The sequence below is a fragment of the Micromys minutus genome, assembly GCF_963924665.1.
Source record: "Micromys minutus genome assembly, chromosome: 21".
NCBI lineage: Eukaryota > Metazoa > Chordata > Mammalia > Rodentia > Muridae > Micromys > Micromys minutus.
The window spans coordinates 50,378,575-50,518,341 of NC_137956.1; the positions used below are offsets into that span (position 1 = coordinate 50,378,575).

The 139,767-nt window shown below is 49.7% G+C and overlaps 7 protein-coding genes across 10 annotated transcripts in view; 4 read left to right on the forward strand and 3 right to left on the reverse strand.

Moving 5' to 3' along the window:
* SS18L2 (SS18 like 2) overlaps positions 1-2,024 on the forward strand; it is a 2,573-nt gene extending 549 nt beyond the window's left edge. Inside the window, exon 3 of the mRNA XM_080934285.1 lies at positions 1,678-2,024. Within this exon, the coding sequence (XP_080790411.1) occupies positions 1,678-1,765 (88 nt within the window). The 3' untranslated portion in view covers positions 1,766-2,024. The remainder of the gene's footprint in view (positions 1-1,677) is intronic.
* A 5,429-nt stretch (positions 2,025-7,453) lies between these two features.
* Positions 7,454-41,070, forward strand: NKTR (natural killer cell triggering receptor). 4 transcript variants are annotated; one of them, XR_013975484.1, is made up of 18 exons: positions 7,454-7,502; positions 7,650-7,742; positions 13,345-13,419; positions 14,115-14,222; positions 15,130-15,174; positions 16,982-17,069; positions 26,339-26,368; positions 26,849-26,994; positions 27,809-28,031; positions 28,782-28,937; positions 30,614-30,701; positions 31,137-31,282; positions 32,596-35,439; positions 36,149-36,244; positions 36,837-36,893; positions 37,226-37,256; positions 37,426-37,527; positions 38,573-38,618. XR_013975484.1 is itself a non-coding variant. In XM_080934877.1 (17 exons), exons 2-17 carry the CDS (start codon positions 7,685-7,687, stop codon positions 38,658-38,660), a joined length of 4,350 nt encoding a protein of 1,449 aa, XP_080791003.1. In that variant the 5' UTR covers positions 7,454-7,502; positions 7,650-7,684; the 3' UTR covers positions 38,661-41,070. The 4 variants fall into 4 exon arrangements, 3 of the variants coding, with proteins under 3 accessions (XP_080791003.1, XP_080791004.1, XP_080791005.1); XM_080934877.1 differs by lacking the exon at positions 37,226-37,256 and having other exon boundaries at positions 38,573-41,070; XM_080934878.1 differs by lacking the exons at positions 37,226-37,256; positions 37,426-37,527; positions 38,573-38,618 and adding an exon at positions 37,336-37,405.
* Positions 41,071-44,489: 3,419 nt separating this feature from the next.
* ZBTB47 (zinc finger and BTB domain containing 47) lies at positions 44,490-52,980 on the forward strand. The gene is made up of 6 exons (XM_080934405.1): positions 44,490-44,695; positions 46,970-48,466; positions 49,601-49,748; positions 50,594-50,709; positions 51,232-51,376; positions 51,493-52,980. The coding sequence occupies exons 1-6, from the start codon at positions 44,693-44,695 to the stop codon at positions 51,765-51,767; spliced, it is 2,184 nt and encodes a 727-aa protein (XP_080790531.1). The 5' UTR covers positions 44,490-44,692; the 3' UTR covers positions 51,768-52,980.
* Positions 52,981-61,534: 8,554 nt separating this feature from the next.
* On the forward strand, positions 61,535-67,492 carry KLHL40 (kelch like family member 40). Its single transcript, XM_080934527.1, has 6 exons — positions 61,535-62,756; positions 63,617-63,777; positions 64,059-64,166; positions 64,261-64,446; positions 66,208-66,354; positions 66,892-67,492. Exons 1-6 carry the CDS (start codon positions 61,605-61,607, stop codon positions 67,001-67,003), a joined length of 1,866 nt encoding a protein of 621 aa, XP_080790653.1. The 5' UTR covers positions 61,535-61,604; the 3' UTR covers positions 67,004-67,492.
* Positions 67,493-67,579: 87 nt separating this feature from the next.
* On the reverse strand, positions 67,580-74,590 carry HHATL (hedgehog acyltransferase like). Its single transcript, XM_080934528.1, has 12 exons — positions 74,379-74,590; positions 72,809-72,927; positions 72,523-72,590; positions 72,045-72,158; positions 71,727-71,921; positions 71,298-71,507; positions 70,996-71,164; positions 70,537-70,681; positions 70,392-70,427; positions 68,424-68,625; positions 67,986-68,127; positions 67,580-67,807 (listed from the first exon to the last, which is right to left on the reverse strand). Exons 2-12 carry the CDS (start codon positions 72,912-72,914, stop codon positions 67,683-67,685), a joined length of 1,512 nt encoding a protein of 503 aa, XP_080790654.1. The 5' UTR covers positions 72,915-72,927; positions 74,379-74,590; the 3' UTR covers positions 67,580-67,682.
* A 3,854-nt stretch (positions 74,591-78,444) lies between these two features.
* CCDC13 (coiled-coil domain containing 13) lies at positions 78,445-117,810 on the reverse strand (the record flags this gene model as incomplete). The annotated part of the gene is made up of 17 exons (XM_080933975.1): positions 117,774-117,810; positions 113,816-113,881; positions 113,458-113,684; positions 110,078-110,226; positions 105,508-105,650; positions 103,344-103,433; positions 99,309-99,425; positions 98,189-98,293; positions 95,453-95,614; positions 93,571-93,747; positions 92,689-92,895; positions 89,043-89,170; positions 88,177-88,260; positions 87,251-87,373; positions 80,484-80,632; positions 79,559-79,673; positions 78,445-78,604 (listed from the first exon to the last, which is right to left on the reverse strand). Exons 3-17 carry the CDS (start codon positions 113,676-113,678, stop codon positions 78,445-78,447), a joined length of 2,130 nt encoding a protein of 709 aa, XP_080790101.1. The 5' UTR covers positions 113,679-113,684; positions 113,816-113,881; positions 117,774-117,810.
* A 6,439-nt stretch (positions 117,811-124,249) lies between these two features.
* Positions 124,250-132,118, reverse strand: HIGD1A (HIG1 hypoxia inducible domain family member 1A). Its single transcript, XM_080934009.1, has 4 exons — positions 131,841-132,118; positions 127,343-127,461; positions 124,867-125,001; positions 124,250-124,401 (listed from the first exon to the last, which is right to left on the reverse strand). Exons 2-4 carry the CDS (start codon positions 127,437-127,439, stop codon positions 124,352-124,354), a joined length of 282 nt encoding a protein of 93 aa, XP_080790135.1. The 5' UTR covers positions 127,440-127,461; positions 131,841-132,118; the 3' UTR covers positions 124,250-124,351.
* Positions 132,119-139,767: the final 7,649 nt, after the last annotated feature.

A 139,767-nucleotide genomic window follows, 5' to 3' on the forward strand; every position in this document is an offset into this window, starting at 1 on the left:
ACTCAAAACCATATTGGCAGTTAATGGTAGACCCTGGAGTTAGTCAGGATTTCCCAGAAAGCGCTGTCAAAAGTGACAGAGGAAAGGATCCCGAAGCTAAGCTCAGTAAGAGCCGTGGTCTCTTTATTCGTGGATTTCACTTCCATCCCCCAAAGTCAGTCAGGCCATTGGTTACCTAGCAGTCAGTCTGTGGGGGATACTCACACGATCAACAAAGGAATTTCTACATTAAACCAAAGTTTAATTCAGGATAGAATTAATGCACTTTCTTATTGGATATCGGAATGGGAAGAAACAGAATCTGAGACTCTTCTAAATTTGGTCCAAGTACTAGGCCCTATTTCTTATAGAAAATGCTTTATTGTTACTTAAATATTGTTAAAATCCTTTTCTTTTCTTTTCTTTTCTTTTTTTTTTTTTTTTTTTTGCGTCTTTAAAGGTCACCTACAACCCTTCTCTAAGCCCTTAATGGAATCGCAGAATTCCAATTTGAGGTGTTTGTTTTGACTCCAGTATTTGAGGTTTGCATTTTAACATTTTGTAGTAAACACTTTCTCATGTTTAGAAAATGCCTGCAGCACATTCTTTTTGGTAAACTGACTCTCATGCAAAGATACATAGGTCCTATACATCTATTCTGTTTTTTCACATTGTGAAGGTCCTACTTCTCAAGTCTGATGATTCTTCCTGAATGGCTAGCAATTGATAGTGGCAATGTCATGTGCTTACTTGGGTCATACAGGGTCTTCTGTATTCCCACTGCACCCTCCCACCCACACACAAAGGTTTCCCTGTGTGGCCCTGGCTGTCCTGGACCTTGCTCTGTAGACCAGGCTGACTGAAGTCAGAGATGTCCCTGCCTCTGCCTCCCATGTGCTGGGATTAAGATGCACCATCACACCTAACAGTGGCCCTACAGAGGAGGAAGCAATGCATGGTGAACAAGAAGCACAGAAGATTCTTGCTCCCTGTGGAGCTGACATTCTAGACTCTAGAACGAGAGGGAAGAAATGTAATAGACATGTAAGAATACATGCTTTAAGTGGAATAAAGTCAGGGCATGCCAAACTTGTTCAGTTTCCAGCACCGCAGAAATCAGGCAGGGTAAGTAGAAGATGGAGTGCAGAGCTTCCCTCATTAGCTGACACTGAGAGAAACCCAAGCCCTAGAACTAAAGCAAAAGTGCTAATATCCTCAGACACACCAAGGAGGCCCTGTATTCAGATCTCAGTGAGGGGAAAGCCACAGGGGATGAGGACACAACAGTGGCTGGAGACCCCATCACATGAGACCTTGTGGGAGAGAGATGGCATCTTTGAGCATTTAGAACAGCTAAATGCAGGATCCGATTTAAATTGCTGTGATCCCTCCAGCTCTGGAGAATACAGCGGGGCTGCAATGTAGACTGTGGGGATGAGGAGACTGCTGTTGTAGTCAGGACAAAAAAAGGCCTAGTTGCTTGATCTAGATGTGGGAGTGAAAATGGCCGAGGTTGGTAAAGCCAGGCGTGGTACCCTTGGGGATGCAGAGGCAGATGAATCTCTGAATTTGAAGACAGCCGAGGCTATATGGTGAGACCATTTGGTTGATGACCTGCATCATTCAGTCAATGGGAACGTTTAGCCTGCCTGGTGAATAAATAAAAACAAGTATCTAATTTTTGTGTTTCACTCCTAGGTATCAGCATGTGTTACATAGAAATCTCATTTATTTAGCTACCATCGCAGACTCCAACACAAACAGTCTTACAAAGGCTGTGGAGTAGTCTTCCAGGAGGCCGTACTGAGGAATGGCTGCGTGGAACCCGTCTCATGGGAAATAGAGAGCTGCCTAGAACATGGGCGAAGAGTCCCATGCATTTTAGACTGTGAAGAAACTTGCTACTGACTCTACTATATTTTTACTGTAAATATTTTAGTAATAAAACAGATTCTGCAGTAGAACTGTGAGGACCTGAGGTGTGTGGCAGCAGTGTCATTGTCAACAATAGTGCTTAATTATCCGATAATATGTAATAATAAATGATGCGCACCTCTCAGTGTCCCACATCCACTGATGCCATCTTCACACAGACCTATTTTCTCCTCTCACCTCTTTTCTCTTAGGTTACGAACTGTTAAAGTCTCTTTTCAGGGGGAGAGGTTGAAGCAAGTACTCCTCCTTCTTGAGGTCCAAGCAAAGGGTGTATTCGTCGCTAGAGGCAAAAAAGAAAAAATTAACAACAAGCCCTAGGCACACCTGGGAGGTGAAGGCTGTATGTCAAGGTCAACCTAGGCCACATAAGACCCTGAAAAAGGAAGTGTTTTTGTATATACAGCATATACGTAATAGGTTTAATGACATTTTCACACACGCACACACATCATGTGCCTTATTACATTCATCCCGATTACTCTCTCATTCCCTTCCTGCTTGAGAGCCTGATACACAACAGGGATGTGATTTAAAGATGCTTTGCTTTTATATATATTTGAAACCAGCCAGCCATAAAGGACGGATATCATAACTATCAGTTTGCTTCCTGTTGCTGTGCTTTGCTTTTATATATATTTGAAACCAGCCAGCCATAAAGGACGGATATCATAACTATCAGTTTGCTTCCTGTTGCTGTGATACACTGCCTGTGAAGGAAAGTTGTGTTGGTGTAAATGTCCTGTTACGATTCTTCATGACGGGAAGTCAGGGTCAGACTCTGCGAGCTGCAACTGAAACAGAGCCCTTGGAAGACACCGGCTTCCTCCCTTCATTGAAAAGATTGAAAATCTGTTAGCTGTTCAGCTTTTAAGGCTGGACATCCTGGCGATCCCAATCTTGCACTGGAGGCCTGGGAAACTTCTGGATCACTGATGGTCTTCAACTCTAAGAATCCCAGATGTTTCTAATACCAACCAACAGTAATGACTCGATAACAGGATGAATGAGCTTGGTAGAGGACAAGCAGGCAGAAATCAAAGTTCCTTTCCATGTCCTATTATACGGGTGCCACCAGAAAGTGTTTAGGGGTAGTCTTTCGTTTTCAAATACTCCAGGAAAACCTTGTTCAGGAGTGCCAGCAGCTTAGACTTTAATAGATTCTGGATATGGTCAAGTTGACAACCAGAATAGACCACCACAATGATTCTACACACAGGAAGTAGAAGTGTGGATGTACAAAGTGGGTATAAAGATTGAGGGAGACGAGTTCTTCCAGATAACAAACTTAATGAGTTGGTTGGTGATGGCTACCACCACAAGGTGAATGTACTTCATACCTCTGAACTGCACTTAAAGATGGCTTTAAAATGGTAAAGATTATATTGTCCCGCGCAACCGTCTCGCCTGCAAGAACGACGCGGCACACAAAATAGAATCCTTCTGCGGTAAACTTTATTAATCTGGAAAAACCGGTACTTGCTTCACGTAACGAAAAGGACGGGGAAAACCAAGAGATCCAAGGAGACGAACAGGACGAACAAGCTCCACGAGACGGCCGAAAACCAACGAGGGGAAGAGAGGAAGAAGAGAGGAAAAAGAGAGAGAGAGCTATCCAGCTCGCCCCCTTATAAAGGGATCAGTCCTTGCCTTGGACGCGGAGCCCCCTGATTGGTTGAAACTCACCAGGCCCTATGACGCCACGGGAAGAGGCGGAACTCATGAAGCGGAAGTTACCCAGCCTGTGCGCACATGGCTTGTTTACTGCTAACTCCAGCCAGATATCAGCGCCATCTTGTAATGGCGAATGCGTGGGAATGTGTGGGCGGCGCCCCACAGCCGGATATCCGCGCCACCTTGTAATGACGGAAGCGTGGGAATGTGTGGGCGGCGCCCCACATTATATGATGCAAACTTTACAGCTTATAAAAGCAGGTGGCACTGATAATCGGATGTATAAGCAATTCCTGGGTTTTAAAAAAAAATGAGTTCTAGACAAAGGGACATCTGTAAGCCCAGACAGGGCTCCAAGACTTGAGTCCCAGCACACCCAAGACATGAAGACTGAATTTAAATAAAAGGAGGACCTCAAATTCCCAGATGAAAACAAAGTTGTCATCAATGTCTACACAGCCATTTCTCTCCCCTTGTCTAATCTCTTCCACCTCCCTCCCTTTCTTCCTCCGTTTTCTGCGGTGGCAAGTGGAACCCAGAGCATGTCCTGTACTGCTGAGCGACATCTCCAGCCTCCAGGGAAATTCTGAGTGCAGAAGCACAAACTGAAGGAAACAACAAAAAGGACCAACTGACCACTAGAATAAAGCACTTTGCCAGGGCTAGCCCTGGTAAGTGTGGTTCTTACCCCTCATCCGGGAAGCCTCCCTTTGCAGTAAACATACTATTAGAGAAACTACAACTAGTCAAAACGCAGGGTTGTAGAGTCCAGTCCCAACAATCTACAAAACAACCCCCACACCTGAGTTCAGGGAAACATTTCCTGTAGAGGGGACAAAAAGGTAGTAAGAGCCAAAGAATGCTGTGAGAGTTTGTCTCCTAGTAATGTCAGGCTACACCCATAACTCTCAACAACATGGACAACAGAAATGCCAAACTGGAGTCCTCAATTCTACACAAAGAATTATGGGTAACTACGAAGTGCTGAGAGTGGAAGAAACAGTCTGCCCCATAAAACACACAAGTAACATAGACTGAGCAGATTGTGCTTAGGGATGTATATATACATGTACAAACAATGCATTTATCCCCCAAAATAAAACTAGTTTCTAAAAACCTGACAAACTCCTACAATTTCCAGCTCTAGGAAGCAACATTTTTTTTTATTGATAAAAGAATTTTTAAAAATAAAGGACTGGAGAGATGGCTCAGCAGTTAAGAGCACAGACTGCTCTTCCAAAGGTCCTGAGTTCAAATCCCAGCACACAGAAACCACACGGTGACACACAACCATCTGTAATGGGATCTGATGCCCTCTTCTGGTGAGTCTGAAGACAGTTACAGTGTACTCACATAAAATAAATCTTCAAAACAAAACAACAACCTTGGGCAGAAGATAGTCAAAAGCAATGAAAAGCCAGGACCAAGACTGTGAGAAAGTATTTCTGTAACAAGACTTAAGTTCAGAACATATACTTTTCTAACAAAGCATTTGTGTGAAGAACTTCACATTTCATAGACCAGGGGCTGGATTTAAAAGGTGAACAAAATCATGGATGTGACAGAAAAGCCAGAGCAGAAACAGTTGTCCCAACAGCACTGAATCCAAAGTGGGAACTAACCTTCCAAACCCACTAGTTGTTTTAATTTTTGTTATTACTTTTCACTTATTTTAAAATTTTGTGTATGTGCTTTTGTGAGTTTATGTGCACCATGTTTATGCCTGGAAAGGATAGAGTACATCAGATTCTAGAACTGAAGTTCTAGGTGGTTGTGAGCCACCTGATGTGGGTACTAGACACCATGTATGTCCTCTGCAGGAACAGTAAGCACTCTTATTTTAAAGACAGGTTTGTGTTGGTGCTTTTTTTTTTTTTTAAGCTTCTTTATTGGGCTATTATACCTCCCTTCCAACCCTTATTCCACCCTGACTTCTTCGAACTTCCCAACATTAGAAAGGAAACAAAGTTAGAGGGGAAAGGGGGCATAGCCCTTGTTAGAGTACTTCCTGCTGATTATGGATGTTGAGTTACTTGAGGCAAATCCAATCTTTATGGTCAGAATATCTCCACTTTCTTCTCATCTCTTTGCTCATGAACACTTGGCAAAACCCCAGGAGCAGCAGCATTCTCGGGGCATCCCAGTCTCCCTTGGAAGTCTCCAGAATTCTGATTGTAAACCATCTACAGCTGGCAAAAGCATGCCCTACCAGTGCACTAGGCATATCATAATCATCTGCTGCGACGTAGGCGCTTATTCCACACCTGGGATTACATAAAGACACTCACAATTATTACTGGGTTTTTAAAGGAACCAAAATCTTCCCTATAGGGGGTCTCTACACAGCCTGTCCTGGTACTTTCTATGTAGATCAGGCTGGCCCGTGACTCACCAAGATCTACCTGTCTTTGCCCTACTATGTGCTGGGTGCTGTGATTAGTGTGTGCTACTGTACCCAGCTTCAGTAAACACAACAGCTGAGCCATTCTTCCAAGCACAAAAGACAATATGTAGTAGAACCAATGTAAACTCATCCCTGACTAGTTTATAAGTAAGTGAGACTCAGACTATGGTTATTTCGAACTGTTGGCCTGGCTACCTACCTCAGATACATAGTTTTTCCTGGCTATGTGCTCATCCTCCATCTCCCCTAGTGGGGGCTTCCTCTCTCTTATTCCTCCTTCTCCACTTGGTCTCTCTTCTATCCGTATTCTTCTCCTTCCTACCCCCAACTAAGTAACTCAAAATCTGCCCCCCCCCCCAATCTTCCCAGTAATTGGCTGTAGCCAATTTTATTTAACCAACAGTTTTAAATTAAGGAACAAGGTCATTTTGGTCTACACATTTTGGTATAGAATATAGCATTGCTATACATAACAACAGTGATTGGAATTAAAGTTTTCTACAATAACATATTCTTTGTCATGTACTTTTTTTGTTGGTTTGTTTTGAGACAGGGTCTACATAGCCCTGACAGGCCAGAAAGGCAATATGTAGACGAGACTGACCTCAAAATCAAATAGATCCACCTACCTCTGCCTCTTGAGTGATGGAATTAAAGGCAGTGTACTATTGCTCATAGACTTTAAGATTTTACTTTGAGTGTTTAGCCTGCATGTATGTATGTGCACCATGTGCATGCTTGGTGTCCACGGAGGCGAGAGGAATACGGTGGAGACTGTGGATCTGGAGATGGTTTGTAAGAACCCAGGACTTTGAACCCAGGTCCTCAGCAGGAGCAGCCTCTCAACTGCTGGACCATCAATCCCAACTGGTTTGGTTTTTCCGACAGACCTCAGGTAGCTCAAGGCTGACCTTGAACATGAATCTCCAGCCTTTGCCCAGCAAGCGCTGGAGTGCAGGTGTGTAATGCCATGGTTTGTGTTTTGCTTCGGGATTTTGTTGTTGCTTTGATTTGTTTCGTTTCGTTGTATTTCTGAGAAAGTCTCAGCGACTCAGGCTGGCCTCCAGCTGGCAGACAGCCAATTTTCACCCTCGCTGGCAAGTGATGCACATCTGGTTCCAGCTGGTTCTCGATTCTTTTTAACAAACAGCGTGGCCGCATCAACCAAGAGAGGGAACAGACCACGGGCCACGTCGGCGGGAAAGCTCCACTTCATCACGCACTCTCAAATCTCGCGATGAGCTGTGTGAGTAGTGGTTGACAGTTTGCACAGTCTGCGCGCCCGGGATTGGACAGCTGACTCCGAGGGGCGGGGCGCGAGCATCCTCGCGCCGGCTGCCGGCGAGGAGCCACGCACGCTCGGCCAGATTAACTCTCGCGATACTTGTGTCCAGTCTCGCGAGCTCTGGCGTGGCGCTCGGCTGCTGGCCCTAACGGGGAGGAGGTGGCGTTCAGTTGGTGACGTTGGGCTCCGGCGACGCCGTTAGGGCGTTCTCCGGAGCTGTGCGGCCAGGTGAGGAGCTACAGCGGCTGGGGCGGGTCGGCGGGGTGGACGGCGGGCGGCGGGCTTCCTCCTGTCGGCCGCACCCCTGTCAGGAGGCCCGGGCCCCGCCGCGGCCGCCCGCCCGCCCGTCCTCAGCGCCCTCCTCCCTGTCCTCAGCTCCCGCCGCCGTCCCGCTGCTGCGCTCGCTCGCGATGGGCGCCCAGGACCGGCCGCAGTGCCACTTCGACATCGAGATCAACCGGGAGCCGGGTGAGCGGGGCGGGCCCGGGAGGGGGCGGAGGTGGACGCGGCAGGGCTCGGGTGGAGGGGGGGGGGTGTTCACAAGCCGGCCAACTGCCCTCCGTACTCCCTCGTGAGCCTCCCCTAGAACGTCCTGGCTCCCAGGGACCCGGCTTGGGGAACAGAAGGGCTGGTGCAGTTTCTGTAGCCCCGGTACTGCAGCGCTGATCGTCCGCAGCCGCGATCCCCATAGGAAGTCCAGTGTGCAGCCGTCCATTAATCCCGAGGCGTCGATTTCTCTGTAGGCAGAGTCGTAGCTGCTGCACACATGACGTGCTCGCTCATGTAAAGACGCGTGTGTCGAGCATGAACGTATGTACTGATGCGGAGTTCTAAACTGGCAGGAGTCTTAACTGGAGGTGTGCTGTGTGCGCCACCTCTGACGTCGTAGATTCGAGGGAGAGCCTGTCCTAGGCTCTGGAGTACAGCTGCCTCTTTGGTGTTTACGTCCCGTGGAAAGGAGACGGGAAGTAAAGGGGTAAAAACGCATTCCTCCCAGTAGTGCTGTTTAGTCTGGCAGTGAGAAAAGGCCATCTTGAGAAGATGACATTTGAGTAGCTGCGAAGCTGAACCTTGTGGAAAGATGCATTTGAGAACTGTGGTTGGCAGTGGCAGCCAACAGTTAACTTGGGTTCTGAGATAGTGGGTGTGGTTTTGAGGGAAAGCAAAGATCCGGGTCTGGCTGGAGTAGACGAAAGAGAATAAGGAAAACTCTGGCTTCACGCTAGAGGAAGACGGTGATGGTTCTGAACAAAGGGTTGGAGCGATATTAAACATTTTGTTTTTCCCATTTAACATTTCGACCCTGACTGTAGCTGCAGTTTATTCAGCATTTACCAAATTTACTCTGGAGATTTTTCACGGATTTTTGCAAACCTAATGTGTATAGGCATACTCAGAAAGTAATATTTAGGAATATAACTGGGAAGTATTTTCCTAGAATGACCAAGGACCTGGCTTTGATCTACCAACAGCACAGATAGATGTCAGTCTTGAAAAGAAAGTACTTCACATGATATCTTTGCTTAATGTCTCTTTTTTTTTTTTTCAGGCATTTTCTATTTTTAATGTTTTGTTTTGTTTTTCAAGCCGGGTTTTCTGTGTAGACCAGGCTGGCCTTGAACTCAAAGAGATAGATGTGCAGGGATTGAAGGTGTGCACCACCACCGACCGCCCCACTTGTTTTTAACAATCAGCCAGAAATAGAGTTCAGTGAGAAAGTGCTTGCCTGTTGTATTGAAGACTCCAAGTTCAATTCTCACCGTCTCAAATAAAAGTATGATTTAGATTTACTTTGATTAGCAGAGGTGATGCAGAAATCGATGTACTGATAAGAATTGAGTGTTATATAGTATGTATTTTCAGTTACCATTAGTACAAATGCAGAACAGGTTTTCTTTTGAATTATAAAACTGTTGAATGACTGCAAATGCAGATTTAAAAGGGGGAAAACCTTTACGTAGTATAACAAGTTTCCTGTATGAATCTAGTAAATTGTCCCTATTGGAAATAATTCCATTGTTATTCTGTAATAAGTTTGTTGTTATTAAGGTTCTTAACAGAGGCTCTAATTTCTTTGATACAGGATTATTCATTCACATGTCTGTTACTTAATTGACTTATTAGTGATTTGTGGCTTTTAAAAATTGATGTTATTTATCTAAGTTGTCAGATTTATGTGCTAGGAGTTTTTTGTTTTTTTTTGTTTTTTGTAGTGTTGATAGCTGACCTTTCACTCCTGATTGAAAATATGTTTACCGCTCTAATGGTGGCAGGGCCTAAAAATAAAGTGGTCTAAAGTCTCCTGCATTTATTCGGCACATCAGACAATTTAAACTCCAAGGGTTAAGAAGAGTCACCTGCATAAAGTCTCAGTGACAAGCCGAATGTGGCAAAAACTCTTTTTTATTTTTTTTTATTTTTTTTCAGATTACAGCCAGTTGTAATGAATAAGCTAAAGTAAACTCTTACCCACTACACCTGGGAGAGTCAGGAAAGCACACTCCAAGAACAAGTCCATGTTTATGAAGAAACTGAGGTCACAAGACTCTTGTTTTCTTGGAGTCTTTCCACAAGCACTCGTAATTCCCCTATGTTCCTGGACTATTTAGACAATGTGTGCCTGTTGCCTGTCTTTCTCTTAATCTACCATTCATTTATCATTTTTTCAGAACCAGATTTTAATGTCATAGACTTTTTTTCAGCTTTATCAATTTCAGGGTTTTTTTTCTTCTTTTTTAATCTTCAAATTCTTTGGTGTTATTTTTTCTTTTCTATTTTCTTTTTTAAAATTTATTATTTTTTAAATTTTATGTGCATTAGTGTTTTGCCTGAATGTATGTGTGAAGAGTATGGTCTTCTAGGACTGAAGTTAGTTGAGAGCTACCATGTGGTTGCGGGGAATCAAACTCAGGTCCTCTGGAAGAGCAGTCAGTGCTCTTAACCACTGAAACATCTCTTCAGCCTCTCTTTTCTAATTTCTTAAAGTAGAAGCTTCAGTTGTTGCTGACTTGATTCCTTTTGTTTTTTAATTTTTTAAGATTTATTTTATGTGAGTACACTATAGCTCGCTTCATGTACACACCAGAAGAGGGCATAGGATCCCATCACAGATGGTTGGGAGCCACCCTGTAGTTGCTGGGAATTGAACTCGGGACCTCTGGAAGAGCAGCCAGTGCTCTAACCACTGAGCCATCTCTCCAGCCCCTTGATTCCTTTTCTAAAATAAAGGATTAATTCTGTACTTACATGGGAAGTTTAAATACATCTCATAAATTTTGATGCTCATGTTCTTCAAGGTCAAAATATCTAATTTTTCTCTAAGATTGTCTTTAACTCCTGAATTAGAAATGCTTTGATTTCTTAGTACTGATTAGATATTTTTGATCCATAATGCTCAAAATGAAAAAGAATTCAGAGTTTATATTTACTTTAAAATTTGAAAACCTTTGCATATATAAAACAAGATGTTTTGGGGGATATACATAGGACATGAATGTAATTTTCATATTGCTCTATGTGTGAGTGTGTATTTGGTGTTGTGACTGCTACTGTGTCAGGTAGAATTTTTCACTTGTGGCATCATATGACTCTCAAAAATGAAAGATCTTAACCTTTTTGGATAGGAATACTTTTAACTTTTTATCCCATTCCAACCCTCCCCCCCCCCCTTTTTTGAGACCAGTCTTTCTATGTAGTTCTGGCTGTCCAGTAACTAACACAGTTTGTAGAATAGACTGGCCTTGAATTCACAGAGATCTCTGCCTTTTCAGTGCTACCAGGCCTGCCTTAAATCACGTTTTAAAGCAAGTTACTTTTATAAATTACTTTTGCCTTTGGATTACCTCTGTCCTTTCTGTTTAACTTTGTTAAATATTTCTGTGTTTGGAATTGCCTTTTCATTTTGTTGTGAGATCAGGTCCCAGACTAGCCTTAAATTTCTTAAGGCCAATGATGTTCTCTAAATATACATCATTTTTTTTCTATGTCCAAGGGCACTTAGTCATGACTCTTTGCATGTCCCTTTGCATGTGCATGTCTAATCTAAGTCTGGGGACATCCTGTAGGTGTGGTGTCCTAACCTACACCCAAGCACTGACACTGAAGGACAAGGGCCAGAGCTTAGAGCAGCTGTTCCTGTTTGGTCTCGGTCATGCCTTTACCTCCTGAGTGCTGGGACTAAGGTCCACTGCACCCACCTGTTTTTATGTCTTTATCCTGCATGCAATACTGTACAGTGATTCCAAAGATCTAAGTATGTTCTAATTTGCAAAGTTTATTATTGTGATCTTGAAGCCCAGCCATTTAAAGGGTTTATAAAGATTGATGCAGATATTTTTATTCCACTGGTATTTCCATGTTTCTGGTGTTATAGGTATTCTTGAAATATTCTGACATGCATTTATATACATTGATCATTTATTACTTAAAGGTCTTCTTGTTTTCTTTCCCATACTTTTCTTCAAAAAACAGCTACAGCTTTCGAATTGTTTTAAAAATTGATTTGGGTAGAGATTAGTCTTAGAGTGCTGACACAGGGAAGTCTCCTTCCTTGATGGGCAGTAATGACCCCACTCTCATGACAGGTGTCTGTAGTGCAGTCAAGGACACTAGGATAGCTAGAAGCATTCTAAACAGTAGAACTTGGTTTGTGTTTGTTTTAAACATGGCTCATACTTGGTCTGCAGTTAATTTTGATTTATTCTCCATCTCTTTGGTCCTGGTTTTTCGAGATAGAATTTCTCTGTATAACAACTTTGGCAGTCCTGGATCTGCTGTGTAAACAGGCTGGAATTGAACACACCAAGATCAGTGTGCCTCTGCCTCCTGAGTGCTGGGATTAAAGGTTAAATGCATGAGCCTCCATACCAGGCCTTTACCCTGTCTCTTTAATTAAAATGTTTAAAAGGGAAAGGATTTTGTAGAATGAGGGAGGAAATGGAGTTAGGAGAGAATTGTAAACTGAAACTTTGATTTTTTGGGGGCCAGTGAAATGGCTCAGTGGGGGAAGGTACTTGCTGCTGAGCCTGTCCCTCTTGAGTTTGATCCCTGGAACCCACACAGTGGAAGTTTGAGAAAACTCATTCTGGCAAGTTGTCCTCTGATTTCAACACACATTCTGTAATATATTTGTGCCCCCTTCCCCCAGTAAAAGAAAATGTAATATATATATATATATTTTTTTTTTTTTTTTTACTGAAATTCTTCAAGCAGGTTTATACAGTCAGAACTGTTTTTATGATAATACTAAAATAGGATTTGCCCTCTCAGGAAGAGTTCATCTCACTGACGTGAGCATTAATGAAATGTGTATTATGCCTTAAAGAAATGTCTTGAGTTTTGATTTATATATGCTAGTTAACAAGTGTAATCCATAAACAACAGCATAGTAATTTTAAGTAGTTCAGAGAATCTTGAAACCAGAATTTGAGAGCTTTTTGAGAGTGTATTGAGATGAGTTGCAGACTTGTTCCTTCTCATTGCTGTTTATGGTAAGCAGTATTGATTCTTCAGAGCAGATTGTTATCTCCTCGTTCTCAGGGACTAGAACATGAGCATTGAGTCTAGGTGACTGCTTCAACAGTTATCTCAGGAGAGAAAGCTCCAAAGAGAGCATGGGAGAGCTTTTCTTCTAACTGCTGATTAGGAAAGAACCTTAAGGACAGATGCGCTCTTCACTGACAAGGCCTAACGTCACACAACTATTACTTATGAGTTCTTGGAGTTGGGAGTGTGTATAGAGTACTTGTTGTGCATACATATGAGGTACTGGGTTTGATCTTTAGCCTCGCAAAACCAAACATTTTTTTAAAAAGGTCATTAGTTGTGTATTAAAGGAATCTACTGTATTAAAAGACCCTGTTTTAAAAACACTTCAGATCCTACAATTTTTGTGTGAGAGCCACATGTTTTAACACTTCCAGTGTTTGGGGGTTGAAATCCAGTACTGTTTTTAAAAAACTAAAGAAAAAACCCCTTCACTATTATTAGGTACCTCCTAGTTAAGTTCTCTTATATGAAATATTGTTTATTATCAACTTGCTCACTGTTTTCTCTCCTCATTTTGTTTCAGTTGGTCGAATTATGTTTCAGCTCTTCTCAGACATATGTCCAAAAACATGCAAAAACTTCCTATGCCTGTGCTCAGGTGAGTGAATTTTTAACCTGTTTCCAATAAGAATGCCTGGCTACGTACAGGTGTGTCTGCTTTAAGGCAGGAGAACCTTCATAAATATATAATGGTCTTTTAAATGAATTATACAGCTAAAACTTGAATATGAAATATGAAATGAAACATTTCTTAAGAGGATAGGAGAAAAAGGAAATAATCTTTAAAATGATAAGGATCAACTTCATATCATACAACATTTTCGTATTAGTCTGTCAATAAAATTAATTTGCCCTATGAAAATATTTTCCAAATTTCAATTCTTTAAATAAATCTAGCACCTCATTATTTTTTAAATTGCTTTCATTATGTATCATTGCACACACCCTAGCCAAGAAAAATAAAGCAGAGTTAATGTGTAAAAATAGCAAATTTAATTTTTAAAGCCTATGTTTGAATGGATTTTTTAAAAAATTTCATTCTTTAGTGAAATAATCATCTTCATTCTTATCTCTTGTAGCACATAGAATTGTTTTTGGATCAATTTAAAACATAGACTGCTTTGCATTATTTATTTTGATGTCTGCATTATATATGCTACATACGTTGTGCCGTCTATGTCTTACATTTCATAGTATCAGCACATGGGAGGGATTTGACCACAGATTAGTTGGTTGGTTATTCCTGTGGAATGATGGGTTTGTAGCTAAACTTCTTTTTTTTTTTTCCCCCAGGGGAGAAAGGCCTTGGGAAAACAACTGGGAAGAAGTTATGTTATAAAGGTTCTACATTCCACCGTGTGGTTAAAAACTTTATGATTCAGGGTGGGGACTTCAGTGAAGGTAGAGCTAAAAGTTATATTCTTAATAAATCCATCCCTCAATTTTTAACATCTCATTATTGCTTTAATTATAAATATGTCAAGAATGATGAGAACATTGTGTCCTCAGTGCATTCTTGTTGGATGAGCAGATGTTATACGTCTAGAATTTATGAAAAAGACTGTGATATTTTATTTTGTTTATGTAATTTAGTTTAGTAACATAATTATCAGATAGATTACCTTCCAGTGAACACTAATTCCAGTACTGTCCAATTACATTTATTGTAGAAATTTCTTGGTGTGATTTGAAACAAATGGATCATAGGGGTCATTTTTCTGATAGTATTTTTCATGATATGTTAAATATTAAATTAATTGAATGTTCATAGAATCGTGGAGTTTTGGGGGTGTTTTTGTTTTTGTTTTGTTTTGTTTTTTTTTTGTAGCAGTTAAAGGGTTTAAGAGTTCCTTCAGCATATTAAAGCCATCAAAAACAATTTATTGGGCTGAAAATGTAGCTGAATGGTTGGACATTTGCTTGGTTTGTCCTAGGTTCTGGTTTCAGTCTCAAGAACTGCAGTGATACAGAGGTGGGTGTGATGGTGCACACCTGTAATCCCAACACTGGGGAGGTAGAGGCCGGGGGTTTTGAGTTTAAGGTCACTCTGACCTACAGTCCTGAGACTGTCTTGAAATCCAAAGCAAATGGAGCTAGCAAGGTACTCAGTAGGTAAAAGGCACTTGTGACCAAGTGATGACCTGAGTTCAATCCTTGGGACTCACATGGTGGAAGGAGAGAACCAACATTGCAAGTTGTCCTCTGACCTCCACATTCACACACCTGCACACGAAAAATAAATGTTAAAAATGTAATCATTACCAGGTGCTGAATATTTAAAATTTTTATCATGTTTTATTGTTTTTAGGTAATGGAAAAGGTGGAGAATCAATTTATGGTGGATACTTTAAAGGTAAGACCTGGTGTTTTGTGTTTTTTGTTTTTTGTTTTTGTTTCAGTTCTGATATAAAGCAAGTTTGGTCGCATACTTTAATGAGGTTTACTTGTAGTTCACGTTTGCATGAAACTAATGCTGCATGAAAATACTTTATTTGCATGAGTTTGGGGATAAATTATATTGTAATATATAACTTAATTGACAAGATTAATTAAGGCTAACTTTAAGGTTAAACATGACTTTCAGCATGGAGGTTAGGCAACTATATACATGAAAACTCCTATCTTCCTGCCTAAAACTGTCAACATATTCTTTTGTTTATAGAGAATGTGGTCTTTTGCAAAATGAAAAGGTAAGAGAACGAAGCTCAGTAACACAAACTCCACTCTGCTCCCTTGTGCCCTCCTAATAAATCCATGGACAGTCTGGTCAGGTTGTGCCTGGATTTCTGTATTGTTTGAAGACTTGGAAAATCTATGTGATTTCATACATGCATCTGTGCCTTTGTTTCTTTACAATGGGTTCTTAGTTCTACATCAAGGAAAAAAGAAGCTAGTTGTGGTTTTTGTTCCCTTAAACCGAGGAATTTCTTTGAATAAAAATTGGTATTTTTTTCCTTTCTCAAAGGTTTGTATATTTTCTTTTGTGTACTAGAAGTATACGGTTGTATTTTATTCCTACAGTAGTAACATTTCATTAAGTCTAACTATTGCACTTCCCCAAAAAGCCTTAGAAAAGTCAGTTGCAGGAATTTACAGTGGGCTCCAGCATTGCTGGGCTTGAATGCCATCAAAGCTTCAGTATGTAATGGTCTTTTATATTTCCTTTGGGGAAACTGGATCACTACTGTTTTTCAGAAGCTTGTCCCCAAGGTAATCGGGTTGTTTTTTTTTTGTTTTTGTTTTTTTTTTTTTTAAGTTTTAATGTTTGTTCTAAAGAAAGATTTGTTTGTATGAATATAGAAGGAAAATTGGTTTTAAAGATATTTCTTCCTTTCAAATATTTACCCGGCCTGACCCTACTTTAGCTTCTGATATTAGAGGAGATCAGGCACTTTCAGGATGATCTGGCTGTCTAGTTTTAAAAATATTTCTGCTGAATTAAAGCCATCTCTGAATGATAAGGATGATGATCTCTCTCCTTTCTAGCTGGTTGTAATGGCTTGTAGCAACTTGCACTTAACGTTGTGGGTCGCTGGAATGTGACTATTCTCTGTGGCAGATGCTTTTGTATCTTAAAATATTTTTTTAATGTTATACAGTATTCTTCTTGAGTAATTTTGTGATCCTACAGATGCTTAATTCAATGTATTCCTAAAACTAAATATATGTAATTTTTTTCTCATAGACCAGCTTGGCTTCAGTGGAATAATAAATTTTCCATATAAACATTAAATAAACATTCAAGATTAGACTTACTCAAATTCACTTGTGTATATAGTTCATGTGTCAGGCTAATTGGAAACTTGAAGGAAATACATTTTACTGTAGAAATTTTTCTAAAAATTTCTTGGCTAGATTTCCCTGAGTCAGTAGCTCATTTTCATTTAGACAAGCATGCTGCTGCTGGAAGTGACTGTTCTAAGGCTGTTTGTACACAGTGTTAAACACCTGCTCTTTCCCTCAAGGCTCTAATTAGTATCTTTTCAGCCTTTTTTGTGCTTTTTGTTATTTAATTAGTTAATTGTTTTTTTCTACATATTGCCAAATATCTTACTGACCAGAAGAGGAGTTTCATCCTTTGCTTTCAATTTTGTTTTTGAACATTACTTTTAAAGCTTCTTATAATTGGAGACTAACAAATTTGTGTTTTCTTCAAACAGATGAAAACTTTATTCTCAAACATGACAGAGCGTTCCTTTTGTCAATGGCAAATCGAGGGAAACATACCAATGGTTCCCAGTTTTTCATGTGAGTAGGCGTAATACAGAGAAGCGCTGTTCATGAGAAAGATGGGATAGTCAACCTCATTTTACTGCTCAGACTGACAGCTTTGGTTTGACTTTGTGTTTCTGATGTTACATAGTAACTGTAGTCTCTACTTGGCTGCTTCAGCATTCAGCACATATCTGGATTTGAAGAATGGAACTTAAAAATGTAACCTGAGGGTATATAGTGATTTTAGAATATGCTGTCATGAGGAAAGAATTTTGACTTTAGCCTCTTCCTCATTCGAAGGCTCAGTTTACATAGATTGGAATAAGAACTCATGTTGAACATGTAAAAATTGTCCTTGATGTAGCTGGGGAGTGCGGTGCATGCCTTTAAATCTAGCACTTGGGAGGCAGAGGCAGGCAGATCTCTTAAGTTTTGAGGTCAGTTTGATCTACATAGTGAGTTGAGGACAGCCAGAGAGCCAACATAAGGAGACCCTGTCTTGAAAAAAGAAAGCAAACTGGCCATGATGTGAGTCCAGATGGATGGCACAAGAAGGAGTTGGCCTGGGTAAACAATCATGTGAATGTTTTTGTTTTCCCTCTTACTATTAGCTAGTTTTGTGAGAGGTAACATTTTTTAATCAGGTATAAAAAAGTGATTTGCTATTTAGTCAGCAATTTTATCTACTCAAATTTGTAAGGACTCTGTGCATAATGAATTTATACAATATTGGCTGTCACTTTTGCCAAAGTTTGTAAATATTACTTATTAAACTTTAAAGTACTAAATTTTCAAAGAGCCAAATACCTTTTGGGCTGGCTGTTTGGTTCAGTGAGTAGAGCACTTGACACATAAGCCTGGCAGCGTGAGTTTGATCCTCACAACCTACATGAAGGGAGAAGGAGAGCGCTAATCCCCAGTTAACTTCTAACCTTTACATGTGTGCCCTCCCACTACCACATACGTCATACAAAATAATAAATATATTTTTAAAAGGATGTATCTTGTTTGTATGTACATATATATAGATGCACAGCCAAAAATTAATTTTCATGTTGAGAATTCTAAAGAAAACTTTTGGCATACTTTTAATTACATTCTTATCTAAACCTATTTTTTATTGTCTCGCCATGTACAATTTGAAGTATAATTGTCCAGCATGCAGCTTAGTACTTTTAATAATAATCTCTGCTGTTGTATGTAGGAGAAATACCTTATTCATGATTTATCACAAGTTTTCTTTTACATCTTTCTGAATGGATAAATATGAATGGCGCTTCCCTGTCTTTAAAGAAGTCAGTTATTCATATAAAAACTCACATTTTAAGTTTGTCTGAAAGATTGTAAACATGATCTGAAGAAGTTCAGATAAGGGGCATTCTGTTCCCAAGGATGTCCTAAAAATGGAAAGTTAGGAAAAGGTGATGGTGCAGAGTTCCACAGGAAGGAAACCTGAGACAGTAGTTCCTGTGTCCTGTTTCGATCTCACAGGTGATTGGTTGCACACATTTTCACTGGGGCACTTTTATTATGCTTAACCTTTGTTGGGAGTGGGGACCGTGCAAAGTAAAGCGGTACATTTTTAAAAAACTTTGTGGTAACTCCATGGCAAAGCCTCTTTGTTTCCATTTTTAAGCTTATCTGAACTGTGAACATGAAAAACTAAGGGTTCATTGGTCAGGATGGGGCCATCTGAGGGCTCTAAAGTTTCTTTTGATGCTATTACATTGAAAATGTCCTTATTCAGGTAGTTACAGTCCCTTAGCATCACTACACAGTTAGCCTCCTTAGAATGTACACTATGAAATCTTCTGTCTGGCATTATTTAATAGCTACTTAAATCTTTAGGAACATTTAGTAAAGGCTATTACTGCTTTCTGTGTGGCCTAGTTTTGCAATGGACTACTGTTGGGAGAGGAACACCAAATGAAAAAATTTAAATCAATAGATTAGGAATAAAATTTTTAAGCAGTTTCTATAATTAGCTAAAGACAGCTCTAAAATCACTAAATGCATGATAAAAGAAAAATTTCAATCTTTAGTTTGGTGAAAATTTATTTGAAAGGAGTTTGTAGTTTTAGAGGTAACATTCTGCATTTTTAAAAAAAGTAACTTGTATGCTGTGTGTTGTTTTTATGGTGGCTGAAAATTCAAGCTCCCATGAGTTGTAAGATAAAATCAAACTAGTGTTAACCTTTCTAAAATGTATCATGACTTCTGTGGAGAGGATAGATAACAGAAGTGGCAACCAATAGAAAAGAGATCTTTGAGACTCTGTATCCTGCAAGCTCATGTCCTTTTGGCACTGTAAGAGGTAAAATAATATACTGTCTTTGGCGGTGTATATAATCATAGCTGAGGCCTCCCCAGTGTCTTCCCAGTGAGCTCTGGGTCTGTCCTGTCACCACACACTGCACGTGGCACCTTGGGTATCATTTCTGAGCAGAAAGAAAGGAACAGTGTAAGAGCACCTTTGTGTGTGTTTCATGGATTATTTCATGGGCCTTGGAAGGACCTCAACATCATCTGTACAAAATGGTACTCAGTTTGTGTCTCATAAGTTTACTACAGTTGCAGGCTGATAGGTTTGGTGCTGCTAATGTGGCAAATGGCAGTTCCTTGATGTGAGTTCTAACTGTTGTCTTGAGTCTCACACATTTAGCAACTTCCCTTCCTAAGATGCCAATGTCTTCTTTAACATAATTTTACATATATTGTTTTCTTTGACTATCACTGTGTCTTTGTGTGCGAAGAGAGAATATGTGTAATATTTATATTTGATGATTATATATAGTTGAGATGAGGTTTTTCTTTACAGCTAATTATAATTTTTACCACTAACTTCTTGTGTTGACTACTTTCTGAACTGTGGTGCTTCTATTTTGGGAGCTTATATAGAAGAAAAGACAGTCTGGAATAGTACTATTTGAGATTTGGAAAGGAAGTGAGTGATATGTGGCCCCATCCTTATAAACTACTGAGGAAATAAGGGCTTGCTCACATTGAAACAGTTTTAAACGCTCCTGGCACCACACTCACCAAGCAACACATGTGACCAAGCCAACGTACATCAGTGTTCTCTCATTATGTCTCTTTATTTTTTAGGTCAGGTATGAAAAAAAATACAATGAAGCTATAGGGCAGGAAGTGCAGTGATGGAGAGAGCTAACCTTGTGTGCAAGGCTATGGGCTCAGTCACCAGCACCGTAGTAAAGGAACGGATGAGTCAGAGTTGAACGGGGCTTAGAGATCATGTGGAATACATTTTATGTTCTATAGAGAATGAATGCTAAGTAAGGAAGAAAGTCTAGGTTGCTCTAGAATCTTATCTCACATTCTGGAGAAGAAAGCTGCTGCGGGTTGTAACGCTGTGTTCTGAATCACTGTAGCTAATCAAGTATCCAAGGCAGGGGAATTCTCCTGGCAAGAAAATGGCAGTTGGGGAACTTTTTTTTTTAAGCTATCATTGTTAATGATAATTCTGGTACTAATTTTTATTGTCTGTAGTCATTGAGAAGATAGGCACACATTATATATATAAAACAATATTAGAAAAGTTAGTTTGTAACTTCTATTATTACTTTCCTGAGATGGAATGTGCACCTAGAGATATCAGGGAGCCTTGGTTTTAGCCAGGTGTAGTTCATGCCTGTGATCCATACCAGGTGTGGTTGCTGTGAAACGAGAATGAACGGTTAGAATTGACATCAGATGTCTCTCTGGGCTCTCCTAGGATAGTTGACTAGGAAACCCAGTGACCTTCCTTTCGCTGCCCTCCTAGAGCTAGCATTACAGGCACAGGCTGTACACTTGGCTGTTAGTGGATGCTAGCAATCAAATGAGCATTCCTCATAGGAAATACTCACTTTCTACCTACCCTCAAATAGCCCTGCTTTTAAGGTAAACTGTAAACATTTTGGTAGAAAATGTCAATAGAAGAAAGAGCATGCCTTGTAGAGAGATGCTAAATTTCTGAGTAAATCAAATGATTTATATACAAAATTTCTTGTTTGTAATTATTTTCCAGCTACCTGATTTCCACATCTGAAAAGCACTTCAAAAGGGCTTGGGACTCATTTCATCCAGGGGCAGCAGCCTTCCCTTTCTCAGCTGCTAATAAAATATTAGATAATATTTTATTTTGCTTGTGAGTGTTTTGGCTGCATATATGTGTGTACCATGTGCATGCAATGACATTAAATGCTAGATGAGGGCAGTGGGTGCTCTGGAACTAGAATTGTTGCGAGCTGCTACTTGGGTACTGGGCATTAACCTGACTGAGTCTTCTGGGAGAGCGGCCAGTGCTCTTATGCTGTCCCATCTCTCCAGCCTCAGTGTAGGTCTCTTATGGCTTCAAAGTTTTGGTGAATAAACTGTCATTGGCCACAGGTCTAGTCATGATAATTTTTATGAAAAAGATAATATAGAAAAGCCCAACTGAATATCTAAACAAAATTTCTGGGTTTTTTGTTTTGTTTTTTCTTTTCTCAGTGTTGGTAATCAGACTCATGACCTTGTAAATGCTAAGCAACTGTTCTTTCAGAGACCCACCAACCTGCCTGTTCCTTCCAACTACTGGCATTAAAGACATGTGCCACCATACTCAGCTTATTGGCTATATATACGGTTCTTTTTTCCTTGCTTATTTTTATTTTATGTATATGGGTGCTTTGCCTGCATGTGTACCACCTGGATACAGTGCCTCTGGAGGCCAGGTCCCCTGAGACTGGATTGCATAGCTGGTTGTGAGCGGCCATGTGGGTGCTAGGAAATGAAGTGAGCTCTGGTCCTGGAGGAGCAGTCGGTGCTCTTCCCCACTGAGCTGCATCTCTGGTCCCCAGTTATTTACTACAGCATTCATAAACGGGGAAGAGGCTCTAGGATTGTTTATATCATTTAAAGATCCGACTTAAAGGCAACTCTTCATCTAATGAGAGAAGAACACTCATTGTAAGTAGGAAGCAAGTAGAGGAAAGACTGGAATGTTTAAGGAATTTTTAAATCTGTATTGGTACTTTGACAAGCAGAAGTAGGTTTGGGAGAGAAATGTCTCACCCACACATTCATAAATTTGAGAGAAAGTGGTATTAAATGTTGTGACCTTAGTCACTGTGTTTTTGTTTGTTGTTGATTTGGGTTTTGTTTTGTTTCTATGGAGGGTAATGACTTTATACTAATTTCACACTATTTTTTTAGAGAAAAAGAGTTATGATATTTGAACCTTAATGTCACTTTTCCTGAATTTCAAATGTCATCTAACACACCCATGTTTAGAATTAGTCATTCAGTGCTTACTTGATACCCGTTAGCAGTAAGGAAAGACATCTCATATCTAGTTATAATTTGTGTGTATTTCCTTTATATTAGTTTATATAGAAATTTAGAAAGCTTCTTTTTTTTTTTTTTTTTTTTTCCTGAGTGACCTTGGCAACACAAAGCATTATGATGTCTGCTGCTTAAACACAAGCTGTGTTACTCTGTAGTTTGGGTTCCTGCTTTGTGATAGCTTAGTTTCAGGCTGTGAAGGAAGGAGTTGAATGATAAAGATGACATTAGAATAGTGCTTCTAGTGCCTTCTTAGTTTAGGCCTAGAGTACCTTTCTGTTGTAATCTCTGGAAACGACATGATTTCAAACTTTTTTTTCTGATACTCATGCCTATATGAGAGATTTTAAGCCACTTTTACAACATTTTAATATTTAATATACCTAAGATTCTATCAGACTTTTTTCAGTTATAAGAGGGTTTTTGGTTTGGGTAGTCATTGATTTTTTTAAAATTTTTTTTAGTTAAAATTTATCAGTATTTATTGTTCAAAATAAAATTTGCATAAGGGGAAAATCAGCTTAGATTTAAAAAAAAAAAAAATCCCCTGTTCAGGATTTGGCTCCATTCTCTAAGGCTGTCACCTCTGTTGCCTTTTAAGCCTCAGAGAAGATCCTTAAAGTTCTAATTTTGCCCTTATCACTGTTTGTGTTAACTCTGCCCTGTGACATAAGAGCCTGAGTGTGTGCACACAGCAGTATACACAACAGTGCGTGCAGTCCAGGGTCTGTTCCTTCTACACAGCCAAGAAAGGCTTGTCAGGCATGGAAATGAAGTGAATTGGTCAAGTTTCTCAAGTTCTGTTTTGAATTATCTAAACTTAGTTTTGGGGGAAATTCTTTGCCTTCTATCAGAAGTCCCAATTTCTGAGTATTTAGATTTATATTATCTGTCCATACTCGGGATGTATTACCTTACTGAGAAAGATGGCGTAGCTAGTCTCTGAAATTATGAAAGGAGCTTTAATGTTTTTGAGCTGTTTGTTATCAACCCCTGTGTTAAAATATCATGAGTCTAAGAAGATCTCTACAAGGCTCTTTCAAAACAAAATTTATCTTTTCATAAATATCTTACGAAAGAAAATTTAGAGCCCTCTATTTTTAAAAGCTTTCTTGCTTTGCATAAAAACTCTAAAAGTTTAATTTCAAAGTTATATTGATATTAAAACATAAATTCAGTCTTGTCTAAAAGTGTATTACAATTTATTTCTTGCCATTTTTGTGTAAAATTTGCAGAAACAGTTGTTACACCGTGCGCTCCAAAGGTAATGTCTCATTACTCTAAGGCTTGCTCTCTCTCTCTCTCTCTCTCTCTCTCTCTCTCTCTCTCTCTCTCTCTCTCTCTCTCTCTCTCTCTCTCTCTCTCTGCCTTTGTTTCTTTAATCCTAATGTTACATGTATTGAAAAATTTTAAGGAAAAAGCTTTCTGCTTGTTCTGTGTAGCAGCAGTATATGTAAAACAATGATGTTAATTGCTTATGGTTAACCTAGAAAATACAGTTTATTTCAGTAGTTTCTGTATGCTTTATGGTGCTGTTTTTACATGAGATTTTTCAGGAGCTGCTCTGATGATGGCATAAGGGTAGTTCATTCTTTGGAACAACAGCAAAGCTTTTAGTTTCTAGGGTTTGTGGTTTAAGTGACCCTTGCAGTAACTGTCCTAGGTAGATTCAGGGATGGGAGAGACCATGGGAGAAAAAGAAATGTCTGAGATGTTTTTTGTGTTTGTTTCTCCTTTGCTCTGGTCTTTTAAGTCTTAATTTACTGCATCTGTGTCACTGCTGAGAATGGCAGTACCGTTGAGAATGTTGAATGTAGTAAAGAGTTGGTGGGCAAGGTTTCTCTGTCTGTTTTAGTAGGCGTGGCTGAGCACATGGTCTCCTGCCTTTCTGTTACCCTTGTTGGTGTTTACTGTTGTCTGTGTGTACTGTCAGCATAGCTCCAGTGATCCTGGAATTTGTAGACTTAGGTCCAGAGAGTTCCTTTTTTCGTGAAATATTTCCCATGTACTTTCTGTGTATTTCTGTTCCAGTGAAGGTGCACTTTGATATTTCTATACTTGAATTGCAGATGCCAGTAAATTAAATGATTCATTTTGGTTTGGACACTGAGCAGATTGAAAGGTGTCTTCTATTCGTGTGTTTCTTTACTACTCAGTGCATTAGGTACTTTATCAATACGTTTTTCTTGGAATTGAAAACAGAACTAGGGACTGATTGTGTAGTGTCATTCAGTGGTTTAGTGTGTGCTTAGCGCACATGAGGGACCCGAGTTCACTCTCAGCTTGAGACAAGTTTTATCTGTCCCAGCCTTGAATGCCCTAAGAGCATTCTTCAATACTCAGTTGGTTTGAGTGTGTGTTGCTGCAGCAAGCTAGACTAGCACTATTTGCCCTAGGGTAGCCTTACATGGTGGTTAGCTAAAGTGGCAGCTGAATTAGAACTTTGTGTGGTAGAAAATCTGTAGGCTCTTGTGAGCGAGGTCCAAGAAAGGGAGAGCATATCTAGTCAGTAAACAGCCATGTGGTTTCATCTTCTGCTTGGCAGAACAGCTTTATCTTTCTGGAAGCACCTTCACCCCTTCTGATAGGGGTTTCTGTCCAGCTCATGTCTTGTTTTCTGCTTCAGTAAAGTGGTGCAACACAGGAAACATTTTGTTTTACAGTTGTTGTCTACCATGACTTCTGGATGCTTGCTTCATAGTGTCTGTGGCTCACCAGTTTGTTAGATTTTTCCTAATCCCCCTCCCCCCTTAAACCTGTTTTTATTTTTAAATTATACTGGTTTGAATTTCTGCTCAATTTTCTAAGAAATATTTGAGATTTGTGACCCTAAAACTCAAAACTTCATTTAAAGTTCTGAGACTTAAGTTGACATTAAAACTCTTAAATACTGTCTATAGTGTTTATATAGAATTGGATATTCTCACAGTAAGTATAAGCATTGCAGTCTTGTACTTGATGTCTTTGACGTTATTGTAAAGGCCAAACTGCTCTGTTCATGTGCATCTGAATGGCATTAAATGCATACGGGTTTTTCTTTATACAACTGACTGTTTTAATATGGCCTGAAAGCCTAATGACCTTGTCTATATAATGTTTTTCATCCTTAGTAATTAAGGTTCTGGTAGTCTAATACTGATCTAGCTATCTACTTTTGAATTTTTGCATTATAATTCACATGTAAAGATCTTTTAAAATGTTATAGGAAAATCAACTTGGGTTCAAAATACCTTAACCAAGCATACCCCACAGATGTCCCAACAGTGACAGGGGGGTGTCCACAGAGCATCTGGAGGGGTCTTTTGTGAACCATGGAAATCAAAGATGTTAATAATACACCTTCATTTTTCATTTTGTCATGAAGGGCATCAGCAATTTGAAAATCCCTCCCTTTTTATTTTAAATTGTGAGTTGCAAAGCTTTACCTTGAGTGAAAGAAGAGCAGGAAGTTCTGCAGCTAGGACTCAGGCTCCTCCTTTGCTTGCCTTAAAAAAAAAAAAAAAAAAAAAAAAAAAAAAAAAAAAAAAAGAATATGGACTCTCTCAGTCTTAAGCAACAAATAAGAGCCCAGTGAGTGTGTGGCCAGTGCTTGACACTTTTTCACCTAGGCAGTGGCTTCCTCCTTGCATAGTTCTGCTGGGACTTTTTTTTTAATGTTTGTTTTTATTGCCATTATTGTTTCGGGTTTGAGAGTAAATTTAATTTCAGTGTGTATACTTTACATTTCTTTCTATAACTCAAACCTATTTCATACATTCAGTTGGTTTTATAATTCATTGTTGTCTAATATTTTTAGTTAGTAAGATGGCTACTATTGACGTTTGGGTGGTCTTTAAGGGTGAATGTATATTATGCTTAACATTTTCTGTCTTTATCTTTACTTCTTTGTTCACTACATGCTGTGTTTAAACCCTCTGCTTTCTTCATCTGAATACGTCATTTTTGATACCATCTTTGTGTTGATGTTTATTGTACAGAACTACAAAGCCTGCTCCACACTTGGATGGGTAAGCATCGAGTTGTTAAAATCTTGGAGAGTTGTTTGGGTGGTGAGCCTGAATGAAAGCCTTGCTGGCCTGGGTTAGTCTTTTGTAGCCAAGCTCTTCCCAAAGGGGCACAGGGTTAGGAGTTTTGAGAGCCTGTCCCGCTTTTGTCCATAGGTGGGCATCTCAACCATGTGGTTTTGAGTATACCTGTTAAGATGACTTCTCAATATGAAGTGTCCTCTCTTACCAGATTCTTAACCCTAAAAAGGATAGCAACCATTGCAGTGACAGCAGAAACTGGGTCCTACCTTGTCTCCAGATGAACTGTCACTATTTCCTATTATGAAGTAGACTTCAAGTTGTCGTTCCCTTCTAGTTGTTCATACACTTTGGATTTGTTTCCAGTTACATGGATAGATGTTTTTACAGCAATTGTCCCAATTATCTTCATAACATAATTATTACCAGACTAATTTAGTTCTTGAATTTATATTATGACAGGGTTCATGTTGTCTTTGGACTGGTTATATCTGGTTTTGAAGTGATTGAACAGATTGAAAATCTGAAAACGGATGCTGCAAGCAGACCTTATGCAGATGTCCGAGTTATTGACTGTGGGGTGCTTGCCACAAAGTTGACAAAAGATGGTAAGAGCCTTTGGAGAATAGAGGAGTCCAGGACAGAGAGAGGTATAAAGAAAGCCTGGTGGGAGCATTGGTGCCTTTGTGCTCTGCTCTGTCCCCTCCACCAGCTCCTCCACCTTGCTACACTCAGCTGCCAGCTGATCCAAGCCCTCCCATGCCTGGATTGCCTTACCCTCACAGCTGCCTATCTTACCCCTCTCCCCGTTTTCCTATGATCATTTATCAGCAAGAGTACCCCCACCGCTTTCCTTGCTATGCCCTTGCTTTGTCTTGGTTTGTCTTTAGCACTACCAGAGTGACTCTCTTAAGGCACATGTCGTCCACCTCCTTCCTACAGACACCTACAGTGGTGCTCGTAGAACAGAGACCTATAGCTCTCTGTTGTCTTTCCCACTCTTTCCCATACTCATTGTCTTCCAGCTACACTGATGTTTATTCAGACACTAGGGGTCTTTGTGCCTGCCCTCATGCATAGAACATTCTTTGTTAAGGTGTCTATGTGACCTCTCCCTACTTGAAGTCTCTGTTCCAGTGTAATCTTAAGCTACCCATATCTCTGTGTTCCGTTGACATTTGTTTTTTTCTGTCTTAGCTTTCATTACTTGTCACAGTTACTTAAAATATAGGCTTCGTGGTGGGTAAAGGCTTGGGCATTATACATAACTGGGGAAGAGTTTAGCTGAGTCTTGTTTTAGTTTGTAGTTTGCTATTCATGAAGCAATTCTATGATAGTCAGCAGTCACAGTTTTTTACTCTGGATGGCTTATTCAGGGCTCAAGTACTGATGGTTTTTGTTTTTGTTTTTATATCTATTAAGTTATCGAGAAAAAAAGGAAGAAACCAACACATTCAGAAGACTCGGACTCTTCTTCCAATTCCTCTTCCTCTTCAGAATCATCCTCAGAAAGTGAAGTTGAACGAGAGAAAATCAGAAGGAGGAGACATAAGAGGAGGCCAAAAGTCAGACATACCAAAAAGAGACGGAAAGAAATGAGCAGTTCAGAAGAACTGAAGAGGAAGCGCACAGTAAGTCCTGAAGGGTAAGTGCAAGTCTCTTCTGATCCAGGCACAGAGACCCCCTGTGAGCTCAGTGCTCTTACTGTACTTGGAGAGGCAAGCAGCATCAGTTGGTGTGGTTTCTAGGTGAAGATAATTCTTGAAATTCTTTCTGTTAGTTTTAATGTTTTAAAAGTGTGTTTATCTTTTTTTTTAATTTTTAAAATTTTATGTACAGTAGTGTTTTGCCTGCATGTATACCTGTGTGGGGGTGACAGATCTTGGAGTTACAGGCAGTTGTGAACTCCTATGTGGGTGCTAGTAATTGAACCTGGATCTTCTAGAAGAGAAGCTAGTGCTCTTAACTAATGAGCCATCGTCTCTCTGGTCCCTGGAAAGTCTTTCTCTTAAAATACAGTATTTTTTACTTTGAGAATTTCATACATGTCTACAAAGTAATTTGATCCTTCAACTCCTAATCCCTTCTTTGAATTCCCCTATCCATTACATCTCCTCTTTCTCTGTTTTTCTTTTAATAATCTAATACGTTTTCTTAAGAAGGAAAACATTAAGATCGTTGACAACTTGCATTTCTAAATTTTAGCACTTGATTTTTTTCTCTTTTTAGTTTTTCTTTTAAAAATTTTCTTAGCTCTGGATTTTACACTGTGTTGATGTTTTATATATTTGTGAAAATCAGTACTGAGGATGAATGTAAGTTTTGCTCTTGTTTTATATGCCTTTATTTTATGAAATAGCATTGATGTTTAAATTGGTGGTTTGGTTTATTTTAGTTATTCTGAGAGGAGTGATGTGAATGAAAAAAGATCAGGTGACTCACACGCTAAAAGAGAAAAACCCGTTGTCCGCCTGGAAGAGATTCCTCCAGTTCCCGAGAACCGATTTTTACTTAGACGAGATATGCCCACTGTCGCTGTGGAGCCTGAGCAGTAAGTAGGCTGATGGCTGTGTCCTTTTCTCTGCACTGTGCTCAGTGCCTGATGGAAACACCTTACTCATGGCTTCATTTCAGAGGGGACACCATGGAGCAGCCTATAGCATAAAGGACAAGAAGCCCGAGGAGAAGGTGCTGTCACTCTGCTGGCTTTCTCCTTCCTCTTCTAATCTGCACTGGCCCCAGCACATGGGGTGTAGGGATTAGCTATCAGTCAGGCTGACAGGAAGGGTAGCTATCACACGATGTCTGTCTCACTGTTGGCTAAGTCCACCAGCCCATGCAGCTCTCTCCTCACTCACTGTTACTCACGTTCAGTACACAGAGCGATGTTGTGGGGAGACACTGGACTGTGGAACGGCATGCACTTCCCTTTCAGAATCCACACATGAATACCTGAATAAGTAAAGGAAATTGGGCAAGTTAGTCAGTGAAGAGGGTATGCTTTGTTTTGATTTGTGTTTTTTGTTTGCTTATTTTTTAAGACAGGATCTTGCTATGTGTCTTAGGTTAGCCTTGAACTTGGAATCCTTCTGCTTTATCCTCTAGAATATTAGGGTTGCAGGTAAGTGTGTGCTGTCACACCTGGCAGGGAGGAAAGTGCTCATTAGAGGTCAGGGAAGGTTATATTACTGATCTTGCTGCATTGGCCTTTTGTTAAAGGGGTGAGTCTTTTCAGAATGGATTATTGAGTTCTGTGGCTCCAACTGAGTGGTGAAATGAGTTTCAATTTCATAGTGCAAAGTTAACTCCATGTGACTGGAGATACAATTTAGCATCATAAATACTACTGTAGTTTCCCTGAATTGTGGCTTGAGATATAGTCTCAGAAAACACTGTTTGCTATACTTCATATATTGGACTTAAATTCAGAAATATTCAAAGGACACAAGCCAGGCATAGGCATGGTGGCATATGCATGTAGCCCTTGGGATAGATAGGATTGTTTAATTAACTGCAGGATTGATATTCATCATAAATACCATAACAAGGCCTCAAAAGAAGGAGGTGGAGAGGGGGTAAAGAAGAGTGTGTTACTTGTGTAAAAGTGCTTCAATGTGTGGTATAAATTGTACGTTTCTGTGAGGAGTTACTTAAAAAGCCAAGAAATCAAGTGAGCTGTGCCACAGCTCTTTTAATGTTTTTTGTTTTGTTTTGCTTTATTTTTCCTTTGCGTGTTTACTCTTGAGACAGGGTCTTGTCACATGCTGGGATTACAGGTGTGTGTTGACATGCCTGGCTTCCTCTACAAAATCTACAAATCTTCATTTTTAAAAGTGCAAAATAAAGTAATAAGAGAAAAAATTAATTTTTCTTCCAAATACATATTTACTAATGGGATGATTGGAATTTTCCTGGGGCAGGCTAACTCCATCTAGAGCTCAGCGTTCTCTGTTAGAGTGGCTGTCGGAGCTGCTGTCTGACAGTGAGAGGCCACACTCCTTTGCAGGGACGTGTGTAGCACATGAATGAATAGTCGTGTCTGTATGTGTTGGTGGTGTGTGGATGATATAGCTGTCCCATGAAACTATGAATGTTGACATTTGAATTTCATGTAATTCCATGTTATGAAATAGGAAACTTGGCATTGTAAAGACGTTAGCTGTGCGCTTGAATGTTGAGAAGACGTGGCTCTTGTGCGTTTTTAATTGTCATTATGAACTCTTTCAGGAACGTTCCAGATGCTGCACCTGTTGTAAGTGATCAGAAACCATCTGTATCAAAGTCTGGACGGAAAATCAAAGGAAGAGGAACAATTGTACGTATGTTAAATTTTTTTCAAATTGTTTATCTAAGTAAACATTTTATTTTAAAAGTCAGAGGTTTAGTTTTAGATGGAATATTTTTCTTACTCAAGGAATTGTTTTTATTTCCCAAAGTTTTAGGAAGATGCTACCATTGGTAGGTACAGCTATGGATAGATTTAATTATTCAGTGATATAATCCATGAAATAGTATTTTGAGAAATTTTGGTCTCTGAGTAATGGAGGCTAATGGATATTAGGGCTGCAAAGGAAACTTCAGGATTCCAGGTGAATATCGTGTCTCTGGCTTCTTTGTGTCTTGTATTTGAAATAACTTCTACTTTCCTTAATTGATGCCTTTGTTAGATTTTTTTTTTTTTTTTTTTTTTTTGCCTGACTCTGTCCCACAACAGACATTTTTAGAACAGTTATCCCCTCTCTGTTTAAAGCGCTATCACACACCTCCAAGGTCAAGATCCCACTCTGAGTCGGAAGATGATGACAGCACTGAGACCCCTCCTCACTGGAAGGAGGAGATGCAGAGACTGAGAGCTTACAGGCCACCAAGCGGGGAGAAGTGGAGCAAAGGAGACAAGTAAGCACCCGGAGTGAGCACAGCCTGGAGCCGAGCTGATGCTGATGTCACTGCCTCACAGCTGCTGGTAGGAGCAGCACTGCTGCCGCTGACACCAAGGCACTTCAGCCAGGTGCTGCTTCCTTTTGCTGAGAGTTTGAATGGAGTCTTAATTGCAGAAGTGATGAGGTCTCAGGCACTGCATACTAGATATCTGACTTGATAGATCCTTACTCACAGGTGTGTGGATTGGTAAATGAAACCCACAAAGCATGGGGGGTTCATTTCTGACACCAAAGACTGTTGTGTCAGATAACAGTGCTTCCCTACAGTGTTTCTAAAGGGCGCAGGCTCAGAATAAAGAAAAGCCAGCTTTTTATCCAGGCATAATGGCACTATGAAACCAGTACTTGGGAGGCTAAGGTTAGGCAAGATACATACGAGTTCCAGGCCATCCTAGGCCACAAAACAGGATCCTGTCTTCACAGAAAGAAAGGAAGATAGTAGTTGGTAAAGTACTTGCCTTGCATGAGGACCCCAGATGGACATGAAAAGCTAGAAGCTGGGTGTAGCAGTGAGCTCTTTATAACCCAGTGCTGAGGGGTCCTCGGGGCTTGCTGGGCAGCTGTCTACTGATGAACCTTAGGCCAATGAGAAATGTTTTCAAAGAAATCAGCGTTCTTAAGAATGACACCTGAGGTGCCCTCTGCACATGTGCACATGCGTGTACCTGCACACATACAAGCATACGTGTGTACATGGATTTTTTTTTTAAGTGGGTCTCAGGCTGAGTGTGTAGCTCTGTAGTAGGTCCTGAGTGTGATGCCCAGTGCCACAGAAACAAGTGATCCATCAGCAACATTGCTTGGGACCTCGATTTCACTCTCTCCCAGAAAGTGCTCTCAGAGGGAGAAGGTTGATAGTAGATCATATTGTGAGCTGTGTGTCTCCACAGAACTTCTGGTTAGTTGGTATGATTTTTACAGACATTCAGATCTTTGCTTAAAAACAAGGATCTTGGGACTAGAGAGAGATGGTTGAGAAGGTAAGAGCCTTGGCTACTATTCGAGAGGACCTGGGTTCAATTTCCAGCATGCATGTGGCAGTTCACAACTGTCTGTAACTCCAGTTCCAGAGGATTTGACACCGTTTGTTGCACAGACATACATGCAGGCAAAACACCAGTGTACACGAAATGTGAATCTGCTAATTGTCATCACTCTGGTTTGTGTTAAAGTGTCAGTGGAATCAGGTACCCTTGTTGGTTAGAAGTTAATTTTTAAGACATGGCATTCACAAATAACCACATGCATGTTATGCTCCTCCACTTACAGGCTGAGTGATCCCTGTTCAAGCCGATGGGATGAAAGAAGCTTGTCCCAGAGATCCAGATCGTGGTCCTATAATGGATACTATTCAGATCTTAGTACAAGACACTCTGATGGTCACCACAAGAAACACAGAAAGGAAAAGAAGTTTAAGCATAAAAAAAAGGCTAAAAAGCAGAAACATTGCAGAAGACACAGACAGACAAAAAAGAGAAGAATAGTTATGCCACCTGATTCGGAACCCTCGAGATCTCCCACCCACAGAGTGAAGTCCTCCTGTGTTAGAGAAAGGAGACCCCGCGCCTCCTCATCCTCCCATCACTCATCAGAGCGGGACTGGTCTAAATCAGACCAGGATGACCGGAGTGCTTCAGCCCACTCCAGCAGAGACTCCTACAGATCCAAGTCTCATTCACGATCAGATTCTAGAGGGAGCTCTAGATCAAGGGCCGTGTCAAAGTCCTCATCATGTTCTCATAATAGATCAAAGTCTAGATCTAGTTCCAGGTCAGGGACCCGAAGAACAATGTCAATATCCCCCAAAAAACCAGCTCAGCTGAGTGAAAATAAGCCAGTTAAGACAGAACCTTTAAGGGCATCAATGCCACAGAATGGAAATGTGCTAGTGCAGCCAGTGGCAGCAGAGAACATTCCTGTAATACCCTTGAGTGACAGCCCTCCTCCTTCTAGGTGGAAGCCTGGACAGAAGCCCTGGAAGCCATCCTATGAGCGAATTCAGGAGATGAAAGCTAAAACAACCCACTTGCTGCCTGTCCAAAGCACATACAGTTTAACAAATATTAAAGCAACTGTGAGTTCATCATCTTATCGCAAAAGAGAAAAACCTTCAGAAAGTGATGGGAGTGTGTATTCAAAGTACAGTGATAGAAGTTCTGGAAACTCAGGAAGGTCAAGGAGCAAGTCTTCTAGGAGCAGGTCATCCTCCAGATCGTACACGAGGTCAAGGTCACGAAGTGTTCCCACATCACGCTCACTCTCTAGGTCTCCAAGTAAGTGCAGTGACGGTTCCCGGCGCAGTAGGTCATCTTCATACACTTCTGCTAGCAGTGACGGTAGGAGACGAGCCACATTTAGATCGAGCAGGGAAAAAAGTGTCACTTCAAATAAAAGACACCACAGAAACTCTGAAAAGACACTTCACAGCACATATGCCAAAGGTAGAGAGAAGTCTTCATGTCACAGAAAGTATAGTGAAAGCAGATCATCTCTAGATTACTCTTCAGACAGTGATCCACCACATGTTCAAGGAGTGCATTCAGGCCCAGGGAAGGAGAAGCAGGGGAAAGAAGTATTGAATGGTAAGCAGGGGAAAGGCAGAGAAGAAGGGAAATCTAAGCCTGAACGGGAATGTCCCCATTCTAAAAAGAGAACTCAGAAAAATGATCTTCCTGACCACTCTAGAGATGACAGTATGTCTAAAGGGAAGAATTGTGCTGGGAGCAAATGGGACTCTGAATCAAACTCGGAACAAGATGTGATGAAGAGCAGGAAGAATGATCCCCGGAGATGTTCTGATAAGGAGGAGGGTGAAGCTTCTTCAGACTCCGAGTCAGAAGTTGGCCAGAGTCACATCAAAGCCAAACCCCCAGCAAAGCCTCCAACAAATACTTTTCTGCCTGGCAGCGATGGTGCCTGGAAGTCTAGGAGACCACGGTCTTCAGCCTCTGAGTCAGAGAGCTCCTGCTCCAACATGGGGAACATTAGAGTGGAGACCCAGAAGCAAAAACACTCAAAGGATAGTCTTAAAGGGGATCACACAAAAAGGATGAGAGAGAAATCAAAAGCCAAAAAGGACAAAAAACACAAGGCTCCAAAACGGAAGCAAGCTTTCCACTGGCAGCCTCCACTCGAGTTTGGTGATGAGGAGGAGGAGGAGATGAGTGGAAAGCAAGTTATGCAGGACCCAAAAGAGAAAAAGCACGTCCCTGAGAAGTGTGAGGCTGTGAAAGAGAATGTTCCAAAAGGAGAGAAAACCTGTGATGAAGGCAGCTGTCCAAATAAGCCCAAGAAGGGCACTTTAGAGCAGGACTCACTTGCAGAGGGTGAACATGATCTCAGGTGCCCTGCACCTCTGAAAGTGGAGGAAAACTCCGTCAGCTCTCCACCTAGCACCCAGCAGTTTGAAGAGCATGTCCCAGGTGGAGGGGAGGATGTACTTCAGACAGATGACAACATGGAGATTTGCACCCCTGATAGGACTTCCCCTGCAAAGGGAGAGGGGGTGTCTCCTTTAGCGAACCACGGGCTAGACAGCCCAGAGGTGAGCCTTATTCCAGAGCAGGATGAGCATGTGGCACATCTCGGAGCAGGAGAGAAACAAGAGAGTAGTGTGTCTGAAAGCAAGGCGTTGGGTGAAAGTGGGCTTAAACAGGACAGCTCTACCAGCTTGACCAGCCCTGCAGAAATTGCTGGAAAGAAGGAGGGGGCTGAGAAGAGCCAGGTGAACCTTACAGATAAGTGGAAGCCATTGCAAGGTGTAGGGAATCTGGCACTGTCTGCTGCAACCACGCCCAGTGCTCCAGATGTGAAGGCATTGTCTGCTGCGCCTGAAGTGAAACCACAGGGTTTGAGGATAGAAATCAAAAGCAAAAATAAAGTTCGGCCTGGGTCTCTCTTTGATGAAGTAAGAAAGACTGCACGCCTAAATCGGAGGCCACGGAACCAAGAGAGTTCCAGTGATGAACAGACACCTAGTCGGGATGGCGATAGCCAGTCCAGGAGTCCACACAGATCGCGAAGTAAATCTGAAACCAAATCTCGACACCGAACAAGGTCTGTGTCATACAGTCACTCACGGAGTCGATCTAGAAGTTCCACCTCATCTTACCGGTAAGAAATGGTCCCTTTCCTCTTACCCTCAAGGAGAGTCTGCTGTCATTTAGCTCAGAAAAACATCAACATTAGAAGTGCGATCACTGTCTCTAAATATCGGATGAGGGAGTAAGAAGTGTTGTTCCATATGACAAAGTACTGATAGAGGACAGAGATAGGGAGTGGGCATTTCAGAACAAACTGGATTCAGCTGAAAAGACCTGTGGTTTCATCACTTGGACAATGAGAGCTCTCTAATCATGATTGGTGGCGAGTCCTCCATAGTCAGAGGTATGAAGTAACTGGCCTTGTGCAGGTTGCCATGCCTTTGCGTAGAATCCTTTGAGCAGACTCTGGAGGGCTTAAAGATCTTACTACCCTTTTACAAAAAGGTACATGCCATGGAGGCAAAGTGTTTGTCCTCAGGAAAGACTGAAGAGTACAAAGAGTGAATGGAAGCTAAGAAAAAGGTTCCCAGGAACAGGAAGCCAATAAATAGTTGTGTTCGTGAACATGCACATATACCTGTTGCAGTCTCTCGTGACTTTTCTTTATATCATTGATTAAACTGGGGTGGCTTCTGGATTGCTTCCTGTGTAGTACATGACTGTGTCTCTAGTGAGCAGAGTGTGTAAGAGGCCTTACCCTGCTTGTGCTCCCTCTTTCCCTGTTCATCCCATCCGTGTGGAGAGTATACATAGTCTATGTGTGTCCTTCTCACTCGTAGATCAAGAAGCTACTCTAGAAGTCGGAGCAGGGGCTGGTACAGCAGAGGCCGAACCCGCAGCCGGAGCAGTTCCTACAGAAGTTTCCATAGCCACAGGTGAGCTTGTGGTCTCACCCTGCTGAGTGGTGTCCAGTCACTTACAGTAGACCACTTTTGGGACACAGCAGGACAGCTGTTGATCTGTCCTTGTCAAATGCCACCCTGAACTGTTATCCAACTCTCTGAGAGCTCTGGAACTCTGCGTGGTTGTTCCTTAATGAGATCTTAGCAGAGTAAGGCAAAGGAGCAGTCGAATTGGGAGGCCGTGCACTCCTTCCTGCTCTGTGCATAGATGTTGCTGGGGTCACAAGCAGTCACCTCTTCTTGACCTACTTAGTGAGGAAATGAGTGCTGGGCCAAGGTTTTCTGTTTCCCTCTTTGGCCTTGTGGTATTTTCTGTTGACCACCTGTGTAAGTGGGCCTTCTCCCTTCCCACCAGCTGAGAGTCTCCTCAGACTCTACCTAACTAACTCCTAACCTTCTAATGGAATACAAAGGTTTTAAAAAGAAATTCCCATATACTTGAGATAAACATAAAATAGTTACAGCATTTCACTGTATTTTCACTTTGATGGGCAAAAAATGTCTAGATTGTTACTGTGGCCTGTGCCCTAATGCACAAGGTGACAGCCTCTGTGGTCCATACCAGGACATCCAGCAGGAGCCGGTCCAGGAGCAGCTCCTATGACCTCCACAGCCGCTCCAGGTAAGTGCTGCTGGGAGGCCCCAGAGTGCTGGCTTGGGGTTGGCTTGTGCTGCTGGGGTTGATTCCAGGGCCTCAGCATAAAACACGGCACATCTACTGCCGTGGAAGCTTATTCCTTAGCCTAATTGTTAATTTTTTATTAGATAACTAATGCATATGTTTCTAAAATCACACTTAATAAAGATGTTATAATTTTTATCTGTTGGCCCACTGTGCTCCAGTCAGAAATGATAGTATCCAATTGTAGTGGCAAGTGCTTGTGAATATAATTGCCCAATAAGATCAAGATTCAATCACACTAACTGTTAATTTTGTAATATTTTTCAATGCAGAAAAGAAATTAACATTTTTCTCTTTAACATGGTAAGTCCATGTTAAAATTGGGTGCAATTGTTGGATGTTCCTAGAACTTCTTATGCAACCATCCTCACCTCCCCCTTAGAGTACCTGTGTGAGCCAGCACCCTCTTATGGCCCTAAAAAGGAGCCTTTCTGTATTTGAATGGAACACCGTGTCATTGCTATTTGAGCAGATCCTACACCTATGATAGCTACTACAGCCGGAGTCGCAGCCGCAGCCGCAGCCAGAGGAGTGACAGTTACCATCGGGGTAGAAGTTACAACCGGCGGTCCAGGTGGGTCCTTGGGTTAGAGCACTTGGTGTGAGTGGGCCATCAGTGGAACACCTCCCTTTAGTTCCATTGGTCTACAGATGGCTATTAAACATGGCCTTGGAACTGAGAGTTGGCAGGTGATAGTTGTTGGTTATTGTTTTATAGTTGACAATAAAATGTGTTTTAAATATTCACATAGCTTTGAGTAAACATTTCTTTTGGAAGGAGAGGAGTAAGGAGAAAACCAAATCATGCCTCGCTTCTGGAAGTCAGGCTAATTTATTGAAACAGCCATTCTTTCATCTTATTAAACCATGATTGTCTCAGCAGCAGGGTTGAGTCTTATAGCTTGTCCTAAGCTGTAACTTTATCATGGCCCTTATATTGTCTCTTGCTGATGGCTGCTGTCACCCTTCCTTATCCGTTGCAAACCCAGAAAACTTTGTACAGACAGTGTACATGGATACCCCCTTGGTTGAACTGTTTCAGGGGCCAGCACATGAACCCTTCCATTTGCTAGCTCCAGCTTCAAATCTAACTTTTGTCCTCTAATGTTCTAGAGCTTTCCTTCTGCCCAGAAACCCAAGTGCCATCTCCATCTCCATCACTTGTCTTTGTGTCTTGAAGTGATCATTCAACTCCTGCTCCCCAGACCCCACTTGTCATATTCTCCACTGCAGCCCATTGACCTGGGGACATCCCACCTCCATCCACTAACCCTTGGACTCTGGGGGTTTCTGTGAATGAGCCTGTACACTGTCTGAGCTGTCCTTGAGCCCTGGTCCTTGGTCTGTCTACTCCTGGTGGGATGATACCACGGCATGTGGACTACGTCTCAGGGATCTGTAAATGAGCTGAATGACAGCCACAATCAAGCCCACACCTACAGAGTGACACTCACTTAACCTCTTTCTGTCAGTCTAGTCCAGTTCGCTGGGCATAGTAGAAAAATAGTTTGACTGCACCATTTGCTATTTAAAACATCCTTGAAAAACCCATAGTGTTGCCATAGTTCGAACCAAAACTGGAAGTTGACAGATTTGTCTTGTTTTGTTTTTTTATGCAGGAGTGGTAGATCCTATGGCTCGGACAGTGAAAGTGACAGAAGTTACTCTCATCACCGGAGTCCCAGTGAGAGCAGCAGATACAGCTGAGGTGTCTCTGTACAGATTGTGTGTTAACTGTAAATACCTAGTAACTTAAAGCTTAAGAAACTGGACGGCAGTCTGTTGTCTTTCAGTGTTAGACCTCAATCCAATAATGGATATTTCTTGTCACTTACTTACATGTGTGCAGAAAGATTTAAAGTGCAAATGTCCCTAGAAATATTTTTATGCCCCATTTTACAATAGGCAACTATGGAATTTTCATTTTCTTGAATCAAGAAATGGTAAATTTGATGTAAGTATAATTTGCAGTGTTACTGTAGGTAGGGTTTTCTGTATATCACATTGTCCGTAGAAGTCAGGTTTCTTTTGTCAGTGTTTCAGGTTTTAGCATCCATACTGCCAAACAGGACTGTGGAGAGCTGTCAGAAGACACCTTTCCAGTGTCCCGTGCTGGTTGTCTTCTTGGTGTGTGTGCTGTCAGGTCGGGTTATCCACGTCCATATTGACTGGCCAGGTGTGTGCAGGGTGGTAGTTTATGCCACCATGTTTGCAGCAGTCCATCCCAGCTGTGAACACCCACACTGTCTGAGGTTCTGCCTTCACACAGTGCGTACCAGGAGCTCTGTGACTGTTGCCACCCCAGCTCCTGCTTTGGTGCTTGGTGCCTTTGGTTTCTCATCTGTCATATACTGCAGCTCCTGACGCCAGGAAAGAAATTGCCATTTTTCTTAATTCACTGGCACCAAAAATTATTTCTTCTGAGCTGGGTTCATAATGAGTATAGGGTCTTCTTCCAAATGCAGATATGTGGTGAGGGTCCCTTGAAACAGAAGCTGTAAGGTTGGTCATCTTGTCCTGCACACGTGTGCTAAAGAGCCAGCTGAAGAATGGACTTCAGAAGCAGCTCCCCAGTCTTTAGGTACTACACCCCAGAGACACTTCACTCACACCGTGGCAACAGTAGCAGCCCTGCCCCAGCCATCCTGTTCTGTGTGTTGACTCCATGAAGCTCTGCCTGATGTAGCAAACCTGGGACAAAAGCTGGGGGCAGACGGGTCACAGGCTCTGCTGCACAGATAGGTGGTGTTCTGGCTTTTCAGGGCTCCTCCAGGAAGCGTCTAACCTGTAAAAACTAGTGTGGGTTTGTTTCTTTGTTTTGTTTTACTCTTTGTTTTGCATTCTTTCCCCAAGTGTACTTAATCACCTTAGTGCCGGTTTAATCCAATTCACAGAATTCCTGTCAGGTATATGGTGTAGAAGTCTATACCATTCTATCCCACCCAGGCCTTGCTGGTCGCTGGAGGGTCTTACTAAATCCCTGGCCAGATGGAGGGGAGGTACTGGATGTATGAAAATAGTCTTCCAGGGCCATGTGGCTCAGTGATAATAGCATGTGCTTAGCATGTACGTAGCTCTGAGATCAGCACGCCACAATTAAATAATGCTGTCGCTCTGTGATACACATAAGCAGCATTTTGGTGGTCAGCCAGCTGTTGTTCACCATGTCTGTAAATTAGTTAAATAGAAAGCAGGATAGCATCAGAACTCAGTGCTTGGCAGGTTAAACACGTGGTTTATAGTGACTGGTTTCTTCCCATCCCCCCCTTTAAAGTTGCCTAAAAAGAAGGATGTTTGAATTTAATGTTCAGTGGGAAGAATTCATTCAGAGCCCAAACATACTGACAAATGGAGTTAGTAAGAAAAGGTCACTCTTGGCCATATATTGTTCTTTGGTTGCTGTATAACAAGTTATCCCAAAATTCTCAGCCTAACAGTGCTCATGTGACTCTTAGGCATAGTAGGGTTGATTTGTCTTTTAAGGGGCTCGAGGCTATGGCTAAGGTCTGGAAGGGTGCATTCCTCAGGAAGACTCTGGGAAGTAGTGAGTTTCTTGTAGACTGTATGTAACTGGGGCCTCTCTAGACTCTTTGGAGGAGGCCCATATCCCCTGCTGTAGGCCTTGCCACCTTCAACCAACAGAGACCCTTTGAATCTTTGTCTTGCTCTAAAACCTCTCCCTCCTGCTTTAAGGGTCCACGTAACCAGAGCACACCCTAGAGATAAACCTCTACTTGCAGTTCCATGGCCAGAGGAGTTTTAAGATATTGGCAGGTTCTGGGGATTAGCATAGGGAGAGGAAGGGTTTAGCCTGTACAGACAGGCGCTCATGTTCAGTAGTCAGCCTTGCTGTTCATGCTCAAGTGAACTACAGAAATGGCTTTTCTTCCTAATCAGGATCATTCTGTATTTTGAAGTTATTTTTCTAATAAAATTTAATTATGTTGTGTAATGTGCTTAATAGAAAATGCTTTATTGGATGATTTTGTAACATCCTGTTTACTGCAAGTGGCATAGTTGATATTCAAAAATGTAGAAAATACTTTTGTACATACTAGCAGTGTCTAATTTGTATATACTTCTATTAAATTTCTTTACAACTTGAAAAGGATCTTGTAGAAATGAAAATACATGCTAAGTTTGCATCTGCCTGCTTGGTCTTTCTTTGCTCAGACTCCGGTCAGTTTCTGATACAGCAAATAAAGAGACTTGAACACTGGCAGGTTACTGGGGTGCCTGTTAGAAGCATCCCCTCTGGTGAGATGCAATTCCAGGTCTTCTCCTGTCCCCAGCTGAGGAAAGAGTGTTGCAATTCAAGCATGTAGTGCCCTGCCGAGGAACAAGTCCTCTGACTGTGGCACCTGTCACCATTCACCTCTCAAGACAGACCAGAGTGACATTTGAACACACAGGTGAGGGTCTGCCAGGCAAGCAGAGTGAACCTTGCAACCCGCTGCCTCATTTGCAGATAACCGAGTTTTCTAGTGTTTCCCCAAATTGGGAAACTGAAAATTGTCAGATGTGTGTGCTTTAATATTTAAAGAAAATGCCCGGTGTGGTAGTGCACACCCTTAACCTCAGCACACAGAGGCAGGTGGATCTCTTTGAGTTGAAGGCCAGATAGGGATGCATAGTAAGACTGTTAGAAAGTTTTAAAAAGAAAACTAGCTGGGTTTGGCCTCACAAGCCTTTAGTCTCAGCACTTGGAAGATGGAGACAGGAGGATTCCCCCAAAGGTCAGCCTGGGCTATGTGAGACCTTGTTCCCACTGTCCTGTGAGGGATGTGGGGGCTGGATGGGCCTCTGGATAAGAGCACCGACTGTCTTCAGAGGATCCAGGTTCGGTTCCCAAAACCTAGGTGGCAGCTCAGTCATAAGTCCTGTTCCAGAGGATTCAACTCCGGCCTCTGCTCACCAAGCATGCAGGTGACACGCACATACCTGGAGGCAGAACACCCGTGCATTTTCAAAGGGACGGGGCAGACTGTTTAGCTGTAGTCTTTCAGGAAGCTCTGGCTACAAAGGCAAGCTCAGCTCTGGATTCAGTACAGCACAGCAGGAGCTGCGTTCTGCCTGGGCCTCTTGCCCTGGCTGCTTCCCCCCTGTGGCTTACAGCAGCCACAGGAACAGTTCCTGCTTCCTCCGTACCGAACCTTATACAAGCAGTAGGACTCAACCCCACAGCCTGAGGCTTGAAGATACCAAAGCAGAAAATGGGTTCTGAAAGGGCCAGAACTGTGCCTATGTCCACTGAGCCCTGACCCTCCATCCCTGCTGCCTACGTGCAGAGTCTGAGAACCATTGTCTCCTAATTGAGTCCAGAGGATGCATGTGTCCCAGCAAGCTGGTCCAAATAAGAGGCTGCCTCCCTAAAGGCCATGTCTGGGCAGACGTGTAGGACCGGGTGGTCCCTGTGCGGCTGTGATGAATGTAGACCTTGACGCTGCTGCTGGTCCTGTCTCTGTGCGTAACGGGGCGGGGCTTCAAGTATAGCGGCCAAGGTTGTGGAGGACTAGGGTCTCTGGGAGCCTTCTGGAAGCTACCAGGGAGGCTCTTGGCTAAGGCCCTGGAGTTGGTGTGGGAAAGGGAACCTGCTGGTTTGCATTAGGCCCCCACCCTTGTGCAGCTGTGGCCCATTAGTGCTGGGCTCGGCAGGCAGAAGTGAGGCGGAGGGAGGAGGCCACCGACCGACTGTGTGGTGCGGGGGTTATTCCCTCCTCCTCCAGCCGCACCACCCACCTCTCAGACTACCTAACTTGCACTTCAGTTACCTGGTGAGCTTAGTTTCCCCAGCCAAGCGCAGGAACCCCCAAGCAGCTTGGGACTGACTCCTTGTTCTCTGAAGTCAAGTTTGGCCTGGAGTCACCCAGCCTCGGAGGTCTAAAGCACCCCATGTCATGGTAGTGAGTGCTCCTGCCCCTAGCTCACCAACGAAGCTTGAGGTTCTGGCCTGGAATTCTTCCTCTGCTCCCATCTTGTCCCTCCAGTAGGCTGCACCCCATCCCCTGACCACTTAATTTTGCAGCCATAAACACAAGGGAGCTTCTGGCCTTTGCAGCTGCTGCCAGTGACAAATGTAGTGTGCCCTCTTGCCCTCAGTCAGAGCTCTGAGAACCCAAGTGGGACAGCAGGGGGGGGCCAAGGGGTCACCTCTTTACTTTACCCAAGGCCATCACCGAAGGACCTTCCCGAGGTCACACTGGCCACTGCCTAGCTTCTTCCAGCCCCTGGCACGGGGCCTGTTTTCCCTACCTGCGCGACTCTCCTTATCTACCCAGTAGGCAGATAGGCCTGCCCTTCCCACTTCCCAGGTCAGCGCGGCAATCAACTGAGTCAGACGAGAAACTGGGTGGTTGGAAGTAACTGACCAGTTCACAGCTTAGAGCCTCAGGCTGGCTCTCACTGCCCCAGCTAGAGGCATGTCCTGCGCATGTGAAGGAAGGGGCTTTCCTCTGTCCCCACCTTTTATTTTTCCACCCCACCGACTCAGCTTCTCTGCTCAGGGGTAGCCAGCCCAGTGTCCACGTGAGAGATCCTTGCATTCTTAGGGGACAGACCCTCAACTACTTGAGGACACCTGCCTGGCTCCAGAGGAAGAGCTACACTCCCCTGCTCACCATGAGGAAAGCGCACACCCAAGGAGCCGGCTGTGGCTGCAGTGGAATGGCCCGGCTGGAGCAGTATTGGGAGAGTGACTAGGCTGAACAGTGGCCGCTGGGTAGGGGTGCGGGGCGTCCGAAGGAGAGACCACGGTGGTAGCCCGTAGTCCCGCCCTGCCGTCGCTCGGCCTGGCAGCGTTCCTTCGCAGCCTCCGGCCAGCACAGCCAGCCCCCTGCCCCCACGGAGCCGATGCCAGAGCGCATTCCGAAAGCCGAGCTGCATCTCCCCAGCGCCGAGGGCCCCTCGGCAGGGCCGGGCCTGGGCCTCTGGCTCCCACCCGGCTATCCCAGGCGGGTCATCGGAAAGGCTTCCGTCGCTGCGGCGGTGGCTCGGAGGCTCTGCAGCCTGAGGCCCCCAGGTAGGTCTCGGAGACACCGAGCAAAACGCGTGGGAGGCCGGAGCAGCTGGGGACCCCAGACTCACCCCCAAGTCGGAGCAGCCGGGGACACTGGGGGCGGGAGGTGAGCGCGGCTGGGGTGCGGGGCTCGGGCCCTCAGTGTCGCCCGGCTCAGGGGAGCAGGTGGGTCGGGGGGCGGCGCGCTCAGCTCAGCGACCTCACGCCTACCCTGGCCCCGCCCCTGCAGAGCAGCGGGAGGACACCCGGGTTAGACTCCCGGACGAACTTCCCAGCAGAGAAGGACAGAGGGGGCTCGGCGCGGGAGGGTGGGGTCGCGCGGTCCAAACGCCCCCACGTCACCAGCCGGGTCGGCCCGGGGACCCCGAGGCTCTCCCGCGGACAGCTGCATCGAGACGGTGCGCATCCGCGCCCCCAGCCAGCACGCAGGGCGGCCTGGCCCTTTAAGCGGCCAGACGGCGGCCCCAGCTGACGCGCGGGCTCCAATCGGCGCCCCGCGCCCCCCGCCCGCCGCGCCCGAGGCTCCCGGGCCGCAGCTGCTCGGCCGGGACTCGTCGCGGCCCTGCGCCTCCGCCCGCCCGGCCGGCCGCGCCCCCGGGGCCATGGTCGCGGGGCCCTGCGCAGGGGCGGCCCCCAGCGCGGCGCTTCATGGAGCGGCCCGGGCCCGGCCCTCGGGGGCAGCGCGATCCTGCGGGGCCCAGTGAGCTCCCAGCGCCGCGGCACCATGGTACGCAGGGCCCTGCCTGTCCCCCCGCTTATCCGCCCACCTACGAGCGCCTCCTTTCGGAGCGCACGGCCCCGTGGGACCTGGTACGGGGTCTGGGAGCCCCGGCCCCTCCCCCGGGGTCCTCGACCCCATCTGCCCGTAGTGCGGCGCGGTGGCGCGGCTAGGGGGTGAAATTCCTGGGGTGGGGGTGCAAGCGCGAAAGGCCGAGGTCTTGCTGCGCACGGGCGGAGGGGGGCGCTTCTCTGCGTCCGGACGGCGCCGCCCCGGGGCTGGTAATGGGGGGGGGAAGGGGGAGTCGGATTCCCGCCCGGGCCTTGGGCCACGTGGGCGCTGCAGCCGCTCTGCCAGAGACTAGGATGGATCGCGCCATAGATGGGGGGCGCCCACAGCTGGAGTGGAAACTCCTGTGTGACCTTGGGCCGGTCCCCTGCCGTCTCTGAGCCTGTTTTCCGGGCCTCTCCAAAGAGAGCATCCAGAAGTCTTGAGCCTGTACCCCTGTCCCCGGGTTTCACCAGATGGCCTTTAGGAGGCAAAAGCTTGGTGGCCTCTCCAGGTGTCCCTCTGGGGAAGAGCTGCTGATGCAGCTGGCATAGCCAGGTGGGGAGAGGCCTCCTCAGCTTCAAGGAGCGGAAGCATCTGGCCAGAGGCTGCACAGCTGGTGGGCACCGTTAGAGGCCCTGCCACTCGCTGGCAGCTTGTCTGGGCAGGCTGCCATGTGACTTTAAGGATACCTGGGTTTCTGCCAGGCTCAAGTGGTCCTTCCCAAGCAGGTGGGCCCTGAGGAAGCTTTGTAAAGGAAGAACGGGGCCCCAGGCCTGTGGTATGTGGTGCCATGGGAGGCCTTTCCCTGCTACCATCCACCCCACCCCACCCCCAATCCCCGGGAGTGCAGAAACCAGTAACCTGCAGCTGTAGCGCTGCTGGGAAGGAGGCAGGAACAGAGGGTGTTCTCACTTTCAGGACCCTCTAAGTCCTCTACCCGCTTGAAGTGTACCAGGCAGCAGGAAGGGTACCCAGGTAGCAGGATGGCCACAGCTCTCCTGTGGTAGTGCCTCTCTGGGCCTCAGTTTCTCTATCTCAGCAATAGGTATTGATCCCAGAGAATGGATCCGAATGAGTCAGTGAGGGATGGGCGGGGCTCTGTGCCACGTCCCTGCTAGATGGGCCGGCAGTTCGGAGATGAGGCAAAGATGGCTGTGTGTTGGGTGTTGGAGGGAGCTTGGCTTTTGGCAGAGCGGAGGGCATAGTGTGGGTGAGCTTTGGGCTTTGGCAGAAGGGTAAAGGCTGGGGGCTCCTTGGGGCTCACCTACAGCTGGAAACAGCTTCTCCTTTAGCAGAATGACAAGGGAGCTCAGAGTTCATCTTCTCTGTCTGGCCTACACACTGCTGACAGGAGAGGGGACAGCTTCACCCTGGGACCTCTAAGGGAAGTGGGGTTGTGTCCCCCATTGGCACTTACACGCTGAAAGCTTTTGTCTCCACAGGCAGAGCCCATGGAGCTTCCAAAGCCAGCCTTTGTGGGACCAGGACTGGTTAGTGTTTGCTGAGCCCCAGTCCCTATGCAAGGGACGAGACAGGCCTGTCCCTACCAGCCAACCTCTGGGAGTCCTCCTGCAGAACTAAGCAGGACTCTGTTAGGAGTGTAAAGGCCTGGCGGTCTGATCTGTCCGTCTCTAAGGTCCATAGGGCTCTCTGGGAGGTGCGGCCTCCAAGACAGGACTACCCTGGAACTGCTGGGTCTGGGCTGGGATCTCCTCTTGGGAGTGTGGCAAACGGAAAGCATCCTCCCCTGAGGGTCCTGGATACACAAAACTGCGGTAGCTGGATCAGCCTGGGTGTCTTCAGCCTGCTGCCTTCTGCAGCCCCTCAAGGCCTTGACTGGCCCCAGTCCAAGTGAAAAATCCCCAGATACAGCCTAGCAGAAGCTGGGCCCTTCTGTCAGGTACTCACAGTTGGGCAGGCTCCTGTCTCAGCGTGGTGGAAAGATCGGGACACACTGAGGAACAGCTGGAAGCCCAGTAGGGATCCTGGGGGGACCCCTAGTGTGTGCACAGAGGCAGAGTATAGGGAGTAGGCCCAGAGTAGCCACCTGGGCATAAGTCCCAGGACATCACAGCCCTAGGAGCAGCTGCCATGAGTCTGCCTGTTCCTCCCTCAACCCCCCCTCCCGGCTTGATGGATGGATCAGATCATCTCTTACGATGGCACCTCCCACACCATAGGCAGGGTGGGCAGTGGCCGGCCCTCACCTCTCCTGCTCTCTTGGCCCCACAGTTGCTGGTTGAGAAGACAACAGACTCCCCGGTGGCAGAGTTCTCTCTGGTGGAGGACGTGGCCCTACACTTCGCCTGCTTGATGGGCCGTCTCAATGAGCAGCGCCTCTTCCAGCCAGACCTGTGCGATGTCGACCTAGTGCTGGTGCCCCAGCATAGTGTGTTCCCCGCACACAAGGGCGTGCTAGCCGCCTACAGCCAGTTCTTCCACTCCCTCTTCACGCAGAACAAGCAGCTGCAGCGGGTGGAGCTGTCTCTGGAGGCGCTGGCGCCCAGCGGCCTGCAGCAGATCCTGAACTTCATCTACACGTCCAAGCTGCTGGTGAACGCGGCCAACGTGCACGAGGTGCTCAGTGCGGCCTCTCTGCTGCAGATGGCTGACATTGCCGCCTCCTGCCAGGAGCTGCTGGACGCTCGGTCCCTGGCGCCCTCGGGCCCTGTGGCCCTGGCGCAGCCAGTGGCCAGCTGTGCTCCGGTGCCTCCACCACCCTACTACTGTGACATCAAGCAGGAGGCGGACGCCCCGGGCCTCCCCAAGATCTACGCCCGAGAGGGTCCTGACCCCTACTCTGTGCGTGTGGAGGACGGGGCGGGGACAGCTGCAGATGTAGGCTCTGCCGCGGCTGGGCCGGCGCAGACGCTCTTCAAGGAGGAGAAGGAAGGGACACCTGAAGAGGCAGAGGCCCCGGGTAGCCTGTGTAAACTAGAAAGCGGAGAGGGGCTGGAGCCAGAACTGGATGCCTCGGGCACCTATGGGCACCAGGAGCAGTCGCAAATCATTGTGGAGGTGAATCTCAACAACCAAACGCTGCATGTGTCCACGGGACCTGAGGGCAAGCCGAGCTCTGGGGCCAATCCAGCCACTGTGGTGCTGGGCCAGGAGGATGGGATGCAGGGACGCTCGGAAGAAGAGGAGGAGGAAGGAGGAGGGAGTGGAGGGGGGGAAGAAGAGGAAGAAGAGGAGGAAGAAGAGGGAGGCAGCCAGGGAGAAGAGGAAGAAGAGGAGGAAGGGCCCAGCGATCGGGAAGATGAGGATGAAGAAGATGGCCCCAGTGAACAGGACGCAGACAGTTCTGAGGAGGAGAGGGTGGCCGAGGGCAGGCAGGACCCTGCAGGTCCCGCTGGGTGTCAGGGCAGCCAGGTGGACCCTCCGCCGCACAGCCGAATGTCCACACGGTCCCGGGGACAGAACACCCGGCGCCGAGCCACCCCTGAGCCGGAGGAGGCTGGACGTAGAGGTGGGAAGAGGCCCAAGGCCTCTGGAGCTGTTCCGGCATCCCAGGCAGCTGATGGGCTGGGGGCCAAGGTGAAGCTGGAGGAGAAACAGCAGCATCCATGCCAGAAGTGCCCTCGGGTCTTCAACAACCGCTGGTACCTAGAGAAGCATATGAATGTGACCCACAGCCGCATGCAGATCTGTGGCCAGTGTGGAAAGCGCTTCCTGCTGGAGAGCGAGCTGCAGCTGCACAGGCAGACGGACTGCGAGCGCAACATCCAGGTGAGCCGCGGTGAGCCGTCCTGCCCCGTCCATCCCCGGGGCAAGGGTTGTGGCGGCACCTTTTCTAGAGGTTCAAGAGCAACAGGGATATGGGGAGAGTGGCGTGACCGGAAGCTAGGGGGCAGCACGGCTGAGGGATGGGTCCTTTAACAAACCGAGGGCCGCAGAGCTGCCTGTGCAGTCAGGCGGGTTGTGTGCTCCACCCAGGTGTGCATAGAAGGGAAGGGTTTGTCTGGAGAGGGCGTCACCCTTGGCCCACCCAGAGCCACTGCACAGGGCAGTGATCAAGGGGAAACCTGCATTCAGCTCTGGAGTGCCAGCTACCCTGAGTCTGGGGTCAGGGGAAGCTGGGGTGGCTGCCAGTCCTTGGGCCAGTCTGCACTATCTGAGCACATCCCAGCATGTGCATGTATGCACACACCGGCATGCATGTACACATACATATCAGCATTCATGCGTGCGCGCACGCACACACACGCACGCACGCACACACTCACATACGCACGCACCAGCATGCCTTTCACCTTTTCTGGCCCAACAAGGGGAAAATTAAAAACCAACCCAGCCACAGGTAGGCGGGTGCTAATTGCCTGTACTAATTGCTAATTGGATGCCAGTGGGGAAGGTGTGCCTGGAAACCTGCCCATCACCCACTGTGCACCTGTTTCCTGCCCCGGGCTGGCGTCAGCTATTCCTGCACCTTAAGCCACCCCAAGTGGGTGAAACCTTTGCTCTTTCCCTCCTGGACCCCAGCCTCCGGTCTCTGGAGGCCCAACTGGGATGAGCACCCGCCCTCCACCGTCTGAGGGGGCCTAGAGCGTCTGCAGGTGGCAGAACCTGCACTGACAGGAACCGGAAGTCCCTCCTCCACCCAGCACAGCTGCCAAAACCAACATGGCCTCCAGACCTCCAGCCTCAAAGCAGCTGACCAAGCCAGGGGGTGGGGCAGGCCTTAGTAGGGGGGTCCTGGAAGAGGTACCCAACAGCCATGTGGGTGGGTGTGGAAGGTGTCACCCTAGTTTGGGGACATCAGATCCAGCCTTACCAGCACTCTTCAGGTGGAGAAGCAGGCCCGCCCCAGAGAGGCCGAGGCTAGCTCCGGGTTGCACCCAAAGCGCTCTCCTTTTCCCGAAGTGCGTGACGTGTGGCAAAGCCTTCAAGAAGCTGTGGTCTCTTCACGAGCACAACAAGATCGTGCACGGTTACGCGGAGAAGAAGTTCTCCTGTGAGATCTGCGAGAAGAAGTTTCACACCATGGCGCACGTGCGCAAGCACATGGTCGGTGAGTCCCTGCCGGTGCGGGTGTGGGCGGAGGATGGGCCAGGCTGCCGGCTCTGTCGGGACCCTGTGTCCAGGTGAGGGGAAGGGACAGGAGAGCAGCGCACGGACGGGCAGTTCGCCCAGTGCTCCAGGATGTCTGGGAAGCTGGCGATGGAAACCCAGCTGGCACGCTGCTGGGCAAGCCGTGGATCCCGGCACCGTGTTCTGCCCGTCCCGGGACAGGAACGGCTTCTCCTGAGTCACACGATTCCAAGTGTGCTGGCCCAGCCCTGTCTCTGTGGCTGCCATTAGGCCTCTCATGTTTCCTCACCTTTTGGCCCTCACAGGGCTTCAGGCATCTCCTGAGTGCAACCTCCCCCAGGGGTCACACCTGGACACAGTAAGGAGGCCTCCCCAAGTGTGCTACCCACCCCACTCACAGGCAGAGCTGCACGGCCTCTAGGTGGGCCTGGCCAAGCGTCTGGATTCTGTGGTCACCTTTTCTCACTCAGCTGGGCTCCGAGCTCCAGGGAGGAATGGTCAAGGCAGACAGACAGTCCCTGGCAGACACCCCTCCCTTCCTCCACCAGAAGGTGTAAACTGCATGGGATGGGGACCCTGGGATCTAGGTGTTGGCCAGGAGCATGCTGGGTAACCAGGTTGGTGATTTTTTTTTTTAAGCTGGGAGGCCTGTCTCCCTGTTTTCTTCATTGGCCTTTAGTGGCACTGGGCCCAAGGCTGGGTATGCTGTTGAATTCAGTATCACCCTCCAGGAAAGCGTGGGGTGCAGGGCTGCCAGAAGGCAGGCCTGGAGGTGGGGGTTCATGTAGGTGCCCTGGAGAAGTGACGTCTGGTGCCCACCCGCAGCCCACACCAAGGACATGCCCTTCACCTGCGAGACCTGTGGGAAATCCTTCAAGCGCAGTATGTCGCTGAAGGTCCACTCGCTGCAGCACTCGGGGGAGAAGCCTTTCCGCTGTGAGGTGAGCTCTGCCGGCTGTCGGCTATGGGGTTCCCTGATGGTCACCCCTCCACCCAGCCCCATCTTCAGGGAGGGGAAGGGAGGGCAGGAGGGGCTGCACGCCTGACTGGGCAGCCCACTCCTGTAACGGTGACAGGAGGAGCAGGCGTGAGTTCAAGACCCAGCTGTCATTCATGTCCCTATGGTTTGGGGAGACAGTGAGTTGGGAAGATGCTTCTTTGCAGTTGAGAGCTTAAGCATCAGTCCAGGTTGTCTTTTTTTTAAGTAAATCTGCACTGGCTTGTCACCTCAGTGCCAGGGAGCAGACAGGTGGATGCCTGAATCTCACTGGTAGTCAGCACAGCCTAGGCAGGGAGTTCAGGCCATTGAGAGACCCTGTCTTAAAAAGAGCTAAGGTGGAAGGCACCTGAGGAAACACCAGACCTCTGGCCTCCACACGGGTCCACACACACACACACACATACACAGTTTCGGGTTGGGAAAGGCAGGGTGAGGGTGTCTGTAGCTTTTCCCCTCCCCACAGAACTGCAACGAACGCTTCCAGTACAAGTACCAGCTGCGGTCGCACATGAGCATCCACATTGGCCACAAGCAGTTCATGTGCCAGTGGTGTGGTAAGGACTTCAACATGAAGCAGTACTTTGACGAGCACATGAAGACACACACAGGTACGTGCCGTCCCCCCAGGGTCTCAGTTTACCTCTGCTCCAGATCCTGAGTTGGGGCGGGGTGGAGTCTAGGGCTGGCCATGAACACCCCTGCTCCCCCTTACCCCCCATTGCAGGGGAGAAGCCTTATATCTGTGAGATCTGTGGCAAGAGCTTCACCAGCCGTCCCAATATGAAGCGGCATCGCCGCACGCACACCGGAGAGAAGCCGTACCCGTGTGACGTGTGTGGCCAGCGCTTTCGCTTCTCCAACATGCTGAAGGCACACAAAGAAAAGTGCTTCCGTGTCAGCCACCCGCTGCCCGGTGACCCTGCCACCCTGCCCACCACGCACCTGCAGCCCACAGCCCCGCTCTTCCCCACAGCACCTCCTAGGCTGGACACTAACTGACCCCCAGCACGGGCCCTCCTGGCCAGGGCCAGCAGACACAGACTAGAGGCTGGGCTGTAGCTGATGCCTCTGGCCCTGGGCCCCTGTGCAGCTTCCTGGAGTTTTTGCTCCTAGTCTTTGGGAGTAAAGGAACAGAAAGGGACTGGTTGGCTCCACTCCTCCAGGTGAGGGGTGTTGGAGGCAGCAGACACAGGACAGGAGGAGCTCTGGGCTGCAGCATGGCTGAGAGCTAAGCAGGGCCTGGGTCAGTTTTGCCTGCCCATCCCTGGCTTCCCTGTGCCCCTAACTGACTCCTTAGGAGGGGAGGGTTTGGGTGCACCCCTGCTGAGAGGAGTTGTGCAGCCCAGGAGGCCTGTGGTCAGGGAGGTATGGCAGACCACGTGTGGCTGGGCATGTGAGTGTGTGAAGGCTGCCCCTCTGCATAAGGCAGAGCCACGCAGGTGGGGGCTGGCCCCCATGGGTTTCCTTTCTCACATCCCTACCAGGCAGGTTCAGGAATCCCCAGCCTGCACTGACTTTTTCAAGAGTCCCAAATCCTGGAGAGAGTGTCTCTGGGTGCTGGGGACCAAGTCTCCAGAGGGGAGAGAATCTAATTCACCAGCCTCAGCTACTAGGGCCCCTGCAGGAGAATGAGATCCCAGGGAGGGGCCCCACAGGAGCCTCAGGCAAGAAGTTCAGGGTTTCATGGTGCTATCTGTGAGGCAGGGGACAGGGAGCTCCTGTCCCTTACCAGCCTGCCTGGCTGGACTGCCCCACCAGGAGACACACTTATCTATGTCTGCTCCCCAGAAGCCCACATGAGGCCTCCTCTCCTCTTGGGGCCAGGCCCCTGCCACCACTTGCTGGCTCCTGGTCCCGCTTGCATTCTGCACAGTCTGGGGAGAGAGGTACCCAGTGTTTGCCCTCGGGGGAGGGGCAGGCAGTGATAGCTCGTGCACCCTTCTCTGTCTTCGCTTCATGGTCTCATTCCCCATAAGCTACGTTTCCTAGTTTTGATCCCCCACTGTTTATAAGCTTCTGTTTGTTACACTCTGCACCTTACTCCCTCCCGCCACGCCCTGCCCACTCCCAGCATGGCCACACTGGGAAGAGGCCTGTGCCCAAGGGGCTGGCACAGGGTGCTGAACCCCTTGACCTCCTCTGAGGCCCATGGAGCTGGGACAGCGGGCTGGGGACATTTTAATCATCAATAAACGAAGCACTTTATTCTGTACAGGTGTGGGCAGGGCCCAAGGTGCTCGGCCGAGTTGGCTGTCTTCTGGGCAAAGAGGGGCCGAGTGAGTGGCTGTCCCTGGATAGGCACCCTTTCCTAGCCTGCAGAGCCAGGCTGGCTGCAAGCATGCCCTCAGCCCCACTGTGTCTACTGGGGAGACACGTGTCTCTGTCTGAGAAAGGAAGGTTTCCCATTTGGCTGCACACTCCTGCCCCACGGCCCATGGTTGGGCTCCAAGCTCCTCCAGTGTAGCTCTCTTCCTCCAGTGGTACCCCGAATCTCTGGGCTTCCATGATGTCCTCAGGGACCCTTCCCTGCCTCTTGCTATTTCTAACCTCTGGCCCCAGTGCCTGGCAGCTCTACAGAGCTGACCTTCATTTTCCAAAAATTATAAGTAAAACAAAAAAGAGTTGACCTCCTCAAGGGTTACCAACCATTGTCACCTGGTGGCCTTCATGGGTTCAGAAACTCTGGCCGCTCTTCAATAAACAGAGGCTGGGAATGAAACCCTGTCCCAGGAGTTGGGTTTCCTGTACTTGTACACAACACATCCTCCCCAGGGGCCAGACGGGGGTTCTAAGCACTGGCTGGGATGGGGCACAGCCCCCTCTCTGAGACCCCTGTGTGCCTGGTGCTATACTCCTTGCCCTGGCCACAAGGATTTCCCTTACTGCCAGATGCAATAAGCCCCCACCCCCATGCAATGGAATCGGGGTCCCAAGCTTTTATACCTTGTTTCTAAAGATACGGTCAAGTCCCTGAATTAGCATGAGTGAACATGGTAGCAGCTTCCCAGGCCAAGACACAACAGTAGCCTTGGGACGTTACCTTTGGGGAGACTTGGCTTGGTCTAGCCTTGGCCTGCTTCCCTGAACTGATGCAGGGTGCTCTGGTTTTGGAGCAGTTGGCAGGGAATCTCCCATGAAGAGATACAGGGCCTGGAGCCCAGGGATGACCAGCTCCACATTCCCTCATGGGTTTGTGATAACAGGAAGAGCAGGTGTGTGGAGCTTTCCTGCCTGCCTCACATGACACGCCCGTGGTCCCAGGGTGAGCGGTGGAGAATAAACTCAGTTCTGCTCCTGGTCCCCGACCCAGCTTCTTCTTTATGTGTTAATACCCTAAGAAAGGGTGGTAGGTGTCCTAGCATCCCAGTGCACACTCCCATGGGCACTTAGGGTATACACAGGACCAGTCTTTCCTTCAAGGCTGGGATTTTATGGACCCCATGCTGCATCTGGGTCTGTTGGTCAGTCACTGAAACACCTGAAGTTCTGGAGTCTGCTGAAGTGGTAACCCTCAGGATGGAGCCCAGGAGAATCCAGGGTCTCAGTCACAGGAGCCCTGAAAAGCAGGCCCCGCCCATCTCATCCACCAGCTCAGCCCTCTTGGGCACTTGGGGTTCTCAAAGCTACTTCCTGCTATTCATGTTCTGTTTGGTGGAATTCTGGGCCCCGAGGACATGAGTGAATGGTCTATAGCTCTGATCTGTCACCTTGCCCCCAGGTACCCAGTGCCTCAGACAGACCCAGAGGCCTGGTGTGGGAGGTCCTGTGTGAGGTGGCTGCCTGCAGATTTCTATCGCTGTCTCCTGTTTCAGAAGAGACAGGTCGTATTCGAACCCTCAAAAGTTAGATGGGAGAGGACACACCACCAGCACTTGGGAGGCAGAGGCAAGAGGCTTAGGAGTTAAAAGCCACATAAAAATTCCTGAACAGCCTGCCATTTGAAACTAATGGCCAGTCTCCAAAAGGCCTAAGGAAAGAACTTCTCGGGAGGACCCTGTTCTTTTCTCTCACCTCTGCACTCTTGTCCATCACGCCAGCGCCACTTTTAAACAGGGCCCCATGATAGGCTACGGTGGCAGAGAGCAATCAGGGGTCTACCCTGGGTCCAGGCGGCAGGGGTCTACGCTGGGTCCAGGCGGCAGGGGTCTACACTGGGTCCAGGCGGCAGGGGTCTACACTGGGTCTAGACGGCTCTATCTCACCTTGTCCTGAAGCCTGGCGTTTTGGCTGTTGTTTGGTAAAGTTACTCAGGTGAAGCTGGATCTCACTGTGTGACAAGCTTTCCCCACTTCAATGACATATAACCTGTGACCCTGCGAGGTCTGTGGGAGAGGCTTTGGTGGCCCAGAGTGACAGATTGCTTTAATCTTTGGCACAACCATACTGACTTGGGTCTCCAGAGTTAGGGCGGGAACTGCATACCGCCATTCAGAAGTGACAAGTTTCAATGCCATCAGCTAAGGTTCAACAGCCAAGCCCTACTTCAAGGTGATGTGGAAAGGGAACACTAGAGAGTTCTAGAAATATAGTGAACAGCAATGCCCTCTCCTGCCCCTTGGCCCTGAGTCTCCTGAGGCCAGGTTGCCAGGCACTGGGGATGCCTCTGATATCTATTTATCTAGTGGGCTGAGGGTACTGACTGGGACCCTTGAAGTCTCAGGTAGTTGAGAGCTGAGACAGGAGGATTGATTGAGCCCAGAAGTGAGTTTGAGGCCAGTCTACAATGTAGCCCTTGTCTCAAAATAAATACAACTTTTAAAATGTACCGTGTGTGTGTGTGTGTGTGTGTGTGTGTGTGTGTGTGTGTGTGTGCACTCGCATATGCATTCATATGTGAATACTGATATGAACATGTAGAAGTGAAAGGCTTTCAGTGTGTGTGCATGTATGTGCATTTGTGTGTGTGCACATATACTTATGTATGAGTACCAACATGAACATGTAGAGGTGAAAGATCTCCAGTGTGTGTGTGTGTGCATATGCATTCATGTGTGAGTACTGACATGAACATGCAAAGGTGAGGGGCTTCCAGTGTCAAATCTCACATTTTGGGGATGGGATTTCTTGGTTTTCTATTTCATAGTCTAGGCTGTGTCTAAGCTATCAAGGTTCTTAGATCACCACCTCCCATCTTCCAGTGGAGCTGCTGGGATTGCCATACGAATTCATGTATGTGCATGGGAACACACACACACACACACTGCATAGCTGAATATGGTCTTGAACTTCTCATTCTCTTGTATTCATTCCCCCCAAGCTGGGATCATAGACGTGTGCCAGCACTCAGGCCTGTATGTAGCACTGAGAATCCACCCCATAATCTTGTGTGTGCTAGGCAGGTGCTCCACCAACTCAGCTACATCCCTGCCTTGGCCATACCTTTTCCTAAGGAGGGGAGTGTAAAATATAAAGTGGGTGGGGCTGTGATAGGAAGGCAACAGGGGCATCCCCAAGGACTTGTTTGGAGGTGAGGAGGATGTGCTGGATCTTACAGAGGTGGTCTTTAGAGCCTGTCTGTCCTACATGTCAGCAGAAGCAGCTGACGTGACCCCCACCTTGAGTTTCTTCACACCCTTGCCTAATTAGAGATGGGGCTTTTGAAGCTCTGTGGCCGTACGTGCAGGTCTTCATGTTCTCCTAGGGCTTCTGGGTAAGACCCGAGTCTCTGAAGCTCTCTGAAGCCCTTTGAATGAGCAAGCACTGGTTGACACAGGAATCCCATCCCAATTCTGTCCAAGCCATTTACACTGTGAATTCTGCACCGTGCATACCTCTTCTGCTCTTGGGGATGAACACGTCATTGGGCACGTCACTGGTCATTCGGCAGAACCAGAGCTATCAGTTGAAAATGTTAGAACCCATCTAGCTAAAGAGAGTGACTGAACTGGACACTAAATCTTCACAAGAACCAGAGACTTCACTGGAAAGAAACACAACCTTGTCCAAGGGAGGGGCGATGGCTACTCTGTGGAGTCTGGAGAGTACTTAAACTTGCTCTCTGCTGCTCAGGAGATACCCACTGCTTCCTACACAGGCTCAGGGGATACCCACTGGTCCCTACACAGACTCAGGGGATACCCACTGCTTCCTACACAGGCTCAGGGGATACCCGCTGCTTCCTACACAGGCTCAGGGGATACCCGCTGCTTCCTACACAGGCTCAGGGGATACCCACTGCTTCCTACACAGGCTCAGGGGATACCCACTGGTCCCTACACAGACTCAGGGGATACCCACTGCTTCCTACACAGGCTCAGGGGATACCCACTGCTTCCTACACAGGCTCAGGGGACACCCACTGGTGCCTACAGAGGCTCAGGGGATACCCACTGCTTCCTACACAGACTCAGGGGATACCCACTGCTTCCTACACAGACTCAGGGGATACCCACTGCTTCCTACACAGGCTTTGGTTTTGGTTTGGTTTTGAGGCTTTGTTCACGCTTTCCCTTTTATGTGTCTTGTTCTTGGTGCTGAGGACTCACTCCCTGATCTAAAGTACCAAAGACACTCTTCCGCATCTCCTCAAACACTTGCAGCCCTGTCTCCATTACTAAACCAACTTATTTTATCATCTGAGAGTCAGATCTAGGACTGGAGAGATTGATCAGTGGTTAGAGCACTGACTACCCTTCCAGAGGTCCTGAGTTCAGTTCTCAGCAACCACATGGTGACTCACAACCATCTGTAATGGGATCTAATGCCCTCTTCTGGTGTGTCTGAAGACAGCAGCAGTGTATTCATATAAATAAAAATTAATTTAAAAAATTTTAAAAAGAGTCAAATCTAGTCTCCGGGTTGCCAAGGCACTCTCTCTGTATGAACATGTGTAAGATTTGTGAGTGTGTGTGTGTGCTTATGTGTGTGAGCAAATGCTGATACAGATGTGTCACAGTGTACCTGAGATGGCTGGAGGACAGCTTTGGTTCTCTGTCTTTACCTGATGATGTTTTTCTGATCCAATGCCAGGCCAGATGCCCCCTGGGTTCTCAGCCCCTCTTGTCCACCCCCATCTCCTGGTAGGTACTTGGATTACAGATACTTACACAACTGCATCTGGCTTTTACATGGGTCTGAGGTTCTGAGCACAGCTCACCTTCAGTCTTGGGTGATTTACCCACTGAGCCACCCACGCGGCCCCCACGTTTGTATTTTAACAACTGTCAAGGGTACAGACGGGCGTCATCAAAGTCACCCGCACTGTGTGCAGCCTCACAGCCACACGCATCAGCAACCTTCAACTTCCCAGACTGAAGTGCTTACTTTCTAAACACAAATTCCACGTACACCCATTCATCTCCAGAGCCCTGGCCACCGCCTCTCAAGTCTGAGAACTAACAAGTGCTCAGGAGCCTCATACAAACGGGCTGCATGGTGTTTCTCATGGCAGCCTTATTTTGGAGTCTTCAAGGTGGATCTATGTTGTAGCAGATGTCAGAATTTTAAAGAACAAATGAAATTCCATATATATATATATATATATATATATATATATATATATAATTTTATTTATTTGGAATGTGTGTGTCCACTGTATGCATGAGAGATGCAGTGTTTTCCCATCGTGTGGTTTTAAGGAATCAGGCACCTTTGCCCACTGAGCCATCCTGCCTCTCCTGGTTTGTCTTAACTAATTTTGGGGGTTTTCGGCAATTTTTACTTAGCTTATCTTTAGACCTGACCCTCTTTCTCCTCTCTATTTGTCTGTCTGTCAGTTTCTGTCTCTGTGTTTGTCTGTCTCGCTCCCTTGTCTATCTCTCTGTCTGTCTGTCTCTCTCTCTGTATGTGTCTGTCTGTCTCTCTCCCTTGTCTGTCTGTCTGTCTGTTTCTCTCTGCGTTAGGATACAGTACAGCTGTATGGGCCTGAGGCCCTCTTTGCCACTGTAGGCACTGATCATCACAACACCTCACTGTTGTCTGGAAAGGTTGGGGCTCGGCTTCTCCCCTGCAGTGGTTTATTCTCTGTCTCTCTCTCTCTGTCTCTCTGTCTCTCCTTTTTGGTCTTGTTGAGACACAGTTTCTCTGTGTAGCCCTGGCTGTCCTGAAACTCACGCTGTAGACCAGGCTGGCCTCAAACTCAGAGATCTGCCTGCCTCTGTCTCCTGAGTGCTGGAATTAAAGGTGTGCACCGCCACTGCTCGGCTAGTCTCTCCCGTCGATCAGGGCTACCCAGAAGCTTTTTCCTTTGTTGGTGTAATTTTTTTTTCAGGTCTGTAATTCCCACCTGGCTCTTCTGTATCATGGCTAGTTCTTCAGTGAGATGTTTCTGCTTTGAGAAATTTAAGAGCATTTTTAATTGATTGAAACATTTTTGTGATTGCTGCTTTCAAATTATTTCCAGATAATTCTAGCATTTGATGTTCCTCTGGGTGTTGGCACCAGTTGGTTCATTAAGCATTCAAGTTGTGATATATTTAATTCTTGGTCTGATGTGCTCTTTCTCTCTCTCTCTCTCTCTCTCTCTCTCTCTCTCTCTCTCTCTCTCTCTCTCATCTCTTATTGTAGTAAGTGGTCAAGTTAAGCTTTGTGCTCATGGTCTTTGTTAAATTGTTTTTTCCCCTGTTCAAGGACAAGTCCTCTGGTCTAAGCTCCCTCCAGTCTGGCCCTGGTCTGTTTTTGCAAACTCAAGTTCAAAGGTCAGTGCAACTTTCGAGGCTGTGCAGATTCTTCCTCTCCACTCCACCACTGCTGCTTGGGACTCAGGATTCCCAGACTGATGTCCTTGGTGCCTCCGAGTGGGAGAATGAGTGTCCGGCCCAGCGCGCAAAGTCTAAACACCCTTTGGATGCTTGCTGTTGGCGGGGCTTTTGCTTCATCAGCCTGTGCAGCCCCTGGGTGGACTTGTGAGACATGTGGCTTTAGTTTAGGGCAGGAATGAGCCTTCCTGCCCTGTCTTGTTGCTAGGTAGGGTCAGGAACCAGCAGGCCTGGGTTGTCTTCTACTGAAGGCAGGGGTGGAACAACTCCGCTGTCCTGCTGTGTCGCTGCCCGTCGTCGCTGCCCTTGCTTTCTGTCCATGTCTCAGGATTGTCTGCTGCACCACAGTGGCACGCCTGTGCTCTCCCTCCTCGCTCACCCCAACAGACGGTAAGCTCTACAGGGACGGTGTTCACAATGGACTCAGACACCCCTAAACCCTGCGTTAGCTGCAGTTTACAGTAGGGTCTGGATGGAAGAGCCAGCCACATTTAAATATTCTCCTGGGAAGCCTGGTGGGGAATGAGCAGTGTAGACTCTGTCATAAACCCAAAATATGACATTAAGTCATCTGGCGGTTATGAATTAATTTTTAGTCACTGTCTTCTTTCTGTTCAGGTCCTTGGAAAGTGAGGCTGTGATCACAGACATTTGTGTTCATTTGGGGAGAGGTACCCAAGACGTCAGAGGTGGGCACATCTGCTCTGGCTCATGCACGTAGCAGCCGTGGGACGCAGGGAATCGCTGCTAATGTTTCCTAGACATGTCCCACTGCCCAGAACTGGCATGGAAACCCTCCCAGCTGCCCTAAACCAGCCCTTGAAGTCGCAGAAAGGTGGGCAACAAACCTCTGGAGCCTGCCCAGCTACATGCCCCTCTAGGACTGAGTGACTGTCACTACTCAGGAGGGACAGGCAATAATGTTTCTGGAATCATAGGAGGGACGTGTGACTCAGCCCTCCCCCCAGGTCTTTTCTCCTATCCCCCCACAAGCCCAAGGTTATAAACAAGTGACTCAGAGGCGTGGTTGGGGAGCGCTCCATTCCACCTCCTACCAGTGTCTCTGGGCTAAATTTAACCCACAGCTGCAGCTTCTGGCACTTGGAGAATTCGTTAATCTTGGAGGCTGAACCCGATGTGCAGATTTGGGGGGGGGAGACAGGAGTCCGGATTGAGATTAGGCATCCTGGCTCAACTCCTCAAAGTCCTCAAATCCCCAAATCGCAGACAACTGAAAATCGACTCTTCAAATTGCAGACAGCTACAGGGGTCCCAAGGCCAGGTAGAAACGTGGTAAACCTCAAAAGGATCAAGGACAGTGGGAAGGAATCCCTGAGCAGTGATCAGACTCTTGGAAGTTCCACCATTCAGATGCTGCAATTCAGAATGCCACTAGAATATTTGAAAGTCTAAACACCCCCAAAATAGTAGAGTTCTAGGAAATTAATTTTCTAGCGGGCTTGATATCTTTGAGTCTACCCTGGAGCATGCTACCCCGGGGTCTCCTGCCCTCAGCAGAGCTGAACTGAGACCCTTGGATACTAGCTCCTCTCCCTCCTTGAATGGGAGAACAAACTGAGCAGACAAACACCTACCCTTGTTTTTTAAAAGAAGGCCTTTGAGCTTGGGCAGAGGAAACTCCCTCCCATTTTGGGTCTCTTAACAGTGATTGCCAGGGACAAAGGCATGTTCATCAAGCAGGAAATCCAAACATACTGTAACCAGGAGTGGTCACACGTGATACCGGGCTGTGAGCACATAAGCCTGAAAGACAGGGAAAAAGGAAACGGGCTAGGTCCTCTCCACGGGCGGCAGCATTTCTAGGCCAAGGAATCCTGAGGCAAGGCTTCCCTGAGTTCTGGGCCGAGAGACCTTCCAGTTCTGGAAAAGCCCAGACACACCCCACCCTCGCCCCATGAACCCCCATCGCTGACTCAAGGCTGCTCAGGAAGAAAGCTTCTGCCCAGCTGTCCCCTGTGCGTCATGTGCAGGAGGACAGGCGGCTCCTTTTACAGGGTCCGGGCATCCTCTATATATAGCCCAGCGAAGACAGCTGCGTGGTCAGAGACAGCACAGCCCCACCGGACAGCAGAGGTGTGTAGAGCAGCCCTTGACTTGCTGAGTTCCAGGGAGCCGCACAATGACGCTGGGCTTGGAGCAAGCGGAGGAACAGCGTCTGTACCAGCAGACGCTCCTGCAGGACGGACTCAAGGACATGCTGGACCACGGCAAGTTCCTGGACTGCGTAGTGCGTGTGGGCGAGCGCGAGTTCCCGTGCCACCGCCTGGTGCTGGCCGCCTGCAGCCCCTACTTCCGTGCGCGCTTCCTGGCCGAGCCAGATGGCTCGGGAGAACTACGTCTGGAGGAGGTGTCGCCCGACGTAGTGTCCCAGGTGCTGCACTACCTGTACACATCGGAGATCGCGCTGGACGAGGCAAGCGTGCAGGACCTGTTTGCCGCGGCACATCGATTCCAGATCCCGTCCATCTTCACCATCTGCGTGTCGTTCCTGCAGAAGCGCCTGTGCTTAGCCAATTGCCTGGCTGTCTTCCGCCTCGGCCTCCTGCTGGACTGCGCGCGGCTGGCTGTAGCCGCGCGCGACTTCATCTGCGCGCGCTTCCCGCTGGTGGCGCGCGACAACGACTTTCTGGGACTCTCGGCTGACGAGCTGATCGCCATCATCTCCAGCGACGGCCTCAACGTGGAGAAGGAGGAGGCAGTGTTCGAGGCTGTGATGCGCTGGGCCAGCAGCGGTGATGCCGATGCGCAAGCCGAGCGCCAGCGCGCGCTGCCCACGGTCTTCGAGAGCGTCCGCTGCCGCCTGCTGCCTCGTGCTTTCCTGGAGAGCCGCGTGGAGCGCCACCCACTCGTGCGCTCCCAGCCTGAGCTGTTGCGCAAGGTGCAGATGGTGAAGGATGCACACGAGGGCCGCCTCACTACGCTGCGCAAGAAGAAGAAGGAGAAGGGTGAGCAGACAGCGCCGGCCAAGGAGGCCAACAAGGGTACAGAAAACACCGAGGCTGAGGACGAAGACGAACGAGTGCTGCCCGGGATCCTCAATGACACTCTGCGCTTCGGCATGTTCCTGCAGGATCTCATCTTCATGATCAGCGAGGAGGGTGCTGTGGCTTATGATCCAGCCGCCAACGAGTGCTACTGTGCGTCTCTGTCCACCCAGATCCCCAAAAACCATGTCAGCCTCGTGACCAAGGAGAACCAAGTCTTTGTGGCCGGTGGCCTCTTCTACAATGAGGACAACAAGGAGGAACCTATGAGTGCTTACTTCCTGCAGGTGCCTGGCCAGCCTTGGGAGGGAGGGACTAGTGCTGGGTAGGGCCTGTGTCTACTTGGGGACTGTCATTGGGTCTAGGACCTTTGATTGGCAGCCACTCACTTGAAGGGGAAAGAGTTACAGCCAGTTTCCAGAGTTGCACACATCTGGTATCTGTGATAGGCTCAGTGTACGGCAAGCCCGGGAGCTGGAGGCCCTGCCCCAGCGGAGGGTAAGCAGGACAGGGCTGGGAAACATTATCACACAGAGAGCATCTTGCCTTCTCCTTTCTAGAGGTGAAAACATTCTCAGCAGGGGCTGGGAGACAGGCAAGCCAGTCCAGGTTGAGTATGTGACTGAGATCTCAGAGTCAGGGAGAATCTACAGCCTGGCCCTGTGGCTTTGAGCCTTGCCGGCTGGGTTGAAATCTGAAGATGTAAAACAGAGAGGGAACGGGGAGGGTGTCGGCTCTGTTGCTAACCCAGACTGGCGGTCCTGGGACAGAGCACAGCCAGGTGAGCTGGCATAGGCAGCCAGGAGCTGACAACAGCTGGGTGCCAAGGTCAAGTCCTGGGCCTCACAGCTGGAAGTGGTGAGGGGCGGCCCTCCCAGGCTGGCTGGGGGAAGTTTCAGAGGTTCAACAGTATCAAGTGCCCATACACACCATGCAGCTACTGGACAACTGTCCAAGGTGGGCCCCCCTTGTGCCTCTAACTGCTGGGTTAGGCAGATACAGATGGCGGGATGGAAGGCTATAGATTTTAAGGGGTGGGAGAAGCCTTGAACAGATGGTCATCAAAGATCCAAAGCCACAGCGGGGATCTCCCTCTCAGAGCCGGGAGACTGTGGGTGGCTGACCCAAAGATGCTGCCCGCCCACAGTTTGACCACCTGGACTCTGAGTGGCTGGGGATGCCGCCTCTTCCCTCGCCTCGCTGCCTCTTCGGCCTGGGGGAGGCTCTCAATGCTATCTACGTGGTCGGCGGCCGGGAGCTCAAGGACAGTGAAGACAGCCTGGACTCAGTCCTGTGCTACGACAGGCTGTGAGTGGGCAGGGTGGGGCCACCTTGCGGGACAGGGGGGTCTGGGGCAGAGGCCCCAGGTGGGGCTAGGAGGCCTGCACTGGTACACAGCCATTGGGTGAAGACCTGAAAATAATCCTTGAACAGAGGGGCAGGAGGGCTGGGTTCGAAGACCCAAGAGCTCAAGGGAGGGGTTTCAGGCATGCACTGACTGTAGCCTGTAAGTGTGTTGTGGGTGTGAATGCCGAGAGTCAGACTCAACACAAGCTGGAACCGCTCTCTGGACTCTCTTGTTCCTCCAGGTCATTCAAATGGGGAGAGTCAGACCCACTGCCCTACGCGGTGTACGGTCACTTGGTGCTTTCCCACATGGACCTTGTCTATGTCATTGGTGGCAAAGGCAAAGACAGGTGAGGTTCAGCCTGGTGGGGAGGAGGCTCTGTGAGGCTGAGGGACAGTCAGTTGTCTTGGTCTCTCTCTTCACTCACCCCTTCCACCCCACAGGAAATGTCTCAACAAGATGTGTGTCTACGACCCCAAGAAGTTCGAGTGGAAGGAGCTAGCACCCATGCAGACGGCCCGCTCACTCTTTGGGGCCACGGTCCATGATGGCCGTATCTTTGTGGCTGCAGGGGTGACAGACACGGGGCTTACCAGCTCCACAGAAGTGTATAGCATCGCAGACAACAAGTATGACCTTTACCCTGTCCCCCCCTCCCCATGGTGGTACACCTGCGTCAGCTGTTTGCCCTGCTGAGGGTCACAGGCCCAGGTCCCCATGTTGATTTGGGATGTTGACATAGAAGTAGCTCCTCTTGTCATCCAAGGCTTTCCTGCAGGAGAATCTGCAGAAAAGCTTCCAGGGTGGGGTCTGGGGTTGATGGTCCCTCATCTGGGGACTGGCTCTGACGCTGTAGCCATGAGTCCAGAAAACAGAAGCCAGCGGGACTCACCCAGAAAAGATGGTGGTTAGTGAGTGCCCAACACCAAAGGGAGGGCTCCTCAGAAGACAGGCCATGCTCAGAATGGAGGTCTGTGGGTGAAGGGGTGTGGGAAGGTTCCAGGATGGGAGAGGTAAAGGGTTAATTGAGGCCCATGAAATGTCTCCCGTGGGTTTAAGCTCCATACCTCACTGACTCACAGGACGAGAAAGAGGGGTCTGGTTGTAGCTGAGACAAGGGGTGACCGAGTCCTACAGCTGGGGGTGTGTTAGGAAGGGTCAAGGAGAGGCACTGGAACATGGCTTCTTAGGAATGAGCAGAGCTGCATTATCTACAGGCATTCTTTGAGCTTAGTTGTGGGTTGGGTTTTAGTCTTAGTGGTGGGTTGGGAGTTGGGCCTAGTTGTGGGTTGGGTTTTAGTCTTAGTGGTGGGTTGGGTGTTGGACCTAGTTGTGGGTTGGGTTTTAGTCTTAGTGGTGGGTTGGGAGTTGGGCCTAGTTGTGGGTTGGGTTTTAGTCTTAGTGGTGGGTTGGGAGTTGGGCCTAGTTGTGGGTTGGGTTTTAGTCTTAGTGGTGGGTTGGGTGTTGGACCTAGTTGTGGGTTGGGTTTTAGTCTTAGTGGTGGGTTGGGAGTTGGGCCTAGTTGTGGGTTGGGTTTTAGTCTTAGTGGTGGGTTGGGAGTTGGGCCTAGTTGTGGGTTGGGTTTTAGTCTTAGTGGTGGGTTGGGAGTTGGGCCTAGTTGTGGGTTGGGTTTTAGTCTTAGTGGTGGGTTGGGAGTTGGACCTAGTTGTGGGCTGGGTGTTGAGCTTAGTGGTGGGTTGGTTGTTGGGCCTAGTTGTGGGTTGGGTTTTAGTCTTAGTGGTGGGTTGGTTGTTGGGCCTAGTGGTGGTAGGTGTTGGACCTAGTTGTAGGTCCTTTGTTGGGCTTAGTGGTGGGTTGGGAGTTGCATGGGAAAGAGGGTAACATGGATGCTTTTGAGTAAGTCTCAGGCCAGTTGTCACGGACACCTTTGACATCAGGACGCAAGTTGAGAGCCCATTCAGGAAATGTGGAATCCGGGTGCCTGGGAGTGTGCAGGAGGGGCTCCCATAGCAGAAAGCGAGGGACTGAAGACACCAGGAGAACCATCAGGGTGTGTGAGAGAAGAGTAATAGAGGGTATGCAAAAGAACAGGGCCGTCAGAGGTCACCTCAGCCTGAGTCTAAGTCCAGCAGCAAGGACTGAGCTCACAGGTGTACTGAGGTGGGGGGGCTCCATTCACAGCAAGGTGGTGGGAAAGGGGCAGAGGGGGAAGAGCACAGGGAGGGGGTTAAGGGTCAAAGGGAAGGTGGGGAGCAGGGTTAGGATGACCAGAGCATTGTAGATGACTGAAGGTTAGTAAGCTGGAGATTGCCCTGAGAGGATTGCAACTTAGAATTTGGCTTCCCAAGGGGTGCCCGGTGCTGAGATGGTGGGAACAGAGATTAGCTGAAGCCCTGGACTACTTACTTCTCCCCCTCCCCCACCCACAGGTGGACCTCCTTTGAGGCCTTCCCACAGGAACGCAGCTCACTCAGCCTGGTCAGCCTGGCCGGCACTCTTTACGCCCTGGGTGGCTTTGCTACTCTGGAGACGGAGTCTGGAGAGCTCGTCCCCACAGAGCTCAATGACATATGGAGGTGAGCCCAGCCCTGAGGATCTGGGGGAATCTGGAGTAGTCTCACTAGTCTATAGGGGGAGTGACATGTGGTGGCCTGACCTACTGTGGAGCACCATCAGGTCACAGATGGGAGCCAGTCGTCAGCTTAGGCCCAGGCCCAGAGTCTGTGTTTCGGGTTTTCTGAGGTGCTTTGTCTAGAAGAGTGAGCCTGGGAGGGGGAGGTAGTTGGATCTGGGCTCTAGGAGCTATTTCTACACACACACTCCTTGGTCATGTCGGGGGACTTCTTGCAGAGAGGAGAAGAGAACTGTGTCGGGGGCTAGAAGTCTTCCATTCGAGGAATGTAGGGACCTTGGAGGTGACTTTTCCTGGGACAGAGATGCTTTAGATTTCAGGGTTCCATCATAGGGATTCCACTTCTAAGCACATGAAAATCATTTAGAAAACAGATGTATTCCTTGGTGGCCTAGGACACCACCACAGCACATTGTGAGGTCTCTGCCTGGTTTCAGTTGATGAAGCTCCCTTCCCTGTTCCCACCTCCCCTTCCCCTCAGATTCAACGAGGAGGAGAAGAAGTGGGAGGGGGTCCTACGGGAGATTGCCTACGCGGCCGGCGCCACCTTCCTCCCTGTGCGCCTCAACGTGCTTCGCCTGACCAAGATGTGACGGGTGCAGGACCTCACTGGGCCTCCTTCCTGTCCTGTGGCCTCAGAAATAAAGCACTGTGGGATCCAGAGAGGAGCTAGAGAAGCCAGAGCCCTTCTGGTTCCCAGCATGGGTCAGAAAGGGACTTCAGTCAGGGAGGCACATTGCTGCCTGCTTCCCAGTGTCCCTCTGGAGTCCCTGCGTCTTCTCACCGACTGCAAAGCTATAGACCGGCATCCGGGCTCGTGGTATCTCTGGTCCTGCCAGGGCTGGCTGTGTGTGCCATAGTGTCTCCCAAGGGACTCAGTGCCCGTCCCAGTAAGATGGGAGTGTCTCAGTCAATGGCACCTTCTTGTGCTAACCCAGACTTCCCTTAGGAATCTCAGGAACAATAAAATGCTTTCTGAGCATCTAGCTCAGGGTCTAGCATCAGCTGCCACAAAAACAAAACAAAAACAGTGTGCAGGGGGCTGAGGATTAAAGGCAGTGTTGGGCTGTCAAGTGGGTGGTCCTGTGCTCATAGCTACACCGCATCATGTCTTTTGTATGACTCTTCCCCAAAGAATGGAACCACTAACCCCCTGCCCAGAGTGGAGAAGGAGCCAGGAGACTACTCTGGTAGAAAAGTCTTTTATTCAATTGGTCAGATTCCACGGCCTGGTGCCCAGAAGCAGCTGAGCCCGGCCCGCTGCCCCCACCCCTACTCCAGCTTGTCTTTGTCCTGCCTCTGCTCTTCTTCCAGTGCCAGGGATCTCTCACGTTCCTTTACCAGCTGGACACCACAGTAGGTGACAAACAAGACCGCCAGTGTGGTCTGGGGGAAGCCTGTTGGAGAAGGAGCCGTGATACCCGAAGCATCCCATCCTAGAGACTCTGTCCCGTGTCACACACCCCTGCTGAGGCCCTTGGGTGCCAGAGTGTTTCATGTGTGTCAGGAGATCAGTGGTTCCTGTCCTTTGTGTGAGGCTGGGCAGATGCTGTGTTTTCTCACTCTGCCCCTTACCTGTAAGTATCAGGCGCCGGGCAACCAGCTCTGTGAATTCCAGGCTGTTGAGGCTCACGAGATTGTACATGATGATGCCCCAGAAGTTTACAGCCCCGCAGAGAGCCCGGACCCTCCGAGACATCTGCTCCGATAGCCGGGCCTGCCGTCCAAGAATATGTTGACAAGAGGGCCGGGAGAGAGGGACATGGTCAGCCAGCCAGTCACTCAGCCCCAGAGGGATGATAAGACCTGACTAACGCAGCTAGGCCCTGCCACTCAGGCGTCAGGGAGACACAGGCTCCCACTGTGTGAAACACTGTCCTTGCAAATGAGAGAGGCTTAGGGAGAAAGTTCTGGACCAGGGACCAAGGCTGGATGATGATGGAAAGCACCGCGCCACCACCTCCTGTTACCGGGCCGACCCCAGCCAGCTACAGCCGGGAAAGTCCTGCCTACCTCGATTCGTGCCAGTGGCCCATGCTCTGCCAACTTCTGTACCCAGAGCTCAAAGTTGAGTCCAAAGCAGTTAAGCACAGACCACAGGTAGACGATGTCACAGGGACCGAGCCACAGAGTGGTGATGATGAACGTGGCCACAGAGGCAGCCAGCTCTGGGATCACGGTGGAATGATCCCCGCCTATGTGGTCATACACATACCTGCAGGGAAGGCGGGAGAAGAGGCTTCAGGAGTGTGAGATGCACAGCAGGTGTGCGGTGTGTCACCCTCCGGACCTTGCATCTTTCCCTGCCCAGCTCCCAACTGTGGAGGGGCGTACTTGGACTTTCGTATCTGTGGCTGGATTTCTCTAGTCCCTAGCTCTGTCCTGCATAGACCTGAGATTTTTTTTCAAAAGTCTGTGGATGACCTAAGCCTGTATCTTTGGCCCGGTCTCCTTACACAGATGTTTGTTTGCTACTAGACATCTCATTCCAGAGACTGCTTCTCCCACTTCCTCTTGAGCCAGGCCCCAGCCTCCAGCCCCACCTCAGCAGAACACACATCTGTCAGCAGACAGTCAGGATTCTCCAATATCCAAGGCCCAGGTTCTATCAGTTCTGCCGGGTCGTGACCCCTGCACCCCACTGCTGTAGTTCCGGGGTCCCTCTCATTACTGCTCAGGGGCCTCTTAGTCCCGTGTTTGACTTTGCCCCCCCCACTACATTCTCCACAAGTGCTTTAAGAGTGCAGCTCATGGGGCTGGAGGGATAACTCCGTGGTTAATAGTGTGTGCTGCATTCCCAGAGCCCACATCAGGTGGTTCACAACTTCACTTTCAGGATATTCAACGCTCTCATCTGCAAGCATGTGATGCACACACACACATACAGGCCCACGCATGGACACGCAGAATAATAAACCAGATCACCTTCCAATAATAAATGATGCTCTTCGTGTCGTGGAGACGCTCTGAGGCCATGTGTCAGCCTCCTGCCCTGACTTCATTCATACCCTGCACTCCTCCCTCATGAGCTGGGTCTTCAGACACAGTTCACACCTCAAAGTGTGCACTTTCTTCTTCCTCTGACCTCACACAAGCCTGACGTCAAACATGTCCTCTCAGAGACCTGCTCAGACTCCAGTCTAAAGAAGATTCCAGCCAGCGGCCCTACCCACTCAGACCATCTTCTTTCCCACACTTCCCACTCTGTAGATGCGTGTGTGCGTGCGTGTGTGTGTGTGCCCTACACATGGCCAGTGTCCTCTCCTGCTGACCACTTTCTTTCTTTCTTCCTTCCTTCCTTCCTTCCTTTCTTCCTTTCTCTCTTTTAAAGATCTATTCTACATATACAAGTACCATGTCACCATGTGGTTGCTGGGCATTGAACTCTGGACCTCGGGAAGAACAGTCAGTGCTCTTAACCACTGAGCCATCTCTCCAGCCCCCTGCTGACCACTTTCTTAATGCCTTTCTCCTGTATCTGCCTCAGTCCCTGCATGCGTCCCTCTTTGGACTCAGGCTCTCTGAGCCTTGTCCCCTTCACCCAACTCAGTGCTCACTGGGAGGAGGATCATCAGTCCCCCAGGCCCTTCTGAACTCCAGACTCGCAGGACTAAGCGCTCCCCCAAGACTCCACAAAGATGTCTCTTGAGTCTCTATAAGTATTCCCCCCCAATGTAGACTATGCATTTCTGTGTGAACATGTCCTGTCCAGCTCCCCAGGTGTTAGGTAGGAATGTGGGTGCTGCCCTACTCCCCAGATACCCCTACTAAACATGACCTCGTATCAAGACGCCAGCCATGCCTTTACTCCCACTGTTCTAGGGTCTCACAAAGTCTGACGCTGCCCGTCACCCGGGCACCTGTCACCCGGCCTGCTCACTGTCTCCTGCTTCCTCAGGCCCAGAGCCAATCTCTGAACCAAATCAGTGTCCCAACCCGTGTGACCACCTGGCAGGAAGGCTAGTCCGCTCTGCAACTCACTTGCAAAGCCAGTCGTTGATGCCGCGGTCGAAGTGCCTGTGGGGAGAGCATATGAGCTTGCATCTGCAAGGTGCAGAGCCTCTGGGTGTGGGTGGCAAAGTTAAGGGAGGTCGGGGACCAGCAACAGGCCTCCCTCCTCACTCACGTTTCCCCGAAGACATAGAGAACTGTGATGCACTTAGGAGGCTGAGGAGGGTCCAGGTGGTCCAGGCGTGCCACAGTGTTGACGACACCGAACAGGACCGCTGCCTTCACCCAGTCATACACCAGGTTTGAGTAGGCCAGGCCCGCTGGGGACAGGTGACATCACTGTCTGGGGGTCAGGGCACTACCACCCCATATGGGCAACCAAATTCTGAGCCTTGCCTCTCCCATGGACAGAGGGTCTTGTTTCTGCCCCACCCCCTCCTCCACGGAGACCCTACAGTTCGTGGGTTCCAGTGACCCATGAAAATCAGCCACCACCCTCAGGCGCCAGTTTGGGAAAGTAAGGGTTTTGCTTGATGAAGCAATCATGCATACTCCATGTTTCAGACTCCGTTCTGGGTCCTAGCACCCTTGGGTGCTGTGCACATGGAAGTATTTGGTGATCTGGGGGACCCACCAAGAGCACTGTCTGGGAGGCGGCTGGCGAACTTGAGATCGCTGGGGATGGTGAGGATGTAGAAAAAGTGGAAGAAGATGTCGACGGCCACTATGGCTGCTGCGCTGAGTCCTGCCTGGGCCTGGATGCGCCACAGCTCACCCTCGGGCCTCACCGGCTCCTGACTCACCTGGGGGGGCAGAGCCCTGTCTGAGAGGAGAACCACAAATGGCCTGGGGAGAGGAGACACAGCTTCCTGAGGACAGGGTGCTCGGGGCTGGGGAGCTATGTCTAAGACAGCAGGTCAGGAAAAGGAGAGTCACCTGAGCATGGAAGCGGTCAAAGGTCATGATGGGCCCGAAGAAGAAGAATGGCAAGTAGAAATTGTACTTGAGCAGGTCAGCAAGGGAATAGCGGCGGTCGGGGTGGGCGCAGCTCTCCAGTGCGAAGCTGGTGCATCGTAGAACTGTGAAGCAGCTTCCCCCGTGGAACAGCACGTCTTGAAGATCAAAGGTGCCTGTTACAAACCCACTCTGGAAGGAGATAGCAAGCCCCCGACTCACTAACAGGTCCATGCTTCTGGGAAAAGCCCCTTCCCAGCTTCCCGTAGGAGCTGGGCCCAGCCCTGCCCAGCAACAGTGGCTGGGCAAAGCTCAGCAACATGACAGAGCAAGGGATGAGCTGGGGTGTAGATGGTCATCTTACTCAAAGACCTTTGGGGTGTCGACACCATCCCCTCTACGCCTGCATACCTGCCAAGAGATCCCAGGATCTATCTTGAAGGATGCCAGGCTGGCCAGACCAAGGGCAAGGCACAACCAACGTTGGCCCAAGAGTGAGGCCACATAGAGGACCATGCAGTGCCCAAGGAGCAGCAGCAGGTACCACGGGCCCATTGTGCCCACCACAGCCAGGACTCCATACACAGCATACATCCAGGAGCGGAGCTGTGGGCACGAGCAGCCTTGGTTAACCTCTCTGGGTGCTCAGGAGAAGCCCCTGGGATGGATTTCCCACTGCATTTGGGACAAAGAAGGGGCAGACAGGAGGCCACAGGAGGCTCAGCTCACCTGGGGGGCCACCATTGTGCAGAGTTTAGCAAACAGCACGTGTCCAGAGAGGGCAAAGACAATGATGTTCCGGAAGTTGGTAAACCACATTACCCACTCAAAGTCGGCCACATCCTGGACAGCCCGAGCAGGAAGAAGTAAGGCAGGTGAGCGCAGTGGTGAGGGAAGAGCCAATCAGAGATCCTACCCTGTGTTCTGAGGACAGTGGCTGGAGGTGTCTGTCCTTACTCTGAGGGAGGTGTCCAGGAAGAGGGATGGATGAGGGTCCCAAAGGACAGGCCTGCTCCTCGAAGCTCTGCCTTTCCTGTACTCAGCCTGTTCCTGACATCCTCCCCCTGCTGCCTAGTCCTGGATGAGCTGGAAGGTTCTGAGTTCAAGGCAGAGCCTCCCTTGCCGTAGGGCACGAGCAATAACAGAGTGGGGAGGCCACGGGGGGGTGTGTCCGGGGCCAGGGACCTACGAGGCATGGGAAACTTACCATCTTCCGGCCCAGGTACTCCCAGCCAGGCCTTACAGACTCCCGGAAGGCCTTTCTGTGTGCTCCATCTGAGAAGAAAGTGTGGCCCTTGAGTAGGGGCCTCTTAGATGCCTCCCCTGGGCCACCAGGAGGCTGGGGAAGTGGGGGAGCTTTCTGGACTGCAGGGCTCTTTAGTGTGTTTGGAACTGTGCCCAAACAGGGACCTAGAGAATCCTCAGGGTCTGCAGCCTCTAAGTTTCTGGCCCCGTCGGTCAGAACTCTGAGGCTTTCCGGGTCCCCTTGTTACCTTGCGATGCCTCCAGGAGACCTCGGCCAGAGTAAGCCAGGGCTCCGCTCAGCACTAGGGAGTAGAGGCCAAGCTCAGCTGTGGGCAGTGCTGTCTTGATGCCCATGGTCTGCAGAGGGCTGTAGGAGAGGCGTGAGTGAGGACCCCAGTCCTGGCCTTGCCTCGCCCTCCCCATGGCGCTGAGCAGACCCGACTTAGCCCCTGGGGACGCTGTCAGTAAATCTTCCCACTCAGACACCTCCTCCCTTCCTCTGCAGCTCCCAATCTTGCTTCCTTTGAAGATCCCCCCAAGTCCAGACTTCACACAGAACAGCTTCCTCTCCTTCATACCTCTATGATGGGCTGACAAGTTTGGGACTCCAAACTGCTCCTGCAAAGCTTCCCCAACCATGGGTCTTTCCCATGGGGGAGACTCTTGTCTCTAGCCCACGTGTCAGTTTCCTCGTCCCTCAGTGAGCCTTCCTTAGCCTCAGCGAAGCCCTGCCCACAGGTCCTCTGAGATCCTGTGAGCTCCCCTATCACCAACTTCCCAGACTCACTCAGCTCCAGGCTCTGCCTGACCCCATTCCTCCACCAAGCCGTGAGTCTGGCTTATCTCAGGTCCCTGCCTGTGTTCACCCACTATTTCCCCTCGAAATGCTGTGTAGTCTAAGATCTTGCTGAAGGCTGGAGCTTGTGCTATTTGAGGCCCCAGAGTGGCTAGAGCTGGACCAGGCTGGAACTGGGAGGGCTCTGGCTGCTGTCCAAGGTGCTGACCGGTATCAGGCTCAGGAGGATGTGTCTGGTCATTCCCTCTGGCTACCCTGCTGGGCCATCCCTGGGGTCTGGGCCAGCGCCTAAGCCCCTCCCACCCTCTTCAGCCTGGCCTCCAGTCTTCCAATGGCTGCCTAGGTTCAAACCTGGAACCGAGGGAAAAAGGAACACGGTGCCGTGCCCTTTTGGAAATGGGTAGGGTCACCCCATCTCCGCATATCTGTCTTCTCCAGCCCTGCAGCCAGGGCTCTGGGATCCCGTTCCTTGACACACAGACAGAGAGGTATGGGCCAGAAAGGGTCAGGGACCCAGTGAGCCATGAGTTTCTCTAAAGGGCAGGTGCTCTTGGTGAGACCCGGCTCAGACCAGACCACTGCTGGCCCCGCTCGCTTCGGGTCTCGCCCTCCTGAGCAGCCTCTGCCCTGTGGCCTGAGGGCTGAGACACCTCTTTATTGGTAGGGTGGGGGAGGGAAGCACAGGATCAGGTTAGTGGAGCAGGAGAGTGAAACCGGAGCGGATGAAGAGCGCAAAATAGCTGTGTCAGCTGCCTCCCACTCGCCACTTTCCAATTTTAGCTCCCCATGGCCGGTGGGGAGCGTCCCCAGGGAGGCCTCAGCAGGGGGGCTGGCCCCCACCTGGGGCCCCTCCGGATGGACCCCTGGACCTGTGCTGACTGTGGACCTATTGCCCAGAACTTGGCTCAGGTGCACCTGGAGTGAAGCCCACCTTGGGGCTTGTGGTCTGGGGTGAGGGCTCTGGGGTGAGACCCACAGGCCTCAAGGGCCCCAGGAGAGCTGCACACCCAACTTGCACTGACCTTGAAGAGGCTGCGAGGGACCCTGGCGCACTGCCCACCTCAGGGCTCCGGGGTCCTGTGTCCGACCGTGAGTCTGTCCGGCTGGCTGAGCTGTGGGGCTACTGTGGGGTGTGTCCAGCTCTGGGGTCCCCACCCCCTGGAGGCTAGAGCGGTGAGTGGTGACAGCCGGAGGAGGGGGAGGAGGAGGTGGCCTTCCTGGAGCGGAGCAGACCGTTTGTGGAGCAGAGCCGAGTGCTGCAGTACTGTTGGCCACAGGGAGCTGCGGGGAGTGGCAGGGAGGATGTGGGGGTGACGGGAGGGGGAAGGGTTTCTGGGGACACAGGCTCAGGTGGGGGCACCTGGGCCTCACTTGACCTCCCTCTCCTCAGCCCTGGAAAGCCTGTGCTCCCCTTTGTGCTCTGCCAGGATCTCTTCTTCCAGGAAGCCCTCCAGGCAATCTCTGCAGACTTCTAGTCAGCCCTGCTCCCACTGCCTGGGCACCCATGCGCTGTATGTGCAGTCTTGCACATCTGGGCTTGGTGAAACCCAGCTGCAACCTTTACCTGTGACCCCTAAAGGGTGTCCAAGGCAGACCTATTTAGTCCTCACCCTGCGTCTTCTTCCTGACAAGAGGCTGGGCCGGACAGGCACTGGTGTCAGTGGAGGACTGGCATTTCTGGCAGAATTGGTATCGGCAAGGACCATGGTGCTGGAGGCTCCAGAATTCAAGCCTGGTCCCCACAGAGTCGACTGGGTGGAAGGGTGACATCAGGGTCACCTGGAATCAATGATGTCCTCTACCTGTGTAATGTTCGTAAGCCCCTGGAGATCTCTGCTCTGGAATCTTCCTCTAGCATGAGATCCCCACAGTCGAGGGGTCTGGATGTGTGGCTCCCCTCATGTACAAGGGCTTGAGGAGAGCTCCTGGCACCTCTCACCCTAAGCCCAGCTGAGTATTGACAGGGTAGAAGGACCTCCACCCAGCAGGGTGTGAAAACCCTAGGGAGTTAGGTCATGAGCTTCCTCCCAGGATTGCAGACCTGGGTCCCCCCGAGGACGCAGCTGGGAGGGTACCCCAAATACTCTCCTGAGCCTGGCTGAGAAGCCATGATGCTGACCTCTGACCCTGATCAGGGCTGGGCAAGGGGCTGCAGTGGAGGGGCCCGGATGCTAGGGGAGGCTGGGGTTGAAGGAAGAGGAGGAGGCCAAGCAAGGCTCTGGCTTTCTGGGCACGAGCGGCTGACACTAGAGCTGAGCTGAGGGACAATTGGCGGTTGTCATGGGTGGTAAATAATTAGCCAGGACCCGTGCAGAGTAACTGTTTAATGTCCCCACAACCCACAAGGACCATCTCCAGCTGTCAGAAAGAAAACGGAGGCATAAGGTGCAACAGTTAAGGGCAGCTCGAAGCTTCTGGAAGAGTCTGCACCACAGGTTGAGAACCCAGTCTATCCCCAGCAGAGTAGGTGAGGCCCCCCCTAGGCAGGCCATGCGTTTGGTGTGCTGTGTGGCAGCACCCTCTGAGGTATTTCATTCTCAGGGAAGAAAGTTCCTTATAACTAAGGAAGTAGACAACTCAGAAGCTTCAGCGAGTCCCTGAAACTGACCAGACACACTAGGCCCACCTTCCCCAACTTAACTGTAAGGGCTGCTGAGATGCCCTGAGAAGCACCAAGACACCTAAAAGGGACTTACGTCAACGGAGCCACCTGGAAGGGAAACTCTCCAACCTTCTGAGACACCCACAGGCTGTGGGGTGTGCTCCAGGCTCCCAGCTTTGTGAGCTGTCACTGTGCTGGGCGGGCTTTGGTGATGGAGCTGCCACGGAGTCATTTCTGCTGTGCGTAGCCAATAAAACTCACTGGACTTTGGTGGCGTCCTTACTTTGGTCAGTTCCCTATCTAGGGTGAGTAGACATGGGTTTGTATCTCTCCAGGGGAAGTGTCACAAGGTGCCCTCAGGAGGTGCTAAGGCTGAAAAGCTGAAGCCGCTGTTTTGGGGCCTCTGACTTTCATTTGTTAACTGGTTCTCTGTGCTCTTGAGGGATCCAGTGACTCATCCTGTGGGCACAGCTCATCGCTCACAGAGCTGCTAGGGAGCCAGACCCTGAGGCAGGGCCCATTCAGCAGTGGCGACCTGTGACCTGTCACCTCTCCCTGGTGACCCTGGTACTGAAGCATACAGGAAGGTGGCCCGTGCAAAGGCAGATGGGTAGAGACTGAGTGAGTCTGTCCACCTGTGCCAGGGGCTGTAGGGGGGGTCACTGGCCCACCAAACAAGGGATGGGAAGCTGGCTGGGCTGTGACCTGCACGGACTGAGAGCTACTTCCTAATGCTCCAAGGCTCCATGAGAAAGTTATGAAGAGGGAGAGCTCAGGGCTCTTCAGCTCGGCCTTTTGTGTGTTGCTTCTTAAAGTAAAAGTGTGGGCAAGTGTCCTGGATGTGCAGGACGGTGTGTACTAGGTGGTGTCTGAGTGTGACACACATGCTATGTAGTGTAGGAGTGTGAGGTGATCACAGACTATGGTGGCTCAGGGATAGCGGGAGAGACTGCATGTAGCAAGGCTCTCGGCATGTGGAGAGGAGCTATTGGTGTGAGACAGGACGCTTCGGGACTCCCACTGGAAGCCACCTTGTCCTGGACTCTCTGGGGATGGGGGAAGGGCCTGGCTACAGTGGCGTTTGTTTGGTCAGCTGGACACAGCTTGCAACTCTGCCCAGCTGGTGCCCAGGGGGCTCGCCCGCCTCACCTCAGCGCCTGGAGATGCTGCTCAGCCAGTGTGTGCTGACTCACGAGGGAGACTACGAAACTGGGCTGTTACCGCGTGTTTACCTCAGTGAGTGCTATCTGTTACCTCAGCCCGAGAATGGGCTGAGCACACAGGGTCTCAGGAAACCCAGGCTTTCCAGAGAGTATTGTCACAGTGCTACAAGCTACACACGAGGTTGTGTCACATGGGAGGAAATGTGTCAACAGCCATAGACCTGCATGTTCAATGCCTGTATGCACTGTTCGTGTTCCTGGGTGTGAGCACGCATGGCTGCCGTGTCTGAGTGTGTGAGCACACATGGCTGCCGTGTCTGTGTGTGTGAGCATGCATGGCTGCCATGTTTGTGTGTGTAAGTACACATGGCTGCCGTGTCTGAGTGTGTAAGTACACATGGCTGCCGTGTCTGTGTGTGAGCACGCATGGCTGCCGTGTCTGTGTGTGTGAGCACGCATGGCTGCCGTGTCTGAGTGTGTAAGCACACATGGCTGCCGTGTCTGTGTTATAGTTATGGGTCACCTTCCCTGTGTCTACCCATGACTGGCTATAACTGTTGTAACCACTGAGGTGAGGGTGCTCTGGGCTGCTCCTGCACCACTCTCTAGGTCACCAGAGCAGCAAAGACACACTGCCCACGTACCAGGACCCACTGTCTCACCTGAGCACCCTATGCCCCAGCCCTGCCTGCTGACTCTAGCACCTTTACCTCTGGGAGCAGTCGTGGGCAGAGGTGTGGAGCCTTGGGGCCGTCCAGAGCTCTGGGCCTTCACTCACTGGAAACCCTAGCGTTGGACTCAGGACCGCCAGAATGACCTGTTGACTCAGCCTCTATTTGGAGGCCTGGGCCCACACCTGTAAAGCCCTACCTACCGAGGACCAGGTTTCCCTGGCAGGGGCAGGAACACACTGCACTAGAGCTGGAGTGACTCAAAGTAGACTTGTTATTTCAAGCCCAAGGCTCTGCCCTGTGCGCAGAGAGGCTGGCATAACAGCAGGATGGCCAGGTGGGTGCTAGGACCCGAGTGAGGGATTACAGGGGAGGGCCAGACGGCTCCAGGCAGATTCTCCATCAGGAAGCACCAAGGGGCTCATCTATGTGTGGAAAGCCCATAGCATCCCAGGGCTCTGGAAGGGTGCTAGGGCAAGGCCAGCAGCACCTGCTCAAGGAAACCAGCAGGAATGGCTGGCCACCGCCCCTGCTCAGGTGTCCTCTGCTTGCCTGCTCTGCTAGGATACCGAACCACTTCTGGGAGGAGCTGAGCAGGTGCTGCCTGAACCCAGGGTGCTGGTCCTTCAGGAGGCGAGCTGACAGCTCGGTTCTACTGCTTGTTGGCTTTCTGCTGCCGTAGTGCCTGCAGGAAGACACCTTTCACCTGGCCCAGGGTCTGGTGGTACATGCGGAAGTCCTCCTCCTTCCCGCGCAGGGCACTGCCCAGGGCGTCCCGCAGGATTCCGTTCTCTTCCATCTGGATGGCCAGCCTGGACCAGAGGGAGGCGGGGCTGAGCGCACTGAGCCAGGCCGCCGGGGTCTGGGCCCAGGCCTGGGGAAGAAGCTATGGCACAGGTTCAGGATTGTCACCTATCTGTCCTTCTTTTCCGGACCTTCTGGGGATACACACCAAATAGATCTGTCTCTGGTCCTATTCACAATACTGACCAGAAGATCCCAGTAGCTCAAGTACATGGAATACACACACACACACACACACACACACACACACACACACACAGAAACACTCACACTCACAGAAACACACACGCAGAGACATACACACAGACACACACACACAGGAACGCACACAGACTCACAGAAACACAGACACACACACACAGAGAAACACACACACAAACTCACAGAAACACAGACACACACACACAGAAACACACACACAGACTCACAGAAACACAGACACATACACACACAGAGAAACACACACAGAAACACACAGAAACACACACATACACACAGGAACACACACAGACTCACAGAAACACAGACACACACACAGACACACACACACACACACACACACACACACACACACACAGGATTGTATGTTCTCCCGGCAGCCGAGGGTGAGCTTGACTGATGTCCTGCTGCCCACTGCTGAGTGCTGGCATTACAGGTGTGACCACCACGCCCCTGGACACAGCACTGGGGACAGAGCCAGGGCTCTGTTCTTGCTGTGACAGCCCTCTGCTGACTGGGCTGCACCTGGCCCCTAGTTCCTCTTTACAGGTAACTGTGGAGAACGCAAGAGCACAGCCCAGAATTGATCAAGGCTTCCTTGGAACCATGGTCGTCAGGGCACCAGGGACATCCACAGGCCAGTCCTAGCATGAACATTCCTTCGGGCAAGTAGAGGTCCTGGGTGCAAGGGAAAGGGAGATGGTCCCCCAGGAAGCCTTTCTAGAAGGCTGGGCGGGAAGCACCTGGCATTCAGCTCCTCTATCTGGGATTCCAAGGGCATGTCAGAGAGCTGAGTGGAGGATGAATCTTTCTTGGCACTTCCTGTTGGGTTGGGCTTGGTGCTGGCAGCAGGAGGTCCTGTGGAGGAGCAGCAGACACTTTCTGTAGTAAGGTACTATGCAAGCTCTTTCTTCTCCCCGACTACAGAGTTCGGGGGTTGGGGCTGCCTCTGCTTAGAAGCCTTCCCTGACTGCTCTCTACCTCTCTAACCCGGGCTCTGCCCTCTGCCCCTCTGCTTTGCCTGTTCATGCACGGTGGCCTTCACGTGCCATCCGCCTCCATCCCTCATTTCTGTCACTTGCTTGTACCAAGAGTAGACAGTGGGGTCTTAGGGCTGGTTTGAGAGCTGAGCCCAGGCCTAGGCTGCCACTGTTTCTGATCCCCCACACCCTGGTTCCCACTGACTCCACTGAGCCGGGCAGCTTTATACTAAAAAGCTGGGCTTAGAGGCCACAGAGGAAGAGAACAAAGGTGACTTTGGGTGACATTGGGTGACAATGTCAAGCCATCAGATATCCTGAGCTAAATAAAAACGGCCCTAGAAAATCTCCAGCCTTAGCAGCACTGGCCTTCATCCGTGCTAGGTGGTCTTGGGTAAACCATGGACCTCTCTGAGGCGGCCTCCTCAGCTGTAAGACAAGGGGACAGCACCGTCCCTGGCACTGCAAGGGCAGATGGACTCACATTTGTCCTCAGAGTTTGTGTGCCTGGGTCACTGCCTGGGAACTGAGTCTCCACGGCACCCTGCTGCCCCAGTCCTGCCTCCTGTCTCTGCACTTGGCTGTGCTCCCACCATGGCCCCCCACAGCAGAGACACAGCGCTCCCACACTGACCGATGAGGAGCACAGCGCCCACCTGCCTGAGGCTGTCACCCACTGGGCTCCTACCTGGCTTGTTCTTAGCTTTCTGGGATACAGGGGCCCTCGAGGGCTCCAGGCGCATCTTCTCCAGGTGCTGTTCCAGCAGAACAGCTCGCTGACGCTCCTCCTGCAGCCTCCGCTCGGCTTCCAGCAGCTTGCTGCTCCTCTCCTCCACCCTGGCCATGAGACACAAGCTGTACACCCCTCAGCCAGGTGCCTCGCAGTGGGGGACACACTATGGAGGTGGTAACCTGTCACCCTCATCCTGATGTTCTTGGCACTAACACCAGAACGGGCATTTCAAACTCGCGCCGTTCCCTCTGAGGCTTGCGATGCAAACCTGGCAGGTGTCCCATTCCTTTGCCCCCAACCCCTGTCCTCAGAGCAGCCCCCTCTCTGGTGTTCCTGCTGTTGCCTCTACAACTTCCTGCCTCGAGTTGCAGATGTCCACCTAAACACAGGTGGCGGTTTCCTGTCATTCTGAATGGCTGCATTTCATTTTACTGTCCCTATCAAACTCAGTCACCTCTCCCCTTTTCCACTGGGTTGACAGAAGGTGGTATATCTGTCTCCTGTTGCTGCTGTAACATGCCTACCACAAAACCAGCAAAATTAATAAGCAAATTTAGCACAAAGTTGCTAGAAGACAGCACAAAGTTATGTCTCAAGGTGCTCTAAGTCTGAAGTCAGCAGACCCCATGCACCACAGGCTAAAATACAATGACCTGGGTTTCTTTCTAGAGTCCTCGGTGGTGGGGGAGGAGAATCCCCTTTCCAAGATGTTCAGAGCTTCGTGGCACCAGGAGCTGTCTCTCTTCCCTGCCTCCTGCTGGCTTCAAAGGGCACACTGCCCGGCATCCTCAAAGCTGCCTCTGAACCCCTGGACCTGAGAGTTCCCCACAGCTCTCATGAATGGCCCCATGTAGGAAAATTCCTCTGCTTTTATGGGCAGAAGTGGTTATCCAGGAGAATCTTGTTTTGTGGCCCACGACGCAGTATGAAGTATTCACAGGCAGACACCACACCCTGCCTTCTACAGGAACAGTGGGATGACTTCAGTGAATCCCTTCTTTGTGGTTTCCCTGAACTTAGTGTCACATATTTCTCACATCTCTATGTCTGCTGCAAACCCAAGGCCCTGGAAGAGCCTGCTTCGATGATTTCACACTGCACCTGTTCCATCCCATGGGCCTTGCTGAGGCTCCATGAAGCACTTTGGATTTCTGTGACACTCAACACTCAGGAATCTGAGATCTGTCCTGAGCAAAAGGTTACAGGATGAGGTGCAGCCCAAAGTCCATGGCAGACAGTGGGGAAATGAATGATCTTTTGTGTCAGTTAGGGAGCAATGGATGATTGGAAGGACAAGAAACTTGAAAGAATCCAGTTACTAACCAAAAATGGGACACTAGCCCGTTTAAGTCGTCAGCATCCCCAAGGTGTATGTTATCTTCAAAAGCAAGATGCACACCAACTCAAAGGCCGAATGGAAGAGTGGGGTCATGTTCACCCCAGCACAGTTGAGCTGAGCTGAGCTGCCCGGCATGGTTGCTGCGCGGTGCCCGCAGGTAAAGTGACTGAACCATGAAACAAGCCCCCAGCTCCTCAGGCATATGGGGGACGTAGGTTTTTAGAAAGCCTCCTGTGGTCAGGGATGGCTTTACTGGTCAGAAGACCTCAGCACACTCTGTGCCACATGGCACTGTAGCCATCAATACGAATGTGGCCACCCTGCAGGGCACAGGCTCAGTGAAGCAAAGGTGCCATGCTGGTGCAGACAGCACAGTGACCAGCGTTCACTCACTAAACAGGTCATCAGCAAGCCACCTGTCCACTCGGATGCTGGGACTGAGGTATTAACAACAGGATGGGGTGGGTGAGGGTCAAAGTGACAGACAGCTTGGTCTGGCTGCCGTCTGCCAGAGTAGCAGGATGGCTATGGTCCAGATCTATGAGAGTAGAGGTTTATAGCAAGACCAGGAACCTGCCCTGTGGGATGTCACCTGGATAGCAGGATGATGGCTGCAGCCACACAGGGACCCAGGCCCCAAACTCAGCCTCCCTCAGAGGACTCACATGCTTCCCGCCAGGGCTCTGTGGGGGAGGGGAATGTGGGGGAGGGGTCTTGGGGGAGGGGTCTGTGGGAGAGGGGTCTGTGGGGGAGGGGTCTGTGGGGGAGGGCGTGCCCTGCCTGTCCACAGCTATCTGGGCTCTACAGTCATCCAGAGTGACCTGTACCAAGAACAGAAAAGGTGCCATGAAGACCACCGTCTCCATGTGAGGAAGGTGGCGTCGGGAGACAGGAGGAGCTACCGTGAGTAGAGACTGAACCCACATGAGGGCCCACGCTGTGCCCAGGGCTGGCAGAGCCAAAGCAGAGCAGCAATGCCAGGCACCGGAACAGGAAGTGTAGGTGAGGTTCAGGCTGAGGTGTGCGCAGGCACCCTGCCCTCCTGACTAGAGCAAAAGCTGGGATGCCCAGGGGTTTCAGTAAGAGTTATGGACTTGCCTGTCCAGACAGATATGCTAGTCCTAAATGAAACAGAAACCCACAGTCTTGAAGATAAAGGAAGGAACTTTTCTGGAATCTGGAGCAAGAGTCTACAAGCAAGTTCACTACAAGGGTAGTGAACGAGTGAATGACAGGCGAGCAGGGTCAGAGGGTCCCCCACATGAGTAATGACAGTTCAGAAGCCAGCAGAAACTGCAGGCAAACTCCCTGCTCTAACGGGAGACCAGAGCTGCTTAGGTCAGCCACTTATTGAGTGATTGTGTGTATGTGCACACATGTGTGTGCCTGTGCCTGTGTGTACATGTATGGCTGTGCATTCAGGTGTGCATGTGTGCATACATATGAGTGTGTGTGTGTGTGTGTGTGTGTGTGTGTGTCAGGGGGAAATCCTGAGCCTCCGCTGCTTAACTATCTTTTAAGCCCAGAGAGTTTCTTATAACTTCATGAGTCACCACAGACTTGCTGTCTTCAAACAATACAAGAATTCCAGGAAAAGAAAGGGATGTCTGCAATTTAACAGCGACAGGATTCAAGACAACCTCATTAAAAAGTAGGCAAAAAGTATTATGCCTCAAAGAAGATATATGACGTACTGCTGGCACATGGAACCACATTGAGATAAAACATCAGACTAGCAGGGTACATATGAAAACAAAACAAGACAACCTTGTGGCCTGGAGACACAGTTTCAGCAGCATCAGAGCATCTGGAAGGCTGTGAGGGATGGTGGTAAGATGCTCTCTGCAGGGGATAAGCACACAGGTAAAAGACACCGTTATGCACAATCCTCCAAGTTCCTAAAGGCTGGGTGTAGCTGGTGGCTGGGTTCATCCCCAGCACATAAAAAAATAAATAAATAAAACAAAATGCACCACTAATCACAGCACTTGGGAGTCAGGGAGGAGGAGTTCTATGAATCTGAGGACAACATGGTCTACACAGCAAGCCAAAGGCTAGCCAGGCTGCATAGTAAGGCCCTGTCTCAAAAACAAACAAACAAACAAATACCAACAAAACAAAAACTAACTAAACCGAGGGCATAATAAATACAAGACGGTATCTAACTAGAAACCAGTAACACAGAGGAGTGTGAAGTAAATTAGGGAAGTCATGAGACCCACCTTGCTGAGGAAGGGTCAGAAAGTGAAACAGGCAGAGATTATGCATAATGTATGGTGCAACTTAAAAATTTATGACAAGTTAAACATTTAAAGGCAAACAAATCCACGGCTGCTGCCACTCTGCTGGTAGGTGAGGGGAACAAGAGGACTCACGTGGGGAAGGGAGGGTTCATTTCTGCTTTGCTCTTTCAGGAATGTACTCTGCTAAACTGTGATTCCATTTACACTCGGGGACTTAAGAAATCAACAGCTGGCACCACAGAAAATGGGAAAGCATCATGTGAGTTCTGATGATGTGTGTATAAGTATGTATGTGTGCGTGTGTATGTGGGTGGAGAGGTTTATGTGTATACTGATGTGTGATTAACCCTTGTGGAGGCTATTGGTCAACCTTGCTGTCTGTCCTTAGGCACCATCCACATCTTTTTCAGGACAGGGCTTCTCACTGGCCTGGAAGTGACCAAACAGACTGAGCTGCCTCAGGCACCATGTCCTGTCTCCTCTGAGCTCTGGTGAGCAATGGCAAGGACTGGAAAGAACTAGATCAGCTTAACATTAAACGAGGAAGCGAGCAGGCAAGAGAGCTGGGGTCAGGAGGGTCAGCCTCAGCTATCCAGGGAGGCCAGCCTGGCCCACAGACAGACGAAACACAGAAACACCTCCAGCAGCAGCAAGATACCCTTAATAAGATAGCTCTATGACACTCCCATCGTTTTAAAATTCTACGCCTTAAAGTTCTCTTAGGTTTTCATTCAAGAGAAAGGCACAATAAAATATTTTTAAAAACAAAGCCCAGGAAGCTGACGTTTCTTTCTATGGTGGCACAGAGAGGTGGAAGTGAACTGGGGCTTGAATGCTCACTTGCAGGAAAAGAAACATCAGAACAGAAAAGGTGGGAGTGAGAACCCAGGGGTGATACAGTTTGAATGGGAGCCACTGAATGGCTGAGGGAGCTTCATGCTAAAAGACACAACATCACTCAGTGACATCACACAGTGACACCAGCCACTTGCCATCACACTGTGACATCACACACTGACCATCACACACTGACATCACACAGTGACATCACACACTGACATCACACACTGACATCACACACTACCATCACACAGTGACATCACACAGTGACATCACCAAGAACAGAGTCGCAGAGAAAGGGATAAAACTTAGCTAATCCTCAATGAGGGGCAAGAGGTGAGAAAAATCAGCCAAGAGCAGTCATAGCAAATAGGAAAGGCTGAGACACAAAAATACTCAATGCTGGGGCTGGAGGCATGAGGCAGAGGTGGGAGGGCCATGAGTTCAAGGCCAGCTTGAGCTACATTTGAGCCGTTATCACAAAACAAAACACACACCAAAGCCAATGACATTCTTTTAAAGAGACATATCTACTGGCATTTGCCTTGGGAGACAGCCCTCCTCACTCTGAGCAACAAGAGAGATAGCTCAGCAGGTAAAGCCACTTTGTTGACATCCAAGCCCTACAACCCCAGTCAGGTCTCTAGAATCCCATGCATGTGTGCGTGCACACACACATGTACAGGTACACACATTCACATCCACACATTTGCACACACAATTAAATAGATAAAAACGTAAAACGTTTTTTAAATGAAAGAAATGGATAAAAAATCTAAGAAATAATGGCACCGAACCCAGGTCTGAAGAGGAGGGAACCAGCAGAGGTGGGCTCTCAGTGTGTCAGCAGGGAACCCCTGACGGCACCCTGGGGGAGCACAGAAGGGACAGGGAGCTACACGGAGGCTGGCCTCAGGCTAATGCTTGTGTGTGTGTGTGTGGGGGGGGTCTCTTCTGCTGATGCAAAAGTAAAGACAAGGTATCTCGGGTGATGGGTCTGAGGATGGTCTCACAGAGTCCCCAAGTGGCAAAGGGTGTCAGAATGAACCTGGGGCTCCAAGCAGCTGACAGAGGTCCATGTGACTCAGAGACTGCCCGCCTTCTACATGTCCTGGCTGATTTCCTGTCTCACCCTAGCCCAGTCCTTTAAGGAAGGCTCTAGGAAAGCCTGCTTCAGGTGGAGGGAAGGCAGCGCAGGGAGGGTGTGAGTCACCCCACTCCACTGTGACAGAGAGTGGAGCACTGTGACACTGTGACAGAGTGTGACAGGGGAGTGCCGGCAGCTGATGAGCTGACATCAGGTGGAGCTGCTCTTAGTGAGGGGCAGGATTTCAATAGGACTAACCATTGTGCTCAAAGCCCCTCCAATCACAGACATAGCTTAGGGGAATGGAGGCCAAAGCCCAGGCGGAGGCAGGGCTGCCTTCTGACAGACATGATGCAGTCACACAGAGATTAGGTGTTTTCCGTACCGAAGACCCTGCATCTGCCGCCTTTTCCTGCTTAGGTGCCAGTTGTCCTGGCTCCCTTGGTAGCAATGCCCTGGTTTTCCTTCCGTAAGACCCTTCCCCCAATTCTGTGAGCACCTGGAGCTACCTCCAGTCTGGGGGTAGTCAAGGAGCTAAAACTCTCACAAGGACAGCAACCCCGGGGTTCTTGCTACCAAGACGGAGACTGTGGCTCCTGGACCTCTCTGCTCTTTAGCCCTTTCCAGCACTTTCTAGGTCTCCTTCCTCTAAGCTTGGGCAGGACTGGTTTCTATTATCTATCATCAAAGAGCCCTGACTGATATATGACACTTTTGTGAGGACAGAAGCTTGTGGGTGTCCTTTGTATTTCTCAGGACAGAAGTCACATGGCTGGCCCACATGCTGGCCTGGGTACCTGCCGTTCTTGCCAGCTGGGTCACTTGCACGGGGGCACTGATTGAGTGGACTGTCAGCAACCCTCTGGAGGCAGCTGGACCTACGAGGCACCTCGGCCTAACGCCCCCTTCTTGCTTCCCGGAAAGCCCAGCTTCCCACCTCAGCTGCCTGCCTGCTCCTTGCCACTGCTGGCATCAGGCTAGGCTGCGTATGTTCCGCCATGAGCCTCTGGTATCTCTGGGAAGACGAATACACTTACAGAGCTTCATCTTCTTCAGTTTGCCTCGACTGTACAGGGCTGCGCCTGAGAACAAGCCCTGCCTGGATGACAGAACCCAGAACTGTGGGCCCTGGAGGGGCACATGAGCTGTGATCGTGAGGGAGCCCAGTCCCCACCCATAGGCTAAGGAGAGCTTGTTAGGGGCCATGTGTTACCGCTTCTGTAGCACAGTGACAAACTCATTGAGCCGGTCCCTCTCCACCTCAGCGGCCTGCCAGAGGGCCTTCATTTCTGCTGCTTGTGCCTGCCAGCCCTTTTGTTCTGGGGAGTCCGAGAACCTAGGGCCAGAGTGAAGGGCAGAGGACAGAGGTCATGTGAAGTTCAAAGACAAACAATGGCAGGGGGACTGGGAAATTCAGAGGTTCTTAGATGGCCAGAGGGGAGGAAAACCCAGCCACCATGCCTGGGTCTGTCTATCAGGATCTGGCTTTCCTTGGCTGGTGGTTCCTGAACTATTTAGTGTTTGGCCTGAAGTGGCACAGGTACTTCCCGGGAGATGCAGCCCAGACATAGGCCATCTTGCTTTATGGTCACATGGTAAACCTCAAGTGCGAGTGGGCCCCCTGGAGGCTTGGTTTGGATCCTGAGCTGACCTACTTGAGGGGAGGGGTGAGTGACAGCAGGGTCTCCAGTGGACAGTGGGTAGGACTCAGGCAGGACAAGCCATCCTTTGTCTATGAGCCCACAAGAAGAACAAAGGGTGCATTTAAGCCCTGGGTCTAGTTATATCCACAAAGAAGGGGGGTTGGAGAGCTGAGGGGCTATCAGTGACTTAGTGTGGGGACCCACATGATGCGGGGTGCTCCCCCTGGAAAAGCATTCTCAGTGGGCAAGGCAAGGCCGTGGAAGGGGCCAGGCCAGGAACCTCATGCTGACTCCTCAGCCTGGCAAGCAGAGAGAGACAAGCTCTGGCTCTGAAGCTGTTTACTCCATCAGGTGCCCCACCACCACTGGCCTTATATAACCCTGGAGGAATGCTGGGACTTTGCCTGGCCTCAGGCCTCTATCCTTGTAATGTCCCAAGGAGGCTGAGCAAGGGAGCGAGGTAAACTCTGAGAGCTAAGGGGATCTGTACTCCTACCTGGGTGAGGTCCCGTGGGGACTCGGCAGAGATGGCCTAGTGAGAGAAGATTCAACAAGTGTATGGCCCAGGCTGGTCACAGAGCTGTGTGGAGGCAGAAGGGACATCAGCAGGGGAGGAGTGGGCACGGCTGGGCCCCACAGTGGTCAGAAACTGAGGGAACAAGCCATGTGGGCCTTCCGGTTTCCCCGTGGATTGGTTGCCCTTCCTCGACCAACATAAAACAGAGCCCCAAGCACAGCAGTGAGTCTGTGAGGCTTTAGTAAATGTGCCATCAGCAGGTGCTTCATGTGATGACACCCATGCTGACAGCTCCTTCTCCCATGAGCCGACAGAATAGAAGGAGGTTTCAAATAGAACAGCAGCAGGGCAGCCATCTTAAAAGTGTGTGTGTGGTGTGTGTGTGTGTGTATGTGTGTGTGTGTGTGTGTGTGTGTATGTGTGTGGTCTATGTGTGTGGCATGTGTGGTGCTTGCATGAGTGTGGTATGTGTGGTGTGCATGGTGTGTGAGGTGTGAGTACGTGAGTGTTGTGTGTGCAAGTGTTCAGGCATGAGGATCAGTTCAGGGTCTTTCTTGGCTACATTGAAAATCCAAGGCCAGCCTGGGACACTTGATCCCTGTGTGGAAAAACAAAAAGGCCAGAGACAGTGGCACATGACTTTCGTCCCAGCTCTTAGGAGAGAGAGGCGGGAGGGTCTCTGTGAATTCAAGGCCTGCCAGGGTTACACAGCGAGATCCTGTCTCAAAATAAATAAAACAAAACAAAACAAAATTGCACTCAGGGACTTTCCAGAAGAGGAAGGGGAGGAGGGGACATTGCTCCTCTGGATAGCACACGGTCCTCACATCCTGTGCTTTCCTTACCGGGAAGACCCGAGTCTGCCAACATGGTCGCCTGCCGAGGCCGGAGAGCTGGTTATCAGGGTCTGGTCCTCAGGGAGCCTGGCATCGGTGGGGCTGGCCCCCTCTCCCCCTCCTTTACCGTGAAGATACTGCAGGGAACAGATGTGGGTTGGATGTCAGAGCATTGGTGCAGAGGCCAGGGGAAGGCTCCAGGAGTTTGAAAGAAGCCTCTCTTCACAGTGAATGCTGCCCTGAGCAGCACAGACACAGCTTGCATAACAAAGACATCACACAATGCCTCTGCTCAGCGGCAGAGTGACCCCAGTGCGGGCCAGGGCCACAGGAGATATGGGACAGTGCAGGCCAGGGCCACAGAGAGGTAGGAGCTGACGTCTGTGAGGGCCAGTGTAACCCTCAGAGCCTGCAGGGACAGTGGCTATGTGGAAATGGGGCTTCCCAACCGCCTCTCTTTTAGCCCCTCCCTCTCTTGGGTACCAGAAGATCTTTAGTAGGAGGTTAGGCCATTATCCAAGGACAGCAGTGAATATGGATTCTAACAGCTTGGCATAGACTGTCCCCAAGAATTCTGAGAAGACTGGAATGTGCGATTGCACCAGGTGAATGGAGCAGGGCCCCCACTGGCTGGCAGCCTTGAGGTAGAATCTGTCCTCTTTTGGGTGCAAGACCAAGGACAGAGTAAGGCGATGATGTCAGGGTGCTCCATGCACTCCTCCCAGGGTGCCCCATGCACTCCTCCCCAGGGTGCTCCATGCACTCCTCCCAGTATGCCCCATGCACTCCTCCCCAGGGTGCTCCATGCACTCCTCCCTGGGTGCTCCATGCACTCCTCCCAGGGTGCTCCATGCACTCCTCCCCAGGGTGCTCCATGCACTCCTCCCTGGGTGCTCCATGCACTCCTCCCCGGGTGCTCCATGCACTCCTCCCTGGGTGCTCCATGCACTCCTCCCAGGGTGCTCCATGCACTCCTCCCTGGGTGCTCCATGCACTCCTCCCCAGGGTGCTCCATGCACTCCTCCCAGGGTGCTCCATGCACTCCTCCCAGGGTGCTTCATGCACTCCTCCCTGGGTGCTTCATGCACTCCTCCCTGGGTGCTCCATGCACTCCTCCCCAGGGTGTTCCATGCACTCCTCCCAGGGTGCTCCATGCACTCCTCCCAGTATGCCCCATGCACTCCTCCCCAGGGTGCTCCATGCACTCCTCCCCAGTATGCTCCATGCACTCCTCCCCAGGGTGCTCCATGCACTCCTCCCAGGGTGCTCCATGCACTCCTCCCTGGGTGCTCCATGCACTCCTCCCAGGGTGCTCCATGCACTCCTCCCCAGGGTGCTCCATGCACTCCTCCCTGGGTGCCCCATGCACTCCTCCCTGGGTGTTCCATGCACTCCTCCCCAGCATGCTAGGACTGAAAGCTGCAAGGCTGTGTCCCCCAACTGCCTGACACCCAGACCGCCCACTCAGCGGGTCCTGCAGCCCCAGGCTACCCTTGACACAGCAGACCAGTGCCAGCCTGACCTGGGAGAGGCCAGGGCCCCCGAGGAAATACAGGGTAAGGCTGTAGTGACACACCTGCACCCCCAGGACAGGTCTAAAGGGAGAAGGGTTTACTGTCCTTGGGAGCACCCTGTAGGAGTGAAAGGCACCTGACTGTGAGCAGCCCTGAGTAGGCTCTCAAGTCCCACCCTAGACATGGTATCTACTGGAGTGTGTGGCCCTGTAGCCTGGGGGGAGTTCAGGGGAAAACATGGGCACATGTGTAAGAAGAGATTAGCCTGGGGAGACCTGAAGCTAAGACAAGCTAAGACCAAGACCCAGCACAGGGTTTCCTGGAGGTGCTCATGGCCATCGGCATCCTAAGGGGGTTGGAGGGGATGGCGTGCAGGGCCATTAGAGGGAGAGCTGACAGAGGAAGGGAGGCACTGGAAGACTCTGGGGAGATGGTAAGAGCTGGAGCCTGCGCCCGGATCTGAATCAAGTGTGGGCAGGGAGAAAGCTCAAGTGAAAGGTCTAAGCGGGGCTTGGGAGAGGAAGACAACTAAAACAGAGAAAAAGCCATATAGAAATGCTATTTTGTAAGTAGTTAAAATATAATAATGAATAACAAAGGCTGCATGAGTGGGTAACGTGGCTCCAGAGACCACAGGCCACACACAGAAACTGCAGACAGCTAACACGGCTACCAGAGTCCACAGGCGGCACAGGGAAACCACAGTGCCAGGCAGGTGTCTACAGAATTGCTGTTCGCAATTGCTCTTAGCTGTCTGCTGGTAAGATCCTACTGATGAAGACACCTTTGCTTACAGGGCACAGAGAAGTCACACAGCTGGAGAGAAGCTGGCAGTGTCCGCTCTGCTGGCCAGCTTTCATGGTACCAGACGGTGATACGGAGGTTGCTGGAGGAGAACAGTCACCAAAGGTCACACTTAGCTGTGATCCCTGTAAGACAACAGCAGCCTGCCAGACAACACGCACCCCTGGTCCAACAGCCCTGGGACTCTTATTGGGGAGTCATAACATTCTGGCTGGCTCTGAGGCCCCTCCATAGGCTGCAATTTGTGCTGATACAGTAAACATGGAGGAAGTCTGTGGCCGGGCCACAGGGAGAGATCTTTTGTTGCTGTTTTGCTACATGGTATCAAACTGCCTCTGAAGTGTGATATGCCCACAGGTTAGTGCTTTCAGCCTTGCTCAGAGAAGCCTCTGCTTGCTGTGGGTAAGTTACATGGTTACAGAGACTTTACACAGGACTGAAGGGGAGTGGTGGAGCACTGTCTTCTAGATATGACGAGGCTCGTGCTGGTGCGTGCCCTTAACAGCTGTGGCCACCTAGACAAGGCCCACACAAAAGTTAGGCCTGTTAACATTCTAACATGGAAGGGGTTCATAAAACTACACCCCTCTGAGGAGCTCCTGACAGCCAATGGGTGCTGAAGGGCACCCACTTTCTTAATGGTGCACCCAACTGCTGAGTTACCCATGCTCCAGTTATTAACACCCTGGCATGCTAACACAACCCTAATTAAACTTAGAGTCTCTCTCTCTCTCTCACACACACACACACACACACACACACACATCATGAAAGCAAGAAGGGAACCTGTGAGGAAGGAGGAGTCAGAGGGGATCAGAGGGGAGTTGGGAGGGTGGGAGGGGTGGGATTGCATAATGGGGTGTGAAAATGACCCAGAGACCATGTATACATGTATGACACTGTCAAAGATTTTAAATGTTTTGATAGAAGGAAGTGTGGCTGGCCTACAGACTACAACGCCACTACAGTGGCTGGAGTGACAGCCACCACACTGGATCACCAAGATGAGGGCCACAGCTGCAGATGGGAAAGTGTGAGCTGGTAGTCTGCGTCCTCTTGGCCTTCAGAAAGCTGACAGGACAGGGTGACAAGAAGGGTGACAGGAAGCCAGGTGGCTTCTAAGCTGAGCAGGGACATGCTCAGGTGCTTTGGACAAGATCAGTCATGCTCAGGGTGGTGTGGCTGCAGACAGGCTTGTGTTTCAGGAAGGACAGTGCGTGCTGATTAGAAGGAAGGCTGCTGGAAGCCAGGGTGATGCGAGCGGCGGTGCTGAAGTCACTGTGGACACCGCGAGGGGCTGTGTTGCACTGAACGCTGGCCTGGGGCACCCAGCTCACCTGCACGCTGAGCTGCCCAATCTCCAGCTCCAGCTGCCGCACCTTGGCCTCACGATCAGCCACCATGGCCCGCAGCTGGGCCACAAGGCTGCTGCTTCGTTGGGTCTCGTTGTTGACCTTCTGGTCCAGGTGCTGCTGAGACGTGCGTCTCGATTCCTCCTGCACACTCAGGCTGCCCAGAATGTCCTGCAGCTGCTTTAGCTGGTCCTGAGGGCCAAGCACAGGGCAGTTAGAGGTAGGTTTGGGCTACTTAAGGCAGGGAAGGGTAGGGCGAGTTGACTTTCCCCTGGAGCCATCCAACTTTGCCTAGGCCAAGAAGACGTAAGCAAGAGCCACCAGCTACCCTTCTGAGAGCCAGGAATACCTTCCCCGAGGGATGCAAGGTTCAACTCTGATGCCTTCTGGCCTCAGAGTCCTTCCTGTGAAATTGGGGCCAAGAAGGCAGTCATGGGAAAGGGGCTTTCAGGTACCAGAAGGCAGCTCACTGGGTGGGTGTCTAGCTCGTGGGAAGACATGTGATGAATACAAAGGCCTGAACCAGTGCCCAGATCCAGCCCATCTCATAAGGAGCGTCTAACTCGAGGCCTAGTCCCTTGAACGTGTCCCCAGAGACTCTAAGGACAGAGGCTTCCTGCTTTGGGGGCAAAAAGGAAGGACAGGGTGACTTGGGGCAGGAGAAAATGGAGGCTTAGCACACCTGAAGCACAGAAGCATCAGTGAGGTGTCCAAGAGGCAGGCCTGCCCTGCAGTCTGCTTGTTCCCTAGAGCACACCCTATCTCACCTACTTCTCCTCAGGAGTCCCAGGGCCAAGGGCACCAGGGTCACAGCTATTCCCTCGGGCACTCGGGTGTCGGGGCGGCGCGGCTCTCCCGCCAGCATACCATAAGGGCATCGATGAGCTCATCGTCATGTCTGCCCTTCTCCACCAGGGTCACCATCTGGCTCCTGAGGGTCTTCACCTCACTGGACAGCACCTTGTTGCGGGACCGCATGCCCTCGAACTTCTTTTTCAGCTCCTCCAGCTCTGACTGGAGGGTGTCCCGCTCACTGGCCAGTTTCTGTAATTAGAAAATGAGAGCTGAGGGACAGCTCATAGCCCAGGCACCCTGGGTCCCACGCTCTGGGGGGACTCGGGGTTGGGGGAGCAGCTATTGAAGGGTCCAGTAGGTATCGGTGGAGCCAGGGCCCTGACCTCAGGCAGGCCCAGCCCCCCTTTCCTGATGGGCACTTGGTAGACAGCCCTACAGAACAGGACGGACAGGACAGGTCAGCTCGTCACCCCTCCCTCCTGCTTTACAAGGGAACATCAGGAATGGAAAGATGACTCAGGAGAGAAAACCTGACACAGGCGTGGAAAAGGACTCCTGTAATTGTCTTCTGGCCCCTCTTGTATGTATGTACACACACACACACACACACACACACACGCGCGCTCATGCTCATGCACACACAGCACAAACTAGAACTGGCCGCACTGCCCATCAAACCCATGTTTTAACCTAAGTGGCTTGTGTCCACTTAACTTGCTTTGGTTATTGCTCCCACTAGAAACATCGTACAGTTGGGGGCTGACGACTGGCTTCTTCCCATTTAAACCCATGCAGTAAGGAGGCACTTGGTGAGCACAGTCAGCAGCTTCTGTGGCGTCCCTACTGTGTAGGGTTGCGGATCCTCTGCATTGTGCACGTGGCTCTAGCTACAGTAAGCTACAGGCTCATGTGCTGCACACATTTTCAGAGCCTCTCATTCCTTTCTTCATTCTTTTGTTTCCCATGGGCCTACTATGTGTCTGGGATTGAGACATGAGCTCAGGTGAAGCAGAGAGTAAAACAGTATTTATTCCTCAGGAGCGACACCCAAACGGGGGACAGACTGCTGCCTACTGAGATGTGGGGGAGAGGACAGACAGAACATAGCCTGAGGAGAACTTCCTGAAAGGGTGAGGCCAGGAGGGAGGTGCTAAGAAGAGCAAAGGTCCTGTGTGTGTCAGGAGTCAGAGGCAAGGGCAGAGCACACGGAGTCCTGTTTCCCCACCCCCTTCCCACCCATCCATCGGGCTCAGTCACCCGCCTGCCCTGTGAGTTCTCCACTTTGGTGTTCAGCCTTGGTCACACCTCAAAGGATTGTTAGCTCTGCTTCTCTCGGCTCCTCATCTCTTTCCCCCAAGCCATCGTACTTGTCCATAGATCAGAGGACCACGTCTCCGCACAGTTAAAGCACCTTGGTGATTAGGCTGGTGTACAAGGTGCAGAGGCTGAAGGAGGCCATGAGGCTCCTGACACCCATGGCCTGGAGCCTGGCTGAGGCTCTTGCAGAGGAAGTCTCCCGGTGGGGCATGTATTGGGGGACCTCACTGTTCAGCAGTGAGGCACCCCTGAAGTATTGGCCAGCCCCTTTCCACAGCCTGGGGCACTTCCTTAGGCCCCACCCTATCCCACTATTGGGGGTGTGGATCTGGGTAAGGGTTCACCATCACTGTCAAGGTGTCTGAATCTGAATCCTGGGCATGCCCTAGGGTATTTCCAGAGGAGAAAAGACCCCTTGAATGGGAAGCACATCCCACAAAGCACATTCCATCCACATCCAAACTGCCACAGTTGGACCACCCAGTATTCACTGAATGGGCCCAGGATGAGGTCCCATCCAGGCAGCCCAAGCTGGTTGACTAGCAGTGAGGCCCATTCACAGAGCTGTCCCAAGGCCCCATGTCTGTGGTCTGTCTCTCCCACCCCGTGTGCTGGAGCCAGCGCTGGCCCACCTCACCTCCCAGCTCTCCTGTTTGTCCCTCTCCAGGCTGCGGATCCTTAGGAGGTTTTTCTCCTGTGCCGTCAGCTTCCTTGGGTCTGAACCAAGAGGCAGCTCAGTGCTCGATGAGCCTGCAGGTTTGTTCTGACGCTGTCCCAGTTGCTTCTCAAGATCTCGGACCTAAGGGCAGGAAAGCGGGCTATCCTACCAGTCTACAGCGTGGTCCTGCCACCTAGATGCCATGGAAGACGGTACCAGGCTGAAGATGGAGCCACCCCTCCAGCACGGGCACAGGATAGGAAGATCTGAGGCAAATGGAGAAGCCACGCAAGGGTTAGTTCTGGGTCAGTGAGAAAGCCCGTTCCGTGAGACAGTGCCCAGGTTCTTTGTACTCTGGCCGTGTATCCCCTCACAGGAAAACGGGCCCGCCTGAAGGTACAGTGCTGGTGTGAGAATTCAGCGCTCAAACCCCTGAGCCTGCATGTCCCCAAAGTTCACTCCAGACCATAACAAGGGGCTGGGGAGCAGGAAGGGGCTGGGGAGCTATATTTAACAAAAGCCAAAGGCGATTTCTTTTTAAGGGAAATGTTTCTTTTTATTGTAAATATTCTCATGGTAATTGTACAAACAGTGGGTTTCTCTGTGACACTTCCTTACATCTGTAACCTTGTTTGAGCCACATCCTTTCTCTTTCCCTCCCCTGGTTTTCTTTTTTTTTTTCTTGTTTGTCTCTTTCAGGTCAATTTAAGAATCCTCTATGAGAAAAAACATGAAGTATTCTTTTCTTTGAGTGTGGCTTGTTTTACTTAATGTTATCCAAGCCCTATTCATTTTCCTGCAAATATTATAATTTTGTTTTTATGTATGGCTAAAATACCACTGTTTATACACGTATCTCCCTCCATGTGCCAACAGAGTCTGTACTTTGGATACTGATGGCACCCAGGCTGAGGCCACACGGTAGTCAGGCCTCTCTGGGCTCCACTGTGCGTGTCTGTCCCATCCAGGAGTGGTGGAGCTGGGTCGCGTGGAAGCGCTGCCTTCAGTTTCCTCATGATCCCACACTCATCTCCACAGTGGTCACACCATGTTAGCTCTCCAGTCACCCCTCTGTCCCCACACCCTACGTCCTCACTGGCTCAAGCTGCTCATGGTGGCAGTGGCTGGAAGAGAGGAAATCCTAGTGTGGCTTTGACCTGCACTTCCCTAATGGCTACGGATGTTGACAGGCTACAGGTGTCCTGACTGTGATCCCAGCACTTGAGACAGAGCCAGGGGAGTCCTGGAGCTCTGGGTTTAGGAAAGACACTACCTCATGTCTGCTCTGGCCAATTCACACATGCATACATGTGCATGCACAGACATATGTATACTTTTGGTAACCATTTGCATTTCTTCTCTTCAGGAGCGTATGTGGAAATAATCACGTATTTAAGTTTTGAGTTGTTTGTTCTTTTGCTAAGGTTTTTGCGTCCTTTGTGTGTTCTGATCATCAGTCTTCGGAGCGACGGACGGCGAAGGCTGCCCACACGGCAGGTCCTCCACTATGCAGGTGGTTTAGCTCAGTGCCATCCTATCAGCTCGTGCCCTGTGTCCCAGCCATCGGATCCTGTTCAGAGGCCTGTGCTCTCTTCCTAGCGCGTTTCCAGGGTTCAGGCCTCACCCTGAGGTCTCTGAGACATTTTGGGGGGACATCTCTCAGGTGTGCTGAGTGGATGCCCAGCTTTCCCAGCACCATGCTACATGTGGCCTTTGCTCTACCGCATTTCTTATGCCACTGTCACGAATCAGATGAGATCAGACATGTTCAAGGTGGTATGGAAGTGGATAAGGGCACAAAAACTCATTCAACATTCAGACTCAGGACAGTAATGGTGGATTTGGCGGGGCTGGCATGTGCTGGCTGCTTAACGGTAAGGAGACTTGAGCTCACATCTCTAGGGTCTCAGTGTTTTAGGGGATGTTGTTTCCCTTCATGCTGGCTTCAAGGGTTCCATAAACAACCCTAATTTAAAAACAGCCCAGAAGGCTTGATCCCAGGGATGCAGGTAGCATGTTCAAGGAACGCAGGGAACCACACATCTTCCAGAGGCTTCTCAGTCTAAAGGCAAAATAAGGGTGGCGGTGGGAGTGGGGTGGTTAGCCTGGGCTAACCTCTGTCTAGTGCTCTCTCCAGGATGGCACCATGCTGAGGAACCCCACCGCATATACATGCTGACACATTCTTGCTAGCAGCCCAAGGATTCTGGGTCAGGGAGGAGAGCACAAATGTTGTTATCCCCATTACACAGATGCAGAAACTGAGGCACAGAGAGCAACCCGTGCACCAGTCCACAGGTGGTGAGAGCACTGGGGTTTGAACTCACTCCAGTCAACCCTGGAACTACCTCTCTTAACTACCTTTGGTGTGTGCCAAAATACTTAGGAAACAGAGAGACAGAGCAGGCTGTTTTACTGGTTAATGAGAAGCTTCTGGTATGAAACTGGAAAAGGCATTACGGCAGTCACGCAAACTTACGCAAACTCAGGCAAGCATGCCTGCAGGGACAGAAAGGCTGTGGGGCTGGTTGAGAGCCAGGAACGGGCACGTGGAAAGTGTTATGTGCAGGCAATAAACAAACAGGAATCAGGCTGGGGTGGGTGAACCCTCCACTCTGCAAGGGCATTGTGTGGGACCCCCAGGCCTCCGCCAGCGCTATGTGCTCGAGGTTCTGGTGAGGGCCAAGGCCAGGAGGAGTCTGCAGGTTCACTCACCTTGCTCTGCAAAACCAGAATCTGTTGAGCCCTTCCCCTCCAGGTCCCTGGTGAGGCCAAGAGCTGCTGGATATTTACATCTTCCCCGACTTCATTGGCCAGAACCTGAAACAAAGCAAGGTGCTCGGTGTGGACGGAGGCTACCCAGGCCCTTCCTGCCCTACTGCATGGTTCTCAGCGGCAGCACTGGGGTGGGGTTCCTGATGGTCACGGCTTTATCGCCATGACCTTCCTCCTATAGAATGCAACGGTCAAAGGTCCAGATCAGCTCTGCCTGGGGAGGTAGTGAGCCCATCATCCCCCCCCCCCCCAGCACTGCCCTGTCACCAGGGCCTGTCTCATGCGACTTTCCTCGGATCACAGAATTCTGGGGCTCAGGAGGCATGCTGCCACAAGGTCTAGCCCCGTGACAGCCTCTGCCAAGTGTCTCTTGTAAGCACAGGGAAGCTTGTAAGCACCGAGGCTGCGGTGCTTCAGGAAGACCTGACATTGTGGCCACCAAAGCTTTATGAAACTAGGCCTACCTCAAGGCTTTGAGGTGGAAATAATACACTCCGCTTGTCACCAAGCTGACCCCTACCCTGCCGGATGGCCCTTGTCTCCACAACAGAGCACTGCTTTGTAATTCTTGGCCAGTCTAAGTGGTTCCAGCAAGGAGGGTGGATGCCAAATTCACTATGGTAATCCAACACCCTGATACAGCATTTTCCTTTGAAAGGGGCCTTTAGTGCAAAAATTCCCTGCTTTTTTTTTGTTTGTTTGTTTGTTTGTTTTGTTTGTTTTCTATGCTGCAGGTCATAGGCACAAGGCAGCAGGTGGGCCAGGCAGCCTCCTGAGCCACAGGTAAGGAGTGAAAACAGGATCACCAGGGCACAAGGCAGTGGCTGGGGGAGGTGCAGCGAAGGCTCCCAAGCCTCTGCCTGGTGGGCAGAGCTAATCTCCTCAGTCCAGAGGCAGATCCCAGGGTGGTGAGCAGCCCTTCCCGGAAGCTGGCAACCCCAGACAGCACTGACCTAGCACAGCAGAACTAAGCACCCCTGCTGTGGGAAAGAAGTCATCGGGATTTTCCTGGGACCAACCCTGGCCCCACAAGAAGTCCCACACCCTGATTGTAGAAGACCTTCTGGGCCACACGGAGCTCCTGCTTTGCAGACTGGATCTGGTTACGTAGGTCACTCATCTTCAGGTTGGTGGCTGCCAGTCTGTCCTGCAGAGCTTTCACCTCTGGGGTCTCCAGCTGGTGGGGCAGGACAGGGAGAAGTGGTCACTTGTGACCTAAACACAATGACAATCAGGCTACTATTTATCTATGAATGCTCGCCCCAGGCACTCAGAACCCCCAGATACTCAAGATGCAAAGCAGAGGAGGGTAGGAGTCAGGCCTTCAGGGGCCTGGCCTACCCCGCTGGTATGCGGGACAGAACATGGACCGAATCCGGGCAGCCCAGCCTCGGGGCTGAGCTCTTTGCTCTCTGTGTTGCACACACATGTGGCCACATACATAGCTGTGTCTGGGGCATCTAGAAGAGGCAGCAGGTGCCACACCTCCCAGACACTCCCTGGGCATGGTCACTCCCTGCTGTGCCCAGAGACAGGCTCATGCTAAGAGCACCTTCTTGCCAGCTGCAGAAAACCACACCAGCTCAGCAGGCACACTGTGACTCCCCAACTCCGGGCCTCGTCTTCTGGATCTGGGGTTGTCAGCACAGGCTGTGACTCTGCCAGCAGAGGTGGGCACTAAGTGTTTGCTTGGATAGCAATGAGGCCCAGGTCCAGTCCCTAAGTTTTCCATCTCACTAGAAAGATGCATGCTGGGACTCAGTGTCTGCTTGTGTCTTCTCTCTTTACAACTCATCTCATTAAAACTCTTTAAAAGCTGGGATAGGCAGGTGGCTCAGTGGTTAGAGCACTGACTGCTCTTCCAGAGGTCCTCAGTTCAATTCCCAGCAACCACATAGTGGCTCACAACCATCTGTAATGGAATCTGATGCTCTCTTCTGGTGTGTCTGAAGACAGATACGGTGTACTCATATACATAAAATAGGTGAATCTTTTTTTAAAAATCACCACACCTTTGATCCCAGCACTTGGGAGGCAGAGGCAGGCAGGTCTCTGTGAGTTCCAGGCCAGCCGGGGCTACATGGAGACGCTGTCCTAATGATGGTGACAATGATGGTGTGACACTTAAGGCAAATGTTGGTGACTGTGCTGCCTGTCTCTCTGCCTCAGATTTTCCCGGAACCTCCATGATCAAACTGTTCAGGGTCCTGCCATCAGCGATGGAGAAGAGCAGAGCTGCCCTGGAACGCGTGGCGTTGGATGGAATGGTGGGTTCTGAGCTTCCGCTGCCAATGGTGCTATAGATTGTTGTGGCAACAGTGAGATTGGTTAGCAAGCTAAGTACCCATCAGGCCTTGCTGAGACCCCTGTTCTTGCCTTAGTGGACCAGGGGCCTGTGCTTTTGGGAATACGGTGGCCATGATGGGGGCTTCTGAATCGTATTTTAGTGGAACAAACAGAAACACTTGTAAATTCTAGTGTGAAAGTGGCCCAACAGACCAAGCCTAGGAAGTTCATGGAACTTGGAACAGCCTACTGAAAAGCAGTAGTCAAAGAAACTAGGCCTGGACATGTGGTTCAGAAGTCCTGGCTTTAGTTAACACCACTGCCAGGATAAAAGTCAAAAATCAATGTAATTTGCATAATGGAGAATTCCACAAAATGCAAATAGGTCTTTGAAAAACTACTCATTTTCTGAGCTCTGCCCACGTGGCTGCCCGCTTCCCTCTTCTGCTGCTGGGAACTGTCTTCTCTCTGCTACTGTGTTGCTTTAGATCTGCCCTGGGCTAAGAACAACACCCTCTGCTGGTGCTCAGGGCTTCCTGTCATGAAGCTTAGAGCCCTGGCAGCCCTGTTTAGGGCAGGAGTAGACTGACACCCCTGTGCCACTGTGACCCAGAACCAGGCTGTGATGCCCACTCCCAGCCTCAGCTCCTCATCCGCACACAGAGGCACTTAACAGGAGGCGTGCCTAGGGCAGGCTCTGGGGCGGGGACAAGGCCCCTTGGCTTGGGTGGGTAGCTGACAGGGAACCGTATGGCATTCTGGAGAGGCCTAGCAGCTGGGCCCACTCACCCTCCCAGCCCCACAGGCTTTGGGGAGGTGTGGCTATGTGCCAGCCTAGCCCCCACCCCCACCCCCTGCAGGCTCTTTTCTTTGAAGGAGAGCCACAGAGCCCTGGAACAGGCACTGCTAACTGCTCACAGCACAGCTTCCTCGGCCTCTTGCCTTCTTGCACTCTGGAATGTGCTTCAGAGGACACTGCGGCCAGACCTCTGGAGTGCAGCTGCCCTCGGGGTCCAGCAATGCAGACAGGGTTTTGTCCCGTCTCCGAGCGGAAGATACCAAGGAGAGAACCTTATCTGGCTAAGGTGAGACCTGTAGCCTGGCACACTCTTTCATCAGAGACCCCTGTTCCTGTAGCTGGTACAGAATGCATCTGAGACTCCTGCTCCAGTTGCCCAAGAGCCCCTCCCTGGGTGCTTCATGGCCCGACTTATGTGGCTCGTGTCCTATTCCTGTTTGTGAGCTCTGGGCTCAAGCCAGATGCTGTGCAGCTGGAGCCCAGGTGAGCCAACTGTACACGTGTCTGGCTCCCCAGCCCCGAAAGGCGCTGTTCCGCCTGCTAGGCCTTCGCTGCCCACTTCACCAGAGCAAGGCAAGAATCCCTCCTATACCAGCTTCTCAGATGCAGGGTAAGCTCCAGTTGTGCCAGCTCAGGCTAGCTCATTTCTAACCCATCATACCCTCCTGCACATGGTTACTCCTTTCCCTCTTAGAACCCTCTATAGACCAAGGCTATGAAACCCTGTGTGACAAGGCAGTCCAACAAGAGACCCAACCGTTTCTCACCCAGGGTAACTCAAGTCAGGGACCTCACGGTCTGGATAAATCAAGGACATCTTGGCAGTGTTCCTCTCCAGAGAGGCTCCTGAAGGGCACTGCCCTCAGAGCACCATGACTGCCTCCCTGGCAGGAACCCTATCCACACTCATCCTGCGGCCCGAGAGGCCATCGCTGCACAGGACTGAATTCCTCTTCTCCTGAGGCCTGAGCAAGAGGCAATATGGAAGGGGAGGAGCATGAGCTGGGGTTTCGGGGCTTGGCCGCCTGTCACAGTTGGTCTGGCTTCCTGAGAAAACCCCGGTGTGGCTGCTGGACACCGCAGACTGGAGCATTTTAGCCTGAGTTGGGCTCTACATCCCTGGCAACCCATCTATGGCTGCTCACCTTGCTCTCCTAACACATTCACATTGCCGACACTTTGAGGCATGTTCAGTGGCTACAGAACAAGGTCTGAGGAACAGACGTGTAAGGCTGCAGTGCTGCACAGGGACGACACTGCAGCCTTGTAAAGAACGCAGCTCCGGGAGACTGGGAGGCGGCTCTGCCACTACAGTGCAAGTGTGAGGGTGTGAACTCAGTCCCCAGCACCATGTGAGCTGCTGGCACAATGCCAGAGCTTGTAATGCCAGTGCTGGGCAGGCAGGGACAGAAGATCCAGTCTGATCCAGTCTGATCCAGATAAACAGCTCAGCCAGCCAGAATGTACTGAGCTTGGGACCAAAGAGAGACCCTGTCTTGCACGTGGATGGTGTTCCTGATGACCCATGAGATTGTCTTCTGGTTTCTCCATGTACAAAGGACTGCACAGGTGCACATCTCACATGCGTGCGCACACACACACACACACACACACACACACACACAGGGACTGAAGGGTAAAGAACAGAACTCCTCTGGGCAGTCAGGAGCAGTGGGCATCGCCCTGTGATAAAACCACGGTGGAGACCAGCAGCCTGGGAGCAGGCATCTAAGCGGCCCACCTTCCCTCCTGGTCGGTGCTCCCAGGGCTTAGAGGCCGCAGCTCTGTAGACCCCCTACCCACATGGAAAGTGGCCCACATCTGGGCCTTCCTTGGCCTCTGCCGGGCATCCTGGGCACAGGCATAGACAGGGGCTGTTCCCTGCAGGCTGCGCTGAGGCCACAATGGCAGAGTAGAACCCTTGGCTATGGAATCGTGACGGAGTATCTGAGAGTGCGCTGGGGAGGGGAGGCCCAGGTCAGGGCTACCTCACAGACTCAGAACACATACCACAGCTCTGTCTCCCGCCTGGGTCTTCAGTGACTTAGCCGCTGTCTCAGTGGCCCCCTTGGCTGGTGGCTTGGCTGATGCCAACTGCAGCTAGAAAAGCAAACATGATACTGATTCTTGGTTCTGCTCAGCAGCTGCAGGGGCAGGGGAAGCACTCAGTGCTGCGGGGGTGTGGCCACCTGTCCTACTGCCACATGTGTGGACCACTAAGGACTGTGTGTGACAGGAGATGTTTGACTGATAATCAGCCCTATTTCCTAGTTACCTTGGAAGGGCAGCCCAAAGATCTGCTAAGACCTTAATAAATGCCCACAGCTCAGCCATACTCTCTAGGGTGGTTTGAATGAAAATGGCCCCAAAGACTGTTGGGAGGTGCAATCTTGTGTGTCACTGCAGGACTTTGAGGTTTCTGAAGCTCAATCCAGGCCCAGTGTCTCTCTCTTCTGTTGTCTGTGAATGCTGCTGTGGAACTCTGAATGACCTATAGCACCACGCCTGCCTGCCTGTCGCCATGCTTCCTGCCACAATGGTCCTTCTCAGGGTTCTATTGCTGGGAAGAGACGCCATGACCATGGCAACTCTTACAAAGGAAAAGGTTTCACTGGGGATGGCTATTAATTCGCTTGGCAAATGTGCCTGCACGCTGTTGGCACACAAAGGCCCCTTCCATGATAGTCTTGGCAAGAAGTATGGTGTGCAGGCAGACATGGTGCTGCAGAAGGACTGAGAGTCCTGTGTGTGCAGCAGACGGAGACTGTACACACTGGGCAGAGCTTGAACGTGCCACCTCGGAGCCCGCCTCCACAGTGACACACTTCCTCCACAAGGCCACACCTCCCAATAGTGCTGCTCCCTAAGGGCCAAGTGTTCACACACAGGAGTCTATGGGGGAGCCATTTCTGTTCAAACCACAGCAATTATAATGGACTGAATCTCAGACCTGTAAGTGAGCCTCAGTTAAATAGTCATGATGTCTCTTCACAGCAACAAAAATCAAATTAAGACACTCAGCCTAGAAAGTAGAGAATAAAGAAACTGCAGACTTTGGGCTACAGGTGGGACACAGGGTGGCTACTGTAAGGAAAAGATGACGGGGCACCACTGAAAGGAAAAGTCACAGGGCACCAATGTTGTGAAAAGATGAAGATCCGAGTCATGGCACCAATGCAGGAAAGAGAGGAGGGGTCAAGCAGTTCCTTTTATAGCGTCAGGTCACTGGGGCGGAGCATACCTGGCTACTGCTGGGTAATTGAGGGGTGGGGTATACCTGGCTGTTGCTAGGTAACTGAGGGGTGGGGTTTACAGAATCCCAACAGCTACCACACGGGGCACAGCCTGGTGATGAAGCCCGCTGCAGGCAGCCATCCGTTAGTGACTTTCAGTCGTGCTTTATGCATGGTGGTCACATTTGGGGCATGGCCCTCTCACATTCCTGAAATCATCCCATTCGGGTTTTGGCCACACGGCTCTGCTGTGCTTTCTGTCTATTAGACACTATGAGCCTCTAGGCCCTTCTGGTGGATGCTGCTCCCACATCTCTGGCTGGGCCTGCTGGGCAAGCCCCTGGAAGCAGCTCCTGCCACCGTGCCTGTCACAGTGCTGCTCCTCTTCCCTTGCCATGGCTGTGCTGTGCCACAGTCCCACACGGCTCCATCTCTAGGAGTGGGACCACCCATGCCTACTCTACTCCTTCAGCCAATGGCACAGAACATGAGCCCCAGAAACACATCCCTCCAGCCTGCGGAACCATCCCAGCTCTCCAGGAACTAGAACTGCAGGGCTGTGCCCTGCTGGAGCGCACAGGTTTGTGGCTAGATGGGATTGAAGGAACAGCAAAATGGGGGACTGAACTCAATGTCGCTGCTCCTGCTGTGCCTTCAGTTGAACAGCAGTTTCTGGGAGCCGGCTAAGAACATTTATTTAGGGCTTTCTACAGGCTGGGCTCTGTTCTACACAACCAAACACTACATCCCTCAACTCTCAGGAAACCTGCTGGATGGGGACGGGGAACCTAGATAGGTGTGGAGCACGTGGACAGCTCCGAGTGCATCTTCCTTAGCCACACCATGCCAGGCTTCTCCTCAAAGGCCAGGGTCCCCTAACTGCCGGACATACTTCCTCTCAGCAGAGCCCACACCCCAGGAAGAGCGGCCCAGGCCCTTACTTCGTGCTCCAGCTCCTGGACGCGACTGGTCAGCTGCTTCATCCTGGCCTTCGTACTCTCTGACTCTGCCACCAGTCCCCGGTTCTTTTTGGACAGTTCAACGATTTTGGTGGCAACTAGATCTCCAGCCATCCCAGTCGCCCCTGAAATGAAAGAGATCGCAAGGTCCATTAAAAACACAACCTGCACCTCAAATCTGCATGGCCCTTCAGAGACCAGGCAAACTGTAAGATCGGAAGGCAGCGGGCACAATGCCTGTAATCCCAAGTCAGGAGCTGGAGCCAGGGGGATTGGAGGTCCAAGGCCCTTCTCAGCTACATAGGCACCTGAAAAAAAAATCAGATACCAGAGTCTTATTTCCACAATGAGCAGGGCATAGTCCCCGGACCTCTGTATCTGCCTGATACCAGCTTTGGCCGGCAGAGACAGTGCAGGTAGACACAGGCCACCTGGCTGGTTCTTAAAGAGGGACGCATGGAACAAAGTTAGGCGCCCGAGCCAAACCCCAAAGAAGGTCCAGATGTGTGCTGTAAGTGCGTGCACACACACACAGGTTCAGGTGTGCAGGGAAATCAGAGTCAACTGTGAGTGTTGCTCCTCCAGGTATTGTCCACCTCTTTGTTTTTGAGACCCAGCTTCTCACTGGCCTAGACCAGAAGCTGTAGTAGCTGACCAGAAGCTGTAGTAGCTGGCCAGAAGCTGTAGTAGCTGGCCAGAAGCTGTAGTAGCTGACCAGAAGCTGTAGTAGCTGACCAGAAGCTGTAGTAGCTGGCCAGAAGCTGTAGTAGCTGACCAGAAGCTGTAGTAGCTGACCAGAAGCTGTAGTAGCTGGCCAGAAGCTGTAGTAGCTGGCCAGGGAGCCCCAGGTCCTCCTGCTTCCCCAGCATGGCATCACAGGTGCCACCACTCCTGATTTCGAAAACATAACACTTGAGATCAAACTCAGGTCTTTATGCTTGCAAGGCCAGGGTGCCAGCTCCCTAGACCCAGTGAATGAGTTCTTAGTGCTCAGTACTGCTGAGATCACACAGCTGGGTATCACACAGAGCTGTAGCAGCACAAGACCAAGACAAATACATGTGTTCAGCGGGAGCAGTTTAGTAGGAAACAAAAAGTTCCCAGAGCTCATTCTCCAGCAGAGTCTACAGGGATGAGGGGTGACTGAGGCAGGTGACAACAGTTTCAACAGGGATGAGGGGTGACTGAGGCAGGTGATGACAGTTTCGACAGAGATGAGGGGTGACTGGCAGGTGACAATAGTTTAGATACAGGGATGGCCAGGGAGGGGCTCTGAGAGAAGAGAAGTGTGAACAGTGGCCTGAGTTAGTAAAAGGGACGGATCCTGTCAAGGGCAGTGTGCTGAGAGCTGGGAAGGGAACTCAACACAGGAAACAGCCCGTGTGAAGCTGGGGGTCGGGAGGTCCGTGGGCGGTCAGAGGAACATGCGGGAGGCCAGACGGCTGGAGGCTATGGGCAGTGGGCATGGGGGAGGGGATGCAGGGGGATAGGTGCAGGCTGGAGCTACATGGTGAGCAGAAAGAGCTGTGTAGCCTGGTCTCTCTGTGCTGTGCCCAGGATCAGCATGGGCTTGGCCAGGAGGGACACATCTAGAAGTCACTTCCTGCCAAATGGTGGTGGCACACACGTTACTCCCAACTCTCAGAAGGCAGAGGCAGGCAGATCTCTGACTTGTGGGCTAGCCTGGTCTACAGAGTGAGTTCTAGGATAGCCAGGGCTACACAGAGAAACCCTGTGTTGAAGAAAGAGGAGGAGAAGGAGAAGGGGGAGGAAAAGGAGGAGGAGGAAGAGGAGGAGGAAGAAAAGGGCAAGGAGAAAAAGGAAAAGGAGGATGAAGAGGAGGAGGAGGAAGAGGAGGAGGAAGAGGAAGAAGAGGAGGAGCAGGAGGAGGAAGAAGAGGAGGAGCAGGAGGAGCAGGAGGAGGAGGAGCAGAAGGAGGAGCAGGAGGAGGAGGAGCAGGAAGAGCAGAAGGAGGAGCAGGAGCAGGAGGAGGAGGAGCAGGAGGAGCAGGAGGAGCAGGATGAGGAGCAGGAGGAGCAGGAGGAGCAGGAGGAGCAGGAGGAGAAGCAGGAGCAGGAGGAGGAGCAGGAGTATCAGGAGGAGCAGGAGGAGCAGGAGGAGAAGCAGGAGTATCAGGAGGAGCAGGAGGAGCAGGAGGAACAGGAGGAGCAGGAGGAGCAGGAGGAGAAGCAGGAGCAGGAGGAGGAGCAGGAGGAGGAGCAGGAGGAGCAGGAGGAGCAGGAGGAGGAGCAGGAGGAGCAGGAGGAGCTGGAGGAGGAGCAGGAGGAGCAGGAGGAGCAGGAGGAGGAGCAGGAGGAGAAGCAGGAGCAGGAGGAGGAGCAGGAGGAGCAGGAGGAGCAGGAGGAGCAGGAGGAGCTGGAGGAGCAGGAGGAGCAGGAGGAGGAGCAGGAGGAGCAGGAGGAGCAGGAGGAGCAGGAGGAGGAGCAGGAGGAGCAGGAGGAGCAGGAGGAGCAGGAGGAGGAGCAGGAGGAGCAGGAGGAGCTGGAGGAGGAGCAGGAGCAGGAGGAGGAGCAGGAGGAGCAGGAGGAGCAGGAGGAGGAGCAGGAGGAGGAGCAGGAGGTCGAGTATGACGATGACAAGAACAACGACTAAAATGAGACGTCACTTCCCTCTAAGCCTCACACTGAGGGAGGTAAAGAAACTCCACTTGGGCTGAGTTTCGGGGTCAGACGTGTGAATACCAGGTTCCACGTTCTCATAAAGCACACTCCTCAACTCAATGTGTGGAGAAGGAGCTTTCTAGAAAGAAACAATTGCTAACACAGAGAAAGCTCAAGTGAAAGTCTTCCTGGGGCTGATTTCCTCTCAGGACTCAAAACCAACAAAAACCCACAATTCCCAACAGAAGGCTGCCGAAGGAGGCAGAGGTGCAGGAGAACTGAGAGAATGACAGCGCTGTTGGCTTTCCCCAGCGCTTCCCGACAGCCTTGTCCTGAAGCAGCAGCTCCCGGGGTAGGTGAGCAGAAAGGCCAGCGTCTGCAAACAGTCATTATAGCATACAGAACAGCCAAGGGCTGAGCCTGCCCCGACCATGAGCTCCTCCAGATGCCCCACTGCTCTTAAAAGCTGTGTGTGGTGCATGTCTGCAGTCCCCTACATGCACGCGAAGGTACACACAGAAGGATGGAGGAGAGTTCAAGGCCCCATTTAGCTACATAGAAAGACAGAGTAAGCTCTGTGCTACCTGATGTCTCATCTGGAAAAAGATAGTGAGCCCTCAGAACTGTAATGTACAAGAACACAAAGGGACCTGGGAGGTGCTAAAGTCTCTGCAGCCTTCAGCAGGTAGAGGGAGCGTGGTTCTAACCGGAGTAGATGCTGTGCTGAGTGTAAATTAAGCAAGACACGGAGCCGTGTCTAGTGGGGAGCTGGGAATCCAAGCAATGGGAAAGCTGAGGAAAGATTCCAGGCTCTAACCTGAAAGGTGAAGGGGAGAGAAGGGAAGGGGACAGGGAAAAACTGAAGTAAGGGAAGGAAGAGGAAGGTAGAAAACTCAGAAAACAAGGACCAGTCAGACCATGGGGAGCTGAGCTACGCAGTCCCAGGCAAAGCACACAGAGCTGTGTGCACACGTGTGTACATTGGTAGAACAACAGTACAGGCTAGGAACCACCCCAAGCCCTGCCTACCCCCCCTTTCCTGTTGGTAGAGATGGATCCCATGATCCCCCTGGAGCCTTGGCTTAACCAGCACATCCCAGCCCCCAACTAAGCCCCTAAGCAGCAGGAAGCAAAGCTGAGTGTCTGCTCTCCCAACCCGAGGCCTTGTTTCCCTGCATTTTTGGTTTTGGATAGGAAAAGCCAAAGAATAGAGGAGTAGGTACATCCAGCCTTTAGGATGCTGAGGTCCTCCCGATGGCACTTTTGCCAGACCTGATCTGGGGCAGGGAGGGGCTTTGGAAAGAGCAGGGCAGCCCCACTGCTACCCTGGTGGACGGCACTGGCTCTGCTTACACCAACCTGGGAGGTATGCTGTGGCCAACAGGAGCACTGTGCCATCAATGCCACGGTCCCCACCGATGTACACGCTAAGGTCAGAGACATCACTGCAGAGCTTGTGCCGAACCCACACCCACAGGGCCAAGGTTACCTCAAGACCTGCAGAATCAGAGTCTTCTCACACCTCCGGTGCCGAATTCTCCATCAGAGTCAAAGTGCAGCCCAGTTCTTCAGGGCCAGGGTCAGCATAGCAGCTGCTGAGGGTGTTTGGGTTCTAGAAACTTCTCATAGAGGAGCCAATGTCCCTTCTGCAGCACACAGCAAATGTATGTAGCATCTTAAACTAAGCACCGTGTGTGTGTGTGTGTGTGTGTGTGTGTGTGTGTGTGTATGTGTGTGTTTGTGTGTGTGTGTGTGTGTGTGTGTGTGTGTGTGAGAGAGAGAGAGAGAGAGAGAGAGAGAGGCAGAGACAGAGACAGAGACAGAGAGACAGGGAGAGAGAGACCCATCCCCTGGACTCCTGTGAGCGCCGTTCTCTGGAGTTGCAGGATAACTGGGCCCACTTGTCTGTACTCCGCAGCCACGGGAGTTACCTGTGAAGGCAAATCTGTCCTCTTCGATTTTCTTCTTGAGGTGTTTGATCTCAAAGTCCCTCTCCTTCAGCAGCTTATACAATCGTCCGTTCTCATCGACTGTCTCCCGGAGTTCGCTACGGAGCTGCTGGATTTCATCTTCCAGCACCCTGCAAGGGAAAGGTGGAGGCTGCTCCTCACAGGTCTCCGCTGCTGGCTTACCGTTGTAGTATCAGGGTTGGGCACTAGGGGGCACTAAAAAGTTGTCTGTACAAAATAAGACCAAAACTACAAGAGAGGAGATTTGAACATACTGTGATTAAGTGTGGATGTGCTATGTAAGAAGGCTCAGACAGTGTTGTTTATTTCTTCATATAGGTTATATAAAATCCCTCGTGTGTGTGTGTGTGTGTGTGTGTGTGTGTGTGAGTGTGTGTGTACAGATACACATGTCTGCAGATATGCACATGTACACGTGTGTGTAGCTGAGAGGTTATGCTCAGGAATACCATCTACCTTCTTTGAGACACGGTGTCTCACTAGCCTAGAAGCCAAGTTCACCTAAATCCTGGACACCAGCCTCAATTTTTAATTAAGATTTAGAATTCCTATATGCCCTTGTAGGATAACATGTCTGTGTAAGTACATGTGTGTGCATGTGTGTAAGAATGTATGTGCATGTGAGTCTGCTTGTGTGTGAAAACACCAGTTATGTTAGACTGGCTGGTCAGACAGCCTGAGGATCTGCCTGTCTCCATCTTTACAAAGGCGTGAGACCAGGCCCAGCATTTCCCATGGGTTCTGGGGATCAAATTTGTCTTCATGCTTGCAAGCAGGTACTTTGGGGACTGAACTACCCCAACCTTCTCCTCCTCATGCATTTCAATTCCCCAAGGACGGCAGGCCACAAAGCAAACTCCAAATCCGATCTAGACTATGTTCTCTAATGGCACACAAACAACATTAAAAATAATCTTAAAGGTCAAAGCAAAAAAAAGAATATAAAAATGAAATCTGAAACTTAAAGAAAAACTAAAGTCATGAATTGGTGAAGAAGAAACACCGCAGAGAGGTTAGAATGGACTCGCCACAGAAGCCTCGCCAGCTTCAGAGATACAGGAGAGGTCTGGTTACACACTTCTTCAGATCACACACACGCACACATAAACACACGATTACACACACATGCACACACATGTACATACACACATATGCAAATACACTTCACACACAGGTATACACAGATATGCATGCTTTCCATGCTGTTGGTCATCATGTGAGCTTCCTCAGAACTACAAAGCACCCGATGGGCCTGGGGTTGCTCCTGTGTCAGGCACAAGGCCAGGTTTTGGATATAAAATGTCCTTTATAGTCTCACGTGTCTGAACCAGAGTCTGTGGACTTTGGGGCACAGAGCAGAACTGTGGGTTCTAGCTGGGCCTTATGGCTGGAGCTCTTCCCACCATGCTCCTGACACAATGACCATACACTGTGTACTGGGAACTGAGAGCCTCGGTGAACCCTACATGCTTCAGGCCCGGCACTCGATCAGAGCAATGGGAAGGGCAAATGACGCAGCCCAGAGCAGGCCCCCGAGACAGCTCATCAGGGGCCGCAGCCCAGAGCAGGCCGGAGACAGCTCATCAGGGGCCGCAGCCCAGAGCAGCCCCCGAGACAGCTCATCAGGGGCTGTATGAATGGCCGTGATTGTAGGTTGGCCACTGTGATTTCTGCGGTACCTGACATTACTCCACCAAAGGCCCGAGTGACCCACAGCTCCACTGTCTCTGGCTCGGGGCAGGGCCCACTAAGATTGGTCTGGATTAAGCTGAGGTTAATATTTAAGAGCTATAGGACTTGTAATCATTGAGAAAGCTTTTCTTTTTCAACTGGCATTTCACAAAAGGTCATTTGGGAAACAGAGAAACTGAGTTTGAATCCAGCAAAAATATTCTGGGCAAAACCCAAAGCTAAGAGACAACGCATCAATGGCTGTGGTCTTTGGGACAAGGCTAGCACAAGGTACCATGTCAGCCTACACAGGTCTGTGTGCTTCCGTGACACTGTCAAGTCCAGAGCACTGAGAAAATTCTGGATATCTTTAAACCTCCACACCAATGACTAAAGAAAAGAACAGCAAGAAATCTGTAGAGCTTCAGAACAGGGTGACATTTATGTACTGATATCTCTCAGGGTGTGTGTGTGTGTGTGTGTGTGTGTGTGTGTGTGTGTGTGTGTGTGTGTGTGCTGGCAGAGGTGAAAGCCCCAGGCAGAACCAGAAGGATCTAAAACTATTCCAACCCTCAGAAACACAGGTTAAAGCAAGTGAGAGAGAATCTAGACTGGCCACTCGGCTTGGTAAGTTTATAGTCCTGTCTGGTCCTGTCTGGTCTTAAATATTCCACCTAGCAGCTCTCAACCCGAAAGCTCATAAGAGGCCTCAGACATCTGTGTCAAACTCACTCTCTGACCTTACAAATACCTGCCCAGGTCAACCAGCTGTCCCCACCTGCTCTCTCTGCCTGCAGTGTATAAACTGCACCCCTGCCCTCCCCGCCTGCCTGCACTGTATAAACTGCACCCCTGCCCTCCCCACCTGCCTGCACTGTATAAACTGCACCCCTGCCCTCCCGCCTGCCTGCACTGTATAAACTGCACCCCTACCCTCTCTGCCTGCACTGCATAAACTGCACCCCTACCCTCTCTGCCTGCCTGCAGTGTTATAAACTGCACCCCTGCCCTCCCGCCTGCCTGCACTGTATAAACTGCACCCCTGCCCTCCCCGCCTGCCTGCACTGTATAAACTGCACCCCTGCCCTCCCTGCCTGCACTGTATAAACTGCACCCCTGCCCTCCCTGCCTGCAGTGTATAAACTGCACCCCTGCACTCCCTGCCTGCAGTGTATAAACTGCACCCCTGCCCTCCCTGCCTGCAGTGTATAAACTGCACCCCTGCCCTCCCTGCCTGCAGTGTATAAACTGCACCCCTGCACTCCCGCCTGCCTGCACTGTATAAACTGCACCCCTGCACTCCCGCCTGCCTGCACTGTATAAACTGCACCCCTGCACTCCCGCCTGTCTGCACTGTATAAACTGCACCCCTGCCCTCCCTGCCTGCAGTGTATAAACTGCACCCCTGCACTCCCGCCTGCCTGCACTGTATAAACTGCACCCCTGCCCTCCCGCCTGCCTGCACTGTATAAACTGCACCCCTGCACTCCCGCCTGCCTGCACTGTATAAACTGCACCCCTGCACTCCCGCCTGCCTGCACTGTATAAACTGCACCCCTGCCCTCCCTGCCTGCAGTGTATAAACTGCACCCCTGGCCCTCCCTGCCTGCAGTGTATAAACTGCACCCCTGCACAACCGCCTGCCTGCAGTGTGGCCACAGTGTCCTTACCTCTTCTCAAAGATGTCTTTCAGGTTCTGCTCCTCCGTGTTGAGGAGGCTGAGGCCATCCTGGATCACCATGAGCCCTTCCTGGTCGTCAGCTTTGCTTTGACAGCTCAGCTCTTTCTCCCTCTTTCTCTCCATCTGCCTCTGTAACCGTCGCTGCTGTAGCTCCTGCATGGCCTTGAACTGGAGTCGCAGAGTGTCTGCAGAGCTTTCATCCGCCGCCATCTGGCCCTGAGAACAGAGAAGCCAGAGCTGACTGTACAACTAGCAGGTGGCAGGATGGGCCAGCTGAGCGAGGCCTCCACTGAGCCATGGGTGAGAATAAGGGGACACTGGACTGCAGGTGGCAGCAGGGGACTCACAGGTCTGACTTTGCCTGGCCCTTCTGTCAGCAGCTTCAGTCCTGGTACGTTAGTATCTCCTGGGAGCTGTGAAAGCAAAAGTCTGGACACAGGCTCCACCATCATTTCTTCTTCACCACAGCTCAGGGCTAGAGCTGGGTGAGGGGCACGTATCTACAGACCCAGACTTTGGATCCTGAGAGGAGAATTAGCTACCCAAGGCCAGCAGAACCCCAAATGAACACATAAACAGTTTATCTGAGGTAAGTTACACACATTCAAACACATACCATGAGCACAAGCCCAGAAAATCTTTCTGCTACACTTCGAGATGACCCACTCACTCACAAGACAAGCCCTCCCCCCCCAAAAAAAAGCCCCACCTAATAAGTGGGAAAGGCCCTTTGGAACCAAGTCTTTCTGACATATGCCTCCTTGTCCATCTGTCCTTCCTTCCCACAGGCAAGGAAAGAGCTTATGATGATGTAAGGAAAACATCATTTCCCTTAAGACATGGCACCGACCAAGCCACCACCGTCTACTGTCCCCTCAGAAACCTCACGCTCAGTGTCAAAGTAGGGCCTTGAGACAGGGTGTCGTCTGTTTCAGCCTCTCCGTTCCAAACAGAATCTAGGGGGCCGTTCCTGTAGCCGGGACCACTCATGTCTGCCAAGTCTCTGCTCCCTGCCTCCTTCTGCCCCAGATGCTTGTCTCCAGGAGTCGGAAACGTGTGTGTGGGCTTGCTATGTAATTCACCTGGCTCTTTCTCCTGCTCCACTGACCTATTGTCACTCACGCAGGGGCTCCAGGACGTGTTTAGCTTCACAATCATATCCTGGTCCACACATCAGTCCTTGTACATCTCATGCCGTCACCCCCACAGCACGACTCCGCCGAGATCACCACTATCACAAGAGGCACTGCCATCACACAAGGCTCCCGTGTGGCCCCTGCTCTCAGACTCTGCTGCCAGTCCCCATCCCTCACTGCTTCTGTTCACGCTTGCCTTTCACACAGGGCAGGCTTTTGAGACTGCATCTGCTTCTTCTTCTGCCCCGTGCCACTTCTCGGATATTCAACCCCTCTGCTGCATGCTTGCTTTTCACTGCTGAGTAGCATTAGGGCCTATAGTCCCACCTGCCACTTGGACACCCTAGAATTAGATGCTGTGAGCATGCACACCGAGAAGATAATCATGTTAGCATGCTTTCGTTTCTCTTCATAACTACATGGAGTGAAAATCCTGCTTCTATGGTAAAATTTTGTTTAACATGCGCGCACACGCACGCACACACACATGCACACACACACACACACACACACACACACACGTAAGCATACTGTCTTTCGCCATGTGATGTCTTGAACCACCTCAGACTCTGAAAACACCATTACCATGTGTAACCTCTCAACCTTGGACCTCCAGCTTTGTGAGCCAAAATGGATCTCAACTAATCACGCTCTCAATGCCCCTCCCCTTTAAGTTCTGTGGATCGGCTATGTTCCCGTGGACCTCTGGTGCCCTGCCTACTCCTCTCCCAACAGTCCCTTCTTCTACTTCATACTGGATGTCTCCTGTCACCCTCTCTGCCTTGAGAGCGGTTCCCAGGCTCACGATGACCTGTGCAATGGCTGCAGTCTAGACCCACACACGAGAGGTGGTACCACCTTCCTGAGCTCGGCTCATGGGCTAGCACAGAAATCCCAGCCCTGCCCCGTTTCCTGAGCCGCCTCCCTTCTTCCCTGAAGCCGAACTACGTGCGTGTGTGTCTTCTTTATCCGTCTTCCATGGGCGACTATCTGAGCTGCTTCTGTTTCTCAGTGGGAACGGCTCCTCTGTAATGGAGGACAGGCAGACTGCTCTGTGGCAGGGCCCCGGGGCTTCTCCTTTGCTACAGTCTGTGTGGTTCAGTGTCACAGAAGCCCGAGACATGAACACTCATCCTCCAGTAGTCATACATTTTAGTTTTTCTAACCGCCCTGAGTCTGTCTCTGCACTGCCCCTCAGTATACACTCCCAGGCTCACATCTGCACTCACGGCTTGGCTCCCTGCACTACCCACCTGCCCTCAGACACCCCTTTAGCACCAGGCCTGTCCAAGCCCTGCCTCTCCCTGTGTCCTTGGCCTTGAAAGCACTTAGTGCCCCTGCATGCTCACATGCACACAGGCTTACTGCCTGCCTTCCCCCCAGCCATGGGGCGCACACACCTCTGCTCACTGCCCTTTCCTTCCGGCTCACAGCAGGGTCTGGTACACAGCGGTGAGATGAGTCATTGGTGAGCTACTGATGGTGCTTAGGATGATGAGAGGGGTGGGCTCCGGCTGCCCTTGCAGCTCCTCACCCAACTCACTATGGCTTGCACTGGCCGGCAGGACACACTTCTCAGAGCACAGCTTGTGCAGAAGCGCAGGTCCAAGCCTGAAGCCCTGGCTTATCTTCCTCACCTTACAGCTAAGCTCTAACTAACTGCACCCACATGCTCTGTTCTTTACACATTTGACCTACACCGTCCAAGGGAACACGCTCACTTCAGCACAAGGCCATCAACTAGGGGTGCCTCAGGCACACGGCTTGCACTCTTACTGCTCCTCCCAAGTTCTTGTCTCCATGTGTTCTCTGGCTGCTTCCTGGCCATCTCTGGATTCAGCGTGTCTCTTCTCGGGGATGACTCCCCTGAGCGAGCCCTGACAAGTGCTACCCCTGGTCCCACTGTGTCTGAGTTGCCCATTGCTGTGGGCAAATGTGTGACCAAAGCAACTTAGGGGAGGGTGGCTTAGTTGGCTCACAGTTCTGGAGGATACAGCCCACCACGCCAGGGAAGGACAGCACCTACAAACGGAGTCTGCTGTCGGAGAGCAGAGAGAGATGAAGGCTCCATTTTTTCAGACTGGGACTCTATGGGATGGGCGGGTCTTCCTTTCTCAGCTAAATTTTTCTGGAAACACCCTCACACACACGTGCACACACACTGGGGTGTGTTTCCTAGATGTTCAAAATCTAGTCCACTTGTTCGTGCCTTGCTTGGAGTACACGACCTGTAGCACACCAGCTGTGTTTTCTCCCACTGGTCTGTAAACTACCAGAGGGAACTTTCTTTTTAGCTGTTTGGGACAGGGTCCTGCAAGGGCTTGCCTCAGACTCATGGCAATGCTCCTGTGTTAGCCTCTCAAATGCTAGGTATGTGCCAGCACGTCTACCAGGACATATATTTTCATCCATTTTGTTCATGGCCATGCTACAGCATATATAGGTACTTAATGGGTATTTATAGGAAAAAAAAAACGTGAAAGAATTTGGCCATTTTTTAGACAACTGTACTTTGTAACCAACAACCTACCTTCGCCACAAGTAACTGTTACAGACACTTCGATAAACACAGAGAACGGTAATTGCTTACAACCTTTGTTGTTTTTCTTTTAGGACAATATCTTGGTATGTAGTCCTATCCAGCTTCGAATGTGAGTACGATTAGTTTGGGACCAGCCTGGGTTTTCTAGGGGAGCCCAAGCTACAGGGTGGAGCCCCACTCAAAAGCGCAGAACGGAGTGCAGGGCCCGAGCTCCCATCCCTTCCTACCAGCCTGCCACTTTCCAGCTCAACCGCGCAGCCCGCCATCTCCCCATCCGCCACCTCCCCATCCGGAATGGGTCAAGCCCGGACAACAGCATCTAAGCGGGGTGTGGCCTGACGCCACGTGCTGAGCGGTAGCCACAGAAGACCGGGCTGGTCCTCTGCCTCAGGAGCCCTTCCCGCGCGGAAAACACCAGCAGCCTGGCCACTCGCTGCGGCCACGCCTTCCGGGTCTTAGTTCGGGGGTCCTCGGTTCGGCTCCCCACTCGGCCCTCGTTCGGTGGTTTTCCCGCTCCTCTCTAGATCCCGTTCCGCTGCTCACTGCTCGGCTCCCGGTTCGGTTCCCGCTCGGGCCCCGGTTCGGTTCCCGCTCGGCTCTCGCACTACTCAGCCTTCCTGCACTTACTGCGGCCGTGCTTCGGGGTCAGTCTTCTGGGCCGCGGGCGCTTCCTCCTCCCGTCCCGACGCCGGCATGTGCTGCCTTGGCAACCGTCACCAGGGAAACCAGCACGGGCGCGCGCGTCTACGGGGGCCGGGAGAGCCCCTAAAGGTCTGAGCTGACAGTGTTGAGGGTCCCGGAAAGGAAGACCTGCCAAACTGCACACACCAGTTGGACGTGAGATGGTAAAGCGCGCTCCTGAAGCCTTCGCTCTCACGGGGTGTATTTCACTTAAGGATTTGAGGGGTTGGTTTTTTTTTTTTTTTTTTTTTTTTAAGGTAGGATCTCTTGCATCCCAGACTGGTCCCAAACTTGCTCTGTAGCCAAGGATGACCTTTGAACTTGTTATCCTCCTGCCCCTATTGAATGCTGGATGACACACCACCGCGTACAACCGACCTCCAGTGTCTTTTAAAAAGTAGGATGCGTAGCCTACTGGATTCCAAGGGTTTTAGAAAATGGACAGTTTTTATGAAATGTAACATGGTTAACCATAGTGTCTTTGGAAATTAAAAAAAAAAAAAAAAAGCGGTGAGAATGTTGGGTTATGGTTGTGATCGGAACAGGCCAAAATTAATAATGCTAATAAAAAACCCCACTTTTTCTTTTTTCAAAGGGCACACAAAACTATAAAAGGAATGTTGAAGGTGTTTATGGCTCACACCACAGGACGACAGCCGACACATCCCTTGCCAGACGGTCTAGTCCAAATCCATGAGCTGATTCTAGTTCACCATGAAACCCTTTATCAAAAAGCTAAAGGTGGTGAGCAGTTGAGAACAACCTCTGTCTTTCCCATGCACGTGTGCACCTACAAACGCGTGCACACACCCGCATTAGGAAAACATACGTGAACAGCACACGGGGGACTATAGCAGTGTGGTAGAATTTTAGGGCTTCTTTTGTTTTGTTTTTTTGAATTATTTTTTTAATAATAAAATTCGTTTTTGTTTTTAAAATAAAACTTTATTTTTTTATTTTTTATAAATAATATACCTCCCAGTTTGACATTGCTGTATTTCAGGGCTATGAAGAAAAGCAAGCACATAGGAAAGATGAGCTGAGGGAGGTAGGGTACTCTCACAAGCCTTTACAGCGTGAAAGTCTTCGGCTATATTAAAGCTGTTCTTGTGTTTTCCATTCACGTAGAGCGAGTAGCGCATCATTGCCTGTGAAGGAACAGGGCTGGGTCCCCACGGCGCGGCATCCGCCAGCCCACCCCCCTGCAGCCAGTGCAGTTCAGTGTGCCCAGGTGTGCAGCACCTCATTCATATCAGGGCTTTATCCTCCCTGTGTGCGCGCGCATATGTGTGTGTTTACCCACGGAGGCGGGAAGAAGGCATCGGGTCCCCTGGGGTTGGAGTCACAGGCGGTTGTGAACCTCCTGAGTTGGGTCGCCTGGAAGAGCAGGAATTCTGAACTGCTCAGCCGTGTCTCCAGTTGGGGAACTTCTTTAGCACGCGTTTTGGTAAATTGAAACTTTCAAGAGAACCAATCCTGATCCATCCAGCTTCCCACCACGCCCACCGCACGCCACCTTTCCCGGGCCCTTGCTTACTGCCCTTGCTTTCTCCTCCCGCTCCAGATGTGCTGCTGTGACCAGAAAGCACAAACCAAGAGGCTTTAAAAAAAAAAAAAAAAAAAAAAAAAAAAAAAAAGGTCTTCAGTTGCCTATGTGTTGAGCCACTGTTGAGAACTGGAAATCTGTATGACAGCCCAGAGGCCAAGCGGATTCTGCAGATAGCATGGCAAAGCAGCAGGCCTTCTCAGCGTGTGTCATTCACACACTTCATAACCACGAGGGAGCTGGGTGGTATGGGAGTAATAGCAGCCAGATGTGCTTAGGAGGTCCTGGGAAAGTGCAAGAAGCAAGCCAGGCTTCCCTAGAATGAGAGCACGCCGCATCAGAGGACATAGAATGTCAAGCTGGCCTCCTATGGTATGTATTAGAAATGTGCCGCAATCCCCAGCATTTTGGAGACACAGGTGGCAGGGGCACAAATTCAAGGCCAGTCTGGGCTCTGCAATAGGGATATCCTGTACTAAGAGACTAAGGACCGGAGAAATAGCTCTGTGGTAGAGTGCTTGCCTAGTTTGTATAAGGCCCTGGTTCTATCCTCAGCGCCACACTGTGTGTACATGTGTGCATGTTCGTGTGTGTAAAATGTTTGCGCCAAAAGATGGCTTTGCAGCTAATTATTTTATGAGTGTTTGCTTGCATGCATTCCTGTGCACCATGTGCATGTCATAAGGCCAGAGACAGCATCAGGTCCCCAGGAAGCTGAGTCACAGACAATTATAAGCTGCCATGTGGTTGCTAGAAATGGAATCCATATCTTCTGTGCGAACAGCAAGTGCTCTTAACCAGAGTCGTCTCCATTCTCACAAAACTAGGGATTTTTCCCTCTAGTTTCTATTTTTTTTTAAAAGATTTATTTATTTTGTATATGTGAGTACACTGTAGCTGCCTTCAGACACACCAGAAGAGGCATCAGATCCCATTACAGATGGTTGTGAGCCACCATGTGGTTGCTGGGAATTGAACTCAGGACCTCTGGAAGAGCAGCCAGTGCTCTTAACCACTGAGCCATCTCTCCAGTCCCAATATTTCTTTTTTAAAAATAATTTCTGAGGTTATATTATTTTCCTTTTCCCTTTCTTCCAAAACCTTTCATGTATCTGCTTCTTTCAAACTCATTTTTTAAATTGTTGTTGTTGTTGGTGGTGGTGGTGGTGTGTGTGTGTGTGCATGCACACTTGTGCACACTTGTACTCCTAATACATAATGCTATATGCTTAGTTTAGATAATGTTGCTTGTATGTTTTCAGAATTGACTAAGCACTGGGAATTGGACAAACAATGGCGTACTTCTCTGAGGAGGACTATTTCTCCTGGCCTCAGTGTTCCTTAGTTTCCTATAGTTCTTTGTCCAGGGTTGAGACCTTGTGACTTTCCCACCTCCATGTTAACATGCCTGTTGGTATCATTTTGTTCAGGTCTTGCTTAGACAGCCATGTTGGTGAAACTTCATGGGTGTAGCTTCTGACATATTGGGGAGAAACAATCTCACAGTAAACTTCCTCTTTAAAAAAAAAAAGCTAATTATTTGTGCGCATGCATGTACAGGACAGACATCAACCTTTCTGATTTTCCTCAGAATCCATTCATGCAGGTTTTTTAAATGTATTTATTTATTTTTAAATTTTAAAATTTATTTATTATATGAGCACACTGTAGCTGTCTTCAGACACACCAGAAGGCACTGAATCCCATTACAGATGGTTGTGAGCCACCATGTGGTTGCTGGGACTTGAACTCAGGACCTCTGGAAGAGCAGTCAGTGCTCTAACCACTGTGCAATCTCCCCCAGCCCCTTTCAATTTTACTTGCATTGGTGTTTTGCTGCATGTGTGACAGTGTGAGGGTGGAACTGGAGTCACAGAGCTGTGAGCTATCATGTGGGTGCTGGGAATTGAGTCCTCTGGAAGAGCAATCAATGCTCTTGGTTCCTTCTCTTCATGATCCACAGAGCTTAAACAGGATGGAGGACCTAGGTCCAGGCAGCTCTATTGTTTGACACGCGACACCTGTCAAACTTCAGCATTATTTTGGCTATTGAGGCTGTGAGGGATGGGACCCTAACTGTGAATCCTAGGGACTCTGGACAGCTGCTGGACAGGAAGCATGGCTGGGTCCCACGTCCACCATGGTCAGGGAGCTAGTAGATGTGGTTAGACCCAACTCTGGACACTAGATGTCACTGTTGCTCAGACACAGCATCCCGGTTAAGGTTAAGATTCCAGAGCTCCCAGTAAGGACCCAAACAGGTGCTCAGGTCTCCTCACAAGAGGGTGAGGGTTCTGCTCGTGAGTTACACACACCACCACAGTCTTTACGTTTCTCAATCTTACACTGCCTACCGCAACAAAATGCTGCGTAACCGTGGTATGCAACACCTTGAGGAACCCCCACAGGAAAAGGAAGTCCACACATGCTCAGTACACACATGCTCAGTACTGACACAAAAATGAAGTATTTCAGGCCTGTGGTTGGAGTGAACCCACGGGTGTGGAACTCACTAACAAAGGCTTGATAAATGCGAACAACCAAACCAAGCCAAACTCAGCCCAAGCGTCATTCTAAAGAAGCCAGCGGGCCCTGGCTGAACAGGGAACTAATGTCAAGCGCTTTGGATGCAATGACAGGTTAACTGGGCAAGGCCTGAAACAGTCACTCCATACCCCATTACACCCGTTAGGACAAGATTTCCATGAGAAGCCAGAGTAGAACGTGGTTCCTTGGGGAGCCTCCCGGTCCCAATCGTGGGCTCGGAATCCAGCTGCTCCTGTTGCTTCTTGTGGCGGCCACCACGTTCTGTTGCAGCCACTCACTGCCAGCCTGCTGGGACTTTACCCCCATACTCAGCACAGGAACTGGGTGATGGAAGCCTGGTGAGCTCAGCTGGGCCCCTGGCACTTCCTGTTTCCTCTAATCCTGGACAGTGTCCCCCGCTAGGTGAGGAAGTCACAGCTATCTGGCTCAGAGTGGCAGAACCATGAGCTTAGGTGGCACTTAGTAACAAATTCTCAAGATGCAGGACACGGTTAAAGCAGGAAGCCAAAACATGGAGACCTTTCTGGACCTCTTCCAGTAGCAGCCAGGCAAGAGCGCGGCATGGCTGGGAAGACAGAAAACTGACTGGATCTGTCTATCCAGTCCATGATTAACACCATGATAGTTGCAGCTTAGTTGTATTAGATACAATCACCACTGCCATTTCAACTCCAGAGGCCACCACAGCAAGTCCCCGACATCTGTGGGCACCTATCCTGTTATCGTCACTCTAAACTGGAACAGTAAAAGCAGCGCAGAACAGCACATGGAATGCAGGCCCCGAGACCCCGTCCCCTCTGTGGCATGGGTGCTGTCTTCTAGATTACTAGTTTAACCACACTGTATGCTTAAGTTCTTAAAGGGCCCCCACAATGACTCAGCAGGTAAAGGTGCTTGCTACCAAGACTATGAACCTGCTGATATCCAGGATCCAAGGTGAAAGAAAACTGGCTTCTCAAGATTGTCCTGTGACGGCTGTACACACACAGGTAAGGGATAAAGGAGGGGTTAGAGGGACGGCTCGAGGCTAAGAGCAAGAAGTGTTCTTGCAGAGAACCCAAATTCAGTTCCCAGCACAACTGCCTGTGATTGCGGCTCCAGGGGCACATGCACTCAGACCCACATGCCCACTCACAACCACACATGATTAAAGATAACTCTCGAGCAGGTGGCCCACACAGGAAGTACCCAACAGATGCCAGCAGTCAGTTCTAGCTATAGATGACCTCTAAGTCTCTCGCCACAGTATTCTGTTTTCTAATCTTTGTGCTGGTCTAAGGAAGGACTTACTTTTTCCAAACTGAAATAAAAACAAGACATCTGATATGTTCAGACTTATTTTAATAACAATACATACGCCATCTTGTCTCTATGGAATGTAAGTTTGGGGTGGACTTTTACAGGGCACTTAACAGTCTGTATATCCGAGTTTGTGTGGAATGTCTCAGAAAACCAGCCCACCAACCATTTACCTCTCGCTTTTGGTACTTCAATAGACAGATTCTTACAAAGTAGACACACTGCCTGCATTAGGCCATGATTTCCTTTATCTCGTATTACAACTTACAGCGCCTACTTCTGCTGGGGTTCAACTCCGTGTGCAGCACTTCCTCAGCTATGTGAGACCCCGCACTTAATGCCCAGCACCACAGAAACAAAATACCTCTACTCTAAGATGATGCTCAAGAATTATCCTATTACAAAGCAGCAAAAATATAACTTTGCAATTATAAAAGAGCTAAACCAGAATCCACAATCACTGTTTGTAAGTATGATTCTAATAAACACTGCCTCTCTGCAGGACTTATCAGCTTTCCAGGTTGTACGCACACGCACGCACGCACACATACACACACACTCACTCTCTCCTACAGTTATAGGGGCTCACACACGCACACGCAAATACACACACACACTCTCTCTCTCCCTCCTACACAGTTATAGGGCGTTATAAGTTAGTTATAGTTCATGGACTCTTTGGAAAGTGCTTTTAGAAGCCAACAAACCTTAAAAACCTCAGGTTCTGAAGTCAGCCCACAGGCAGACAAAATAAAGGAACCAGGGCAAACATGACTGTCCTGACACCCCCACAAAGCACAGTCTACTCTGCACACAGTGTGTATGTATCTGGACTGTCAGCAGCCCTCCTTGTGATGACTTTCATCATAAGGGTGTAAGGAAAACGCTGTGACCAACTACTTCCGGGTGACAGATCTCTTCTGTGTTATCCTGACTCCCCCGAGTGACCTAGTTAATGAATCAGTCACTAGCAGTTTGGTCACCAGAAAAGTCAAGCTGGCAAGAAAGTAAACCAATATTCAATACTGTGTTTTGTCTAAACCCACGGTATTTATTGCAGACACAAACATGTAACCTCAATATGAGACGTCTAACTAAAGCAAGCACTTCCCAGACCAAGGCAGCAGCTCTTCTAAGGCTTCGGCTTGGCCCAGAATTCCTGGTACATGGAGTAGCCCATACCTAAATAAAAAGAAGAGAAGCATTAAACATCTTCAGCATTCAGCAAACACGGCAGCTGCAGGACAGGGCCAGTGTGAGCAGCTCACTACAACACACTACTTTAACAGTCGGTACTGACCAGGCAATTTAAAAACACCCCTCCATGATACAAGACAAAGACAATGCATCGTGATGACAGTAAAAGCATGTCCATTTCGGAATCTTTTCCACCTTTGCAAACACAATGCAACCGTCATGTCCTTCTCAGAAACTATAACCTATGCTCAGAATCTGAGCGATGAAATGAAAGAATAAGGATTTACTATTACAGGAGGCAAAGCTTGACAATGTTCTAATTAATTTCATAAGAGAATGAATAAAAGATATTTTCAAACTGTTTTAAGATCAGTGAGAGTATTTGCTTTGCTTTGTAAGGAAAAAAGCATAAATGAGAAACAGAAATTTAATGATGTCCTTTGAACCTACCAAGAGTCATGGCCCCCACGACAAAGCCCTGGGCCGCTACACGCATGTGGATCAAGTGAATGGACATCTTCGTGTTTCCCCTGTTCTTCAGTTTGTACAACCCGTACGCAACAATCGCTGCGAAGCCTGCCATTCCTACAACACAAACAGTCACGACTACATTAGATGCACGGGAGAGGAACCAGGACAATTTCAACATTAATCAATGTACTTTCTGCTATTTTTGTAAGGATACATTATCAGATCATTAACACACAAACTAAACTTTCAATCTTCTTTGCTTCCCAAGCCCAAATCCAGAATTCACAGTGAACAGTATGCTGGCCTTGAGCTCCATCTGGCTCTGCCTCTTAAGCACTGGGTAGCGGGTCCCACCAGGCCAGGCTCAAATTTGCAACGGACAGTAGATGAGCTTGAGTCCCTGATCCTCCTGCCCCTGCCTTCCAAGTGCTGGGCTATAGCCCGAGCCACAATGCCCAGCTAATGAATATTTCTGCAAACAATGTGGGTTTATGGAATAAGTAGACAGATTTAAGAATGCCTAGGGTCAGTCTTAGCAGGGAAACTGCTGCCACACTGGACAACAAATCCAATTCCTGGGATCCAAGATTTTTGTTTTGTTTTTAAAAGCTAGGTGTGTGAGCATCTGTAATTCCAGCAGCGCTTCTATGGGCAGCTAGAACGTGGAGACGGGAGGACATAGGCCAACTAGCCTGCGGTATGTAGTGGAGAGAAAGTAAGAGAGCTGCCAACTCCGGAATGTCATCCTCAGACCTCCACAAGAGCGCTGTGGCACATGCACACATGTATATAACAAAGAAACAAAGTTTTAATTTTAAAACAGACCATGCAGTCTCTCAAACAGTTAGGAAATTTTGACAAAATACAATTGTGCATTAGGCCACAGAGAACATTGAATTTCAAGAAGGCTAATACATAGACTGCATAACCTAGAACTAAAATCGGCAGTCAATATAAAATGGGTGCCACATACACACTCAAGAGGCGAAGTTGCAGTTGGGCCTGGATGTAAAGCAGTGAAGGAAGTTAGGAAATAACTGTTGGCACTGGAAAAGGAAAACAAAGGACAGCGGCACTACTCTAAGAGTAAATAAAATGTTAGACCCCAACCAGAAAGTTGCAGAACGGAGGAAATGGAAATCCTGGGAGACTTTCCCCTGGGTGTTTTGGTGTTTTCTGACCTATCAATGGAGTCACTGTCCTGCTTGGTGTCAGTGTGAATGTGACACTCTAGAGCAGTGGTTCCCACTCCCCAATGCTGCAGCCTTTATATCGTCCCCACATTACGGTGACCCCACCATAAAACCCTATCTGTTGCTACTTCCCAACTGTTATTTGCGACTGTTAAGAAGCACGATGTAAGTCTGTGTTTTCCCATAGTGTCTAGGTTTCCCCGGTAACAGGCTGAGAACCAGTGCTAAGCATCAAGTGAAGGAGTCTGAACGGGCGCTGCCCACATGGCCTGTGGTCATGTCTGTTTGTCAAGGTCTTCACTGACAGTGGGAGGGCCCAGTTCACTGTAAGTGGCGCCATTCCTTTTGGGCAGGTGGTCCTGGGCTGGAAAAGCAGATGCTGAACCTGAGCCTGGGGCAGTAAGCTGTACCCGTCCATGTGGATCCAGCTCCTTCAGGCTCCGCCCCGACTTCAAGGAGACTGCCATCTGAAAGTGTAAGACAACCTTTTTCTCTTCTTTTGATGTTCTTGGTGGTGGATTTTTATCCCAGCAACAGCCATGTAACACGAACAGCAATTTTTTTCTAATTGGTCTAGTCGTTTCTCAATTATGTTCTTGTATTCCCTGTGCAGACAGACCAACAGGGTTCCTCCCTGAAGTACGGACACAGTTCCTGTCCTGCCCTATGCAAAATGACAGGCTCTGCAGGCAACACTGGGATCCCTGATCAACTCCCAGCTTTAAAGACAATGTTTCTAGTGCTTTAATAATAATTATAATTTGTATCTGCTTTAAGTGAATAAATTATTCCAATGTACTGATTTCAGAATTTCCATTGGTGATCACACTGCTGTTTCATGGGATGTAGGGCCTTCCTGGGCATTGCATGTCTCTGTGACTGGCAGCCTGTGTCTGGCTGGAAGAACTCAGTGTCCTCTGGGAAGCACCTGGAGGCTTGCGCTTGTCTCTCCTGACTTCATCCTGGATGTCTTTGCTGACTTTCACCTCAGCCTTTCCGTGCTAGAAACCTTAGCAGGGTCTGTTTGTCCTGAGTCCTGGTATCTCTGGGTCAGAAGGCGGGCCTGGGATCCCCACACAGCATGGGGCACTGAAATAACAGGCAAAATTCTGAATACACACAGAGCTTTTGAGATGAGATTTATATATCGATCTTACCATATTTCAATGAAATAAGAAAGAAGGTATTTCAAGATCTACTCAATATACACATTTATCATGTTTCCCCTGCTCCAAGTGACATCAGAGCATCAGACAACTTACCAATGGGGACAAATGGCGTCTCCTTGGCTTTCCGAATAAACTTAGATCCCTGACCTTCATCGTATGAAGAGAGAGAAAGGTCCGTGTTGGTTGACATTGTGATTTCTTGAAGAGACTTCCTGAAAGAGATATTTTTGAGGTTGTGTAATTAAAAGCATCTAGAATATTCTTCAATACTGATTGAACTACTACGAGTAGTGAGAAACTTGGTGTTTTTAAAACACAGAACTAGGAATGTGCTTTTGTTTAGTCTCAGGTGTGAGAGGCGGGGCTGCTTCAGATGGTCCACAGCAGCTGACTGTGATTTGCCTCATGCTGCAGCGGAGGCATAGTTTTGCAGCTGCAGATAGTTTCTGTGATTGTAGACATTTGGAATTCTGGAAACTTTTCAGAGGGTCTCTAAGGCTGGAGCCCCAAGAGGTGGTGTGGTTTGTTAAGTAGTCATGTGCAAAGAAATGAGAAGAAATCAGATATCCTGACAGGAAAGATCAAACTTGTCCCCAAGGAACTGGACACCCGTAATCAGCAGGAAGTAGTCTAAAGACATCATTCACTCCCATCCTTTATCTCTATTTAGTGTTAGGGGATTGAAAAGGAAGAAGAAAAGAAGCAGCCACAAAATAGACCAAAGCCCAGCTACACCTATGCCCGGTTTCCATGGTTATCTGTGGACTTGAAAACATAATTTTAGAATTGAACTTTCACGATGAAAGAGAATTGTATATAGTTATTCTTCCATCATTTTGCCTTTAACATAACTGTGAAAACAGCAATATCCTTTTCAAAGAACATGTAAATGCCAGTCTCTGTATCTGCTTGCAAGTGCCCATGGAGGCCAGAAGGTGCTGGATCCCTGAAGCTGGAGAGAAGACTGAAATAGCTACTTATAGATAGATATGCTTTCATGTTCCACTGCATAGCTTTGCGAGTTTTCTCATTTTGTTTTAAGGCAGGGTGTCTTTACATAGCCCTGGCTGTCCTGGAACTCAATATATAGACCAGGTTAGCATCGAACTCAGAGATCTGCCTGCCTCTGACTCCCAGGAGATGGAATCAAAGGCGTGTGCCACCAGGCTGCTGGTTTTTTTCTTCCTTTCTTCTTTCTTTCTATCTGAGGTTAGCATTGTTAACATCTCTACAAACAACACAAAACAACTCCTTCAGGGCTTTCTTATTTGATACCTACTAGGCTCCTTTCTTGTTTCTCCTTCTTTCACATACCTTCCCAGTGTTCCCCAGGCCTCTTCCTAACATCCTTTTATGTAACGCTCAGAGAAGGCGAATAGGAGTTCAACAGTTATATGAATAAAGGAGCAGCATAGAAAGAATTCACTCCACCATCACAGAGAGCAAAGGTTCTCCTTCAATCACTTCACACTCACACACACACACACACACACACACACACCCACACACACACACTCATTGCGGTGCAGTAATGACAAACCCATTTTATCCTTATTCAGATTAGAACTGAGACGTCTTTTTCTTTTTAAGTACTCCATGACTTCCTATCACAATCCATCTTGCTAAGTTTTTGTATACACACGGCTCAGTAAGCTCTAGGTTTAGGATGCTCATTACATTTGCAAAATAAAACAAACACTGACCAGGCGTGGTGCACACGGCCGGCCGGTAGTACCAGCACTCAGCGTGTGAGGGAGGAGGACGCTGCTTCCAGGCCAGCTCAAAGCATTTGCAGAGCTGAGTGCTGTGCCAGGACAGCTTCCCTTCGAACCCTCTCCTTCACATCTTCCCAGTTAACTCTTGGTTTTGCAGGCCTGCACTTTGTAACAACACAAACACTCATTTGATTTCTTGAAACCAGGATGCTCTACCTGCCCTGCCTGCAAATATCCCCATGGCCTGTACAAAGTGAGTTCTTTTTAAAGAGTCTAACCAGGCAGTACAAAAACGTCAGGCTGTATACACCCGAGTGTTCATTTCCTTTTACTGTTCTAATATAGCAGCTACGAAAAAGAGAAAATAACCTGAGTCGGTCTTGATTCCTTGAAGCTACAAGTGACAAAGTTATCAGGCTACAACCTACTTTAAAAACATCCCTTTGTGGCTGGGTAGGGTTATCCCCGCACTCCAGAGGCAGAGGCAGGTGGCTCTCTGAGTTCCAGAACAGCCAGAGATACAAGACAGAGGAACTCTTATCTTAAAAATATGAAACAAAACAAACCTCTCTTTGTGTTCATGCCTCTATGTTGGGGACACAGCCCAGTGACAGAGCACACACTTGAGGCCATGGATTAGATCCCTAGCACTGACAACAAGCACATCATAATGAAGGAAGCAAATCACAGTTGGCTTCAGTTCCCCACTTCCTATGTGGATAAGTATATTGTCCAGTGGGCTCATGGAGCAAAAAGCCTTTCTCTTCTTTTCACAGGGGTGGGGGAGAAGGGGGCGAACGGGGGCGAACAGCTATCTCTTTACTGTATGTAAAGGAACAGAAGACCTACATTCCTTCCCTTCATCACCTGAGATACAAACTATCAAGCTAGAATGGGTGGGGCATTTGTCCCCACTTACAGAATGCTGTTGACTTCATAATGTGTTTATGGGGCACACCATGTAGCCATTATTTCTTTTAGGGGACTAACGAGGGCCAGAGTGGTGCAACGCCCCGAGTCAAGACATCGAAAACAATGAAGTCAAATTTACGAAAGATGTCCACCAGGCATGATCGGGCAGATGTTTGGCAGGAAGCTGATGAGTCTGGAGCTCAGAGAAAGCCGCATGGCTATAGCTATAATTACATGAACCAGCGGTATCTACTCCAATGCATCAGTACAAATCTGTACCAATTATATATGCATTTGGCTACCAGAAAGGGCCACAAAAGGATGGAGACTGAAAAGAGTGTGGCATGTGACACTTTCCTGTAATATCAGTATCAGACTATGGGAAGCAGGAGAGCTCAAGTTTGAAGCTAGCCTGGGCTACACAGTGAGACCTTGCTGGAGGAGGAAGAGGGGGAGGAGGTGGTGTTTGTGAGATGTAGCCACTTAAATGAAAGGGAAGGCCATGCTTTTAGAACTCCAGACCAAGCTCAGATCATAGCCTGGGAGTAAGAGATTAACAATATAATGACCAGTTTTTATCCTACAGGTGGATAAATGGGTTTGAAGGTCATGTGGACTGTTTCCACACTAGGAACATACTTCTGGAAGGGTAGGATTAGAACCTGGCTCTCCCCATAATCAGTCCACAGTTCTTTTGTTTGACTATGTATTGTTAAATGAACACTTTTATGTGACAGGTGCAATTCTGAACTGAAAATACAAAACTTCATACTGTCTGTCTTTGAACTGTAAAAACTGTGTACATCAAGCTTATAGTTAAATGGGCTACTCTTTCTTCAGTTAAATCATCTTAATTTCAATTCCGATTTAAAGATTCCCCACTAGATTTTCTTTTATTATCTCAGTCACCGAGTGACTGACCTACATCTGTCAGAAAGTGGAACATATTTTTACGTCGCAATCACCAGATATTCAAACTTTTTTTTTTGAAAGTTTGCTGAGCACATTATTATTCTGTAAGGCCTGGCATACCTACTGACAGGGTGTTCCAAATGCATGGTAACCTAGAAGAAGTACATAAAAAAATGGCAGGGCATCAGGTGCTAGAACTAAAGACCTTTCCCAACATGTTCCTCTGGTCCCGAGAACTATTATCTAAAACAATGGTTCCAAATTCTGATTTTTGCCTAAGTTACCTGTTAGCTTGTGCAAGATGGCTGCCAAGATGCCAGCCTTCAGATGGTGATTCAAATGGCCAGGGACAGGACACGAGGATTCGTATCTTAAGAAGTAATACTGATGCAGAGAAGTAAAGACCCCTAGCACACTCCACAAGCACCCGGAACCATTTGAACCTGTCAAGAGTTTGCATACAAACTGTCCAGCCGCAGAGTGCCTCTGTAGCCCCGGAAGCAGATTCTCCGGGTAGGGATCACCCCTCAAAGAGAGGGCCGCTTTCCACCCCAGGAATAAACGAGGAAAGCAGAAAAGAGCGCCTAGTCACCGGGGCTGCTGGCACACTTTAACTGCGCCCCGTTCCCTCGTCAGGGACATTCGCATTCCGCCACAGCCTTCCTCCTCTAGCCGGTGACACGGGGTCACCTAAGGTCTGCGCAAACCCCTGGTGACGCCCGGGGAAGGCCAGGCCGAGGTGCCCGAGCGCTGCGCCCTGCCCTCACCTCCCACCTTCTCGTGACCTTGGCCGGACTCCGAGGCCCGTGCGATCGCGCTCCCCCTCCCTCTCCTCCCGCTGCTCCGGGGATCCCCGAGACTGGCACCAGCCCGGTCCCAGTCTGCTATCATTGCCTTCTCCGTGACTTTCGTTCCCTCGGCCACGATCCGCTCCAGAAGCTCCGGCCTCGTTCCTCCGGCTCCACAGGCACTGGCCGGGAGGGACCCCGACTCCTCCGCCCACCCAAGGGCTCCCCGTCCCGTGGCCCTCGCCTCCCGCCTGCCTCACTCACGTAGACGAGGCGTCCCTTCGAGTCCTGCCGGCTTCTGGCCGCCACCTCCGAGTGCGAGAACACCGGCTTGGTCCGCTGCGGCCACTGCTTGCCCCAGCCAATCAGAAGCCAGCAGCCGGCGCGCCCAGGCCCGGACTCCATTTACGTGCGAGGGGCGGTGGGCGCGGCCACCGGGAGCGCGGAGCCCATTGGCTGGGGCGCCGGTCTCCCCGGCCCGCGGCGGCGCGCGCTGTTCGTGTCAGACGTGAGGCCTGGGTGGCGGTGCTGGCGTGGTGCCGCCTGGCGGCCGGTGCCTCTTGCCCCGGATCGCCCAGCTCTGCGGACGCCGCGCACGCGCAGGCAAGCCCGGCTTCGGCGAGCCGAGGGGCCCGCCGGGCTTTCGGAGAGGGAGCATGCGCCGTCGGGGCTCCGTCCCTCCCCGGTGCTAGTGGTGGTGGGAGAGCTGTGACCTCACTCAGGCCGGGGGAGGAGTCCGAGGGGCAGCCAGCTTCCGGGGCGGGGCTCCGCGTGGGCTGGGGCGATGGTCTCTGTCCTAGTTAAGTCTCCAGCATAGCAGGACGTGGCGGCCTGCTGAGAGACGCAGGCTACTGGTAGGTTGAGTGCCTTCTGGGAGAGGAACAACCGTCTCCTCATCCCGAATAGGGCACCAGCCACGGACCAAAGAAAGGATTCCATCTTGTCTAGCCTGCACACCCCTGCCCGGCCTGAGGCAGCCCAGAGGGCTTCTTCTCCCCTTGGTTTAGCGATCTCATAAATTGTCAAGAACTTGGTGAATATTCTAGGTTTCCCATGCCTCGGCGTTTCTTTTTAAACTAATTTTATTACATTCACTTGTGTAAGCATTTGCTGAGGTCAGAGAACAACCTTGGCCAGTCGCCCCCTTCTACCACCTGGATCCTAGGGATAGAACTCTGATTGTGGGATCTGGTGGCCCTTACCCAGTGAGCCATCTTGTTGGACCCTCAATATGTTTCTTGAATTTCCTCAAGTTTGCTGTAGTCGAATGAGCACCCTCCAATAACTACACAACAGATGTCATGACTGAGTGTTAAAAATCTGTATTACCGTTTTATTTACTTCGAGGAGGGGCACATGTGCTTTGGCAAGTGTGTGGAGGTCAGGACAACTTGAAGGGGCCTCTTGTCTCCTTTGCCCAGTTTCCAGGGATCTAACTCAAGTTAAGAAAATTATTTGAGTTAAGTCATATGTAGGAAGCATTTCATGCTATTCATGCAAAAACTCCAAACCTTGTAGCTGGAGAGTTGTCCCAGTGGTTAAGGGCACTTGTGACTCTTCTTGCAGAGGATCTAGGTTCAGTTCCTGACACCTATCAGCTGGATCCCAACCATCCATAACTCAGTGGAACCAATACTTTCTTCTGACCACTTCAGGCAACATGCATGTATATATAATGCACATACATACATACATACATGCAACCAAGGTACACATAAAATAAAAAATTTACAGTGGTACACACCTTTAATCCTAGCACTTGGAGGTAGAGGCAGTTAGATCTCAGTTCAAGTCTACCCTGGCCTACCAAACAAGTTCCAGGACATCTAGGGCTACACAGAGAAACCTTGTCTCAAAAAAACAAAAACAAAACATAATAAAGCCGTCTATACCTTGGGTATGTGGCAACTTTGTGTCTTTGAAGGCGTGTTGTTTGTGTGCCGAACACAGCTTTGTTGAGTAGGAGTCAGTGGTAGTAAATGAAGAAAGACCTGACTAGAGAAAGCATGCTCCGTAGGAAAGTGGCTCTGCACTTGGAGTAGAACAGAAGCTTTGAGGCTGAGCTTTGCCCGGAGTGACTCTATTTTATACATTAACACTTCATTCCATTTCTAATGGCTCTTGCTAAGTCAGGATGCTTACCTGGGTAAGTAGATAGCTGCCAGGTGTTGGATACACAGCTTATCACAGAACATCTAGCGGTGCCGCACATTCCACAAGGCTTGGGCGTATTTAACACAAGTAAAAAAGCACCATCTGTGATCAAATTAAATCTGAATGCTTGGACATACCAAAGCCATAACAGAGAAACCAGGCCCACAAGCTCCCAAACACCCTGGACCAAAGAATGATGGGACCTCCTCACCTGAGTCATAAAGAGGTAGGTAGTGCCAGGTGTGGTGACGGCTATAATCCCAGCATTTAGGAGTCTGAGGAGAATTGCAGATTTGAAGCCAGCAAGGCTACATGGTAAAACTATCTCAAAAGCAGGAGGACCTTGCTCTGGCATCTGGCCTGTCGTTGGGTCACTCTGTCACTGTATGAACTGATTCTGTTTCAGGGGCTTCAGCTGAGCTCATCACCCCGTCTGACTTACCTACTGGAGCCATACAGTTGTCTAGAACACCTTAAACTAGCCGTGCCTCTCGGCACTCAGTGCCCTCAATAGTTCTTTATGATTCCTCGATGCCTACCCATCAATGTGTAATCTGAGAGTAATATTAGTAACTAAGATTGGCACGGCGGGCTAGCTGCTCTTCCAGAGAACCAGGGTTCAAATCCCAGAACTCACGTGGCAGCTCACAACTGCCTGTAAGTCCACTTCCTGAGGATCCCACACCCTTACCCAGACAGACATGTGCACATTAAATACAAATAAACAGGATTAGAAAGGAATAAAAGAAAATTATTGTTTGATGATCATGTTCACAGATGAAGTCAAGACTTCTTGGTGCCTTGAAGCTTATGAAATGGACATAACTTATGGATTTCTTGTTCAATAAACTCTTGACATTGTGGAAAGATATAGATGTAATTATGGTACAGCTTGTTCACAATATTAAAATTATTCTCATTGATTGATAATGAAGATAAATCTAGAGTCATTACATTCTTTGATCCTGTAAATATGAAGGTTAACCCTAACAATGACCAAAGTTTATTCATTTTGACAGGGACTTGTACACACTTCAGAATAATGTAACTAGCTTGTCAGTTTCCAGAAAATGAAATATAGGCTCCTTTGGATCTGAGTGGAAGTCCCAAGTTAACAGCATACTAACAGTGACCTGGGCTTCTCAAAGATACCACTATTTAAAAAAAAAGGGGGGGGGGTTTCATTGTATAGACTAGGCTGTCCTCAAACTTGTAATGCTCCTGCCCCAGTCTCATTCTTGTTGGGGTTCAGGGCGCAACCATGCCTGACATGTCTCTTGTTTGCTCTATTTAGGAGCTATGAGTGCCAGTTGTGAGGGAGGAAACAGGTTGCTCAGTACTATCCTCGCTCCTGGTATGACAGGGCAGACCTCATCCTCCTTGGAGCCAATGTAGAAAGTACATGCACCTATTAAAACAATTACCTAGGAGGTCGGGGCCAACGAAAGGCTCTGCTTGCTGTCAAGCCAAGTGACCTGAGTTGGATGCTAAGGACCCACATGGTGGACAGACTTCTGGAAGTTGTTCTGTGTATTCCACATGTATGTTGAGGCATGTAATGTTTCTTTCTGTTTTACGGTTTTACTGCTGTGAACAGACACCATGGCCAAAACAAGTCTTATAAGTGACAATATTTAATTGGGGCTGGTTTACAGGTTTAGAGGCTCAGTCCATTGTCATCAAGGTGAGAACATGGCAGCATCCAGGCAGGCATGGTGCAGGAGGAGCTGAGAGTTCTACATCTTCATCTGAAGGCTGCTACGGGAAGACTGGCTTGCAGGCAGCCAGGAGAAGGGTTTTAAAGCCACAGTGACATGTCCACTCCAACAGGGTCAGAGCCTCTAATAGTGCCGCTCCTGAGCACATACAGACCATCACACCTCCCCACACAAAACAAATAAATGTTGCTTTGCTTTGTTTATATAGTGTTGGGATTCTGTAAACCCCACCTCTCAGTTACCTAGCAACAGCCAGGTACACCCCACCCCTCAATTACCCAGCAGTGGCCAGGTATGCTCCGCCCCAGTGACCTTACACTATAAAAGGAGCTGCTTGACCCCTCCTCTCTCTCTCTTGGCCTCTCCTGCCCTTGTGCTCTTGCAGCCTCCCTCTTCCCTTCCCTTCCCCCCTCTCTGTCCCACGTGCTCATGGCCGGCCTCCACTCCTCTACTTCTCTCTCTCTCTCTCTCTGCCTCTACCACCCTCTTAACTCTCCCATGACCTGAATAAACTCTATTCCGTACTATACTGTTGTGTGGCTGGTCCCTCAGGGAAGGGATTCCCAACATGGACCCCTCAGAGGCATCTCCCTTGCCCTCAGGCCTCGCCGCACCTCCATGGGCCATATGCCCCCCACTCTCTTCATCCTTCCCCTAACATTGGTGCCGTGACTCGGATCGTTATCCTTTCACAACATTGGTGCCCTGTAACTTTTTCTTTCATTGGTGCCCCGTCATCTTTTCCTTACATATAGAGCTCTGGATTCAATGTCCACCATTACAAAAAGGAAAGAGAATTAGCATCTGTACAGACATTCCCTCAGTTCTAAGCATCCTTTTAAAGACACTTTTGGGGAATAGTAGATGGGGTGCTGGCTAAGAGCACTTGGTGGCCTGATGGGTCATAGGGAGTGGCACTATTAGGAGATGTGGCCTTGCTGGAGTAGGCGCAACCCTGTTAGAGGAAGTGTGTCACCAGGGGCGGGCTTGGAGGTTTCATATGCACAAGCCAGGCCCAGTGTCTCTCTCTGCTGCCTGCCTACGGATCCAGATGTAGAACTCACAATTCTCTCGTACCCCGTCTGCTTTCGTGCTGCCGCTGTGCTTCTCACCAGGATCATAACGGACTGAACCTCTGAATGTAAGCCAGCCCCAGTGGAATGTCTCCTTTTACAACAGTTGCTGTGGCCATGGTGTCTCTTCAGTGCCATAGAACACTGACCAAGGCAGAGCTCTCTCTCTCTGTCTCTCTGTCTCTGTCTCTGTCTCTGTCTCTGTCTCTCTCTCTCTCTCTCTCTCTCTCTCTCTCTCTCACACACACACACACACACACATAAATGCACAGCAGATAATAGTTGTTTTCTGACCTCCACATTTGTACTAAGGCCTGTGTGCCCCCACATACACATAAAGAAGAGGAAGGAAGGAAGGAAGGAAGGAAGGGAAGAGAACATAACTTTGAAATAAACTTTTGCTGTTATTAATAATGTCCTTCCTCTTTTGAAAGAAGCCCAGATACGTCACTGCCCTGTGCTTCCCGTGAGGGTGCACAGCAAGTGAGTAACAGCCCAGGCCGGGTTCTCAGACTCTCGTAAGGCTACAGTTTGTGGGGCTAGAGAGATGCTTGAGAAGTTGAGAGCTACTCTTCCAAAGAACCTGGGTTTGATTCCAGGGTTCATATGTTGGCTCACAACTGTCTATAACTCCAGTTCCAGGGATCTGACACACTCAGCCTCTTTGGGTACTAGGTATATAAGAGGTTCACAAACAAAGCAGCCGTACACACAAAGACAGTATTCAAATGTATTCAAATACTTATAAGGATTATCCAGTCAGTCAGAGAGAAAAAATACAAACCTTAAAAGCTTCAAAGAACACGCTCTGCATTTTTCTAAATATTTACACTGTGTCAGTTATTTTTAAATGCTTTAAAATTGTCTAATCCGTTTCTTTTCTTTTTATGGGAATGCCAGTTTTGAGAATTTAAGTGATTAATTGAGCCCTCTCTGGAAACAGTTCAAGGTCACACACTCAGATGTATATGGTACAAAACTTTGGTAGAAAGGACTGGCAATTTCCAGGCCTCTTCTGGTTCAAACTTTTATTGTAGTAAGGTGATTGCTACGCACTAATGTCATGTGACCAGTGTTGTAAATGTTGGTATTGGGAAAAATAAAACTTTGTGTTTCACATTGTTTTAGCACCAGGACCTATTGGAACAAAATGTGAACAGTGAAAACAAAGCAAAAGGCTGCCCCAAGTGCAATAATAGCCTTGTTTGGGCTTTATCATGTCTGTCTGTCTGTCTCTGTCTGTCTGTCTGTATCTATCTATTTATCTATCTATCTATCTATCTATCTATCTATCTATCTATCTATCTATCTATCCATCTATCACACCATTCTGAATGGACTGTCTCGGCAAAGACTCTGGAAGACCAGATCTTAGAAGGGACCTAGGTGCCTGGAATGCAGAGATCCCGAGGGTAATTCTTACAGAACAAACCAGGCAGAGAACAGATGGAACCATGGGGTGGTAGCTTTGTCTCAGAAGCTGTGAGTGGAAAGGAAAACCTGTGATAAAAGCAGAGTCGGGAGGATGGGGAGCAGGCTTCAGCACAGCTGGGAGGCCTTTGCTTTGCTTTATTACTAAAGAACGTGAACAGGGTTGGGTGAGGTGGTACACACCTGTAAACCTGTAACCCTAGTGCTGTGAAGTTGGACTATAAAGCCACCCTAAATCACATAGCAAGTTTTGAGGCCAGTCTGGGGTATTGAGACTCTTTCTGAAAAATCTAAGGGTTAGTCCCCAGCACGGCACACCGGTGTGGTAGTGCACAAGTGTGGTAGTGCACAAGAGAATCCTAGAACTCAAGAGGCAGAAACAGCAGGATCAGAAGTTCAGAGCCACCCGTGATTACACAGCAAGTTTAAGGAACACCAGCCGCGTCTACTTCAGACCCTGGCTCTCCTCCTAAAATGGATAGCATTTTCTCTGGGTGTCCAGGCAGGATGTTGACAAGAACAGAGAACATTTGCAGTTCTTGGCAGAGGCCTAAAATGGACTGGAAGAGAAATCGCAGGCTGGATCCGTCTGGTGTTGTGTGAGACATTGGGAAGAGTTCAAGGTGCACAGCCTGAGTTTGCCTTGCTGCTTCTGAGACAATGACTAGAAGAGACATGTACGTCTGTTTCTTCATCTGGGATAGATGCTCCTGACCTGTGCTAAGTGGTACCCGAAATCTAATCGTGGTCTGGCATTAGAAGTGCAAAGCCATCATTATTGTGACATTTCTGGGGTGTGTGTGTGTGGTGTGTGTGTTTGTGTGTGTATATGTGAATGTGTGTGGTGTGTATGTGTGTTTGTGTGTGTATGTATGTGTGGGGTGTGTGTATATGTGGTATGTGTTTGTGTGTGTGTGGTGTGTATGTGTTTGTTAAGTGTGTATGTGTGTGTGCTGTGTGTGGGGTGTGTATGTGGGTATGTGTGGTGTGGGTGTGCATGTATGTGTGGTATGTATATGTGTATGTGTGGTATGTGTGTGGTGTGTGTTTGGTGTGTGTATATGTGGTATGTGTTTGTGTGTGTGGTATGTGTGTGTGAGTGGTGTGTATGTGTGTGTTATATGTGTGGGGTGTGTATGTGGGTATGTGTGGTGTGCGTGTGCATGTATGTGTGGTGTGTATATGTGTGTGTGTGGTATCTGTGTGTGTGGTGTGTGTTTGGTGTATGTGTGTGTGGTATGTATATTTGTGTACGTGTGGTGTGTGTATGTGTGTGTGTGTGTGTGTCTGTGTCTGTGTGTTTCTTTAGGTCCTATGTAGCTAACTTACAGATATATACAATTTCTATGTGAGCTTTGCATTTTAAGTTTTCTTTTGATTACTGACGTGCATAAACCCCATAAATGTAGGATGCTCACACGTAGTTTGGTATCTGAGAAGTGAAGGAAAGGCAGACTTTATTTCTAGTTTACCTATCCATGCCTTCAGTCAGCCATGTAAAAAATGTTTCTATTGGTAGCCAAAAGGGCAGCAGGCCTTATGTGTTTATGTAACCATGAACAAAAATATTATACTTTAAATATTTTAGTCTTGAATTTATTTATTCACTGACGCATTTAACAAGTGCCAGTGAGAAAAAATGTGGGGTTTGGAACTCACTTGGGGAAGTACGGCCTCAGCTCCAGCACAGCGGCGGCTCCGGCACAGCGCGGCAGAGGCTCCAACATGGCCGAGGTTTATGGATTCAGAAGACGCATGTTTGAAGATCCCTAGAACTCTCGTGGGCCTTGGTGTCCCAGTGAGACCACAAAAGCC

Excerpts from the sequence above, each read along its gene's own strand:
- NKTR (XM_080934877.1), top strand. The coding sequence starts at position 7,685 with ATGGGCGCCCAGGACCGGCCGCAGTGCCACTTCGACATCGAGATCAAC. Across the intron at positions 13,420-14,114 it reads CTTCCTATGCCTGTGCTCAG|GGGAGAAAGGCCTTGGGAAA; the intron begins GTGAGTGAATTT and ends TTTTTCCCCCAG. Across the intron at positions 30,702-31,136 it reads TCAAAGGAAGAGGAACAATT|CGCTATCACACACCTCCAAG; the intron begins GTACGTATGTTA and ends CTCTGTTTAAAG.
- ZBTB47 (XM_080934405.1), top strand. Across the intron at positions 49,749-50,593 it reads CGTGCGCAAGCACATGGTCG|CCCACACCAAGGACATGCCC; the intron begins GTGAGTCCCTGC and ends GCCCACCCGCAG. Across the intron at positions 51,377-51,492 it reads GCACATGAAGACACACACAG|GGGAGAAGCCTTATATCTGT; the intron begins GTACGTGCCGTC and ends CCCCCATTGCAG.
- KLHL40 (XM_080934527.1), top strand. The coding sequence starts at position 61,605 with ATGACGCTGGGCTTGGAGCAAGCGGAGGAACAGCGTCTGTACCAGCAG. Across the intron at positions 64,167-64,260 it reads GGTGGCAAAGGCAAAGACAG|GAAATGTCTCAACAAGATGT; the intron begins GTGAGGTTCAGC and ends TCCACCCCACAG. Across the intron at positions 66,355-66,891 it reads GAGCTCAATGACATATGGAG|ATTCAACGAGGAGGAGAAGA; the intron begins GTGAGCCCAGCC and ends CCTTCCCCTCAG.
- HHATL (XM_080934528.1), bottom strand. The coding sequence starts at position 72,914 with ATGGGCATCAAGACAGCACTGCCCACAGCTGAGCTTGGCCTCTACTCC. Across the intron at positions 72,591-72,808 it reads TCTCCTGGAGGCATCGCAAG|ATGGAGCACACAGAAAGGCC; the intron begins GTAACAAGGGGA and ends CTTTCTTCTCAG. Across the intron at positions 70,682-70,995 it reads CCTCCCAGACAGTGCTCTTG|CGGGCCTGGCCTACTCAAAC; the intron begins GTGGGTCCCCCA and ends ACCTGTCCCCAG.
- HIGD1A (XM_080934009.1), bottom strand. The coding sequence starts at position 127,439 with ATGTCAACCAACACGGACCTTTCTCTCTCTTCATACGATGAAGGTCAG. Across the intron at positions 125,002-127,342 it reads GACGCCATTTGTCCCCATTG|GAATGGCAGGCTTCGCAGCG; the intron begins GTAAGTTGTCTG and ends TTTGTGTTGTAG. Across the intron at positions 124,402-124,866 it reads CGTGGGGGCCATGACTCTTG|GTATGGGCTACTCCATGTAC; the intron begins GTAGGTTCAAAG and ends CTTTTTATTTAG.